This window comes from Hyperolius riggenbachi, chromosome 10 (assembly GCF_040937935.1).
Source record: "Hyperolius riggenbachi isolate aHypRig1 chromosome 10, aHypRig1.pri, whole genome shotgun sequence".
Lineage (NCBI taxonomy): Eukaryota > Metazoa > Chordata > Amphibia > Anura > Hyperoliidae > Hyperolius > Hyperolius riggenbachi.
In genome coordinates this window covers 240,175,752-240,317,689 of record NC_090655.1, presented here as the reverse complement: position 1 = coordinate 240,317,689, position 141,938 = coordinate 240,175,752, and the positions used below count along the sequence as shown (strand labels likewise).

Sequence of the window (141,938 nt, the reverse complement as noted above, 5' to 3'; positions counted from 1 at the left end):
GGCAGCAGACAGTTCCACCTTTCAAAGGTCAATGGTCACAACCATTAACTGTGGGAAATGCACCGCGCACTGAAATACAAGGCGAGTCTGAGGAGGACTCGGAAACCCAAATCCCAGAGCAAGTTGTGCAGGAGGGCTTGCAATTGCAGGAGGTCGGCCGACAAGATCTGGAAGACGACGTTGGAGTGAGCTGCGCAGAGGTTGTTCCAGTGCTGGGCCAAAATTACGCATTAGCGTAATTACGCATCGTAATTCACTACAAATGCACCGTAAGCGTTATGTGTAAGGTTACGGTATTACGCGTAATTAATTACGCGTAGACCGTAGGTTACGTTGTTACGCGTAACAAATTACGCGTAAGACAGTAAACTCACATTGAAATTACACAGTCTGCCGTAATCGCGTAATATTACGCTCCCGTATAATATAAAAAAGCCGCCGACTTTAACCTCCTTGCCGGTCTAAAAAATCCGGCAAGGAGGCAGCGCCGCACATTTTTTTTTTTTTTAAATCATGTAGCGAGCCAAGGGCTCGCTACATGATAGCCGCTAAGCGGCGGCATCCCCCCACCCACTCCGATCGCCTTCGGCGATCAGAGTATGCAGGGAATCCCGTTGAGAACGGGATTTCCTGCAGGGCTTCCCCGGTCGCCATGGCGACGGGGCGGGATGACGTCACCGACGTCATGGACGTCGGGACGTCATAGGGAATCCCGATCCGCCCCTCAACGCTGCCTGGCGCTGATTGGACAGGCAGCGCAGGGCTCTGGGGCGGGGGGGAGCGACTCGGCGCGGCGGATTGCGGGCGGATCGGCGGCGAGCGGCGGCGATCGGAAGTTACAAGCAGCTAGCAAAGTGCTAGCTGCTTGTAACAAAAAAAAATTATGCAAATCGGCCCAGCGGGGCCTGAGATATCCTCCTGCGCAGGTTACCCCGAGCTGAGCTCGGGATAACCGGCAAGGAGGTTAAGGGTTAATAGCAAAGCTCCCTTAAGTGCTAAGAGTCTCAAATTTGGAGAATATATTAAGGAGATCAGAAGGAATAAGAGGAAACAATTTTTTTTTCAAAAAGACCTTATAGTTTTTGAGAAAATCGATGTTAAAGTTTCAAAGGAAAAATATATACATTTAAAAACCCGCCGACTTTAACGGTTAATAGCAAAGCCTGCTTAAAATTTAGGAACACCAAATTCACAGGGTATATTAAGGGGATCAGTGGGAATAAGAGGAAATTTTTTTTTTTCAAAAAGACCTTATAGTTTTTGAGAAAATCGATTTTTAAGTTTCAAGGGCAAAAATGTCTTTTAAATGCGGAAAATGTCAGTTTTTTTTGCACAGGTAACAATAGTGTTTTATTTTCATAGATTCCCCAAGTGGGAAGAGTTTTACTTACTTCGTTCTGAGTGTGGGAAATATTAAAAAAAAAACGACGTGGGGTCCCCCCTCCCAGACCTCTTTAACCCCTTGTCCCCCATGCAGACTGGGATAGCCAGAATGCGGAGCACCGGCCGCGTGGGGCTCCGCACCCTGACTATACCAGCCCGCATGGTCCATGGATTGGGGGGTCTCGGAAGGGGAGGGGCAGCCAAGCTTTCCCCTCCCCCTCCGAGCCCTTGTCCAATCCAAGGACAAGGGGCTCTTCTCCACCTCCGATGGGCGGTGGAGGTGGAGGCCGCGATTTCCTGGGGGGGGGGGGGGGGGGTTCATGGTGGCATCTGGGAGTCCCCTTTAAAAAGGGGTCCCCCAGATGCCCACCCCCCCTCCCAGGAGAAATGAGTATAGAGGTACTTGTACCCCTTACCCATTTCCTTTAAGAGTTAAAAGTAAATAAACACACAAACACATAGAAAAAGTATTTTAATTGAACAAAAAACATAACCACGAAAAAAGTCCTTTAATATTCTTAATTAACCATTAATACGTACCTGTCCCTTTAAAAGCCAGTTCCCACGCAATATCCTCGGAAATATACTAATCAGTTACAATGTAACAAAGTTGTTACAATGTAACAACTTTGTTACTTTGTAACACCACCGCACCCGACGTCACTCGCCGCCGCCGCTGCATACCCGTCTGCGCTGCACGGACCGACAGAGCTCTGAAGCTCAGAGCTCTCGAAAGCATCTTTGTATTTGGGCTCCAAGGAGCCCCATTAATCCTTAGCAGACCAATGGGGTTCCTTCTGATTTGAAGGAACCCCATTAGTCTGCTAAGGACCAATGGGGCTCCTTGGAGCCCAAATACAAAGATGCTTTCGAGAGCTCTGAGCTATATAGCTCAGAGCTCTGTCGGGTGAAGGACGCTAAGTCCCCGCCGGCTCCGCTGCCCTCCCCACCTCTCCCACATGTCACCTATATACATGCTGGCACCCATGGGTGCCAGCATGTATATGGGTGACAGGTGTGGGCGGAGTGGACGGCGGGAGCCGGCGGGGACTTAGCGTGTATGCGGCGGCCGGCGAGTGAGCGGCGAGTGACGTCGGGTGCGGTGGTGTTACAAAGTAACAAAGTTGTTACATTGTAACAACTTTGTTACATTGTAACTGATTAGTATATTTCCGAGGATATTGCGTGGGAACTGGCTTTTAAAGGGACAGGTAAGTATTAATGGTTAATTAAGAATATTAAAGGACTTTTTTCGTGGTTATGTTTTTTGTTCAATTAAAATACTTTTTCTATGTGTTTGTGTGTTTATTTACTTTTAACTCTTAAAGGAAATGGGTAAGGGGTACAAGTACCTCTATACTCATTTCTCCTGGGAGGGGGGGTGGGCATCTGGGGGACCCCTTTTTAAAGGGGACTCCCAGATGCCACCATGAACCCCCCCCCCCAGGAAATCGCGGCCTCCACCTCCACCGCCCATCGGAGGTTGAGAAGAGCCCATTGTCCTTGGATTGGACAAGGGCTCGGAGGGGGAGGGGAAAGCTTGGCTGCCCCTCCCCTTCCGAGACCCCCCAATCCATGGACCATGCGGGCTGGTATAGTCAGAGTGCGGAGCCCCACGCGGCCGGTGCTCCGCATTCTGGCTATCCCAGTCTGCATGGGAGACAAGGGGTTAAAGAGGTCTGGGAGGGGGGACCCCACGTCGTTTTTTTTTAATATTTTCCACACTCAGAACGAAGTAAGTAAAACTCTTCCCACTTGGGGGAATCTATGAAAATAAAACACTATTGTTACCTGTGCAAAAAAACCTGACATTTTCCGCATTTAAAAGACATTTTTGCCATTGAAACGTAAAAATCGATTTTCTCAAAAACTATAAGGTCTTTTTGAAAAAAAATTTTTCCTCTTATTCCCATTGATCCCCTTAATATACCCTGTGAATTTGGTGTTCCTAAATTTTAAGCAGGCTTTGCTATTAACCGTTAAAGTCGGCGGGTTTTTAAATGTATATATTTTTCCTTTGAAACTTTAACATCGATTTTCTCAAAAACTATAAGGTCTTTTTGAAAAAAATTTTTTTCCTCTTATTCCTTCTGATCTCCTTAATATTTTCTCCAAATTTGAAGCTCTTAGCACTTAAGGGGGCTTTGCTATTAACCCTTAAAGTCGGCGGCTACCTAACATTGATCCATGCCTCAACTTTTCCGCTTGGCAGCATGAACTTACGCATTAATTGCTAAAAGGATTTTACGCGTAAGCCTATAACGTAACAACCTGAATTATGGTATTCTTACGCGTAATTGCGTAAGGGCTATGCGTAATTACAGACATGTACCGAAATTGAATGTCTATGCTGTAAGCGTAATTCCGTAATGCGTAATAGCGTAAAATTACGCGTAGTGATCCGTAAGCGTAGCTTTTTCCATTACGCCCAGCACTGGGTTGTTCTGGGGAGCTCTACTCCACGGCGGCGGCCCCCCACAATGACATATGACGAGTTTGAGGAGATGGAAGAGGAGGGTATGGACAATGTGGACAGAGACCTAGATTTTGTTTGTGAACAAGAACATCGCCGTCGTAGCAGCAGCACAGATGAGTCTGTTGAAGAACCCACTGCTGCACGAGTTCGCCTTGTGCCACAAGGTAGGCGGCGCGCAATTTCAAGCACCACAAGCGTGGAAGTTCAAGTGAGAGGCAAAAGAGGCGCAAACAGAAATCGCCAGCAAGGCAGGTGCTCCAAAGTCTGGGCTTTCTTTGAAGATTGCACTGAGGATGGTACTATGGCGATTTGCAAGGTGTGCAAGACCGAGCAGGGGGAAAAGTATTAACAACCTCTCCACCACCAGCATGAGCCGCCACATGCTATCCAAACATCCCACTCTGTGGGCAAACGCGGCAGGACAGGGTACCAGCAACACTGCCTCCCTTGGGTTTACCAGACTCACCACCAGACCCGCCTCAGCAGCAGCAGTAGCCCAGCCATTGCGTGGTTCACAACATTCACAAACATCAGACGACGCTGACACTGTCACTTTCCGGAGTAGTGCTCTTGAGGTCTCCCAGTGTTCATCAAACATAACAATGAACAGCCCTTCAGTGTGCAGCCCTACGATTCAGTTGTCTGTCTCGGAGATGTTTGATCGCAAGAGGAAATTGCCAGCAAATGACCCCCGGGCCGTGGCAGTAACAGCCAGCATAGCCAAGCTTCTGGCCTGCGAAATGCTGCCATATCGAGTGGTGGAGACAAACAACTTCAAGGGCATGATGTCAGTGGCCATCCCACGTTACGTGGTTCCCAGCCGCTACCACTTTGCGCGCTCTGCAGTGCCTGAGTTGCATGAGCACGTGGTCAGCAAAATAACCCGAAGCTTGAAGAATGCCGTTGCCTGCAAGGTTCACCTCACCACTGACACCTGGACGAGTGCGTTTGGCCAGGGTCGATACATCTCCCTTACCGCGCACTGGGTGAACCTTGTGGAGCCTGGCAGCGATTCCTCACCTGCTACGGCGCGGGTGTTGCCCACGCCGCAAACAGCTGCACCGCCGTCCCTCCCACTGGATAACAACAGCAGCACCTACCTCTCTGACTCCTTCTCCTCCAATGCATCTCAAAGCTGTACCTCATCCGGAAACGCTAACCCAGCAGCAGTAGGATCGTGGAAGCAGTGCAGCACAGCTGTTGGCATGCGTCAGCAAGCGTTGCTGAAGCTGATCTGCCTTGGGGATAAGCAGCACACAGGGGAGGAAATTTGGAGGGGAATAAAGGAACAGACGGATTTGTGGCTGGCACCGCTGGACCTGAAACCGGGCATGGTTGTGTGTGATAATGGGAGTAATCTCATTCGCGCTGTAAGGTTGGCTAAGCTGACACACATCCCTTGCCTGGCGCACGTGATGAACCTAGTAGTTCAGCGGTTCCTGAGGACATACCCAGGCGTGGCCGATCTTCTGTTGAAGGTGCGACGAGTGGCCAAACATTGCAGAAATTCCAGTACTGCTTCGGGGGCACTCGCCAAGATGCAGGAGCGCTTCAATCTCCCCCACCATCGCTTGCTGTGTGATGTCCCTACGCGCTGGAATTCTACGCTGCACATGCTAGCCCGCTTTTGCGAGCAGAAGAGTGCAGTGGTCCAGTACATGACGGCGCAGTACCGAGGCGCATCCGGACAGCTGCCAAGCTTCTGTGGATCCGATTGGGCCAACATGTTGGACCTCTGCCAAGTCCTCCAAAATTTTGAGCAATCCACATTGCTTGTGAGCAGTGACAACTCTTCAGTCAGCATTACCATACCACTGCTGTGTTTACTGAAGAGGTCAATGTTGAAAATCAAGTAAACAGCTGTCATGATGCAACTGGGGGAATCTGAAGGAGAAAACGATCAGCGTGATGGTACCAACATCAGGCCATCCGCATCAGGAAACGCTGGCCCCAGCAGCTATGACGAAGAAGAGGAGGAGGAACAGCTGGAGTTGGAGCAGGAATTTCCTGCCACCACTGACGAGGGCCAGAGCGGTGCACGTTGGACTTCCACAATTCAGCGCGAATGGTCAGCAGAAGCAGACCAGGAAGAAGGTGACGACTATGATGCATCACAACAACTATCACAACGCTCACAAGAGGATGATGAGGATTCTGGCAGGACTCTGGCACACATGGCTCAATTCATGCTAGACTGCATTGAACGCGACCCACGCATTGTGCGCATTCTGGACAACACCAATTACTGGGTTTATACCCTTCTGGATCCACGGTACAAACACAATGTTCCAAAACTGCTTGAAGAAAGAGTCAGACAGGTCAAAATGGAAGAATACCAGCAGGCCCTTGTGGAGACTTTAGAGAGGAGATTGACATCCTCCCCCTCCTCTAGCCAGTTGTACGCCGACAGACTGACTTCCGCAAACCCAGGACGACCAGGAGGGCAGCAAACAACACAAGCCGCAGCTAGTGCCCAAAAGGGAATGGTATCGGCAGTGTCCTTGATGTGGGAAAATTTTATGACACCCATGCAGCAGCAGCCCACAGAACAGCAAGCGTGCAGATCCACCTCCAACACCGATCGCCTGGAGAAGATGGTCAAGGACTACATGTCAGATGGCGTAGCTGTGTTGAACAATCCATCTGCACCCTTTAACTATTGGGTATCGAAGCTAGACACCTGGCACGAACTGGCAATGTACGCAATAGAGGTGCTGGCTTGCCCGGCAGCCAGCGTTATGTCGGAACGCTGTTTCAGTGCTGCCGGAGGCATCGTCACAGATCGGCGTATCCGCCTCTCCACAGAAAATGCAGACCGTCTGACTCAAATTAAAATGAATCAATCCTGGATTGGAAACGACTACGCAACACTCCTGGACCCCAACCAAGTAACATGAACAATGACCATCTGTGATGGGTTAGCGTTTCCGGTCCCTGTTTATTGAACCTCTCATCTTTATTACATTTATGACTGCATGGCGGCAAAAAGCATTGCTATATCCGCACGCTATTTGTCCTCATGCAAGGCCTGCGATGCTGTGTCTCAAAAAGCGTGGCCTTCTCCTCCTGCGCCTCCTCCTGTTCCATCACGTGTGCTGCTGCTGCTGCTGCTGGGTTAGCGTTTCCGGTCCCTGTTTATTGAACCTCTCATCTTTATTACATTTATGACTGCATGGCGGCAAAAAGCATTGCTATATCCGCACGCTATTTGTCCTCATGCAAGGCCTGGGATGCTGTGTCTCAAAAAGCGTGGCCTTCTCCTCCTGCGCCTCCTCCTGTTCCATCACGTGTGCTGCTGCTGCTGCTGCTGGGTTAGCGTTTCCGGTCCCTGTTTATTGAACCTCTCATCTTTATTACATTTATGACTGCATGGCGGCAAAAAGCATTGCTATATCCGCACGCTATTTGTCCTCATGCAAGGCCTGGGATGCTGTGTCTCAAAAAGCGTGGCCTTCTCCTCCTGCGCCTCCTCCTGTTCCATCACGTGTGCTGCTGCTGCTGCTGCTGGGTTAGCGTTTCCGGTCCCTGTTTATTGAACCTCTCATCTTTATTACATTTATGACTGCATGGCGGCAAAAAGCATTGCTATATCCGCACGCTATTTGTCCTCATGCAAGGCCTGGGATGCTGTGTCTCAAAAAGCGTGGTCTTCTCCTCCTGCGCCTCCTCCTGTTCCATCACGTGTGCTGCTGCTGCTGCTGCTGGGTTAGCGTTTCCGGTCCCTGTTTATTGAACCTCTCATCTTTATTACATTTTTGACTGCATGGCGGCAAAAAGCATTGCTATCCGCACGCTTCTTGTCCTCATGCAAGGCCTGGGTTGTGTCTCAAAGCGTGGCCTTCTCCTCCAGCGCCGCCCTCCTCCTGTTCCATCACGTGTGCTGCTGCTGGGTTAGCGTTACGGTTACCGGTCCCTTTTCCTGGAACCTCTTCTCTGTATTACATTTATGACTGCATGGCGACTAAAAGCATGTTACCTGTGCAAAGTAACATGACATTTTCCGCATTTAAAAGACAGTTTTTCCTTTGAAACTTTACAACCAATTTTCTCAAAACTATAAGCTCTTTTTCAAATATTTTTTTTCCTCTTGTACCCACTCCCAAGGTGCACATACCCTGCAAATTTGGGGTATGTAGCATGTAAGGAAGCTTTACAAAGCACGAAAGTTCGGGTCCCCATTGACTTCCATTATGTTCGGAGTTCAGCGCGAACACCCGAACATCGCGGCGATGTTCGGCGAACGTTCGCGAACCCGAACATCTAGGTGTTCGCCCAACACTAATATGTAGCCAGGGGTATAGGTGTCCCCATTATATGTAGCCAGGTGTATAGGTGTCCCCCCAGCTGGAGGGGAGTAGCACAGTGGAGAGGAGCATTGGGCAGAGCAGCAGGGTAGGGCGGATGTTCCCCCTCCCTTCCCTCACCTTGGGGCTCCTCTCCCTGGCTCTCCACTCCATAACGATTGCGGCGGTGGCTGGCGCCGATGGCTGGCAGCGGCATCAGTGGGTGGGACTTACCTCCTCCAGTGTTCCGGCGAGTTGACGCTGTGTGTGCCGCTGCTCTGGTCTTCCCTAGATCAGACTAGCTGCACGAACAGCGTCAACTCGTCGGACTAAGTCCCGCCCACTGATGCCGCTGCCAGCCATCGCCGCCAGCCACCGCCGCAATCGTTATGGAGGGGAGAGCCAGGAAGAGGAGCCCCAAGGTGAGGGAAGGGGGGGGGGAAACGTCCGCCCTTCCCCGCTGCTATGCCCAATGCTCCTCTCCACTGCGCTGCTCCCCTCCAGGGTGCTAGGGGGGGACGGCGTCCACTCTCCAAAAAAAGTGAGCACAATGGTACATGCTAGGCTGGCTTCAGCATGTAGTGTTGGTGGTGGTATAGTGGTGAGGAGAGCTGCCTTCCAAGCACTAGATCTGGGTTCGATTCCTGGCCAGTGTATGTGAGCTGGCTTTTGACATCCTACAATTTCCTGAAAAGAGAGAAGGAGGAGGGGAGATTTTGGTGGAAGTTGTAAGATTGGCAAGCAGAAATTCTTTTTAGGCAGAAATGCATTTGGTGGGGAAAAAAATTTGCATTCCGCGGAATTCCACAGTTTTCAGCGGAAATTCTGCCATAGTGCTACAGCAATTTCGTTCCGCCGCAACGGAACCGGAATCCCCACGTATGTAAACTAAACAGAGGTGGAGGACAGAATATGTGCTCTGACTACACCGGGGCAAGTAAACCTGCATGCAAGCGGTTATTAATTTAGCATATAAATTATCAGCAACCATCTCTATAGTACATCGGAATTGACCATGGCTAAAAAAATGACATTCAGGAATACAGAAGAGAACCCTTTTCTCTGTATGAGTCGCTTAATGTAATATTGATGGAAATAGACAGCTGATGTGTGAGAGGCTCATCCTAATGGCAGGCAGCAGAGGAGAGCTCAGCCTGTGCTAGCATCCGGGACATTCCTCGGCATAATATTCCCCTCCATTCAGACATGTTACCCCCTGATAATGATGGAGACAGAGGAGATCGGGGGAGCAGGAAGCGGAGCTGGTCACATTACAGCGGGATTTCCCGGCCACTGTCGCCGCTCAGAAGCCCCCCGTGACTGTAATGGAGGAGGAGAGACCCCTGCCAGCCGGGCGGCCGCACACAGGGGGCACACCGCTACTTTCCGGGGGAATTAAACCCACTTTTCTCCCGGCGAGGAAACACAAGCAGAGAGCCGAAGAGTAACAGCTGTGTGGAGGGGAGGGGTGGCTGAGAGTCCGGATCCCACCAATAGGAAGACGGGCCGCGCTACTGTCAGCAGCCAATGGCAGCGCAGCCGGAGAGAGTATATAAGCGCTCACTGGCGATCACTTGCAATGTTACACTTTGTTGCAAAATAACTAGGAAGATGGCAGAGATCGCCCCAGCAGCCGCCCCTCCCGCAGCGGAGCCCGCCGCCAAAAAGAAGCAGACTAAGAAGGCGGCAGCCGGAGGAGCCAAGAAAGCCAGCAAGAAGCCTTCCGGCCCCGCCGTGTCCGAGCTCATCCTCAAGGCCGTGTCCGCCTCCAAAGAGCGCAGCGGGGTCTCCCTGGCCGCCCTGAAGAAGGCTCTGGCTGCCGGAGGCTACGATGTGGAGAAGAATAACAGCCGCCTCAAGCTGGCCATCAAGGGCTTGCTGACAAAGGGCAGCCTCGTCCATGTCAAAGGCACCGGCGCCTCCGGATCCTTCAAGGTCAGCAAGAAGGAGGCAGCCGGCAAAGAGCACAAGAAGCCGGCACAGGCCAAGAAGAAGCCAGCGGCTGCCGCCAAGCCTAAGAAGCCGGCTACTGCCAGGAAGCCCAAAGCCGCCAAGTCCCCGAAGAAGCCTAAGAAAGCCCCCAGCGCCGCCAAGAAGAGCCCCGCTAAGAAGGCAGCCAAGAAACCGGCGGCAGCTGCTGCCAAGAAGCCCAAAGCTGCCGCTACAGCCAAGAAAGCCGCCAAGAGCCCCGCTAAGAAGGCAGCCAAGCCTAAGGCCGCCAAAAGCCCGGCAAAGAAGGCAGCAAAGCCCAAGAAGGCCGCTCCTAAGAAGAAATAAGCCGCAGCTCGTCTCTCCAGAAACACAAAGGCTCTTTTCAGAGCCACCCACACTTTCTTTAAAGGGCTGTGATATTTCTTATTGTCAGTATGCATGTTGATAGTGACAGACCTATTATAGGCAGGTGATACCGTCCCCCTCTGTGCAGTGACTCCCTAGTAGTGTGCTGCTGGAGGATGGCCGTACACGCTGAGAGGTCACAAAGAATCGGGTGAGGTGGGGGTGGCTTCATTATATATTGACTCACATTATGCGTTTAATCTAACGTGAAACTTCAATTTATGGTGTACCCAATCATGTTTTTCCATAATGCTACAGTTACGTGTATCGGAATTTATAATGTGAAAAATGTCTGCTTTCAAATCGCCTCTGATAAAAGGGTTTAGTTATTCTGTTACGTTTCTGGCCAGCGAGTAGCTGCCCCTGCAGTGTGTGTAGCCGCCCGGTGTGACAGCGGCACTATATGGAGGCGGCTCTGATCCTAGTTATATAATTGCCGGGTGCCCACAACGTCTCTGTATGTGGAGGGATTGCTTATTCACAGCCAACGCTATGAAGAGAGGACTATCTGGAGCTCAGGGGCGTAGCAATAGGGGGTGCAGAGGTAGCCACCGCATCGGGGCCCTTGGGCCAGAGGGCCCCTGAAGGGCCCTCCCTCAACTACAGTATAAGCTCTCTATTGGTCCTGTGCTGGTAATCAGTGGTGCTCAGCAGAGCTCGAATATTCGAGTAGCTCGAATATTCGAGCTCTTTTCCAGCTATTCGAGCTCGGTATTCGAGCTCCGAATAGCTGTAGCTATTCGAATGGGCTATTCGCGTACACTCGAATAGCCCATTCACTATTCGAGCTATTCGAACAAACGGCGCTATTCGAGCTCGGTACCGAGCTCGAATAGCGTCATAGCCCAGATTGATGTCCTTAGAGCCAATCAGAGGGCTCCCAGGCCCTCTGACGGCAGCCAATCACAGAGGGGGACCCTTGCCAGCCCCTACCCTATAAATAGCGGCCGCCATGTTACGTTTCTCCGTCCTTGCCTGAGACTTGCATAGAGAGAGAGTTGCTCCTTTGTGCTTTGGCTTAGCAAGAGCTTTATTGTGGTCATTTACCTAGCGTTTTTGCTCACATACACCTCCTATACACACCTATATTGTTGTTAGTTAGTTAGACATTGTATTTTAGTTAGTAGCTTTTGTGTTACATAGAGACAGGCCAGCTGCTGCAAGCTTACAGCTTTAGGCCTCAGGGCCTTGCCTGTGTGGGCAGCTGTCCTCCTGTCCTCTGTTTATTTCTCTCTATTCTATACCAGTATTTCTGATGTCCTTTACTACTGATTGTATTAGTATTGTAGTTATATACTGTAACTGTACTAGGACACTCACTGTCACTGTTCATAGGCTACTAGCTGCTCCTGCGTGTGTGCACTCACTGTCTGTGTACACACTACACACACTCTATTTCCTTCTGATAACTGATTGATTATTGTAATTAAATATTGTAATTAGTTAGTTGTACTCACTGTTACTACTTACTGTACTAGGAGTCTAGGACACTCAGTCACTGTTCATAGGCTACTAGCTCCTGCGTGTGTGCACTCACTGTCTGTGTACACACTACACACACTCTATTTCCTTCTGATAACTGATTGATTATTGTAATTAGTTAGTTGTACTTACTGTTACCACTTACTGTATTAGGAGTCTAGGACACTCAGTCACTGTTCATAGGCTACTAGCTCCTGCGTGTGTGCACTCACTGTCTGTGTACACACACTACACACACTCTATTTCCTTCTGATAACTGATTGCTTATTGTAATTAGTTAGTTGTACTTACTGTTACTACTTACTCTTACTGTACTAGGAGTCTAGGACACTCAGTCACTGTTCATAGGCTACTAGCTCCTGCGTGTGTGCACTCACTGTCTGTGTACACACACTACACACACTCTATTTCCTTCTGATAACTGATTGCTTATTGTAATTAGTTAGTTGTACTTACTGTTACTACTTACTCTTACTGTACTAGGAGTCTAGGACACTCAGTCACTGTTCATAGGCTACTAGCTCCTGCGTGTGTGCACTCACTGTCTGTGTACACACACTACACACACTCTATTTCCTTCTGATAACTGATTGCTTATTGTAATTAGTTAGTTGTACCTACTGTTACTACTTACTCTTACTGTACTAGGAGTCTAGGACACTCAGTCACTGTTCATAGGCTACTAGCTCCTGCGTGTGTGCACTCACTGTCTGTGTACACACACTACATACACTCTATTTCCTTCTGATAACTGATTGCTTATTGTAATTAGTTAGTTGTACTTACTGACTGTTACTACTTACTTACTTACTGTACTAGGGACACTCACTCAGTCACTGTTCATAGGCTAGCTCCTGCGCGTGTTTGCGCATGCGTGCACTCACTGTCTGTAGTGTACACACACTAAATTTACTTGTGATTACTACTGATTATTGTAACTGCTAGTTGTACTTCCTGACTGTTACTACTTACTTACTGTACTAGGGACACTCACTCAGTCACCTCACCCACCAACCCACTCCATTAAAGTACCCCACTTTTCACCCGCCCTTTTAAAAAACTTTTGTCTATACGCCCAAAACATCGAAGATGTCTGGAAGTGGCAGCCAGCGCGGTTTGGGCAAGGGGAAGGGCAGCAAGGGAATCAGGAGGAGAGGGAGCAGCATTGTGGCAAGCCGCGGGCGCGGGCGCGCCACCATGCACAGTTCCGCAGCAGCAGCAGCAGCGTCAGTGGCTAACATTCCTCCCATAGCCACTGGCCGTGGACGCCTTGGGCGCCGCCCAGCAGGAGCATCTGCAACTCACGCTGCAGAGACACAGCAGCAGCAGCGTGTAGCACCTGCTCCGATTTTCCTCCAGCCGGGTCGGAAACGTCCCATTGAGGAAAAGCATGCAGACACTGTGGTGCAACTGATGACGGAGGATGAGCAGCCCGCCATCAGCTCTGCATCCGAGGCCTCCACCCTCACCACCACCCCTGTTCGCAGCAGCCGCCCAGCAGGGCCTGGGGAGGAGGCCAGTTCACCGTCAGTTGGCGACCTGTCATTCAGCAGTCTTTTGACCCCAGGCATCATGAGTCAATTGTCTGCTGTTGTTGGCGATTTTGAGGAGGAGATGCTGATGGGCACTTTGGGGGATGAGGGATTGGACAGCAAGACTGTGGCGACAGTCGAGCAGCCCATCCATGCATCAGGAGAGGAGTTTGGGGGGTCCTCATCCCAGCAGGACATGTTTCAGGAGGGGGAGGATGATGATGACCCGGTGACAGACAGAGACTGGGTGCCACCACCTCCAGGGGATGTCGTCCTCAGCAGCTCTGAGGAGGAGGAGGAGGATGCTCTTGTGGGCCTTGCAAGGAGGCGCATCATTGCAAGCATTGGCAGCAGCAGTAGGCAGGTCCCACAGCCTGCTGGTGTCTCAGGCTCAGCAGCAGCAGCAGCAGCATCTGCCAGTACCACCACCAGCCGCACCCAAGCCCCCCAAGCCCCCCCCCCCAACCACCACAGGGAGACAGGCAGCAGCGCTTCCATGCCGTAGGGGGATGTTTCTGTCACCAATCTGGCGCTTTTTCACCATGCCCACAGTGTACAGCAAGTACGCCACTTGCAACCACTGTCAGCGGAAGTTGAGCAGAGGTGCAGACCCCTTAAAGTTCTGCACCAGCTCGCTCATCAACCACCTTGCTGCGAAACATTTCCACCAGCATCAGGAGTTCCAGAGGCTGAAGGCATCTGGTGCTGGCAGTGGCACCACACCCATCACTGCACAGCCTTCAGCAGCAGCAGCAACAGCAGCCACCCGCCCTCCTGCTCCTCCAGCAGCACCAGCAGGAGTGCGGAAACGCACTGCTCCTCCCCCCTCTGCAACTCCTGCCGCCGACACTGAGGCCTGTTCTGGCAGCCAGTCCTCAGTGGCCTCCTCCGCTGTGTCTGCTGATTCCCGTGCCAGCAAAAGGCCACGCCAGAGCCTTTTGAGCGAGTCCTTCCAGGGGGTGGTTAGGGCTCTGCCTCCCAGCAGCCGTCGCGTGCGGCAGCTGAACGGCTTGCTGGCACGGGCCATGTGCTCCCAACTCCTGCCGTACACGCTCGTGCAGGAGGGGAGCGACATTCGTGCGCTGCTTGCTTGCGCAGCCCCAGACTGGCAGCTCCCCAGCAGACACTTTTTCTCCCGCAAGGCCATTCCTGCACTGCACCGCTTTGTGATGGCCAATGTGGAGCGAGGGCTGGAGCACGCGGTTGGTGAAAGGGTCCACGTCACCATGGACTCCTGGAGCAGCCGCTTCGGGACAGGCCGCTACCTGTCCTTCACTGTCCACTGGGTCAGCTTGGTGGAAGGGGCTGAGGATGGGAGAGCAGCAGCGGGCACAGCAGCAGCAGCAACACAGTGGGTGGTGCCACCCCGCAGGGTCAGGGGAACTGCAGCAGGTTCCTCCGATCCTCTGCCATCCTCCGGCACACCTGGCCAAACCCCCCGCCTCAGCAGCAGCGTGAAGGCCCGCCACTGCCAAGCGCTGCTGCACTTGGTCAGCCTTGGGAAGACCAAGCTGACGGCAACCCATGTGTTGGCCAAACTCCAGGAGCAGGAGAGGATTTGGCTGACCCCCAGAGGCCTCAGAGTCGGAGAGGTGGTGGCCGACAATGGGGCCAATCTGGTTGCCGCAATACACAGGGGAAACCTGACCCACATCCCCTGTCTTGCCCACGTGCTGAACCTGGTGGTGCAGAAGTTCTTGCGCACCTACCAGGGGATGGGCGAACTGCTGGAAACGGCAAGGAACGTTGTGCATCACTTCCGGCGCTCGGCTGCAGCCTGTGCGAGCCTGGAAGACGTGCAAAAGGAGCTGGATCTGCCACGCCATCGGCTGATCCTTGACGTTCCGACTCGCTGGAACTCCACCCTGGCGATGTTGGAGCGTCTGGTTGAACAGAAGCGCGCTGTCAAACAGTACCTTGCCCTGGCCACTGTTTCCGCCGCTCAGAGAAGGGACAAGACCAGCAACATCCCGTCCATCGTCCCCGATGATGACTGGAGGCACATGCAGCAGGTGTGCTTAGTGCTGGCTCCCTTTCTGCAGGCCACTAACATGGTGAGCAGGGACCATGCTATGGTCTGCGAGTGGGTGCCCCTGGTTTGTCTGCTGAACAGGGCCCTCGATGCTTTGCTGGAACAGGGAGCGGCAGCCTTGGACCAGCAGGAGCAGCAAGCAGCTGCACAGTCCACCTCTGAGGGGGAGGAGGAGGAGGACTTGGTGGAGGTCCCTGACCTTGCTGCTGATGAGGGGGATCAGCACAGTGCAGCTGAGTTGGTGCGGGGGTGGAGAGAGGATGAGGCTGACGAGGCAGAGGAGGAGGATGAGGACAGCAGCACTGCCGTCGATGTGCCAGCAGACGTGGCCCGCCTCTTCCCAATGGCAGCGCACATGCTGACGTGCCTGCGCAGAGACCCCAGGGTGATCCAGATGAAGCAGAGGGAGGACATCTGGATCAGCATGATGTTGGACCCACGCCTCAAGGGGAAGTTGAGCCAGTTCCTGCCGCCTGCAGGAGGAGACCCAGCGCAACAAATAAGGAGCTTGCAGCAGGCCCTTGTTGAGCGCTTGGAGGAAGCCTTCCCCCAGCCTTCCACCCCCACTGTCCAGCAGCCAGCACAGAGGCAGCAGCAGGTGCCTGCATCCAGCAGCAAGCGCCCCACAGACCTGCTGTCTCTCAGCCACGAGCTCTACAGGACTGTAGAGGCTCCGGCAGCAGTGACTAGAGAGGAGGTGCATGCAGCAGCATCCTCCACCGGTCACAGCCAGCGCCTGACCCGCATGGTGGCTGACTACATGGGGTCCTACAGCGGGCTTGACAGCGATGCCCCTGTTGATCCCATGGAGTATTGGGTCAAGCGCCTGGAGATCTGGAGCGAGCTGGCGCAGTACGCCCTGGAAGTGCTGTCCTGCCCCCCTTCCAGCGTGCTGTCCGAGCGCTGCTTCAGTGCAGCTGGTGGTGTGGTCACCGAGAAACGCTCACGTCTGTCTCACAAGTCTGTGGACAGACTGACGTTTCTCAAGATGAACCAGGCGTGGGTGGAAGGCGAGTTCCTGGCCCCTGTTGTCGGCGAGAGGGGGACATGAACTGGCTAAGAACCATCGTTAATGTGCCTTACCACCCTTTACCACCTCCTGGCTCCTGCTCACTAAGCCAGCCTGGTTCACTTTGACTATTACGTCGCCTGCAGCCACACATTTTACACCTACAGTGGGCTGCTGTGTACTGCCCTTCTGCTGTCTGTCTGTGTTTCCCACTGCCAGGGTACACAGATTTACCTTCTGCTGCCACTCTGCCACCAGCTATTACGTCAAACAATAGCTATATATCTGTGTAATTTGTTTTACAAACAAAACCAAAAAACCATTAAAAAAAAAAAAAAAAGTTTAATTTTTCTGAGGTGCCCGGGTTGAAAACTGTGTTGTCCCAGTTGTGTATTGGACACGATGTGGGCTGCACGACCGCTGTCTGGGACCTCCTGTTGTGTTCATTTACGGCCTGGTATCACCGCTAGGTACCAGGGCTATTATGTCACGCTGCCTGCCTGCTGCCACACTCACACTACTCCTCCATTCCTCCTGATTTTGCTGTCTGTCTGTGTTTCCCAACGCCAGGGTACACAGATTTACCTTCTGCTGCCACTCTGCCACCAGCTATTACGTCAAAAAATAGCTATATCTGTGTAATTGGTTGTAAAACCAAAACTACAAAACCATAAAAAAAAAAAAGGTTTAATTTTTCTGAGGTGCCCGGGTTGAAAACTGTGTTGTCCCAGTTGTGTATTGGACACGATGTGGGCTGCACGACCGCTGTCTGGGACCTCCTGTTGTGTTCATTTACGGCCTGGTATCACCGCTAGGTACCAGGGCTATTATGTCACGCTGCCTGCCTGCTGCCACACTCACACTACTCCTCCATTCCTCCTGCTGATGCTGCTGTCTGTCTGTGTTTCCCAACGCCAGGGTACACAGATTTACCTTCTGCTGCCACTCTGCCACCAGCTATTACGTCAAACAATAGCTGCTCACATTACTCCTCCATTCCTCCTGCTGCTGCTGCTGCTGTCTGTCTGTCTGTGTTTCCCAACGCCAGGGTACACAGATTTACCTTCTGCTGCCACTCTGCCACCAGCTATTACGTCAAAAAATAGCTATATCTGTCTGTGTAATTTGTTGTAAAAACAAAACTACAAAACCATAAAAAAAAAAAAAAGGTTTAATTTTTCTGAGGTGCCCGGGTTGAAAACTGTGTTGTCCCAGTTGTGTATTGGACACAATGTGGGCTGCACGACCGCTGTCTGGGACCTCCTGCCTGCTGTGTTTATTTACAGCCCTGGTATCACCGCTAGGTACCAGGGCTATTATGTCACGCTGCCTGCCTCATTGACTGCCTGCTGCCACACACTCATCCTCCTCCTCCTGCTGCTGAATTTACCTCCTGCTGTCTGTGTGTTTCCACTGCCAGGGAGCACATACAATGGCGCTTCCAACATGCGTGCGCCACCAGCTATTTGTTACGCTCAAAAATAGCTGCATTTCTTTAAAAAAAAAAAATTTGAAAAGAGAAATAAGTGAAGAAGAAGACGATATAGAAGAAGATGAAGAAGATGAAGAAGAAGAAGATGAAGAAGAAGAAGAAGAAGAAGATGAAGAAGAAGAAGAAGAAGAAGAAGGAGAAGAAGATGAAGATGAAGAAGAAGAAGATGAAGAAGAAGAAGATGAAGAAGATGAAGAAGATGAAGAAGATGAAGATGAAGAAGATGAAGAAGAAGAAGATGAAGAAGAAGAAGATGAAGAAGAAGAAGATGAAGATGATGAAGAAGAAGATGATGAAGAAGATGAAGATGAAGAAGATGAAGAAGATGAAGAAGATGAAGAAGAAGAAGAAGATGAAGAAGATGAAGATGAAGAAGATGAAGAAGATGAAGAAGAAGAAGATGAAGATGATGAAGAAGAAGAAGATGAAGATGATGAAGAAGAAGAAGATGAAGATGATGAAGAAGAAGAAGATGAAGAAGATGAAGAAGATGAAGATGAAGAAGATGAAGAAGATGAAGAAGAAGAAGATGATGAAGAAGAAGAAGAAGATGAAGAAGAAGATGAAGAAGATGAAGAAGATGAAGAAGAAGAAGAAGATGAAGAAGATGAAGACGAAGAAGATGAAGAAGAAGAAGAAGATGAAGAAGATGAAGAAGATGAAGAAGAAGATGAAGAAGAAGATGAAGAAGAAGATGAAGAAGAAGATGAAGAAGATGAAGAAAAAGAAGATGAAGAAGAAGAAGATGATGATGAAGAAGATGAAGAAGAAGAAGATGAAGAAGATGAAGAAGATGAAGAAGATGAAGATGAAGAAGATGAAGAAGAAGAAGATGAAGAAGAAGAAGATGAAGAAGAAGAAGATGATGAAGAAGAAGATGATGAAGAAGATGAAGATGAAGAAGATGAAGAAGATGAAGAAGATGAAGAAGAAGAAGAAGAAGATGAAGAAGATGAAGATGAAGAAGATGAAGAAGATGAAGAAGAAGAAGATGAAGATGATGAAGAAGAAGAAGATGAAGATGATGAAGAAGAAGAAGATGAAGATGATGAAGAAGAAGAAGATGAAGAAGATGAAGAAGATGAAGATGAAGAAGATGAAGAAGATGAAGAAGAAGAAGATGATGAAGATGAAGAAGAAGATGAAGAAGAAGATGAAGAAGAAGATGAAGAAGAAGATGAAGAAGATGAAGAAAAAGAAGATGAAGAAGAAGAAGATGATGATGAAGAAGATGAAGAAGAAGAAGATGAAGAAGATGAAGAAGATGAAGAAGATGAAGATGAAGAAGATGAAGAAGAAGAAGATGAAGAAGAAGAAGATGATGAAGAAGAAGATGATGAAGAAGATGAAGATGAAGAAGATGAAGAAGATGAAGAAGATGAAGAAGAAGAAGAAGAAGAAGATGAAGAAGATGAAGATGAAGAAGATGAAGAAGATGAAGAAGAAGAAGATGAAGATGATAAAGAAGAAGAAGATGAAGATGATGAAGAAGAAGAAGATGAAGATGATGAAGAAGAAGAAGATGAAGAAGATGAAGAAGATGAAGATGAAGAAGATGAAGAAGATGAAGAAGAAGAAGATGATGAAGAAGAAGAAGAAGATGAAGAAGAAGATGAAGAAGATGAAGAAGATGAAGAAGAAGAAGAAGATGAAGAAGATGAAGACGAAGAAGATGAAGAAGAAGAAGAAGATGAAGAAGATGAAGAAGATGAAGAAGAAGATGAAGAAGAAGATGAAGAAGAAGATGAAGAAGAAGATGAAGAAGATGAAGAAAAAGAAGATGAAGAAGAAGAAGATGATGATGAAGAAGATGAAGAAGAAGAAGAAGAAGACAATATAAAAGAAGAAGAAGATATAGAAGAAGATATAGAAGAAGATATAGAAGAAGAAGATATAGAAGAAGAAGAAGAATAAGAAGAAGATATAGAAGATAAAGAAGAAGAAGAAGAAGTATATACAGTACTGAACAAATTTCTGGACACAACTTCTCTTTTCAACTTTTTTTTTTTAAAGGAACATCCCCACATAATCACTTGCTGTTGTTACTTGGAAAAAAAGAGGTTTCTTGCATCATTCACCCTCAAAACAAGTGTTGGAAGCTATTTAAGGCCATTTCGAATAGTCAGCTCGAATAATGAGCTCGAATACCGACTCGAATAGTGAGCTCGAATTCCGAGGTCGAATCGAATAGTAAAAATTATTCGACTCGAATATTCGACTGATCTCGAATAATTTACTATTCGAATTCGACCTAACTCGAATTTTGAAAAGGGGTATTTGAGCACCACTACTGGTAATAATCACTTCTATAGATACTTTAAATAGTAGTGATCACTAACAAACTGTTCCCCATCCCCTTCTAGCTCCTCTGACACTGTGGTTGTCCTTGGCAGGATTTGGTGCGCCGTATAAATTGGTATGTATAGAGTGCTTGGGGGGCCCTATTGTAAAACTTGCATCGGGGCCCACAGCTCCTTAGCTACGCCACTGCTGGAGCTCAAACAAGCTCTGTCTGTAATTCGTCCATTAATGTTCTCACAAAATGTTACTGCACATGCAGGTTGCAAACTACACTTCCCTATGCCCAGGCAGAAGGGGACCTTTCAGCCTACATGGGTTGTATATAGAAATAGTGGAGCTAGGTAAAGGGGGCAATACAAAAACATGTTTTCCTGAGCCTCACAGGAGACTTTTAGTGCTCACAGTTGCCAATACACTCGCCCTGAGCGATATCTGGAGAAGTTGCCGTGTGCGTAGTTACTCTGCGTGAAAGGGTATGAATTGCTGCTCTGGGTCACATGATCTGAATAAGGCTCAACACACACCATACAATCTAGGTTGTTCAATCTTACCACTTTCATGTAGTATAAGAGCTTATCCAATGAATCTTTCAAGGTATTTTCAATCTGTTGGCCCTTATACTACGTAGATTTGGTAAATCTGTACAACCAAGATTGTATGGTGTGTGTTGAGCTTAACATGATCTCTTTCTACCATCCGGTGATCCGTGCGGCTGGTATTCTCTATCATTTAGCTCTCAGCATTAAAGTTTTACGCAGCAAATTCAGCAATTCCTGTGAGAAGTTGTCAGGGAATCCTCATTACAATCTGAAATGAGCCATTATAATAGTCAGGCGCGTTTATTATAGACGAAAGGAGAACTGAAATCTAATTAGTCGATATTTCCAAATATTCCGCGCATGATAACGGTCCTTCCCGCCACTTTATAGATCTCCACCAACTATTAGAGTTGGGCCGAACCTCCGATTTTAGGTTCGCGAACCTGGTTCGTGAACTTCCGCGGAAGGTTCGGTTCGCGTTAAAGTTCGCGAACCGCAATAGACTTCAATGGGGATGCGAACTTTGAAAAAAAAAAAAATTATGCTGGCCACAAAAGTGATGGAAAAGATGTTTCAAGGGGTCTAACACCTGGAGGGGGGCATGGCGGAGTGGGATACATGCCAAAAGTCCCCGGGAAAAATCTGGATTTGACGCAAAGCAGCGTTTTAAGGGCAGAAATCACATTGAATGCTAAATGACAGGCCTAAAGTGCTTTAAAACATCTTGCATGTGTATACATCAATCAGGTAGTGTAATTAAGGTACTGCTTCACACTGACACACCAAACTCACCGTGTAACGCACCGCAAACAGCTGTTTGTGTAGTGACGGCCGTGCTGGACTGGTGCGCACCATGGCGAGAGTGCAGAACAGGTATGCAGTGGCGGGTTCACTGAACACAACAGGTATGCAGTGGCGGGTTCACAGCACAGGTATGCAGTGGTGGGTTCACTGAACAGGTATGCAGTGGTGGGTTCACAGCACAGGTATGCAGTGGTGGGTTCACAGAACAGGTATGCAGTGGTGGGTTCACAGCACAGGTATGCAGTGGTGGGTTCACAGCACAGGTATGCAGTGGTGGGTTCACTGAACAGGTATGCAGTGGTGGGTTCACAGAACAGGTATGCAGTGGCAGGTTCACTGAACAGGTATGCAGTGGTGGGTTCACTGAACAGGTATGCAGTGGTGGGTTCACTGAACAGGTATGCAGTGGTGGGTTCACAGAACAGGTATGCAGTGGCAGGTTCACTGAACAGGTATGCAGTGGTGGGTTCACAGCACAGGTATGCAGTGGTGGGTTCACTGAACAGGTATGCAGTGGTGGGTTCACAGCACAGGTATGCAGTGGTGGGTTCACAGAACAGGTATGCAGTGGTGGGTTCACAGCACAGGTATGCAGTGGTGGGTTCACAGCACAGGTATGCAGTGGTGGGTTCACAGTACAGGTATGCAGCCAGACAGGAACAAGTTAAGCCTAACTAATCTTTCCCTGAGAGACAGTCTGCAGCAGCTCGCCCTACTCTCACTAACGCAGGCAGCACACGAGTGACCGTAATGGCCGCTGCTGCCTGCCTTATATAAGGGGGGGTGGGGCTCCAGGGGCTAGTGTAGCCTAATTGGCTACACTGGGCCTGCTGACTGTGATGTAGAGGGTCAAAGTTGACCCTCCATGTGCATTATGGGGCGAACCGAACTTCCGCAAAGGTTCGCCTGCGGGACGCGAACGTGAACCACTGAAGTTCACATGGAACCGTTCGCAGGCGAACCGTTCGGCCCAACTCTACCAACTATACACTCCTAGATTCGATCGGTCATCCTCCTCCTACAATAAACATTACTGCCGCATGTGGTCTCTTCTGCTAGCATCTCCCTCATTCCCAACCTTACGGTTATTCCAGCATCTGCTTGGAAATACAACACACTCTCAGCAGGTATCCTCCACTGCAATTATCCTGTGTCGTCACCACTTACCGCTACAATGGTAACATGGAAGCAGCTGGTGATCGGGAAGATGAGCGGGGATGATGGAATAAGCAAGCTACCGGATTACTTAGTATAATAATTTCCCAGCACTTTCATGGATAAGGTGGGTGGCCCTGAAAAGGGCCTTTTGTACAGCATGGCTGGTAAGGGGACAGACTCGCTTAGCCTCCGAAGCCGTAGAGGGTGCGCCCCTGGCGCTTGAGGGCGTACACCACATCCATGGCGGTGACCGTCTTCCTCTTGGCGTGCTCGGTGTAGGTGACGGCGTCCCGGATGACGTTCTCCAGGAAAACCTTCAGCACTCCGCGGGTCTCCTCATAGATGAGGCCGGAGATGCGCTTGACACCCCCTCTGCGGGCCAGTAGTGTTGTCCGGATCATGAACGATTCTGATCTTTGATCCGAATCTATTTTGTGAGTCGAATCATCCGAATCATCAAAATGAGTGATTCGGATCAAAAAGGGGGCGGGGCACGGAGCAACACGCCCCCTCTCAGCGGGCTCCTGGAAGCAGAGCAGGGATGGATCGCTGAGTTGGAGGGGAGGCAGCCTTGCAGGGACAGGTAGATGAGAGAGAGGGGACATGGGTGCCACTGCCAGATATGTGTAGAGCACACATACTGGCTGCAATGTGCTGCTCATTATAGGCTGGCTGTTCCGTAGTGCTGCACAGTGATCGCATTGGAAACTTTTGGCTCAGCTCAGTAACTTTGCAAGCACTGTGATTGAAAGGCAGTATGATCCTCCTGCACTCGGCACTAAACAGCTGCACTTCACTACTGGGAATGCTTCTGGGAATGCTTTCTTTCACTGTGCAACGTTTCCATTCAAAGTACACAGATGAGCATATAGGTGAAATACATGTAAAGCTATGATTGCAGCATGTGGGTATTGTGTGCAAGCAAACATTTCTGCTCTCTGCTTGTCCCTCCTCCCTTCTCTGTCCACTCCCTGCCCTCTGTCCATCTTCTCCCCTTCTCTGTCTGTCCACCCCCCTCCCCTTCTCCTGTCCACAGCAGGGAAAGACCTGTCCTGCTATTCATTTCACTCTCCCCCCCACCCCCAATGCTTCAGTAGTAAAATGATCCGAAATTCGGATCAAAGATCCGGATCTCTTCAATGATCCGATTCAAATCATCCGGATCATTGAAAAGATCCGAACTTCCCATCTCTACGCCAGGCGGCGGATGGCGGGCTTAGTGATGCCCTGGATGTTATCCCGAGTCCCTTCCCGCCCTTTCCTCGGCCAGACATGATACAGATGCTGTTCCTTCTTTGCTCAAAAAACGAACTGATCTTTGCCGTAGCCTCTTCTCTTCTTACACAACCTTGGCGGACCTAATGGGAGACTGCAGTGAAAGGGGCGGGCATATTTTCCAGTTTGGGGGGCGGGCTGGAATTCTCTCCCCTGTTTATCTATACTGCAGACATTCAAATAAATCCCAGTAAACGATTGTCTGTTTATTTTCTCCTAGAGATGGGAAGTTCGGATCTTTTCAATGATCCGGATGATTCGAATCGGATCATTGAAGAGATCCGGATCTTTGATCCGAATATCGGATCATTTTACTACCGGAAGCATTCGGGGGTGAAATGAACAGCAGGACAGGTCTGTGGACAGGAGAAGGAGAGGGGGGTGGACACACAGAGAAGGGGAGAAGATGGACAGAGGGCAGTGAGTGGACAGAGAAGGGAGGAGCAGAGAGCAGAAATGTTTGCACGTAATACCCACATGCTGAAGTCATATGCTTTACATATATTTCACCTATATGTTCATCTGTACACTTTGAAAGAAAAGGTCGCACAGTGAAAGAAACCATTCCCAGAAGATAAGTGCAGCTGTGCTGAGTGCAGGAGGATTATATTGCCTTTCAATCACAGTGTCTGCAAAGTTACTGAGCTGTGCTGAGCCAAAAGCTTCCAATGTGTTCACTGTGCAGCACAACTACGGAAGAGACAGCCTATAATGAGCAGCACATTGCAGCCAGTATGTGTGCTCTACTACACATATCTGGCAGTGGCACCCATGTCCCCTCTCTCTCATCTACCTGTCCCTGCAAGGCTGCCTCCCATCCAACAGAGCGATCCCTGCTTCCAGGACCCCGCTGCCCGCTGAGAGGGGGCGTGTCGCTCCTGGCCCCGCCCCTTTTGCGATCCGAATCGTTCATTTTGATGATTCGGATGATCGACTCATAAAATAGATTCGGATCAAAGATCCGAATCGTTCATGATCCGGACAACACTAATGATTACGTGTCTCATACACCGTGTTCTGGAATTCACTTTTTCAAATAAGCCTGGAACTCCCCGATAGCTCACAAAACGCAGCTAGCTCTTTTGTACTAGATAGGTCACTGACTTGTTAAAAACTAGCGGGATGGGGATGAGACGTTTCAGTGCACAGAATATCGGCGGGAAATTTGAAGTACCATCTGCTCAGCGCTCAACCAATCACAGCGCCAGACGCTTCTCTATTAAGCCAATAAAAATACAAAGAAAGTATTAATTCAGCTTTTTGCTACTAACTCAAGATGTTTCTACTGTTAGTATAAGAGGAGTTTGATTAGTAAAACAAGCATCAGTAAGTCAGATCATAATTGCACCCCACATTTCCCAGGTCATCATAAAAAATGCGCCATGGAAGTAATATAGATGTGATGAGAACATTTAACTGTCTGGTCCCCTCTTCTGCCAGTGTGCATCACTTTACAATTAGCTGATCTGTGTGGGAAAACACAAACAAACAAAAAACGCTACTGGGACAAATCAGAAGACAAGTAAAATATGGCGCTCGAACGTTTTTCGAAGGCTTAAATCCTAGCCAACCGTCATGCTAATGCGGGTATTGTATATTACTTTAGAACAATGAGAATGTTATAAACATGCTATCCAACTGCTGCAATACAGCTCTGTATGGAGAATGTGTGGTGGCTCTGAAAAGAGCCTTTGTGGTGTGATGTTAGTAATGAGGCGCTTATGCCCTCTCGCCGCGGATCCTGCGGGCCAGCTGGATGTCTTTGGGCATGATGGTGACCCTCTTGGCGTGGATGGCGCACAGGTTGGTGTCCTCGAAGAGCCCCACCAGATAAGCCTCGCTGTCCTCCTGCAGAGCCATGACGGCCGAGCTCTGGAAGCGCAGGTCGGTCTTGAAGTCCTGGGCGATCTCCCGCACCAGGCGCTGGAAGGGCAACTTGCGGATCAGCAGTAGTGTTGTCCGGATCATGAACGATTCGGATCTTTGATCCGAATCTATTTTATGAGTCGATCATCCGAATCATCAAAATGAACGATTCGGATCGCAAAAGGGGCGGGGCCAGGAGCGACACGCCCCCTCTCAGCGGGCAGCGGGGTCCTGGAAGCAGGGATCGCTCTGTTGGAAGGGAGGCAGCCTTGCAGGGACAGGTAGATGAGAGAGGGGACATGGGTGCCACTGCCAGATATGTGTAGAGCACACATACTGGCTGCAATGTGCTGCTCATTACAGGCTGTCTGTTCCGTAGTGCTGCACAGTGACCACATGGGAAGCTTTTGGCTCAGCTCAGTAACTTTGCAGGCACTGTGATTGCAGGGCAATTATATGATCCTCCTGCACTCCGCACTAAACAGCTGCACTTATCTTCTGGGAATGCTTTCTTTCACTGTGCGACCTTTTCTTTCAAAGTACACAGATGAACATATAGGTGAAATATATGTAAAGCATATGACTTCAGCATGTGGGTATTACGTGCAAACATTTCTGCTCTCTGCTCGTCCCTCCTCCCTTCTCTGTCCACTCAATCCGGATGATTCGAATCGGATCATTGAAGAGATCCGGATCTTTGATCCGAATCTCGGATCATTTTACTACCGGAAGCATTCGGGGGTGAAATGAACAGCAGGACAGGTCTGTGGACAGGAGAAGGAGAGGGGGGTGGACACAGAGAAGGGGAGAAGATGGACAGAGGGCAGGGAGTGGACAGAGAAGGGAGGAGGGACGAGCAGAGAGCAGAAATGTCTGCACGTAATACCCACATGCTGAAGTCCTATGCTTTACATATATTTCACCTATATGTTCATCTGTACACTTTGAAAGAAAAGGTTGCACAGTGAAAGAAAGCATTCCCAGAAGATAAGTGCAGCTGCCGAGTGCAGGAGGATCATATAATTGCCTTTCAATCACACTGTCTGCAAAGTTACTGAGCTGTGCTGAGCCAAAAGATTCCCATGTGATCACTGTGCAGCACTACGGAACAGCCAGCCTATAATGGGCAGCACATTGCAGCCAGTATGTGTGCTTTACACATATCTGGCTGTGGCACCCATGTCCCCTCTCTCATCTACCTGTCTCCCTGCAAGGCTGCCTCCCATCCAACAGAGCGATCCCTGCTTCCAGGACCCCGCTGCCCGCTGAGAGGGGGCGTGTCGCTCCTGGCCCCGCCCCTTTTGCGATCCGAATCGTTCATTTTGATGATTCGGATGATCGACTCATAAAATAGATTCGGATCAAAGATCCGAATCGTTCATGATCCGGACAACACTACGGAGGAGCCAAGAAAGGCAGCAAGAAGCCTTCCGGCCCCGCCGTGTCCGAGCTCATCCTCAAGGCCGTGTCCGCCTCCAAAGAGCGCAGCGGGGTCTCCCTGGCCGCCCTGAAGAAGGCTCTGGCTGCCGGAGGCTACGATGTGGAGAAGAATAACAGCCGCCTCAAGCTGGCCATCAAGGGCTTGCTGACAAAGGGCAGCCTCGTCCATGTCAAAGGCACCGGCGCCTCCGGATCCTTCAAGGTCAGCAAGAAGGAGGCAGCCGGCAAAGAGCACAAGAAGCCGGCGGCGGCCAAGAAGAAACCAGCGGCTGCCGCCAAGCCTAAGAAGCCGGCTACTGCCAGGAAGCCCAAAGCCGCCAAGTCCCCGAAGAAGCCTAAGAAAGCCCCCAGCGCCGCCAAGAAGAGCCCCGCTAAGAAGGCGGCCAAGAAACCGGCGGCAGCTGCTGCCAAGAAGCCCAAAGCTGCCCCTAAACCCAAGAAAGCTGCCAAGAGCCCCGCTAAGAAGGCAGCCAAGCCTAAGGCCGCCAAAAGCCCGGCAAAGAAGGCAGCAAAGCCCAAGAAGGCCGCTCCTAAGAAGAAATAAGCCGCAGCTCGTCTCTCCAGAAACACAAAGGCTCTTTTCAGAGCCACCCACACTTTCTTTAAAGGGCTGTGATATTTCTTATTGTCAGTATGCATGTTGATAGTGACAGACCTATTATAGGCAGGTGATACCGTCCCCCTCTGTGCAGTGACTCCCTAGTAGTGTGCTGCTGGAGGATGGCCGTACACGCTGTGAGGTCACAAAGAATCGGGTGAGGTGGGGGTGGCTTCATTATATAATTTCTGGTGTACCCAATCATGCTTTTCCATAATGCTACAGTTACGTGTATCGGAATTTTTAATGTGAAAAATGTCTGCTTTCAAATCGCCTCTGATAAAAGGGTTTAGCCTGCCTGGCGTTCTATTAAGATCGCCAGGCAGGCTGCGGGAGGGTTTTTTTTTAATAAAAAAAAAACTATTTCATGCAGCCAACTGAAAGTTGGCTGCATGAAAGCCCACTAGAGGGCGCTCCGGAGGCGATCTTCCGATCGCCTCCGGCGCCCAGAATAAACAAGGAAGGCCGCAATGAGCGGCCTTCCTTGTTTTGCTTATATCGTCGCCATAGCGACGAGCGGAGTGACGTCATCGACGTCAGCCGACGTCGTGACGTCAGCCGCCTCCGATCCAGCCCTTAGCGCTGGCCGGAACTTTTTGTTCCGGCTGCGCAGGGCTCAGGCGGCTAGGGGGGCCCTCTTTCGCCGCTGCTCGCGGCGAATCGCCGCAGAGCGGCGGCGATCAGGCAGCACACGCGGCTGGCAAAGTGCCGGCTGCGTGTGCTGCTTTTTATTTCAGCCAAATCGGCCCAGCAGGGCCTGAGCGGCAGCCTCCGGCGGTACTGGACGAGCTGTGCTCGTCCAGACCGCCCAGCAGGTTAGTTATTCTGATACATTTCTGGCCGGCGAGTAGCTGCCCCTGCAGTGTGTGTAGCCGCCCGGTGTGACAGCGGCACTATATGGAGGCGGCTCTGATCCCTGTTATAGAATTGCCGGGTGCCCACAACGTCTCTGTATGTGCAGGGATCGCTTATTCACAGCCAACGCTATGAAGAGAGGACTATCTGGAGCTCAAACAAGCTGTCTGTAATTCGTCCATTAATGTTCTCACAAAATGTTACTGCACATGCAGGTTGCAAACTACACTTCCCTATGCCCAGGCAGAAGGGGGCCTTTCAGCCTACATGGGTTGTATATAGAAATAGTGGCGCTAGGTAAAGGGGGCAATACAAAAACATGTTTTCCTGAGCCTCACAGGAGACTTTTAGTGCTCACAGTTGCCAATACACTCGCCCTGAGCGATATCTGGAGAAGTTGCCGTGTGCGTAGTTACTCTGCGTGAAAGGGAATGAATTGCTGCTCTGGGTCACATGATCTGAATAAAATGATCTCTTTCTACCATCCGGTGATCCTTGCGGCTGGTATTCTCTATCGTTTAGCTCTCAGCATTAAAGTTTTACGCAGCAAATTCAGCAATTCCTGTGAAGTTGTCAGGGAATCCTCATTACAATCTGAAATGAGCCGTTATAATAGTCAGGCGCGTTTATTATAGACGAAAGGAGAACTAAAATCTAATTAGTCGATATTTTCAAATATTCCGCGCATAACGGTCCTTCCCGCCACTTTATAGATCACCAACTATACACTCCTAGATTCGATCGGTCATCCTCCTCCTACAATAAAGATTACCGCCGCATGTGGTCTCTTCTGCTAGCATCTCCCTCATTCTCAACCTTACGGTTATTCCAGCATCTGCTTGCAAATACAACACACTCTCAGCCGGTATCCTCCACTGCAATGATCCTGTGTCGTCACCACTTACCGCTACAATGGTAACATGGAAGCAGCTGGTGATCGGGAAGATGAGCGGGGATGATGGAATAAGCAAGTTACCGGACTACTTATGTATCTGCCCGTCTCCTCTCACCACAATCTATCAGCGGAATCCCGACAGAAGCAACAATTTCCGCTGCTGTAACGCGCTGCTTATACCACAGATTACACACCGCGATTTATATGACAGCACTTTCATGGATAAGGTGGGTGGCCCTGAAAAGGGCCTTTTGTACAGTATGGCTGGTCAGGGGACAGACTCGCTTAGCCCCCGAAGCCATAGAGGGTGCGCCCCTGGCGCTTGAGGGCGTACACCACATCCATGGCGGTGACCGTCTTCCTCTTGGCGTGCTCGGTGTAGGTGACGGCGTCCCGGATGACGTTCTCCAGGAAAACCTTCAGCACTCCGCGGGTCTCCTCATAGATGAGGCCGGAGATGCGCTTGACACCCCCTCTGCGGGCCAGGCGGCGGATGGCGGGCTTAGTGATGCCCTGGATGTTATCCCGGAGCACCTTCCTGTGCCGCTTGGCGCCTCCTTTCCCGAGTCCCTTCCCGCCCTTTCCTCGGCCAGACATTAGTGTTGTCCGGATCATGAACGATTCGGATCTTTGATCCGAATCTATTTTATGAGTCGATCATCCGAATCATCAAAATGAACGATTCGGATCGCAAAAGGGGCGGGGCCAGGAGCGACACGCCCCCTCTCAGCGGGCAGCGGGGTCTTGGAAGCAGAGCTGAGATGGATCGCTCTGTTGTATGGGAGGCAGCCTTGCAGGGAGACAGGTAGATGAGAGAGAGGGGACATCGGTGCCACTGCCAGATATGTGTAGAGCACACATACTGGCTGCAATGTGCTGCCCATTACAGGCTGTCTGTTCCGTAGTTGTGCTGCACAGTGATCACATTGGAAGCTTTTGGCTCAGCACAGCTCAGTAACTTTGCAGACACTGTGATTGAAATATGATCCTCCTGCACTCGGCACTAAACAGCTGCACTTATCTTCTGGGAATGCTTTCTTTCACTGTGCGACCTTTTCTTTCAAAGTGTACAGATGAACATATAGGTGAAATATATGTAAAGCATATGACTTCAGCATGTGGGTATTACGTGCAAATATTTCTGCTCTCTGCTCGTCCCTCCTCCCTTCTCTGTCCACTCCCTGCCCTCTGTCCATCTTCTCCCCTTCTCTGTGTGTCCACTCCCTCCCCTTCTCCTGTCCACAGACCTGTCCTGCTGTTCATTTCACCCCCGAATGCTTCCGGTAGTAAAATGATCCTGAGATTCGGATCAAAGATCCGGATCTCTTCAATGATCCGATTCGAATCATCCGGATCATTGAAAAGATCCGAACTTCCCATCTCTACCAGACATGATACAGATGCTGTTCCTTCTTTGCTCAAAAAACGAACTGATCTTTGCAGTAGCCTCCTCTCTTCTTATACAACCTGAGCGGACCTGATGGGAGACTGCAGTGGAAGGGGCGGGCAGATTTTCCAGTTTGGGGGGCGGGACTGGAATTCTCTCCCCTGTTTATCTATACTGCAGACATTCAAATAAATCCCAGTAAACGATTATCTGTTTATTTTCTCATGATTACGTGTCTCATACACCGTGTTCTGGAATTCACTTTTTCAAATACGCCTGGGACTCCCCGATAGCTCACAAAACGCAGCTAGCTCTTTTGTACTAAATAGGTCACTGACTGTTAAACTGGCAGGATGGGGACGAGACGTTTCAGTGCACAGAATATCGGCGGGAAATTTGAAATACCATCTGCTCAGCGCTCAACCAATCACAGCGCCAGACGCTTCTCTATTAAGCCAATAAGAATGCAAAGAAAGTATTAATTCAGCTTTTTGCTACTAACTCAAGATGTTTCTACTGTTAGTATAAGAGGAGTTTGATTCGTAAAATAAGCATCGGTAAGTCATATAATTGCACCCCACATTTCCCAGGTCATCATAAAAATTGCGTCATGGAAGTAATATAGATGTGATGAGAACATTTAACTGTCTGGACCCCTCTTCTGCCAGTGTGCATCACTTTACAATTAGCTGATCTGTGTGGGAAAACACAAACAAAAAACGCTACTGGGACAAATCAGAAGACAAGTAAAATATGGCGCTCGAACGTTTTTCGAAGGCTTAAAAATCCTAGCCAATTGTTATGCTAATGCGGGTATTGTATATTACTTTAGAACGATGAGAATGTTATAAACATGCTATCCAACTGCTGCAATACAGCTCTGTATGGAGAATGTGGGGTGGCTCTGAAAAGAACCTTTGTGGTGTGGGTGACAATGTATGACGCGCTTATGCCCTCTCGCCGCGGATCCTGCGGGCCAGCTGGATGTCTTTGGGCATGATGGTGACCCTCTTGGCGTGGATGGCGCACAGGTTGGTGTCCTCGAAGAGCCCCACCAGATAAGCCTCGCTGGCCTCCTGCAGAGCCATGACGGCCGAGCTCTGGAAGCGCAGGTCGGTCTTGAAGTCCTGGGCGATCTCCCGCACCAGGCGCTGGAAGGGCAGCTTGCGGATCAGCAGCTCGGTGGATTTCTGGTAGCGGCGGATCTCTCGGAGAGCCACTGTACCGGGCCGGTAGCGGTGAGGCTTCTTCACTCCTCCGGTGGCCGGGGCGCTCTTCCGGGCAGCTTTGGTAGCCAGCTGCTTGCGGGGAGCTTTCCCTCCGGTGGACTTGCGGGCGGTCTGCTTGGTTCTGGCCATCGCTCAATTGGCTAATTCTTCTCACAGGCGAGAATAGACTGAGGAGAGCGGCCGGGAAGAGCCTTTTATACACCCTGCGCCTCTCTGACATTGGCTGCCTCACACCACGCCCCCTATATGGTGACAGGGGACAGCGCGGAGAGCCAATTGTCATCCACATGCTATCTCCATATCAGCCTGCGCCGTGTCTGCCTCGCGCTGGCGGGACATCCAATCACCGGGCGGCTCCTCCTAATCTTCCCGCCCAGTGCAGTCAATGATTTACCGTAAAACTCCCCCTACTATCCCCATTCCCCGACTCACAGCACGCTATCTGCCATGTTAAGCCCTATTTATAAGCGCCGTGGCTTCAGATTGGCCGGGGTGATCGGGAGCTTTTAATGGATTGGCTACTGCAGAACATTTGTTAATTTTCAATTATCCCGCCACAAAATTGCTTTATTACATGAGACTGAAATTATACGATGTTGACTGATTTTGTTCCTACGTATTGAACTGTCTATCATCTTAAAAAGATACTATTTAATTTATATATCTACTAAGTGAAAAAGGAAATAGGGGCAGATGAGCCACGTGTCTCTGCAGAAGATGTGTATTTTACATGTATGTGCATCACTCTGTATCGTAATGCAAGACACAGGCTAGGCTGGTGATTACTTCTTGTCAGGGAGACAGTTTAGGGGACCTGCAACCTCCCTCCTCCTGCCCTGTGCGGGGCATCAGTCGGGGCAGTAATGAGTCTCCTCGCTCCACACACTGTCTGAGCGTTCTAGAACTCTGGGAATCTGTTGAAAGCGGTCATTTCTAAATGTGGCGGCTGCGCTTTAGTGATACATTCACAACTTTCCAACCACCACCGTCCGTCCATGCACCCCATAATATAGCTTTATTTCATAGTATTATGCAACACGTACTATTTAGAGACGTCACCCTATCTGTCCGGATGGGCCATTTGTACAACCCCACCAGCTGCACAGACCCGTCAGGATGGATTCTACTTCTATAGAGAAATGCACGAGAAGTCCTGTCGCTGGCCATTCCCGCTATCTGCTTCTCTGAATAAAGTGCGGCTGAAATATCACAGCGATCGGGATCTATGGCTGGAGACAGGAGAAAACTAGTGTATTCTCAGGAAGACTGCGGTAGCTCTAAGATTCTAACGTGTACTGGAATGGTTACTAAATACTGCAGGGGGAACTAATACATCACTAAAGATCCCCTGATCCGATTCAGAAATAGTAAAGTCAAATCCACGCGGCTAGAGGAGTTCGGTAACCTCGGTGTGAGAATCCACCTCCCTGCTCACTAACCCTATACAGCACGTACGTGAATGTACAGAAAAGCCGTATAGTGAGTGAGTGGCTCTTAGAACGAAACACTAATAAACAGCGCATTTAACATATCAATACATAGCCCTGCAGTGAATGAGTGGGTGGCTCTGAAAAGAGCCTTTGGGTTTCCTGTGTAGTCGGGTGAGAGGCGATTACTTGGCACTGGTGTACTTGGTGACGGCCTTGGTGCCCTCGGACACGGCGTGCTTGGCCAGCTCTCCCGGCAGCAGCAGGCGGACGGCGGTCTGGATCTCCCGGGAGGTGATGGTGGAGCGCTTGTTGTAATGAGCCAGGCGGGAAGCTTCCCCGGCGATGCGCTCGAAGATGTCATTGACGAAGGAGTTCATGATGCTCATGGCCTTGGAGGAGATGCCGGTGTCGGGGTGCACCTGCTTCAGTACCTTGTACACGTAGATGGCGTAGCTCTCCTTCCTGGTCTTCCTGCGCTTCTTGCCATCCTTCTTCTGAGTCTTGCTCACCGCTTTCTTAGAGCCCTTCTTGGGCGCTGGGGCGGACTTGGCTGGTTCAGGAGCCATGCTGCTTCTCAGTAACTCTGCAGAGTGCGGAGACACAATGAGGAGCAGCGCCGCCTCCCCTCCTTATATAGGCGGCCTATGCTAATCAGGCTGCAGGAGAGCCGGCTCACACTATTGGAGAGCGTCACTAGCGCCGCCGACTTACCGCCCCTTATACCTGATTGGCTGCATGAGAGAGACTTGCATAGTTGAAACGCGCAACAAAGATATGCAAACGCAATTGGCTGCTAAAGTAAAGAGCCCCGCCCTTGCATGTGCTGATTAGTGGATTGTAAGACTCTCTTGCTATTGGCTGAGTTGAACTGCAGCCAATAAGGTGGCAGCGCGGGGCGGGCAGCAGTGTATATAGGACAGGAGGAGGGGCGGGTTTGGCTATTCTCGTGTTTGAGAGTTATTTGTATCTTTGAAGTTGTCATGTCCGGAAGAGGCAAACAAGGCGGCAAGGCTCGTGCCAAGGCCAAGACTCGCTCCTCCCGGGCCGGGCTGCAGTTCCCAGTCGGCCGTGTTCACCGTCTGCTGCGGAAGGGCAACTATGCGCAGCGGGTGGGAGCCGGAGCTCCGGTCTATCTGGCCGCAGTGCTGGAGTATCTGACCGCTGAGATCCTGGAGCTGGCTGGCAACGCCGCCCGGGATAACAAGAAGACCCGCATCATCCCCCGCCACCTGCAGCTGGCCGTGCGCAACGACGAGGAGCTCAACAAGCTGCTGGGTGGGGTGACCATCGCCCAGGGGGGCGTCCTGCCCAACATCCAGGCCGTGCTGCTGCCCAAGAAGACTGAAAGCCACAAGGCCGCCAAGAGCAAGTAATTCCCTGCAGCAGCAGCCGGACACAGTACAGAACCACAAAGGCTCTTTTCAGAGCCACCCACACTGTCTAGAGAGCCTGATGCGCTTTGTGTTTCCTCTGTATGTGGAGATGTGTCGCTTGTTTCTAATAACAAGCAACTCCCATATTCACGGAGTCTTAATTTATTTTTTAAAAAAATTACTTTCTATTGACTGAAGTCACGCCATATCCATACCGGGGGGATCCTTCCTGAGTGACAGTTACACGTGTTCTGTTTACAGATCCAAATAAGACGACTACAGCAATTCGCTCCCCCCCATAGTTCATAGTTTTGGTGGGTAATCCGGCCATTTCCCTAATCCCGGTTTGAACAAAAGGTCCCTCTCGGGCGCAGGCCACCCGCCGTTTCCATGTAGACAAATGTGTGTACAGGGAATATCGGTACATTGTAAATCTACTACAGATGTATCGCATAATAATTTCACATATAACCGCATTGTATAAAACTGTATAATCTTTCCTTGCCCTGCAGTTTGCACTCATGTATAATATATCAAAGTGCTGCCATCCTGTGGTAAACTGAAGAACCTGCCGTATTTACTGTCTTAGTCCCCAGAAGTGCAGCGCCGTATATGGAGCCGATGTTATCTATTGCCCGTTGACAGCGCTTAGGATTTGTGCACGCTTTTTCTGCAGGCGTGTGGATTGGGGGGGGGGGGGAGCGAATTCGTCTTGAATGGATCTGTAAACAGAACACGTGTAACTGCCATTCAGGAAGGATCCCTCCGATCAAGTCTGATATGGAGCGGGACTTCAGTAAATAAAGTATTTTTTTATATATAAATGAAGACTCCGTGAATATGGGGATTGCTTGGTATTAGAAACAAGCGACACAATCTCCACATACAGAGGAAACACAAAGCGTATCAGGCTCTCTATAGACAGTGTGGGTGGCTCTGAAAAGAGCCTTTGTGGTTCTGTACGATGTGTGTCCGGCTGCTGCTGCAGGGAGTTACTTGCTCTTGGCGGCCTTGTGGCTCTCGGTCTTCTTGGGCAGCAGCACGGCCTGGATGTTGGGCAGGACGCCCCCCTGGGCGATGGTCACTCCACCCAGCAGCTTGTTGAGCTCCTCGTCGTTGCGCACGGCCAGCTGCAGATGGCGGGGGATGATGCGGGTCTTCTTGTTGTCCCGGGCGGCGTTGCCAGCCAGCTCCAGGATCTCAGCGGTCAGATACTCCAGCACTGCGGCCAGATAGACCGGAGCTCCGGCCCCCACCCGCTCCGCATAGTTGCCCTTCCTCAGCAGACGGTGAACACGGCCGACTGGGAACTGCAGCCCGGCCCGGGAGGAGCGAGTCTTGGCCTTGGCACGAGCCTTGCCGCCTTGTTTGCCTCTTCCGGACATGACAACTTCAAAGATACAAATAACTCTCAAACACGAGAATAGCCAAACCCGCCCCTCCTCCTGTCCTATATACACTGCTGCCCGACCCGCGCTGCCACCTTATTGGCTGCAGTTCAACTCAGCCAATAGCAAGAGAGTCTTACAATCCACTAATCAGCACATGCAGGGGCGGGGCTCTTTACTTTAGCAGCCAATCGCATTTGCATATCTTTGTTGCGCGTTTCAACTATGCAAGTCTCTCTCATGCAGCCAATCAGGTATAAGGGGCGGTAAGTCGGCGGCGCTAGTGACGCTCTCCAATAGTGTGAGCCGGCTCTCCTGCAGCCTGATTAGCATAGGCCGCCTATATAAGGAGAGGAGGCGCGCGACTCCTCATTGTGTCTCCGCATTCTGCAGAGTTACTGAGAATCAGCATGGCTCCTGAACCAACCAAGTCCGCCCCGGCGCCCAAGAAGGGCTCTAAGAAAGTGGTGAGCAAGACTCAGAAGAAGGATGGCAAGAAGCGCAGGAAGACCAGGAAGGAGAGCTACGCCATCTACGTGTACAAGGTGCTGAAGCAGGTGCACCCCGACACCGGCATCTCCTCCAAGGCCATGAGCATCATGAACTCCTTCGTCAATGACATCTTCGAGCGCATCGCCGGGGAAGCTTCCCGCCTGGCTCATTACAACAAGCGCCACACTATCACCTCCCGGGAGATCCAGACCGCCGTCCGCCTGCTGCTGCCGGGAGAGCTGGCCAAGCACGCCGTGTCCGAGGGCACCAAGGCCGTCACCAAGTACACCAGTGCCAAGTAATCGCCTCTCACCCGACTACACAGGAAACCCAAAGGCTCTTTTCAGAGCCACCCACTCATTCACTGCAGGGCTATGTATTGATATGTTAAATGCGCTGTTAGTGTTTCGTTCTAAGAGCCACTCACTCACTATACGGCTTTTCTGTACATTCACGTACGTGCTGTATAGGGAGGGGTGCAGTACAGGGTTAGTGAGCAGGGAGGTGGATTCTCACACCGAGGTTACCGAACTCCTCTAGCCGCGTGGATTTGACTTTACTATTTCTGAATCGGATCAGGGGATCTTTAGTGATGTATTAGTTCCCCCTGCAGTATTTAGTAACCATTCCAGTACACGTTAGAATCTTAGAGCTACCGCAGTCTTCCTGAGAATACACTAGTTTTCTCCTGTCTCCAGCCATAGATCCCGATCGCTGTGATATTTCAGCCGCAATTTATTCAGAGAAGCAGATAGCGGGAATGGCCAGCGACAGGACTTCTCGTGCATTTCTCTATAGAAGTAGAATCCATCCTGACGGGTCTGTGCAGCTGGTGGGGTTGTTGTAGAAATGGCCCATCCGGACAGATAGGGTGACGTCTCTAAATAATACGTGTTGCATAATACTATGAAATAAAGCTATATAATGGGGTGCATGGACGGTGGTGGTTGAAAAGCTGTAAATGTATCACTAAAGCGCAGCCGCCACATTTAGAAATGACCGCTCTCAGCAGATTCCCAGAGTTCTAGAACGCTCAGACCGTGTGTGGAGCGAGGAGACTCATTACTGCCCCGACTGATGCCCCGCACAGGGCAGGAGGAGGGAGATTGCAGGTCCCCTAAACTGTCTTCTAGTGATGGGTCGTTCGCGAACGACAAGAGCCGGCTCTCAGTTTTGAAAGAGCCGATGCCTCAGCCGCCCCACACAGCTCTGGTTTGCTGTGTAATAAAGGGCGCTGAGGCATGCTGGGAGATGTAGTCCTCCTCGTGCAGCTTGTAGGAGTGTATGGGGCAGAGCAGTAGCAGGAGGGATTGCCTGAGCGAGAGAAGCAGTCTGGAGTTGTCATGGAGATGGGGGCGGGGCTTTTACTCCGATTCTGAGTGGCGTCTAGTGATATTTAATGAAGAGCCGATTGAGAGCCGTAAGAGCCGGCTCTTTAATGGGAGCCGATTCTCCAAGAAGAGCCGGAATTCCCATCACTACTGTCTTCCTGACAAGAAGTAATCACCAGCTTAGCCTGTGTCTTGCATTACGCGATACAGAGTGATGCACATGCATGTAAAATACAGATCTTCTGCAGAGACACGTGGCTCATCTGCCTCTATTTCCTTTTCACTTTGACGCTTATAGTAGATATATAAATTAAATAGTATCTTTTTAAGATGATAGACAGTTCAATACGTAGGAACAAAATCAGTCAACATCGTATAATTTCAGTCTCATGTAATAAAGCAATTTTGTGGCGGGATAATTGAAAATTAACAAATGTTCTGCAGTAGCCAATCCATTAAAAGCTCCCGATCACCCCGGCCAATCTGAAGCCACGGCGCTTATAAATAGGGCTTAACATGGCAGATAGCGTGCTGTGAGTCGGGGAATGGGGATAGTAGGGGGAGTTTTACGGTAAATCATTGACTGCACTGGGCGGGAAGATTAGGAGGAGCCGCCCGGTGATTGGATGTCCCGCCAGCGCGAGGCAGACACGGCGCAGGCTGATATGGAGATAGCATGTGGATGACAATTGGCTCTCCGCGCTGTCCCCTGTCACCATATAGGGGGCGTGGTGTGAGGCAGCCAATGTCAGAGAGGCGCAGGGTGTATAAAAGGCTCTTCCCGGCCGCTCTCCTCAGTCTATTCTCGCCTGTGAGAAGTAGAGATGGGAAGTTCGGATCTTTTCAATGATCCGGATGATTCGAATCGGATCATTGAAGAGATCCGGATCTTTGATCCGAATCTCGGATCATTTTACTACCGGAAGCATTCGGGGGTGAAATGAACAGCAGGACAGGTCTGTGGACAGGAGAAGGGGAGGGAGTGGACACACAGAGAAGGGGAGAAGATGGACAGAGGGCAGGGAGTGGACAGGGAAGGGACGAGCAGAGAGCAGAAATGTTTGCACGTAATACCCACATGCTGAAGTCATATGCTTTACATATATTTCACCTATATGTTCATCTGTACACTTTGAAAGAAAAGGTCGCACAGTGAAAGAAAGCATTCCCAGAAGATAAGTGCAGCTGTTTAGTGCCGAGTGCAGGAGGATTATATTGCCTTTCAATCACACTGTCTGCAAAGTTACTGAGCTGTGCTGAGCCAAAAGCTTCCAATGTGTTCACTGTGCAGCACTACGGAACAGACAGCCTGTAATGGGCAGCACGTTATAGCCAGTATGTGTGCTCTACACATATCTGGCAGTGGCACCCATGTCCCCTCTCTCATCTACCTGTCTCCCTGCAAGGGTGGCTCCCATCCAACAGAGCGATCCCTGCTTCCAGGACCCCGCTGCCCGCTGAGAGGGGGCGTGTCGCTCCTGGCCCCGCCCCTTTTGCGATCCGAATCGTTCATTTTGATGATTCGGATGATCGACTCATAAAATAGATTCGGATCAAAGATCCGAATCGTTCATGATCCGGACAACACTAGTGAGAAGAATTAGCCAATTGAGCGATGGCCAGAACCAAGCAGACCGCCCGCAAGTCCACCGGAGGGAAAGCTCCCCGCAAGCAGCTGGCTACCAAAGCTGCCCGGAAGAGCGCCCCGGCCACCGGAGGAGTGAAGAAGCCTCACCGCTACCGGCCCGGTACAGTGGCTCTCCGAGAGATCCGCCGCTACCAGAAATCCACCGAGCTGCTGATCCGCAAGCTGCCCTTCCAGCGCCTGGTGCGGGAGATCGCCCAGGACTTCAAGACCGACCTGCGCTTCCAGAGCTCGGCCGTCATGGCTCTGCAGGAGGCCAGCGAGGCTTATCTGGTGGGGCTCTTCGAGGACACCAACCTGTGCGCCATCCACGCCAAGAGGGTCACCATCATGCCCAAAGACATCCAGCTGGCCCGCAGGATCCGCGGCGAGAGGGCATAAGCACGTCATACATTATCACCCACACCACAAAGGCTCTTTTCAGAGCCACCCCACATTCTCCATACAGAGCTGTATTGCAGCAGTTGGATAGCATGTTTATAACATTCTCATCGTTCTAAAGTAATATACAATACCCGCATTAGCATAACAATTGGCTAGGATTTAAGCCTTCGAAAAACGTTCGAGCGCCATATTTTACTTGTCTTCTGATTTGTCCCAGTAGCGTTTTTTGTTTGTGTTTTCCCACACAGATCAGCTAATTGTAAAGTGATGCACACTGGCAGAAGAGGGGTCCAGACAGTTAAATGTTCTCATCACATCTATATTACTTCCATGACGCAATTTTTATGATGACCTGGGAAATGTGGGGTGCAATTATATGACTTACCGATGCTTATTTTACGAATCAAACTCCTCTTATACTAACAGTAGAAACATCTTGAGTTAGTAGCAAAAAGCTGAATTAATACTTTCTTTGCATTCTTATTGGCTTAATAGAGAAGCGTCTGGCGCTGTGATTGGTTGAGCGCTGAGCAGATGGTATTTCAAATTTCCCGCCGATATTCTGTGCACTGAAACGTCTCGTCCCCATCCTGCCAGTTTAACAGTCAGTGACCTATTTAGTACAAAAGAGCTAGCTGCGTTTTGTGAGCTATCGGGGAGTCCCAGGCGTATTTGAAAAAGTGAATTCCAGAACACGGTGTATGAGACACGTAATCATGAGAAAATAAACAGATAATCGTTTACTGGGATTTATTTGAATGTCTGCAGTATAGATAAACAGGGGAGAGAATTCCAGTCCCGCCCCCCAAACTGGAAAATCTGCCCGCCCCTTCCACTGCAGTCTCCCATCAGGGATAATTGAAAAATAACAAATGTTCTGCAGTAGCCAATCCATTAAAAGCTCCCGATCACCCCGGCGCTTATAAATAGGGCTTATCATGGCAGAGTCGGGGAATGGGGATAGTAGCAGGAGTTTTACGGTAAATCATTGACTGCACTGGGCGGGAAGATTAGGAGGAGTCACCCAGTGATTGGATGTCCCGCCAGCGCGAGGCAGACACAGCGCAGGCTAATATGGAGATAGCATGTGGATGACAATTGGCTCTCCGCGCTGTCTCCTGTCACAATATAGGGGGCGTGGTGTGAGGCAGCCAATGACAGAGAGGCGCAGGGTGTATAAAGAGGCTCTTCCCGGCCGCTCTCCTTAGAGATGGGAAGTTCGGATCTTTTCAATGATCCGGATGATTCGAATCGGTTCATTGAAAAGCTCCGGATCTTTGTAGAGATGGGAAGTTCGGATCTTTTCAATGAACCGGATGATTCGAATCGGATCATTGAAGAGATCCGGATCTTTGATCCGAATCTCGGATCATTTTACTACCGAAGCATTGGGGGGGGGGGGGGGGGGGGTGAAATGAATAGCAGGACAGGAGAAGGGGGGGTGGACACGCAGAGAAGGGGAGAAGATGGACAGAGGGCAGGGAGTGGACAGAGAAGGGAGGAAGGACGAGCAGAGAGCAGAAATGTTAGCACACAATAGTGATGCTCAAATACCCCTTTTTAAAATTCGAGTTTGGTCGAATTCGAATAGTAAATTATTCGAGGTCAGTCGAATATTCGAGTCGAATAATTTTTACTATTCGATTCGACCTCGGACTTCGAGCTCACTATTCGAGTCGGTATTCGAGCTCACTATTCGAGCTGACTATTCGAATTGGCCTTAAATAGCTTCCAACACTTGTTTTGAGGGTGAATGATGCAAGAAACATCTTTTTTTCCAAGTAACAACAGCAAGTGATTATGTGGGGATGTTCCTTTAAAAAAAAATGTGGAAAGAGAAGTTGTGTCCTTAATTTTGTTCAGTAGTGTTACTGTATATACTTGTTCTTCTTCTTCTTTATCTTTCTTCTTCTTCTTCTCGATCTTCTTCTTCTATATCTTCTTCTTCTTCTTCTATATTGTCTTCTTCATCATCATCATCTTCTTCTTCTTCATCTTCTTCTTCTTCTTCTTCTTCATCTTCTTCTTCTTCATCTTCATCTTCATCTTCTTCTTCTTCTTCATCTTCATCTTCTTCTTCTTCATCTTCATCTTCTTCTTCTTCTTCTTCTTCTTCTTCTTCTTCTTCTTCTTCTTCTTCTTCTTCTTCTTCTTCTTCTTCTTCTTCTTCTTCTTCTTCTTCTTCTTCTTCTTCTTCTTCTTCTTCTTCTTCTTCTTCTTCTTCTTCTTCTTCTTCTTCTTCTTCATCATCTTCTTCTTCTTCTTCTTCTTCTTCTTCTTCTTCTTCTTCATCTTCTTCATCTTCTTCATCATCTTCTTCATCTTCTTCTTCTTCTTCATCTTCTTCTTCTTCTTCATCTTCTTCTTCTTCATCTTCTTCATCTTCTTCATCTTCTTCTTCTTTTTCATCTTCTTCTTCATCATCTTCTTCATCTTCTTCTTCATCTTCTTCTTCATCTTCATCTTCTCCTTCTCCTTCTTTTTCAATATCGACTTCTTCTTCTTCACGTATTTCTCTTTTCAATTTTTTTTTTAAAGAAATGCAGCTATTTTTGAGCGTAACAAATAGCTGGTGGGCGCACGCATGTTGGAAGCGCCATTGTATGTGCTCCCTGGCAGTGGAAACACAAAGACAGCAGGAGGTAAATTCAGCAGCAGGAGGAGGAGGATGAGTGTGTGGCAGCAGGCAGTCAATGAGGCAGGCAGCTCGCCGTGACATAATAGCCCTGGTACCTAGCGGTGATACCAGGGCTGTAAATAAACACAACAGGAGGTCCCAGACAGCGGTCGTGCAGCCCACATTGTGTCCAATACACAACTGGGACAACACAGTTTTAAACCCGGGCACCTCAGAAAAATTAAACCTTTTTTTTTTTTTTTAATGGTTTGTTTGGTTTTGGTTTTGCAACCAATATAGCTATTGTTTGACGTAATAGCTGGTGGCAGAGTGGCAGCAGAAGGTAATTCTGTGTACCCTGGCAGTGGGAAACACAGACAGACAGCAGCAGCAGGAGGAGGAATGGAGGAGTAGGCGAGCAGCTATTGTTTGACGTAATAGCTGGTGGCAGAGTGGCAGCAGAAGGTAAATCATCTGTGTACCCTGGCAGTGGGAAACACAGACAGACAGCAGCAGCAGCAGCAGGAGGAGGTATGGAGGAGCAGTGTGAGTGTGGCAGCAGGTAGGCAGCGTGACATAATAGCCCTGGTACCTAGCGGTGATACCAGGGCTGTAAATAAACACAACAGGAGGTCCCAGACAGCGGTCGTGCAGCCCACATTGTGTCCAATACACAACTGGGACAACACAGTTTTCAACCCGGGCACCTCAGAAAAATTAAACCTTTTTTTTTTTTTTTAATGGTTTGTTTGGTTTTGGTTTTGCAACCAATATAGCTATTGTTTGACGTAATAGCTGGTGGCAGAGTGGCAGCAGAAGGTAATTCTGTGTACCCTGGCAGTGGGAAACACAGACAGACAGCAGCAGCAGGAGGAGGAATGGAGGAGTAGGCGAGCAGCTATTGTTTGACGTAATAGCTGGTGGCAGAGTGGCAGCAGAAGGTAAATCATCTGTGTACCCTGGCAGTGGGAAACACAGACAGACAGCAGCAGCAGCAGCAGGAGGAGGTATGGAGGAGCAGTGTGAGTGTGGCAGCAGGTAGGCAGCGTGACATAATAGCCCTGGTACCTAGCGGTGATACCAGGGCTGTAAATAAACACAACAGGAGGTCCCAGACAGCGGTCGTGCAGCCCACATTGTGTCCAATACACAACTGGGACAACACAGTTTTCAACCCGGGCACCTCAGAAAAATTAAACCTTTTTTTTTTTTTTAATGGTTTGTTTGGTTTTGGTTTTGCAACCAATATAGCTATTGTTTGACGTAATAGCTGGTGGCAGAGTGGCAGCAGAAGGTAATTCTGTGTACCCTGGCAGTGGGAAACACAGACAGACAGCAGCAGCAGGAGGAGGAATGGAGGAGTAGGCGAGCAGCTATTGTTTGACGTAATAGCTGGTGGCAGAGTGGCAGCAGAAGGTAAATCATCTGTGTACCCTGGCAGTGGGAAACACAGACAGACAGCAGCAGCAGCAGCAGGAGGAGGTATGGAGGAGCAGTGTGAGTGTGGCAGCAGGTAGGCAGCGTGACATAATAGCCCTGGTACCTAGCGGTGATACCAGGGCTGTAAATAAACACAACAGGAGGTCCCAGACAGCGGTCGTGCAGCCCACATTGTGTCCAATACACAACTGGGACAACACAGTTTTCAACCCGGGCACCTCAGAAAAATTAAACCTTTTTTTTTTTTTTAATGGTTTGTTTGGTTTTGGTTTTGCAACCAATATAGCTATTGTTTGACGTAATAGCTGGTGGCAGAGTGGCAGCAGAAGAAGGTAATTCTGTGTACCCTGGCAGTGGGAAACACAGACAGACAGCAGCAGCAGGAGGAGGAATGGAGGAGTAGGCGAGCAGCTATTGTTTGACGTAATAGCTGGTGGCAGAGTGGCAGCAGAAGGTAAATCATCTGTGTACCCTGGCAGTGGGAAACACAGACAGACAGCAGCAGCAGCAGCAGGAGGAGGTATGGAGGAGTAGTGTGAGTGTGGCAGCAGGTAGGCAGCGTGACATAATAGCCCTGGTACCTAGCGGTGATACCAGGGCTGTAAATAAACACAACAGGAGGTCCCAGACAGCGGTCGTGCAGCCCACATTGTGTCCAATACACAACTGGGACAACACAGTTTTCAACCCGGGCACCTCAGAAAAATTAAACTTTTTTTTTTTTTTTATGGTTTTTTGGTTTTGCAACCAATATAGCTATTGTTTGACGTAATAGCTGGTGGCAGAGTGGCAGCAGAAGAAGGTAATTCTGTGTACCCTGGCAGTGGGAAACACAGACAGACAGCAACAGCAGCAGGAGGAATGGAGGAGTAATGTGAGCAGCTATTGTTTGACGTAATAGCTGGTGGCAGAGTGGCAGCAGAAGGTAAATCATCTGTGTAGTGTACCCTGGCAGTGGGAAACACAGACAGACAGACAGCAGCAGCAGCAGCAGGAGGAGGTATGGAGGAGTAGTGTGAGTGTGGCAGCAGGTAGGCAGCGTGACATAATAGCCCTGGTACCTAGCGGTGATACCAGGGCTGTAAATAAACACAACAGGAGGTCCCAGACAGCGGTCGTGCAGCCCACATTGTGTCCAATACACAACTGGGACAACACAGTTTTCAACCCGGGCACCTCAGAAAAATTAAACCTTTTTTTTTTTTTTTATGTTTTTTTGGTTTTTGGTTTTGCAACCAATATAGCTATTGTTTGACGTAATAGCTGGTGGCAGAGTGGCAGCAGAAGAAGGTAATTCTGTGTACCCTGGCAGTGGGAAACACAGACAGACAGCAGAAGGGCAGTACACAGCAGCCCACTGTAGGTGTAAAATGTGTGGCTGCAGGCGACGTAATAGTCAAAGTGAACCAGGCTGGCTTAGTGAGCAGGAGCCAGGAGGTGGTAAAGGGTGGTAAGGCACATTAACGATGGTTCCGGCAGCCAGTTCATGTCCCCCTCTCGCCGACAACAGGGGCCAGGAACTCGCCTTCCACCCACGCCTGGTTCATCTTGAGAAACGTCAGTCTGTCCACAGACTTGTGAGACAGACGTGAGCGTTTCTCGGTGACCACGCCACCAGCTGCACTGAAGCAGCGCTCGGACAGCACGCTGGAAGGGGGGCAGGACAGCACTTCCAGGGCGTACTGCGCCAGCTCGCTCCAGATCTCCATGCGCTTGACCCAATACTCCATGGGATCAACAGGGGCATCGCTGTCAAGCCCGCTGTACGACCCCATGTAGTCAGCCACCATGCGGGTCAGGCGCTGGCTGTGACCGGAGGAGGATGCTGCTGCATGCATCTCCTCTCTAGTCACTGCTGCCGGAGCCTCTACAGTCCTGTAGAGCTCGTGGCTGAGAGACAGCAGGTCTGTGGGGCGCTTGCTGCTGCTGGATGCAGGCACCTGCTGCTGCCTCTGTGCTCGCTGCTGGACAGTGGGGGTGGAAGGCTGGGGGAAGGCTTCCTCCAAGCGCTCAACAAGGGCCTGCTGCAAGCTCCTTATTTGTTGCGCTGGGTCTCCTCCTGCAGGCGGCAGGAACTGGCTCAACTTCCCCTTGAGGCGTGGGTCCAACATCATGCTGATCCAGATGTCCTCCCTCTGCTTCATCTGGATCACCCTGGGGTCCCTGCGCAGGCACGTCAGCATGTGCGCTGCCATTGGGAAGAGGCGGGCCACGTCTGCTGGCACATCGACGTCAGTGCTGTCCTCATCCTCCTCCTCTTCCGCCTCATCCTCTCTCCACCCCCGCACCAACTCAGCTGCGCTGTGCTGATCCCCCTCATCAGCAGCCAGGTCAGGGACCTCCACCAAGTCCTCCTCCTCCTCCCCCTCAGAGGTGGACTGCGCAGCTGGTTGCCGCTCCTGCTGGTCCAAGGCTGCCGCTCCCTGTTCCAGCAAAGCATCGAGGGCCCTGTTCAGCAGAGAAACCAGGGGCACCCACTCGCAGACCATAGCATGGTCCCTGCTCACCATGTTTGTGGCCTGCAGGAAGGGAGCCAGCACAAAGCACACCTGCTGCATGTGCCTCCAGTCATCATCGGGGACGATGGACGGGATGTTGCTGGTCTTGTCCCTTCTCTGAGCTGCGGAAACAGTGGCCAGGGCAAGGTACTGTTTGACAGCGTGCCTCTGTTCAACCAGACGCTCCAACATCGCCAGGGTGGAGTTCCAGCGAGTCGGAACGTCAAGGATCAGCCGATGGCGTGGCAGATCCAGCTCCTTTTGCACGTCTTCCAGGCTCGCACAGGCTGCAGCCGAGCGCCGGAAGTGACGCACAACATTCCTTGCCGTTTCCAGCAGTTCGCCCATCCCCTGGTAGGTGCGCAGGAACTTCTGCACCACCAGGTTCAGCACGTGGGCAAGACAGGGGATGTGGGTCAGGTTTCCCCTGTCTATTGCGGCAACCAGATTGGCCCCATTGTCGGCCACCACCTCTCCGACTCTGAGGCCTCTGGGGGTCAGCCAAATCCTCTCCTGCTCCTGGAGTTTGGCCAACACATGGGTTGCCGTCAGCTTGGTCTTCCCAAGGCTGACCAAGTGCAGCAGCGCTTGGCAGTGGCGGGCCTTCACGCTGCTGCTGAGGCGGGGGGTTTGGCCAGGTGTGCCGGAGGATGGCAGAGGATCGGAGGAACCTGCTGCAGTTCCCCTGACCCTGCGGGGTGGCACCACCCACTGTGTTGCTGCTGCTGCTGTGCCCGCTGCTGCTCTCCCATCCTCACCCCCTTCCACCAAGCTGACCCAGTGGACAGTGAAGGACAGGTAGCGGCCTGTCCCGAAGCGGCTGCTCCAGGAGTCCATGGTGACGTGGACCCTTTCACCAACCGCGTGCTCCAGCCCTCGCTCCACATTGGCCATCACAAAGCGGTGCAGTGCAGGAATGGCCTTGCGGGCAAAGAAGTGTCTGCTGGGGAGCTGCCAGTCTGGGGCTGCGCAAGCAAGCAGCGCACGAATGTCGCTCCCCTCCTGCACGAGCGTGTACGGCAGGAGTTGGGAGCACATGGCCCGTGCCAGCAAGCCGTTCAGCTGCCGCACGCGACGGCTGCTGGGAGGCAGAGCCCTAACCACCCCCTGGAAGGACTCGCTCAAAAGGCTCTGGCGTGGCCTTTTGCTGACACGGGAATCAGCAGACACAGCAGAGGAGGCCACTGAGGACTGGCTGCCAGAACAGGCCTCAGTGTCGGCGGCAGGAGTTGCAGAGGGGGGAGGAGCAGTGCGTTTCCGCACTCCTGCTGGTGCTGCTGGAGGAGCAGGAGGGCGGGTGGCTGCTGTTGCTGCTGCTGCTGCTGAAGGCTGTGCAGTGATGGGTGTGGTGCCACTGCCAGCACCAGATGCCTTCAGCCTCTGGAACTCCTCATGCTGGTGGAAATGTTTAGCCGCAAGGTGGTTGATGAGCGAGCTGGTGCAGAACTTTAAGGGGTCTGCACCTCTGCTCAACTTCCGCTGACAGTGGTTGCAAGTGACGTACTTGCTGTACACAGTGGGCATGGTGAAATATCGCCAGATTGGTGACTTAAACATCCCCCTACGGCATGGAAGCGCTGCTGCCTGTCTCCCTGTGGTGGTTAGGGGGGGGGGCTTGGGGGGCTTGGGTGCGGCTGGTGGTGGTACTGGCAGATGCTGCTGCTGCTGCTGCTGAGCCTGAGACACCAGCAGGCTGTGGGACCTGCCTACTGCTGCTGCCAATGCTTGCAATGATGCGCCTCCTTGCAAGGCCCACAAGAGCATCCTCCTCCTCCTCCTCAGAGCTGCTGAGGACGACATCCCCTGGAGGTGGTGGCACCCAGTCTCTGTCTGTCACCGGGTCATCATCATCCTCCCCCTCCTGAAACATGTCCTGCTGGGATGAGGACCCCCCAAACTCCTCTCCTGATGCATGGATGGGCTGCTTGACTGTCGCCACAGTCTTGCTGTCCAATCCCTCATCCCCCAAAGTGCCCATCAGCATCTCCTCCTCCAAATCGCCAACAACAGCAGACAATTGACTCATGATGCCTGGGGTCAAAAGACTGCTGAATGACAGGTCGCCAACTGACGGTGAACTGGCCTCCTCCCCAGGCCCTGCTGGGCGGCTGCTGCGAACAGGGGTGGTGGTGGTGGTGGTGGTGGTGAGGGTGGAGGCCTCGGATGCAGAGCTGATGGCGGGCTGCTCATCCTCCGTCATGAGTTGCACCACAGTGTCTGCATCCTTTTCCTCAATGGGACGTTTCCGACCCGGCTGGAGGAAAATGGGAGCAGGTGCTACACGCTGCTGCTGCTGTGTCTCTGCAGCGTGAGTTGCAGATGCTCCTGCTGGGCGGCGCCCAAGGCGTCCACGGCCAGTGGCTATGGGAGGAATGTTAGCCACTGACGCTGCTGCTGCGGAACTGTGCATGGTGGCGCGCCCGCGGTCGCGGCTTGCCACAATGCTGCTCCCTCTCCTCCTGATTCCCTTGCTGCCCTTCCCCTTGCCCAAACCGCGCTGGCTGCCACTTCCAGACATCTTAAATGTTTTGGGCGTATAGACAAAAGTTTTGTAAAAGGGCGGGTGAAAAGTGGGGTACTTTAATGGAGTGGGTTGGTTGGTGAGGTGACTGAGTGAGTGTCCCCTAGTACAGTAAGTAAGTAGTAACAGTCAGGAAGTACAACTAGCAGTTACAATAATCAGTAGTAATCACAAGTAAATTTAGTGTGTGTACACTCAGACAGTGAGTGCACGCACGCAGGAGCTAGTAGCCTATGGACAGTGACTGAGTGTCCTAGACTCCTAGTACAGTAAGAGTAAGTAGTAACAGTAAGTAGAACTAACTAATTACGATAATCAATCAGCGATCAGAAGGAAATAGAGTGTGTGTTGTGTGTGTACACTCAGACAGTGAGTGCACGCACGCAGGAGCTAGTAGCCTATGAACACAGTGACTGAGTGTCCTAGACTCCTAGTACAGTAAGAGTAAGTAGTAACAGTAAGTAGAACTAACTAATTACAATAATCAATCAGCGATCAGAAGGAAATGGAGTGTGGGTGTGTGTACACTCAGACAGTGAGTGCACGCACGCAGGAGCTAGTAGCCTATGAACACAGTGACTGAGTGTCCTAGACTCCTAGTACAGTAAGAGTAAGTAGTAACAGTAAGTAGAACTAACTAATTACAATAATCAATCAGCGATCAGAAGGAAATGGAGTGTGGGTGTGTGTACACTCAGACAGTGAGTGCACGCACGCAGGAGCTAGTAGCCTATGAACACAGTGACTGAGTGTCCTAGACTCCTAGTACAGTAAGAGTAAGTAGTAACAGTAAGTAGAACTAACTAATTACAATAATCAATCAGCGATCAGAAGGAAATAGAGTGTGGGTGGTGTGTGTACACTCAGACAGTGAGTGACCGCACGCAGGAGCTAGTAGCCTATGGACAGTGACTGAGTGTCCTAGACTCCTAGTACAGTAAGAGTAAGTAGTAACAGTAAGTACAACTAACTAATTACGATAATCAATCAGCGATCAGAAGGAAATGGAGTGTGGGTGTGTGTACACTCAGACAGTGAGTGCACGCACGCAGGAGCTAGTAGCCTATGGACAGTGACTGAGTGTCCTAGACTCCTAGTACAGTAAGAGTAAGTAGTAACAGTAAGTAGAACTAACTAATTACGATAATCAATCAGCGATCAGAAGGAAATAGAGTGTGTGTTGTGTGTGTACACTCAGACAGTGAGTGCACGCACGCAGGAGCTAGTAGCCTATGAACACAGTGACTGAGTGTCCTAGACTCCTAGTACAGTAAGAGTAAGTAGTAACAGTAAGTAGAACTAACTAATTACAATAATCAATCAGCGATCAGAAGGAAATGGAGTGTGGGTGTGTGTACACTCAGACAGTGAGTGGACGCACGCAGGAGCTAGTAGCCTATGAACACAGTGACTGAGTGTCCTAGACTCCTAGTACAGTAAGAGTAAGTAGTAACAGTAAGTAGAACTAACTAATTACAATAATCAATCAGCGATCAGAAGGAAATAGAGTGTGGGTGGTGTGTGTACACTCAGACAGTGAGTGCACGCACGCAGGAGCTAGTAGCCTATGAACACAGTGACTGAGTGTCCTAGACTCCTAGTACAGTAAGAGTAAGTAGTAACAGTAAGTAGAACTAACTAATTACAATAATCAATCAGCGATCAGAAGGAAATAGAGTGTGGGTGGTGTGTGTACACTCAGACAGTGAGTGACCGCACGCAGGAGCTAGTAGCCTATGGACAGTGACTGAGTGTCCTAGACTCCTAGTACAGTAAGAGTAAGTAGTAACAGTAAGTACAACTAACTAATTACGATAATCAATCAGCGATCAGAAGGAAATGGAGTGTGGGTGTGTGTACACTCAGACAGTGAGTGCACGCACGCAGGAGCTAGTAGCCTATGGACAGTGACTGAGTGTCCTAGACTCCTAGTACAGTAAGAGTAAGTAGTAACAGTAAGTAAAACTAACTAATTACGATAATCAATCAGCGATCAGAAGGAAATAGAGTGTGTGTTGTGTGTGTACACTCAGACAGTGAGTGCAGTGCGCACACGCAGGAGCTAGTAGCCTATATGAACAGTGACAGTGAGTGTCCCTACGGGTACAGTAAGAGTAAGTAGTAAGTAAGTACAACTAACTAACAATAATCTATCAGTAATCAGAAGGAAATAGAGTGTGTGTACACACAGACAGTGAGTGAGTGCACACACGCAGGAGCTAGCTAGTAGCCTATAAACAGTGACAGTCAGTGAGTGTCCTACTCCTAGTACAGTATAACTACAATACTATTCGTAAAGGACAGCAGAAATACTGGTATAGATGAGAGAAATAAACAGAGGACAGCTGCCCACAGAGGCAAGGCCCCCCTGAGGCCTAAACCTGTAAGCTTGCAGCAGCTGCCTGTCTCTAATGTAACACACAAGCTACTAACTAAAATACAATGTCTATCTAACTAACAACAATATAGGTGTATATGGCAGGTGTAGGTGAGCAAAAACGCTAGGTAAATGATCACAATAGAGCACTTGCTAAGCCAAAGCACAAAGGAGCAACTCTCTCTCTGTACAAGTCTCAGGCAAGCATGGAGAAACGGAACATGGCGGCCGCTATTTATAGGGTAGGGGCTGGCCAGGGTCCCCCTCTGTGATTGGCTGCCGTCAGAGGGCCTGGGAGCCCTCTGATTGGCTCTAAGGACATCAATCTGGGCTATGACGCTATTCGAGCTCGGTACCGAGCTCGAATAGCGCCGGGTTGCTCGAATAGCTCGAATAGTGAATGGGCTATTCGAGTGTACTCGGATAGCCCATTCGAATAGCTCCAGCTATTCGGAGCTCGAATACCGAGCTCGAATAGCTGAAAAAGAGCTCGAATATTCGAGCTACTCGAATATTCGAGCTCTGCTGAGCACCACTAGCACACAATACCCACATGCTGCAATCATATGCTTTACATATATTTCACCTACATGTTCATCTGTATACCTTGAATGGAAACGTCGCACAGTGAAGGAAAGCATTCCCCAAAGATAAGTGCAGCTGTTTAGTGCCGAGTGCAGGAGGATCAATATTGCGCTGCAATCACAGTGCCTGCAAAGTTACTGAGCTGTGCTGAGCTGAGCCAAAAGTTTCCAATGTGATCACTGTGCAGCACTACGGAACAGACAGCCTATAATGAGCAGCACATTTCAGCCAGTATGTGTGCTCTACACACATCTGGCAGTGGCACCCATGTCCTCTCTACCTGTCCCTGCAAGGCTGGCTCCCCTGAGTCCCCTCCAACAGAACGATCCATCTCTGCTCTGCTTCCAGGACCCCGCTGCCCGCTGAGAGGGGGTGTGTCGCTCCTGGCCCCGCCCCTTTTTCGATCCGAATCACTCATTTTGATGATTCGGATGATTCGACTCACAAAATAGATTCGGATCAAAGATCCGAATCGTTCATGATCCGGACAACACTAGTGGACAGAGAAGGGAGGAGGGAGGAGCAGAGAGCAGAAATGTTTGCTTGCACACAATACCCACATGCTGCAATCATATGCTTTACATGTATGTCACCTATATGTTCATCTGTATACCTGAATGGAAACGTCGCACAGTGATAATAAATAAATAAATAAATCCATTTCATTTCATTCATTTCAGCACAAAGTAATTTATTCACTATATCACCTCCACGTATGTTTGATTGAATATGTTGTAGTCCTGAGAAAAGCCAACCCCTTAAAGATCCTCCATGGTTATTGAGTGCATGTGTTGCTAACGTGGTCAAGGATTTTCCAAGTAATTTGTCGCGCCCAGCTAATTTGGCTACCGATACATGCTTCTGTAGCCTCAATTTAAGTGCATTTTCTAGTCTGGCCGACATATTGCCAACCACAGGGGCATTGCAGTAAATGCCCCAAAAGGAGTAAAAAGAGTCAGAGTGGGAAAGTTAGGATTACTACCCCTTTTAACCATCAGTGGAATGACCTGTATGGGGTCATATCCAAACATTGGGGTATTTTACTTAATGACAAAGAATTGAAACCCTTTCTGACCGATCACCCTAGCATTACAGCCAAAAGAGCACCCACACTTAAAAATATATTATGTAGTAGCCATTTCCAGAGGCCGTGTAGAAAGAGTAAAATTAAAGGGAGCTACTCATGTGGGAATTGCTCCATTTGTCCGAACATGAAACCCACAAAGTATGTAATCAGTAGGAGCAATGGGAAGAAATTTGTTATCAATGATTACATTAACTGCAAGACTATTGCGGTAATTTATTTACTGCAATGCCCCTGTGGTTGGCAATATGTCGGCCAGACAAAAAATGCACTTAAATTGAGGCTACAGAAGCATGTATCGGTAGCCAAATTAGCTGGGCGCGACAAATTACTTGGAAAATCCTTGACCACGTTAGCAACACATGCACTCAATAACCATGGAGGATCTTTAAGGGGTTGGCTTTTCTCAGGACTACAACATATTCAATCAAACATACGTGGAGGTGATATAGTGAATAAATTACTTCGTGCTGAAATGAAATGGATTTACAGACTCCAAACGCGTAGCCCTTTGGGACTGAACGATGAGTTCAGTTTCTCTTGTTATTTGCCCCAGTAGGCGTTTGATAATGGCTGACTTCCACCACGTCTTGATGTTTGAGAGATTGCATTTTAAATTATTTGTTGTATAACATATTTCTATATATATAATTTTTTAGAAATATACGCTGCTTTGCACGATTGGACTTGCATTTGACTACATATGTAAGTATGCTGCTCAAATCAACATCACGGTTTTGGTTGATGTATTCACTGTGGTATGCACAATCAATTTTTTGCACGTAGCACTTTATTCTCTTATTTCATTATTTTATTCTCTTATTACTTTTCACCTTTGGTATAAGCACGTGGCACTTTGATCATGATAGATTGTGTTTTCTCATATATGCTGTTGAGTGAGTAGCAGCATCACATCCCACATTTAGAATCCCCCTTTTTTTGGATATTATGGGAACAGTCTATCAGCCTTGTAGTTGCACATGTCGTTTAGTGAGTAGCGACATGATGCATAAACAGTTTATGATGTCGTGACTATCATTAACTAATTATATGATTTTTATAATTCTTAGGTAGCACTTTATATGAATTGAGGATCCGATTTATTGCCATTGTGTGGACAACTATTACAGCACCATGAGAGAACTTCTTCTATGCACATTGTCACTTTAAATATTTGTATAGTATGCACTAGTACTTTATTCCTTTTTACTCAATTTGTGTATTTTGATATTTTTGCACACTATGTTTGACCAACTGTGGTGTGATGTTGACTAGCTTGGTTGTAACACTTTATTTATTTAATTATTTATGTATATATTTAGTCATTCATTTGTTATTGTATGTACCTTTAAATAATAATGTAGTTGAATGTAGGGGGCGCCAATGAATTTGGCAGGTACAATGTGTTTATATTTAATATGTGGCGCTTTTGTCTTCATTTCCTTTCTACTCTATTCCTCCTTTTCTTCCCTTTTAAGATAGTTCGTCTTCTTTTCTTATTTCTTCTTAATCCGCGTTAGATACGTTTTATATATTATCTTTATGTGAGTCCGTAGTTTGGGCAAACGGAATTCCGCCCACCTGAATGACAATCACATAGTATGTCACCGCGCGAGTGCGTCATGTGGAACGCACAGCGCGATGACATCATGGGGCGTGGCCACGCCTATCAGGAAGTGAGTGCGGCGGTTTACAGCGTTATTACACGCTGTGCTAGGATTATAAAAGGGGCTTCCTACATCCATACTTTTTATCTCCGAGGAAGCAGAGGGGGTCTGCGATACATGTGAGATGGTCTGAGGGGTGCTGGCTAGAAATATCCATGGTGGTGCCTTCAGGGCCGGCCCGCTCATGAGGCGGGGTGAAACATTTGCCTCAGGCGGCAAATCTGGGGGGGCGGCACCCGCCTCTGCATGGACTCTGGGGCCGCCCGCCGAGCTGGAGGGGTAGCGGGCAGAAAGGGGGTATTGGGCCTAGCGGCGGGGAGGGGGGTCGGACCCCCCCTCCCTCGCCTGGGTCCCCCGATCTGCGCTCCTCCTCCAGCGTAAAGTACCAGGCAGCCAGCGTGCATATGACGAAGAGGCAACGGGCGGGGGAATCACTCACCTCTTCCGCGTTCCATCGCGTGCTCCACTGACGTCACTTCCGGCAACGCCGCCCACTGTATTGTAAGTGGACGGCCTTGCAGGAAGTGACGTCAGTGGAGCGCACGATGGAACGCGGAAGAGGTGAGTGATTCCCCCGCCCGCTGCCTCTTAATGATATGCACGCTGGCTGCCTGGTACTTTACTCTGGAGGAGGAGCGCAGATCGGGGGACTAGGCGAGGGAGGGGGGAGTCCGACCCCCCTCCCCGCCGCTAGGCCCAATACCCCCTTTCTGCCAGCTACCCCTCCAGCTCGGCACTCCCCACCCCACGGCTGGGGGGGGGGGATTTTTTCGAATCTTGCCTCAGGCGGCAAAAAGTCTAGGGCCGGCCCTGCGTGCCTTGGTGGTAAGCATTGCTCTATCTTCCCTTATCTAGCCTTTCATTTTTGGGTGTTGTTTCTTAGCTTCATTACAAGGCCATGTACTAGCAGGCTTGCTAGGTTAGTGGATCTAAATCAGCGCATTGGCTGTTTATTAGCATTATTATATATACCTCCAGTCTACCTATCATGTAATTATTTGCACTATTTTGTACATGATTGTTATGACTATTATTGCATATGTCATTTTACCATCTAGCCACACCTCTTATTATGTTTTAAATTGTTTTTAAAGGGATATGTCTCTAATAAATTGTCTATATTTCATGGACTTCATTTTGTCATGAGTATTAATCTATAGCTATATGGATGCCTTTCTCTTTGTATACAATTTATCTAAATCATCCATGGCGTTTTTTGGCATTTTTGTCTGGCTCAGTTTTGTTTTTTGGTTGCTAGTCAGACTAGCGGCACACAGATCAGCGCTCCCTCCGGCGGCTGTAACAGCGGCAAGTCCCCGCCCGCTGTCAGCCGCTGCTCTCTCCTCTACTCCCGGGCCTCTTGGTTCACCACGCAGCTTGTCTCCTCTGGCTCTGCTACACTTTGAGCCCCCGAAGGCACAGATCGATAAGCCGCGGATGGATATTGAGTAATTTGGTCAGAGTTGTTTTGCGCATGTGCAAAAAGGCTGTGCGCGTGCGCAGTTATGATGGTAGAACAACTTGATGGGAATTGTAAATCGACAGGACACCGCCTCCATATAGTGCCGCTCTCACACCGGGCGGCTACACACACTGCAGGGCAGCTACTCGCCGGCCAGAAATGTATCAGAATGTACAGGGCCGTATTAATAAAGCAGGCCCTTCATGGGATTGTGGCAACCATAGGAATTAGAGGCAAGTTTTGAGGTAATAAATGACATGTTACACTGCTATGAGGATTTTGCTATAGCTTCTATGGCTGAGGTGTCTAACCCCCTGATTGGCTGTCTATTTTCTCCTAGGTAGTAAGGAAGAGATTCGTAGGCAGAGTTCTGATTGGTCGCAGGAGGTCTAAGGTAGAACCTGCCAGGTGTTGCTAGGCCTAAACTTTGTTGCGACAGCCAATCAGGGTGGTCTTAAGGGTATATAAGTAGGTGCTGTGCAGCTAATCTTTGCCTTAGGTTCCAGCGTGGATGGGACAAGCTCAAGAGCTGTGATACAGAGCTTGTACTGAGCTGTAATACGGAGCTGTCCCCCACAATGGATATCACAAGGTTGTTGGCCTGAGCTGAAGAACCAGGAGGATTGGAGCTACTATCCCGGTGCCTACAGCTGGCTGAAGCGGAGAGAGAGGATGGAAGAAGAGGCACAGTACCTGCGGTGTTGCCGGCGAAGAGATTGAAGAAGGCCAGGCGCACCTACTCTCCGGAATCCGGCGCGTCAAGTAGGCGGAAGGAGAAGTACCCGACAGCTGCAAGCAAGTCCGGGAAGCAGAAGGGGAGTGGATCGGCGCATGTCCGACCTGGGAGGTCGGCCGGGAGTTCAGCGGCAGCGGCGGCGAAGAATCCTGTGCTGGAAGCCCGCCCTGCATGGAGCTCGTGTGCGGCCAGCCCGGCAGCTCTGCACCCCTGCCAGTCTGAGTTTCTGTGCGGTCCCGGAGGTCTGGAGGCGTTGCCTAGTCTGGCGCCGGAGAATTCCCCCCTGATCGAGGCCCGCCCGGCTGGTGATTCAATTGCGGCCAATCAGCGGGGCTTGGAGGCGGGGGCCATCCGGCTTGCTGGCAGCGCCGACCAACCGCGCTGTGGAGGAGGCGGGGCCTTCGGTGGTCACTGGCGCGACCTATAGGGAATGCCCAGAGGCGTATCCTGTCGCTGGAGCGACCAATGAGAGCAATCCTATGCTCTCTCAGTGGAGCGGAGGAGTAGCGGTGTCGGTCCCAGCCGGGGGCGTGGCCATCGGCGATGACGGAAGACTACCTTTCCCGCCGACCAATGAGAGCCTTCCTGGGCTCTCTCTGCGGAGTGGAGGAGCGGCGCTTTCGGCCCCAGTCAGGGGCGTGGCCAGCGGCAGTGATGCGGGTCGGCTCCTTTCGCCGACCAATGAGAGCCACCAAGGGCTCTCTCAATGGAGCAGAGGAGCGGCGATGTCAGCCCCAGCCGGGGGCGGGACCAGCAGCCATTACGTTGGCTGGCTCTGGCCGCCGACCAATGAGAATGCACGGGGTGCCCCCAGCCGTCTGACCCAGCCTGCCGGAACTGTCCGCCCGGAGCCTGCAACACCTTCAGGCGGTCTCTCTGGTGGAGAGAGTGTGCGTGCACAGCTTAGTGGAGCGGGTATAGGGTTGCCCGGGCAACAGGCAACGCCGGTTCCTGCTTCTGCTGGCTGTGCTGCGCAGCTCCATGCCGGAGGGCCCCACATCAGCACACCTGCTTCCAGCATCCCGACGATTGGACACCAGCCTGCGCACGCAAATCCCAGGGATGGTATGTATGCCCCTTCAGTTAATGCTCTATTGTCTGCATTGTTGTCTGCTCTTCAGCCTGTGTCTAATGATGTTAACTTGTCTGCAGGCAGGGTGTGGGAAGGTAGGGAGGTAGCACAAACACCCCCTCCGCCTTCCCCCTCTTCTCCCTCTGTCATATTAACATCTCCTATGGTCACTGCAGCTACTCAGGCACCAACAGCTCTGCCAATTGGTAGACCAGGGGTGCCTGAGGCTGCCTATAAAGAATCTTTGCCGGTCAAGCTCTCTCCATTAGGTTTTCACCTATCTATGACAGTGAAAGAAAAGATATGGAAAGGTGATTACATAGACATTCTTTCATTGCTACCTCATTTAAAACACAAGAAAAAGTATGAGAAATCGGAGGAAGATCGGCGTCGACCCGTCACTAGATCGTTCAACAATTGGTTGCAGGCTTTCTGCATCTATGCCAGTGTTATTGGTGAACGATCTCCTGATAAGTGTCAGCAGATGTTTTTGTACTTCAATTCTATTTTGGGAGCTTACAAATCATTTGGCGGTTTCGCGTGGTTTGAGTACGACGAAGCTTTCAGGCAGAAACTGTCAGTTTACCCAGAGGCAGGATGGGGTACTAAGGATGCTGAACTCTGGCTGAACCTGATGATGCCACAGAAAGTTTCGTCGTTTAGACAACCATCTGCTTCGGGTACTACTGGTCTAAAATGTGGTGTTTGCTTTGCCTTTAATGAGGCTCAATGCAAATGGCCTGGCACGTGCAAGTACAGGCACGAATGTGGCTTTTGCGGCGGGTCTCATCCAGTTTCTAAGTGTTTTAAAAAAGCTAACACATCGACATCTACTGGCAAGGAGCTTTTTCTTAAAAATAGTTACGCCAGTGAGCCTAACAAACATGCTCCCGTGGCTGCACATGTATCCAGACAGGGCGAAAGCGCAAACACTAATTGAAGGTTTTAGGTATGGTTTTAAACTGCCAGTATTTTCAGGTCCAGGATGTGTCATAGTAAAGAATTTAAAATCAATTTGTCTACATACAGATATAGTAAGGGAAAAAATTGCTAAAGAAATAGCAGCTGGAAGAGTAGTTGGCCCATTCTTGTCACCTCCTTTTGTTCATTTTCGTCTGTCGCCACTGGGTATTGTACCTAAAAAAGAACCAGGTGAATATAGGATGATTCATCATTTATCGTTTCCTACTGGACGCTCATTAAATGATGAAATCAGCAGGGAGTTGACCTCAGTTTCTTACACCTCATTTGACGATGCTTTAAAAGTGCTCCGCCCATTGGGTCGGCACACTTTACTAGCAAAAGCGGACATTAAATCCGCTTTCAGATTATTGCCAATTCCCCCAGAATCATTCAACTCACTAGGCTTTCATTTTGAAGACAAATTCTACTTTGATAAATGCTTACCCATGGGATGCTCTCTATCTTGCAGCTATTTTGAGAGCTTCTCGACATTTCTAGAGTGGGTAGTGCAAGTAATTTCAGGTCAAGCCACTCTGATTCATTATTTAGATGATTTCTTATTTATGGGTCCTAGGGAATCACACGTTTGTCACAATTTATTAATAACCTTTTCAGTAATCTGTAAACATTTTCAGATCCCGCTGGCTGATGAGAAAACAGTTCACCCATGTACCACTCTTGAATTCTTGGGTATAACAATCGATACCACCCTTATGGAGTTCCGTTTACCTGATGAGAAAATTCATAAATTAAAGACACTAATCTTTACTTTCCTGAGGAGAAAGAAGGTCTTGCTCCAAGAAATGCAGTCTCTATTAGGCTGCTTAGCTTTCACGACCAGAATTATGCCCATGGGCAGGGTTTTCTCTAAAAGATTATCAAGGGCATCCAGAGGTTTAAAGTCACCCCGATCGCATATTAGAATGTCTGCTGAGTTAAAGAAGGATTTATTAGTTTGGGCAGAGTTTTTGAACAGCTATAATGGCCGTTCCATCTGGCAGGACGAATTTGTTACTAATATTGATATAGAATTTTTCACAGATGCTTCTGGCAGCATTGGCTGCGGGGCTTTTCTTCAAGGGAAATGGTTCAATGCCCGGTGGCGGTTGTCCTGGTGTCAAAAGGAGGAACTTTTTCCTGTTTTAGCAGCTTTATTTATCTGGGGAGTCCATTTTGAAGGGAAGAGAATTGTAGTACAAACCGACAACAAAGGGGTGGTATTTGCTGTGAACTGCATGTCCTCAAAATCTCCATTAGTAGTAAAACTTTTGCGGCTGCTACTTCTCTATGCTTTAAAATGTAATGTCTGGATAAAAGCCAGTTATGTGCCAGGTTTACAAAACTATATCGCTGACTCTTTGTCACGATTCCAGATGACAAGATTCCGATCCTTGGCACCATCGGCAGAACTGGTGGGAGAGTTAGTTCCGCCTTTCCTGTGGGATCTGCTTTGGAGTTAGTCTGCGCCAGGATCCAGCAATCTGTCTCCAAGACAACATGGCAGGCATATTCAATTGCTTGGCGAGATTGGGTTGATTTTACGAATGGTTTGGGCTGCTCTGAGTGGTTATGCTCTGAGGAAATGATTATTCAGTTCGCAGCAAGTGCCATTAAGAAGGGTATGTCATATTCACACATCACGAAATCTCTGGCAGGAATCTCCTTCTTTTTGAAATTACGTGGGCTCCCGGCCTGCAACTCCTTCTTTTCAGTTAGACAAATATTGAAAGGACATAGACGGGTTACCCACACACCTGACAATAGACAACCTATAACCATTAATGTATTAACAGCATTATGGGAAGCTACCGCTTCCATTTGCTCTTCGAATTTCGAAACCAGTTTATTTAAATGTGCCTTTTGCCTTATGTTATTTGCTGCTTTGCGGGTATCCGAACTCATTGCAAAGAGCAGGGCAGATGTAGGTGGCTTACAATACAAACATGTGGTCTTAGAGCAATCTAGAGTAGGTATTTTCATTCAAAAATCTAAAATGGACCAACTAGGTCGAGGGGAGTGGTTGGAGCTAAATGCATGGCCTGACAATCAGCTTTGTCCGGTGCGTAATTTATATGTGTTCTTGCAGGAGAGAGGTTCTACAGAGGGCACTTTGCTGTGTCATTCAGATGGCTTAGCTTTGACTAACTTCCAATTTACCTCCGTTTTACGGAAGTGCGTGCTGCACGCGGGCTTTGGGAATGCTAAATTCACCTCACACTCCTTTAGAATTGGGGCAGCAACTGAAGCTGCGAGATTAGGCTTGAACGAGTCTGTGATCAAAAGACTGGGGAGATGGAAATCGAACACTTTCAAATTATACATTCGTCCTTAATTTTGCTTTCTTTTTCAGGTCCAAAGACTGAGATTTGGATTATAGGACATTCATATATATTCTGGGCACAAAAAAGGGCCTTCAGGCGGTGCTATACAGAAAATCTGAATCTGGATCCTAATGTTTATACTGTGCATTGGAAGGGAATTAGGGGAATGCTTTGGCATCAAGTAAATGGTGTTTTAGTTGAAATGTTGGAAAAATTCCAAACCCCTGATGTCCTTGTGGTTCATTTGGGGGGAAATGATTTAGGAAAACTGAAATCTTTGGATCTTTATTTTCAAATGAGAGATGACCTCAAGGCTTTTCACCTTCTAGCTCCCAACACAGTCATAGTGTTCTCGGAAATGGTTACTCGTTTAGCTTGGTCGTTGTCTCCTAGCCTTCTTCCTTTTGACAAGGTTAGGAGGCGACTGAACCACAAGCTTGAAAAATTCCTGCCTTCCAATGGCGGTTTTTCCTTCCGTCACCTGGATTTGGAAGGTAATGCTCAAGGTATTTACAGGCAAGATTTAGTGCATTTAAGTGATGTGGGCAATGATATTTTTAATTTCGGCCTGCAGTGGTGCATAGAAAGGGCTGTGGGTGGTGGGACAGGCTGTTAGCCTGTCGGGTGGGGTCCTTGCGGTTTTAATAACATATGCTAATGGTCTGAACTGTAATGGTGGACCTATCCTGGAGTGTTTGGTTATTTATTCATTATTTATTGTTTATTCAAGTTAATAAAGTTATCTGGACCTCTTTTCTTTTAAGCTTTAGTTGAACCAATAAAGAATGGCCACGGCCTTTTATGCACCATAAGTCAATGCTTCTTTATTTGTGTTTAATATTGGTTAAGTATTTGTGTTGTCTACATTCCCATGTACAGGGCCGTATTAATAAAGCAGGCCCTTCATGGGATTGTGGCAACCATAGGAATTAGAGGCAAGTTTTGAGGTAATAAATGACATGTAACACTGCTATGAGGATTTTGCTATAGCTTCTATGGCTGAGGTGTCTAACCCCCTGATTGGCTGTCTATTTTCTCCTAGGTAGTAAGGAAGAGATTCGTAGGCAGAGTTCTGATTGGTCGCAGGAGGTGTAAGGTAGAACCTGCCAGGTGTTGCTAGGCCTAAACTTTGTTGCGACAGCCAATCAGGGTGGTCTTAACCACCCTGGCGTTCTGATTAAATCGCCAGGGTGGCTGCGGGAGGGTTTTTTTTAAATAAAAAAAAAACTATTTCATGCAGCCAACTGAAAGTTGGCTGCATGAAAGCCCACTAGAGGGCGCTCCGGAGGCGATCTTCCGATCGCCTCCGGCGCCCAGAATAAACAAGGAAGGCCGCAATGAGCGGCCTTCCTTGTTTTGCTTATATCGTCGCCATAGCGACGAGCGGAGTGACGTCATCGACGTCAGCCGACGTCCTGACGTCAGCCGCCTCCGATCCAGCCCTTAGCGCTGGCCGGAACTTTTTGTTCCGGCTACGCTGGGCTCAGGCGGCTGGGGGGACCCTCTTTCGCCGCTGCTCGCGGCGGATCGCCGCAGAGCGGCGGCGATCAGGCAGCACACGCGGCTGGCAAAGTGCCGGCTGCGTGTGCTGCTTTTTATTTGATGTAAATCGGCCCAGCAGGGCCTGAGCGGCAGCCTCCGGCGGTGTTGGACGAGCTGAGCTCGTCCAGACCGCTCAGGTGGTTAAGGGTATATAAGTAGGTGCTGTGCAGCTAATCTTTGCCTTAGGTTCCAGCGTGGATGGGACAAGCTCCCCGCCCACCCTTCCCATCAAGAAGAGATTTGTCGTGGTCAAACTTTATTGGTCTACGTGAAGGGGTCCTTACGGTTTTAATAACATATGCTAATGGTCTGAACTGTAATGGTGGACCTATCCTGGAGTGTTTGGTTATTTATTAATTATTTATTGTTTATTCAAGTTAATAAAGTTATCTGGACCTCTTTTCTTTTAAGCTTTAGTTGAACCAATAAAGAATGGCCACGGCCTTTTATGCACCATAAGTCAATGCTTCTTTATTTGTGTTTAATATTGGTTAAGTATTTGTGTTGTCTACATTCCCATAACTAAACCCTTTCATCAGAGGAGATTTGAAAGCAGAAATTACTTCGTTTTCACACTATGCATTCCTATACACGCGACTGTAGCATTATGTAAAAGCATGATTGGGTTCACCAGAAATTGAAGTTACAAGTTAAGGTAGCCATGATTGGGTTCCCCAGTTAGATTAACCTGCCTGGCGTTCTATTAAGATCGCCAGGCAGGCTGCGGGAGGGTTTTTTTTTAATAAAAAAAAAAACTATTTCATGCAGCCAACTGAAAGTTGGCTGCATGAAAGCCCACTAGAGGGCGCTCCGGAGGCGATCTTCCGATCGCCTCCGGCGCCCAGAATAAACAAGGAAGGCCGCAATGAGCGGCCTTCCTTGTTTTGCTTATATCGTCGCCATAGCGACGAGCGGAGTGACGTCATCGACGTCAGCCGACGTCGTGACGTCAGCCGCCTCCGATCCAGCCCTTAGCGCTGGCCGGAACTTTTTGTTCCGGCTGCGCAGGGCTCAGGCGGCTAGGGGGGCCCTCTTTCGCCGCTGCTCGCGGCGAATCGCCGCAGAGCGGCGGCGATCAGGCAGCACACGCGGCTGGCAAAGTGCCGGCTGCGTGTGCTGCTTTTTATTTCAGCCAAATCGGCCCAGCAGGGCCTGAGCGGCAGCCTCCGGCGGTACTGGACGAGCTGTGCTCGTCCAGACCGCCCAGCAGGTTAAACGCCTGTGAGTCAATATACAATGGAGCCATCCCCACCTCATCCGAATCTTTGACCCCTCAGCGTGTATGGCCATCTTCCACAGTACACTACTATGGCCATCTTCCACGGCACACTACACTACTAGGAAGTCACTGCACAGAGAGGGAAGACTGTATCACCTGCCTATAATAGGTTTGTCACTAACAAGATGTACTCTGACATTAAAGGGATACTGTAGGGGGGTTGGGGGAAAATGAGTTGAACTTACCCGGGGCTTGTAATGGTCCCCCGTAGACATCCTGTGCCCGCGCAGCCACTCACTGATGCTCTGGCCCCGCCTCCGGTTCACTTCTGGAATTTTAGACTTTAAAGTCTGAAAACCACTACGTCTGCATTGCCATGTCCTCGCTTTCCCTGATGTCACCAGGAGCGTACTGCGCAGGCCCAGTATGGTCTGTGTCTGCGCAGTACGCTCCGGGTGACATCAGCGGGATCGAGGACATGGCAACGCAGGCGCAGTGGTTTTCAGACTTTAAATTCTGAAATTCTAGAAGTGAACTGGAGGCGGGGCCAGAGCATCAGTGAGTGGCTGCGCAGGCACAGGATGTCTGCGGGGGACCATTAGAAGCCCTGGGTAAGTTCAACTCATTTTCCCCCGACCCCCCTACAGTATCCCTTTAATGAGAAATATCGCATCCCTTCAGGGGAAATGTGGGTGGCTCTGAAAAGAGCCTTTGTGTTTCTGGAGAGACGCGCTGCGGCTTATTTCTTCTTAGGAGCGGCCTTCTTGGGCTTTGCTGCCTTCTTTGCCGGGCTTTTGGCGGCCTTAGGCTTGGCTGGCTTCTTAGCGGGGCTCTTGGCGGCTTTCTTGGCTTTAGCGGCAGCTTTGGGTTTCTTGGCAGCATCTGCCGCCGGTTTCTTGGCCGCCTTCTTAGCGGCGCTGGGGGCTTTCTTAGGCTTCTTCGGGGACTTGGCGGCGGGCTTCCTGGCAGTAGCCGGCTTCTTAGGCTTGGCGGCAGCCGCTGGCTTCTTCTTGCTGACCTTGAAGGATCCGGAGGCGCCGGTGCCTTTGACATGGACGAGGCTGCCCTTTGTCAGCAAGCCCTTGATGGCCAGCTTGAAGCGGCTGTTATTCTTCTCCACATCGTAGCCTCCGCCAGCCAGAGTCTTCTTCAGGGCAGCCAGGGAGACCCCGCTGCGCTCTTTGGAGGCGGACACGGCCTTGAGGATGAGCTCGGACACGGCGGGGCCGGAAGGCTTCTTGCTGGCTTTCTTGGCTCCTCCTCCGGCTGCCGCCTTCTTAGCCTGCTTCTTCTTGGCGGCGGGCTCCGCTGCAGGAGGGGCGGCTGCTGGGGCGGTCTCTGCCATCTTCCTAGTTATATTACAAAGTGTAACACTGCAAGTGACTGCCAGTGAGCACTTATATACTCTCTCCGGCTGCGCTGCCATTGGCTGCTGACAGTAGCGCGTCCCGTCTTCCTATTGGTGGGATCCGGGCTCTCAGCCGCCCCGCCCTTCCACACAGCTGTCACTCCTTGGCTCTCTGCTTGTGTTTCCTCGCCGGGAGAAAAGTGGGTTTATTCCCCCCGGAAAGTAGCGGTGCGCCCCCTGTGTGCGGCCGCCCGGCTGGGAGGGGTCTCCCCTACTCCATTACAGTCACGGGGGGCTTCTGAGCGGCGACAGTGGCCGGGAAATCCCGCTGTAATGTGACCAGCTCCGCTTCCTGCTCCCCCGATCTCCTCTGTCTCCATCATTATCAGGGGGTAACATGTCTAATATACGGGGTCTCCTGTCACTGCCCCCGCAATATGAAGGAGGGGATCCCCGCCACACATTATACGGGGCTGGGGGGCTACTGACCCCTTGAGGGGCTTATTATGCAGAGAAATGTCCCGGATGCTAGCACATGCTGACCTCTCCTCTGCTGCCTGCCATTGGGATGAGCCTCTCACACAGCTGTCTTTCTATTTCCATCAATATCACATTAAGCGACTCATACAGAGAAAAGGGTTCTCTTCTGTATTCCTGAATGTCATTTTTTTAGCTATGGTCATTTCCGATGTACTATAGAGATGGTCGTTGATAATTTATATGCTAAATTAATAACCGCTTGCATGCAGGTTTACTTGCCCCGGTGTAGTCAGAGCACATATTCTGTCCTCCACCTCTGGTTAGTTTACATACGTGATCATATGTAGGGATGGTCACTGGATTCCGCGAAATTATAAATTCCGCGATTCCGGCCGGAATTTTGTGATTCCGGTTCCGTTGCGACAGAATGGAATTGCTATAGCACTATGGCAGCATTTCCGTGGAAAAATGTGGAATGTCCGCGGAATGTACATTTTTTTTCCCCCACCAAATGCATTTCTGCCTAAAACTAAGAATTTCTGCTCACCAGTCTTACAACTTCCACCCAAATCTTCCCTCCTCTTTCTCTCTTTTCAGGAAATTGTAGGATGTCAAAAGCCAGCTCACATACATTGGCCAGGAATTGAACCCAGGTCTAGTGCTTTGAAGGCAGCTCTCCTCACCACTATACCACCACCCACACTACATGCTGAAGTCAACCTAGCATATAGCATTGTGATATATCCAAGAGAAAAATGAGCATGCTTAGGGATTTGTAGGATGTCAAAAGCCAACACACATACATTGGCCAGGAATCGAACCAGGAATCAAACCCAGGCCTACCGCTTGGAAGTCAGCTATCCTAACCATTATACCACCAACACAACACACTACAATGCTACATGCTGAAGCCAGCCTAGCATGTACCATTGTGATATACCCAAGAGAAAAATTCTCTCTCTCTCTCTCTCTCTAGGACTTGATGCAATTGAACTGAATTTTCAGCTTACAACCTTCAACGGATACCGGCAGAATTTAACAGGCAATTTCGGAATTCCTGCGGATTGAAAAAGCAATTCCGTTTTGACCAAACAGAACGGAATAGCCAATTTGTGAAAAATACAATTCCGCGGAAAGCGGTGACCATCCCTACTAGAGAGAGAGAGATTAATCTACATGGCTATCTGGGGTTCTCTTCGGATAACTGTTGAACACAAAAGGCAAGGCCATGCCTGGGTGGGCTTGAACCACCAACCTTGCAGTTAACAGCCAAATGCGCTAACCAAGTGTGCCACAGAGACTGTGTACCACAATGACTGTGCACGCAGTTGCTGCTGAATGATTTTATGGGGATGTATGTGTGTCTTTTGGAGGAAGGAAGTAAGTCTGCTCCAAGAAGTTTTAGCATGTAGTGTTGGTGGTATAATGGTGAGGATAGCTGCCTTCCAAGCAGTAGACCTGGGTTTGATTCCTGGCCAATGTATGTGAGTTGGCTTTTGACATCTTACAAATCCCTATGCAAGCTAATTTTTCTCTTGGATATGTCACAATGGTACATGCTAGGGTGGCTTCAGCATGTAGCATTGTAGTGTGTTGTGTTGGTGGTATGATGGTTAGGATAGCTGCCTTCCAAGCGGTAGGCCTGGGTTCGATTCTTGGCCAATGTATGTGAGTTGACTTTTGACATCCTACAAATCCCTAAGCAAGCTCATTTTTCTCTTGGATATATCATAATTGTACATGCTAGGCTGGCTTCAGCATGTAGTGTTGGTGGTGGTATAGTGGTGAGGAGAGCTGCCTTCCAAGCACTAGACCTGGGTTCGATTCCTGGCCAATGTATGTAAGCTGGCTTTTGACATCCTAGTACCACCAGGTACTATGCGCTACCATTTAGCATAAATAAGGTTTTATTTGCAATTTCTTTAATTTTTCTTCCGGAATGCGGAATTCCGCGAAATTTCATAAAATTCTGGCGGAAATGTCATAGCGACGGAATTTAGCACTGGCAGAATCCGTGAATTCCGGTGGAACGGAATTTGCTCTTTCCGATCATCCCTAATCATATGTAATCCCGTTTATGGTTGCTGCATAATGAATGGAAATATGTATGGATTATGTTAAAGTGGCTCCGAAAACTTTGTTCTGTGGTAGTTCCACGCTGTTAGAGAGCGATTGCACTGATGATGCTGGTGCGGTGCCGATTTCTTCTGCTACAACAAGCAGTGATGCTCGGGGTATCACGGATTCGACTATTTGGCCATGGTTAAAAAACAATCTGGAAATTAATTCAGTGATTAATTTCTGGATTGGAAATGGACTCACCAATTCTACCCGGATAATTCTCGTGAAATCACGGCCGTGATCACGGAAAATCATTTTAACTAATAGCAAGGCCCCCATACATGCTACAATCCCCCAAATTGCATGGATTATAAAGGTGATAAGGGACTACAACGTAAACAAAAAAAATACATCCAGAAATAACTTTTAGTTTTTGAGAAAATGGATTTTAAAGTTAAATCACCACTTTAAATGCAGTTATTAATTGGTAATTAGTGGTTTTAAACAGGGAAATACACTTTAAGCAATCGCAGAGGTAATGGTGAGTCCCAATGGCACCTGGCGGTGGTGGTACCACTGAAGGAGGATGAGTGGCCGACGCCACAAAAACACCCAGAGGTTTTTGTAAATGTTTTTTTTTTTCTCCTTGCAGCGATATCAATGACATGGCAGCAGAGTTGCCCGTGGCCGCTGACAGTGGGAACGCAGACTTAAGTAGTGAAATGGAACATCAGCGGCAGCAGGAGGAGGACTAAGCGGTCAATGCGGTAGCACTGAACGACCACGGCACCTCACTGGTGGTACCACCACAGCATGATGTTGCCCAAAAAATTACATGCATCCGTGGCCCCTGGCGGTAAAAATTTGCAGCAACAGGTTGAGGACTAAAGCGGTCAGTGCAGCAGCACAGAAAGACCATGGCACCACAGTAGGTGGAGACGTGTGCTGCTGCCACTGCTGCTGGGAGTGCTACTTACAGCGGAGGTCTGGGATAAAGTCAAGATGGGCTGCACCTCCGTCATCATTTCCATCAATGCCTGTGAGTGACTCTCCTGAATGACCACACGGTGACCCAAGGTGCTGAAAATGGGTGCCACCGGCATCGGCTGACTCGGCCCAGGCTGTGTTGCTTATAGACGCGTCTCTGCTGCACTCTCTACAGCTGAATGCCCTCTCTCTGGCCGTGGATCAGTCCCAGAAGTGGCAGAGGCAATGGCGCTCCTACGACCCCTGCCAGACATGTTGTATACTATGCACAAGATTTCAAGGTGGAGAAAGTGTGCTGATTTTTACAGTCAATACGTGTGTGTACAGATGTACATAATGTAACAGGGGGCTTTTATTGATTTTTCAGAAAAAAACTGTAATGAATAGCGGAAACACCGCCGCGCGGGCAAGCGGCAGGGCGGCTATATCCGCGTGCAAGCCGGCGGCGTTTTCCGCGCAGCAACATGTCACTGGTTCGCCTGGTCCTTCTAGTGCACACAGATGGAGATCTGCGCGTGCGCGCGCCAGGCGACAGGACCTTTATGCCAGCAGAAGGGGAATCAGCTGATCAGGCCGATCAGCTGATCTCAGCTGGACTCCGGATTGGCCGATCAGCTGATCTCAGCTGGACTCCGGATTGGCTGAGTGGCTGGGGCGGCGCTGCGGAGCGCTGCAAGTATATATAGGACTTGCTTCTCAGTTGCAGATTGTCTGTCGTTACGAATACTTACGTATGAGCACTCAGACCTCAGTCAGATCTTACAGTGTGTTAGAACCAGCCGGAGCTGGGAATTCACACTTAGCCAGATTCCGCTTTACCTCTATTGTATTATTGTATTGTTACTATCTAAACTAGTTCCCGGGTGTTGAGACCAAGGACCTCACCCCTAAGATTAGGAACTGTGTTATTTCTGTTATTATCTAGACTAGTTCCAGGGTGTTGAGACCAAGGACCTCACACCTAAGACTAGGACCTGTGTTGCTACTGTTATTATCTAGACTAGTTCCCGGGTGTTGAGACCAAGGACCTCACACCTAAGTTTAGGAGCTGTGTTATTACTGGTATTATCTAGACTAGTTCCAGGGTGTTGAGACCAAGGACCTCACACCTAAGATTAGGAACTGTGTTACTACTGTTATTATCTAGACTAGTTCCCGGGTGTTGAGACCAAGGACCTCACACCTCATACTAGGATTGTGCTATACGGTTACCTGTTATGATCCCTGACTTGGCTGACCCCTCTCCTGCCTACTGATTCGGTACCTTGCCTATCTGTCTACCCGTTACCAATCTTGCCTGAACCCGGATACCGTATCAGTCTTCTGTTTGTGTACTTTATCTGCTCTTGTGTTGCCGACTCGGCCTGTATGACCCTTCTGGCTGTCACTCGTCCCTTGGGTGAGCAGCCTCACTGTACGCCCTACCCTCTAGGTGTCCATTTACTGTAAAGGCTACCTGCTCCACAGGAAGACCTACTGCAGTCCAGTCAGAGGGCTCTAACTCATAGGAGTCCACTGGCTGCAGTACGGTCTGATTCCCAAATCCATCAGGGAATCCCTGGCTGCAGTACAGTCGCCATCTCTTCCTCTTAAAGAGGTTAGTTTCGACATAGTCAGAGGCCACCTGCTCCTCAGGTGTCCACTGGCTGCAGTGCAGTCCAATTCCCTGCTCTTCAGGGAATACTCGGCTGCAGTGGTGTCTGTATCTCTTCGGGAGATCACTTATCTTACTGTTAAACCAAACACTTACACTACATTAGGTGTCCTGTGTCAAGCTATACATGTATTATTGGTGATTCTGCAGATCACCATATGGTCGGGTATGGCATCTGTATTGTTGGTGATACTGCAGATCACCAATAATCAGATATTCTCTTTGTGCTGACACCAATCGTTACAAAAACTAAACTGTGATGATTTGCTCAGCTGCCTGTGCAGGCAGACAGCTTTTTGACCATTGTGTAGGTTTGCATGCTGCAGGACTCTGGAAAGAAGAGCTTCTGTCAGTTTTGCAGCTTGTGCTTGCTGAGGAATTTGCATACGTTGTCATGCAAATTGCCTGGCCACATTCATTGGAGGCGTGTACTATAAGTACTATGTGCTTCCCACAATGCTTGGCTGTTCATAAGAAGTCTTCCTGTGAAACACTCTGGAGAGTGTCAGCCATGCTCTTTGTTTGAAGATCAGCTTAGAGTAATTCCTGGAAACTGCGCTAGGCAGGTTTTCCCTAGTGCAGTTAGGATTGTTTATCTGTTTGTTTGGTCTGTTGCCATTGTCCTGTCCCAACGGTTGTCGACAGGAAATGGTTCTGATCTCTGTTCTTGGAGTATAGCTGGTGCAGCGGTTGCTACCAGCTATCTCTTCTGATCTGTCTCTTTGGATTGCGCTAGCCACTTTTCGCTAGCGCTGTGGATCCTTCTGTTCTGTCTCCTGGGATCGCGCTAGCCACTTTTCGCTAGCGCTGTGGATCCTTCTGTTCTGTCTCCTTGGATCGCCCTAGCCACCTTTCGCTAGTGCTGTGGATCCTTCTGTTCTGTCTCCTGGGATCGCGCTAGCTACTTTCCGCTAGTGCTGTGGATCCTTCTGTTCTGCTACTCTGTACCTGGATCGCGCTAGCCACTTTCGCTAGTGCTGTGGATCCTATCTCTCGCTTGTCCCTGTTTTCGTGTGTCTGTCTTGTCTGCTACGCTTGCTGGAGGCTCGGTGAGGTAACCGTTAAGCAAGCGCTCGCGTCCTCTGTTTCATGTTTGTCTGTTAATGGTTAGTTAGGCGTGCTTGTCTCTATTGTGCTTATCACGTGGAGACCGCGCATAACCGCGTGCACTGTTGCGAATGAGTGCGGTGTTTGCGGTTAGATAGCGTTTGTTATTTTCCGTATCTCCTCATTGTATTATTTGCTGTGCCTTTGCTAACCCCGTATTCTGTCCTGATCTGCCTTGTGTCACGTCTAGCGATCGCACCTCTCGCGATTGCGTTCCTGTTTCATATCTGCTGTTGTGTGTGCACTGTCGCGGGGTGGCGACTAGGTTGGCGCACACACATACAACCTGTCCCTTTGCTCGTCTCATTCGCAATCGCCTCTCTTGCGATTACGTTCTGCGCTTCGTACAATTCCTGTCTGGCATTTGTGGAGGTACAGAGGATTGATTCCTCTGCACTCCCCAGCGCCATCTGCCGACAGGAATTTGCCCTCTACGGGTGCGTAGCACCTTTTGCTGGGTGCCTGCAAATATACGCTTGTGGAGGATTTCCGCCGTGTCAGCGCACGCGTTGTGCGCTGATCACGGAGAAAGTTCCGCAATCGTTACAGTATGAACAGCCCAACCCAAAACCCCAGTGTAGACGGAAATTCCGATTTGTACGATTTTGTCGAGTTTGGGTCCTGTGTCTTTAAGAGCTTTAAAAGGCTTAATTCAGAGACCAAGGTGGAATTTCTTTCTGAATGTGTGAGGTTTTGTCTGAATCCCACCTTTCAGATTTCTGATCCGTCCACGTCGGCTCTTCTGTTTGCCTATGTGCTCTTAAAAAACGATTTGTTCACCTGGGCATATGATGTGCTAAAAACCAATTCTTGGAATGATAATCTGTATCAGTTTCTTGCAGTGATATTCTCTCACTGGTTTAAACTGCCTGGCTTACCACCTGCTCTGATTGATTGTGTAGCTGCTGATAAGTCAGCTGATCTTTCCCTTCCATGCAAAACCTTTCAGTATGACAATCAGTACAATGTGTCAGTTGCCACTTCAGGTTTTAAAAAGCAGCCATCCAAAGCCTCTAAGTCTAAACGTAAAAGATCTAGGAAGGCTTCCCAGCGGAAAGATCCGTTGCCCATAGCAACCACAAATAAAGAGGTTATTTCTGTCAAGTCTGAAATGTGCAAAACCATTCAGTATAACAATGATGTTGATCTGTCTCCTGGTTTTTTGTCTCAATCCAGAGCTTATGTGGATCCTGCTATAGGTTGGATTGCACACTATATTAAAGCAGTTAAAAAATCTGTTCTTGTTCCTGAACTCCACCCATATGGAGATTATCTAGATACTGGCTTGTTTGAACCTCCATTTGCCTCATGGGATGTTGGGGACTTATTGGAGGAATTCGATTTTGATTGGAAAGCCTTTTGCGATTTTTACATCGCAAAAAGCGAAGATGTTTTGAATGCTTGTCTCGATTCTATGTACCTTCTGATTGATTCCGATGAATGTGACAAGGATGATGTGGATCTGGTGATCTATGTATGGCAAAAGATTTTGGATGAGTTGCACACACACCAACCAATTGATTCCAATAAAGAGACATCGTTGTCGGATGATTGTTCCTGCCTTTCTGGGGTAAAGCATGAGAGTCTTGACTTTGTGCAATCTGAAATGAATGAGTGTGCCGCTGTGGTTGATTCCTGTGCGAATCCTGAAGGATTCTCTCCTGACAGTGTGCAGTTTGAATCTGTGCGATCTGATGCCTGTTTCTCGGATGTTCCTGCAGATTGTGATCGGCATGAGTCTGCCGGTTTCCTCAAGGATGTGTGGGATCCTTTGTCATTTAGAAACAGATCTTTGAGATCTTCCATCTGTGACCCTGCTATTGGGAAAGTTTCTCGACTGTGCAGCGTCAAAAGTAAAATTAATATGCCTAATAAAGTTTATCCTGTTGATGTCGCTATTTCTTCTGCAAATGAGTCTCTGTCTCACCCTGTTCACACCTGTAAGGGCCCGTTGCCTGGTGACAGTTGCTCCAGTGTTTCTGTCCTGAACACCTTACAGTCTGCTCCGCAGATCGCGGAGGTTTGCGCTATGGAAGCGTCAGTTTCACAACCTAAAGTGATTTTTGATTCGCAGGTTTTGCGTTCTGACTCCTCGGATTCGACACTGTTAGCCGAATCTAAGAGTAAAACAGCGCTTAGGTTTTGCGAATCTGATGCTGAACCTTCTTTGCCTTATTCAGAGACGCTTTCTCTGAACCTGCCCTGTACCATGAATGAAAACATGTTTTCCTTTCACACTGACGTTTGTGAGCCCCTTTCTTGCTCTGAGGGAAGTGCTGATTCTGCACCCTGTACTCTGGATGAGTCAATGTGGCCTTGCTTAGAATCCCATGCAGTGTCCCTAGAGGCTCGTCTGGGTATTGCCACTATACTCACCTGTTTTTCTGCAGTTTTGGAGTTGCAAGCTAGTTTGACTGCTACGCAGAATTCTGGGTGCAGCGAGATTAAAGTTAGGGAGTCAGTGTGTGGTCCAGTGAATATTTCTATACGATGATGAAATTCAGTCTCAGTTTATGGTGGAACCTTCCCTGGGACATCTGCCCTGTTCACAAAATAAAGTTCCAGTTTTGCCCTGTAACATGGATAGTACAGAATCCTTCTTAGAAAACTTGAAAAATGATGTTCCTGAGGTCTTGTTTGATGTTCTGGAGGTCTCCGAGTTCCTCCCAAAGGGTGCAGAACTTGTAGGAGATGTCTCCTGCCCCCCAAGTCCTTCTGAGGTGTTGCCCTCTTCCGTAGGCATTGCTGCCTTGCTGGCTACCTTTTCAGCTCTGGTGGAGCTTCAGTCATGTGTAGTCAATGATGATATTGCAGTCACAGAAATTTCCGAATTTGAATCCGAGTCTTCTTTTGAAAGTCCAGTGCTTGAGACCATTGCTCGTGATGATTCTCTGCCCGGTCCTGGTTTTGGTTTCCTCGTGTCGGACTCTGAGGTTGGCAGTTCCCCAACATGTCCTGAGGTTTCTCCTGTGCTGGTGTACCCCAAAGTGCTCTGTGACCCAGAAAGCCCAAGTGTGCCTCGGTTACCAGCATACTCAGATGCTTCCTCGGTGGTGACATGTTCTGATTTAGCCTGCCTGCTTGCATGCCCAGAAGTGGTCCCTGAAAGTCTTGATCTTGATGGGTGTCCTCGTAATTCTGAGTCTGGAATTGTCATTGGTTCCATAGGGGTTCTTGATAGTTCTCCATGTGAGCCTGGTGATTGTTCTGCCCTCTTGGGATCTCTGTGGAGCTTCAAAAGGTTCTTGGAGATTCCGGGAGAAATTTTGCTTGGTACCCTGGATAAGATCAACGGTGGCTTTTGTGTTGTAAGGGACACTTCAAACAGGTTTTGTGGCAGATTTGGTATTTTCGGACGCTCCTTGGAAGGTGGTGGGTATTGTCTGGAGGGTTTCGGTGGCTTCTTCTCTGGTATCCACAGTCCTGATGGGTGTTACGCTGAGACTTGTAGTGCTGATGGGCATGTTTCGGTGGCTTCTGTTTCCGATGAGGTCGGTTTCGGGTGGACTGACTCTGGAATTGGACTTTGTCGGGCTGTCCCGACCTTCATGAGTCTTCAGTTTGAGTCTGTTGCTAATAGCACTTTTGAGGGTCGTCTGGAATTCGACCCTGGAGGGGGGGGGGGGGGGGGGTACTGTGATGATTTGCTCAGCTGCCTGTGCAGGCAGGCAGCTTTTTGACCATTGTGTAGGTTTGCATGCTGCAGGACTCTGGAAAGAAGAGCTTCTGTCAGTTTTGCAGCTTGTGCTTGCTGAGGAATTTGCATACGTTGTCATGCAAATTGCCTGGCCACATTCATTGGAGGCGTGTACTATAAGTACTATGTGTTTCCCACAATGCTTGGCTGTTCATAAGGAGTCTTCCTGTGAAACACTCTGGAGAGTGTCAGCCATGCTCTTTGTTTGAAGATCAGCTTAGAGTAATTCCTGGAAACTGCGCTAGGCAGGTTTTCCCTAGTGCAGTTAGGATTGTTTATCTGTTTGTTTGGTCTGTTGCCATTGTCCTGTCCCAACGGTTATCGACAGGAAATGGTACTGATCTCTGTTCTTGGAGTATAGCTGGTGCAGCGGTTGCTACCAGCTATCTCTTCTGATCTGTCTCTTTGGATCGCGCTAGCCACTTTTCGCTAGCGCTGTGGATCCTTCTGTTCTGTCTCCTGGGATCACGCTAGCCACTCTTCGCTAGCGCTGTGGATCCTTCTGTTCTGTCTCCTTGGATCGCGCTAGCCACCTTTTGCTAGTGCTGTGGATCCTTCTGTTCTGTCTCCTGGGATCGCGCTAGCCACTTTCGCTAGTGCTGTGGATCCTATCTCTCGCTTGTCCCTGTTTTTGTGTGTCTGTCTTGTCTGCTACGCTTGCTGGAGGCTCGGTGAGGTAACCGTTAAGCAAGCGCTCGCGTCCTCTGTTTCATGTTTGTCTGTTAATGGTTAGTTAGGCGTGCTTGTCTCTATTGTGCTTATCACGTGGAGACCGCGCATAACCGCGTGCACTGTTGCGAATGAGTGCGGTGTTCGCGGTTAGCTAGCGTTTGTTATTTTCTGTATCTCCTCATTGTATTATTTGCTGTGCCTTTGCTAACCCCGTATTCTGTCCTGATCTGCCTTGTGTCACGTCTAGCGATCGCACCTCTCGCGATCACGTTCCTGTTTCATATCTGCTGTTGTGTGTGCACTGTCGCGGGGTGGCGACTAGGTTGGCGCACACACATACAACCTGTCCCTTTGCTCGTCTCATTCGCAATCGCCTCTCTTGCGATTACGTTCTGCGCTTCGTACAATTCCTGTCTGGCATTTGTGGAGGTACAGAGGATTGGTTCCTCTGCACTCCCCAGCGCCATCTGCCGACAGGAATTTGCCCTCTACGGGTGCGTAGCACCTTTTGCTGGGTGCCTGCAAATATACGCTTGTGGAGGATTTCCGCCGTGTCAGCGCACGCGTTGTGCGCTGATCGCGGAGAAAGTTCCACAATCGTTACATAAACTAAACAAAAAAACACTTCAATACAGCTGGTTAGATTGCTGTGTGCATAGTGCAGGCAGACCACGGCGCCGTCCACTGATTTTCGTGTTCTATTTTACTGTATTCAGTATTTTTGTTTTGCTTTTCTGAAAAATCAATAAAAGCCCCGTTATATTCCGTCTTTCCCCCGGCCCAAACACACGTATTGGCTGTAAAAAGCAGCACACTTTCTCCACCTCGAAGTTTTGTGCATAGTATACATGTTGTCTGGCAGGGGTCGTGGGTGTGGCAGGAGAGGGAGTGCCATTGCCTCCACCACTTCTGGGACTGGTCCACGGCCAGGGAGAGGGTGCTCGGCTGTAGGGGGTGCAGCAGAGAGGCGTCCATCAGCAGCACAGCCTGTGCCGAGTCAGCCGACACCAGTGCCGCCCATTTTCAGCACCTTGGGTCGCCGTGTGGTCATTCAGGAGATAGACTCACAGGCATTAATGAACATGATGACGGAGGAGCAGCCCATCATTGCTTTATCCCAGACCTCCGCTGTGAGCAGCACTCCCAGCAGCAGCAGCCCCACGCTTGCTGTGATATCCACCCACGGATGGGAGCCACGGATGCATGTAATTTTTGGGCAGCATTATCATGCTGTGGTACCACCAGTGAGGTGCCATGGTCGTTATGTGCTGCCGCACTGACTGCTTTAGTCTTTATCGTGCTGCCGCTTATGTTCTATTTCACAGTCTGCGTTCCGACCACCAGAGGCCACGGACAACTCTGCTGCCATGTCATTGCTATCGCTGCAAGGAAAAAAAAACATTTACAAAAACCTCTCTGGGTGTTTTTGTGGCGTCAGCCACTCATCCTCCTCCAGTGCCTCCATCACTGCCAAGTGCTATTGGGACTCACCGTCACCTCTGTGATTGCTTAACGTGTATTTCCCTGTTTAAAACCACATATTACCAATTAATAGCTGCATTTAAAGTGTTGATTTAACTTTAAAATCCATTTTCTCAAAAACTAAAAGTTATTTTTGGAATATTTTTTGTTTACGTTGTAGCCCCTTCTCACCTTTATAATCCATGCAATATGGGGGATTGTAGCATGTGTGGGGGCCTTGCTATTAGCTAAAACACTTTTCCGTGATCATTTCCGTGATCACGGCCATGAATTACCATGATTGCCTCATTCATGGAAAAATTTCGAGTCAAATTTCTGAGTCTGTTTCAAATCCGGAAATTAATCACGGAATTTCAGGATTTTTGTTCAATCACGGGTGAATAGTCGAATCCGCGATTGGGGGTATACGAGCATCACTGTTGTTCAGAGCCCACGTCATCAAATACAACCATTGATATCAGATCACCATGCTGCGTAGACACAGCCCACATTGTGGGAGACAGAGTATAACACCCATAAATATGAGAAACAGATCAAACACCAGTCCAAGAGAGGAGAGAGTGACACTTAAGATATCAGAGCCCACAACCAATATCATTTATGGAGAGGAATCTATCAAATACTGGATGGATAATGAACCAGTGCTGGGCCGAAATTACGCATTAGCGTAATTACGCATCGTAATTCACTACAAATGCACCGTAAGCGTTACGTCTAAGGTTACGGTATTACGCGTAATTAATTACGCGTAGACCGTAGGTTACGTTATTACGCGTAACAAATTACACGTAAAACAGTAAACTCCCATTGAAATTACACAGTCTGCCGTAATCGCGTAATATTACGCTCCCGTATAATATAAAAAAGCCGCCGACTTTAAGGGTTAATAGCAAAGCCCCCTTAAGTGCTAAGAGCCTCAAATTTGGACAATATATTAAGGAGATCAGAAGGAATAAGAGGGAAAAAATTTTTTTTAAAAAGACCTTATAGTTTTTGAGAAAATCGATGTTAAAGTTTCAAAGGAAAAATATATACATTTAAAAACCCGCCGACTTTAACGGTTAATAGCAAAGCCTGCTTAAAATTTAGGAACACCAAATTCACAGGGTATATTAAAGGGAACCTAAACTGAGAAGGATATGGATTTTTCCTTTTAAAATAATACCAGTTGCCTGACTCTCCAGCTGATCCTGTGTCTCTAATACTTTTTGCCATAGCCCCTCAACAAGCATGCAGATCAGGTGCTCTGACTGAAGTCAGACTGGATTAGCTGCATGCTTGTTTCAGGTGTGTGATTCAGCCACTGCTGCAGCCATAGGTAGCAAGGCTGCCAGGAAACCGGTATTGTTTAAAAGGAAAAATTCATATCCCTCTCGGTTAAGGTTCCCTTTAAGGGGATCAGTGGGAATAAGAGGAAAACATTTTTTTTCAAAAAGACCTTATAGTTTTTGAGAAAATCGATTTTTAAGTTTCAAGGGCAAAAATGTCTTTTAAATGCGGAAAATGTCAGGTTTTTTTGCACAGGTAACAATAGTGTTTTATTTTCATAGATTTCCCCAAGTGGGAAGAGTTTTACTTACTTCGTTCTGAGTTTGGGAAATATAAAAAAAAAACGACATGGGGTCCCCCCTCCCAGACCTCTTTAACCCCTTGTCCCCCATGCAGACTGGGATAGCCAGAATGCGGAGCACCGGCCGCGTGGGGCTCCGCACCCTGACTATACCAGCCCGCATGGTCCATGGATTGGGGGGTCTCGGAAGGGGAGGGGCAGCCAAGCTTTCCCCTCCCCCTCCGAGCCCTTGTCCAATCCAAGGACAAGGGGCTCTTCTCCACCTCCGATGGGCGGTGGAGGTGAAGGCCGCGATTTCCTAGGGGGGGGGGTTCATGGTGGCATCTGGGAGTCCCCTTTAAAAAGGGGTCCCCCAAATGCCCACCCCCCCTCCCAGGAGAAATGAGTATAGAGGTACTTGTACCCCTTACCCATTTCCTTTAAGAGTTAAAAGTAAATAAACACACAAACACATAGAAAAAGTATTTTAATTGAACAAAAAACATAACCACGAAAAAAGTCCTTTAATATTCTTAATTAACCATTAATACTTACCTGTCCCTTTAAAAGCCAGTTCCCACGCAATATCCTCGGAAATATACTAATCAGTTACAATGTGACAAAGTTGTTACAATGTAACAACTTTGTTACTTTGTAACACCACCGCACCCGACGTCACTCGCCGCTCACCCGCCGGCCGCCGCATACACTCTAAGTCCCCGCCGGCTCCCGCCGTCCACTCCGCCCACACCTGTCACCCATATACATGCTGGCACCCATGGGTGCCAGCATGTATATAGGTGACATGTGGGAGAGGCGGGGAGGGCAGCAGAGCCGGCGAGGACTTAGCGTCCTAAACCCGACAGAGCTCTGAGCTATATAGCTCAGAGCTCTCGAAAGCATCTTTGTATTTGGGCTCCAAGGAGCCCCATTGGTCCTTAGCAGACCAATGGGGTTCCTTCAAATCAGAAGGAACCCCATTGGTCTGCTAAGGACCAATGGGGCTCCTTGGAGCCCAAATACAAAGATGCTTAGAGAGCTCTGAGCTATATAGCTCAGAGCTCTGTCGGGTCTGTGCAGCGCAGACGCGTATGCGGCGGCTGAGCGGCGAGTGGGTGCGGCATAGTTACAATGTAACAAAGTTGTTACATTGTAATAACTTTGTTACATTGTAACTGATAGAACATTTCCGAGGCTATTTCGAGGGATCATTTATTTAAAGGGACAGGTAAGTATTAATGGTTAATTAAGAATATTAAAGGACTTTTTTCGTGGTTATGTTTTTTGTTCAATTAAAATATTTTTTCTATGTGTTTGTGTGTTTATTTACTTTTAACTCTTAAAGGAAATGGGTAAGGGGTACAAGTACCTCTATACTCATTTCTCCTGGGAGGGGGGGGGTGGGCATCTGGGGGACCCCTTTTTAAAGTGGACTCCCAGATGCCACCATGAACCCCCCCCCCAGGAAATCGCGGCCTTCACCTCCACCGCCCATCGGAGGTGGAGAAGAGCCCCTTGTCCTTGGATTGGACAAGGGCTCGGAGGGGGAGGGGAAAGCTTGGCTGCCCCTCCCCTTCCGAGACCCCCCAATCCATGGACCATGCGGGCTGGTATAGTCAGGGTGCGGAGCCCCACGCGGCCGGTGCTCCGCATTCTGGCTATCCCAGTCTGCATGGGGGACAAGGGGTTAAAGAGGTCTGGGAGGGGGGACCCCATGTCGTTTTTTTTTATATTTCCCACACTCAGAACGAAGTAAGTAAAACTCTTCCCACTTGGGGGAATCTATGAAAATAAAACACTATTGTTACCTGTGCAAAAAAACCTGACATTTTCCGCATTTAAAAGACATTTTTGCCCTTGAAACTTAAAAATCGATTTTCTCAAAAACTATAAGGTCTTTTTGAAAAAAAATGTTTTCCTCTTATTCCCACTGATCCCCTTAATATACCCTGTGAATTTGGTGTTCCTAAATTTTAAGCAGGCTTTGCTATTAACCGTTAAAGTCGGCGGGTTTTTAAATGTATATATTTTTCCTTTGAAACTTTAACATCGATTTTCTCAAAAACTATAAGGTCTTTTTGAAAAAAAAAAAAATTTCTTATTCCCTCTGATCTCCTTAATATATTCTCCAAATTTGAGTCTCTTAGCACTTAAGGGGGCTTTGCTATTAACCCTTAAAGAGACTCTGTAACAAATTTTTCAGCCTTATAGTTCTTCTATCCTATAAGTTCCTATGCCTGTTCTAATCTGCTCTGGCTTACTGCAGTCTTTCCTAACTGCACTGTCTCTGTAATAAATCAATGTATCTTTCCTCTGTCCTGTTTGTCGGGCTAAAGCTTGATTGTGTGGAATGTGCAGGGCTGCTTGTGATTGGTAGAAGCGATACACACCCTCTGCAGGCCCCCTGCATACTCTGAATGACTCATACACTATGCTTAGCTGAGCCTATTAGAAGCTGCTTCGTTTGTTTGTAAACACTGCCTAAAACTGTTAATTACAAGCCAGGATTGCAGCAGAGAGTGGCAGAAACAGCACAGAGGGGCACAGGAGAAAATAATGAATAGAATGGTATGCTTTTTATTGTAAGAATAATAGAGTACAGATTCTCTTTAAAGTCGGCGGCTTTTTTATATTATACGGGAGCGTAATATTGCGCGATTACGGCAGACTGTGTAATTTCAATGGGAGTTTACTGTTTTACGCGTAATTTGTTACGCGTAATAACGTAACCTACGGTCTACGCGTAATTAATTACGCGTAATACCGTAACCTTACACGTAACGCTTACGGTGCATTTGTAGTGAATTACGATGCGTAATTAAGCTAATGCGTAATTTCGGCCCAGCACTGAACTACAAGACCACTAGTCAAAATAATTTACAAACATCTTTATGAAACCAGTCTAAATGATGACAACAGGAAAATAAAATCAGCTATAGAACATTATATTCAAGCTAAATGTATAAAATAAAAACACAAAAGTTATGAAATTTACAGTGCTTGATAGAATGCTTGATAGAATACATCCTAAAGGAAGAGGAAGGGATCTTGTGATCCCATACTTCTCCAAAGAGAAACATATTGGATACACAAGCTACAAGCATGTGCACCTCCTGGTCTGAATGAGTATTAGTTATTTGTCTCTTTTACAGACTCTGAAGAAGCGACCATCTTAGAGGCTGTGAAACGCATCAGTCATAATCTTGATATCCAATATGCTGACATATGGACTCTTTATGAAATTTGTTATATACATTGGCCTATTTTAAGCTTATGATTAAAAGCTATGTTCTATAAATCCTGTTTTGGATTTGCCACAGACCTGTTAGACCCTCACTCTATGTATCAATTTCTTGTTATGTGCTCTGTTCTATAGAGGGGTGGTCTGTATATTACTTATTCTCATCATACACCTTAAATGAGAAAGGATATGAAGTATATCATTATTTATATCCTTTTAAACAATGTACATTGGCTGGCTGTCCTGCTGATTCTAGCCTCTAATACTTTCAGCCATAGACTGAACAAGCATGCAGATCAGATCTTTGACAAAATACTTGCTCCCTGCTTGTTTCAGGTGTGTGATTCAGACACTAATGACCAGCAGGACAGCCAGGCAACTGGTATTGTTTAAAAGAAATAAACATGACAGCCTCCATATCCTTCTAACTTCAGGAGTCCTTTAGATCTCTTCAGACGTCTATGAAACCATTGTTCACTAGGAGGTCCCGGACCCTGTCCTCTTGCACAACCGTGGTTTGCGATGGGTTCTGGCCTCTCTGCCTAACTAATCTGGGATCAAGAGTAACAGGAGTCTCTTTCCAGGATCAAACAACCCACACTATGGTGAGCAAATACCTGGAGCAGGTGGGAGAAGAATCCTGACTGAGGTGCATTTGGAGCATAGTATGGAATAAATATGAGTCATGACCTCCTTATCATATACAGTCCCTGTTAGGAGGTGGTACATGCCGGTTGGGGGTGCACTTTGCTTGGTGCAGCTGGAAGGGAGGATCTTACTGAAAGTGATAATCACTCCACAGATCTTAGCTTGTGCCCATGCCGCGTAGGCTAGAGGGAAGTGGCTAGTAATATACTATATCAGCGCAACCATAGTAGGAAGTATTTACCTCTGCGCCGGCATCTGAGTGAGGAACGCCTTTCTGCTGACTTTTGAGGTATAAAAAAAAACGTTACCAGTCATTTATCTTTTAGCCCCTGATGAAACTACGTTAGTGAAACTGGTCAGGTGTGGCTGACATTTGGCTGGACAGCGTCCTGGTTTATTGATTACGCTTGTCACTGTTCTGTGTCCCTGTCACAAGGGCCCATGTGAGTGTTTTTTACTTACTGTTTTTAAAAAGCATAATTGCTATTAAAATTTTAAAAGTTGATACGCTTAGATGAGCTTTTATTATGTATTGCGAGTGTTGGTGGATACAACTATTATAGCACCGGTGGACACCTGTACCTAAAACGGAGGCCGGCAGGGAAGACACCAGCCGCTGGTCTTATGATGCTTCATGTTAGACCCTGTAATGGAGGTCTAAACATAATCTGGTAAGCGCATCTCGTTTTTTGGTGTTACTGGTGATGGAGTTCTGAGAATAGCGCTGAAGTTATTTGTATTGATAGAGGGAAAAGGCAGCTAAGATATTTAGGACAGCTAGTATACAGATACTTTTTATTACTTTTTCCACAGCAAAAGTAAAAGCTTACAGCATACATCACCTGTGTACCCATAATCATCCAAATAACATTTCATGTACAAATAGATTAGGGATTCCTCACCAAAACAACTTCTACTGTTATTCTATATATTCACACTATTTATTTCTGGGATTTAGCAGTAAAAAGAAAAATAAACATTAATCAGGAAAAGTATTACAAATAAATGTTTGATGTAACGGAGCGCCTCCTGCTGGTGTGACTGGTGAGCTGTGTAAGTATAAGCCTTCTCACTTTACTTCTGTAACATACAGGCCTCTAACACTACAAGAGTCAAGTCTCCTGACTCTGTGTATGATTGGCTAGTCACTGTGGGGAAATAGCAAACTGAGAAGAGACAGCCAAGGGCAGTCACATGACATAGTGGGCGGGGACACCAGAGAGTTTTCAGCAACTTCTAAACCTCTGCAGTAGCAGAGCAAGAGATAAAAGCCAGCAAATCCTCCCACCAGACTCCGCCTATAGCTTCTGGGTGGAGCAATCTCTTAGAGGCTCCTCCCCATTATCCAGCTTTCTAGTGACAGAGGGATCAGCCTGTGAAATATCACTCCAGAAATAAAGATATAAATTCTGCGCTCACAGACCTCACTTCCTGTGCAGGAAAGGCGCTCAGATTAAACAGTAAATTCATCTTTCTTTCTGTAAAGTCCCCAGAGTCAAAATCATAACAGACCCAGACATGTCGCCATCCCAAATCATTGTCCCCCTTCCCCCATCAGCAGCTGACAACATCAGCTGTTTCTAACTTCACTGTAGATGAGTTTTTGTCTGTGTGAGTTTTCATGTGCCGCTGAAGGTTTCTTCTCTGCAAGAAGCTTTTGCCACATTCTGAACATGAAAAAGGATGTTTGCCGGTATGTTGTCTCATGTGCTTACTAAGATTTCCACTTTCAGTAAAACATTTCCCACACTCTGAACATGAATAAGGCCTTTCACCTGTGTGAGTTCTCCAATGTCTCTGAAGAATTTCATTCTCAAAGAAGCTTTTCCCACATTCCGAACATGCAAAAGGACGCTTGCCAGTGTGTCTTCTCATGTGCTTATGAAGGTTTCCATTCTCAAGGAAACATTTCCCACACTCTGAACATGCATAAGGCTTCTCACCTGTGTGAGTTTTCTGGTGTCTCTGAAGGCAAATTGTATCAAAGAAACCTTTCCCACATTCTGTACATGAAAAAGGTTGTACCCCTTTGTGAGATGCCTGATGCCTAATAAGGTGACATTTGTGAATGAAGCCTTTCCCACACTCTGAACATGAAAAAGGTCTCTCACCTGTGTGACCTCTGATGTGTCTAACAAGGTCACTATTTGTTGAAAATTGCTTCCCACACTCTGAACATGAAAAGAGTCGCTCACTTTCGTGAATTTTCTGGTGTTTAACAAGGTTTCCTTTAGTAACAAAATGTTTGTCACAGTGAACGCATGAAAAAGGACGCTCACCTGTGTGAGTTTTCTGGTGCTGAAGAAGGTCTTTATTCTCAGTGAAACCTTTCCCACACTCTGAACATGAATAAGGATGCCATTCTATGTGTGTTTTAAGATGTAGGGTGAGAGTGGATTTCCTACTAAAGCGTTCACCGCATTCAGAACATGATAATCGTTTACGAGCTCCACATCTATCAGCACTTGTGTTACTGGCAGAGACCTCAGCATTAGGTGGAGCTTTTATAGAATGTGATTGGTCAGAAGATTCCTCAGGATCAGAGGGCGACCCATCTGCACTGTGATCTCTATGATGTGTATTTCCAGTGATTGGAGAACATTGCGTGATGCCATCATTTTCTGTAGCACCATCTGGAAGTGGAATAGGATGGACCTCATTTCTGTCTGTTGGGGGGAACAAATATAAAACAATGTTTATAGTTCATGTTTTGTAGTTGGGAATCCTGTATGCTGCTCTAGTAGGCAGAAGTGTCACAGAGCTCCAGCATAGATTTGGCTGCAGAAGAAAATGTATACATGAAATTAAAACATATGAATTATTATAGTATCATACTTGGTTGAAAAAGGACATCTGTCCATCAAGTTGAACAAGAAGAACAAATAAACAAAATCACTGTCCTGAAGCCACATATATCCCAGCTGATCCAGAGGAAGGCGAAGAACCATTACAAGATAGCAGTCAGATCCCCCTAGAGATAAATACACACCTTGTATTCAAAGAAACTATGCACTAGATCCCTACACTGCCATTTCTCCTCTGTTGTCTAAAAAATGTGTAATCCATTTTATGGCCATCTGCTCCCAGGTTCACACTATATTTGTTTGGTAATTAGTTAGAGGTTAGGGTCCCTTCCATGAAAGATGACCTCATCGTGGTGGAAGGGTCCAGTACGGAAGACTCTGCATGCAAACTGTTTTTGGATGCTAACATCCTCCATTAATGTTAATTTGGTGCATCTGTTTTCAATCCAAGATGTGGTATCTGGCCTATAATTAGGCTCTGCCCACCTATGCAGTTAGTCATGCAGATACAACCTGTCTTGGGAAGCGCTGCCATCTATACCCGCTGTCTAAATCCCAGTTTCAACTCAGCTAGGGATCACCTGGTAGTTAATAGTGGGCATCCTTCATCAAAGAAACCGACCTCAATTCCCCTGTATGTATATAGAAATGCATGGTGGAGCACAGCTTCTTCTGCTTGATCTCGGTGATGTCCCTCAGTCTGTCGGTCAGCACTCCAGACAATCATCAAATGTAGAGGAAGAGACCAGCACCATCTGTAATTATATGCTCTTTATTCTCAGATAGTCATGTACAGCCAATGATGCAGCATTTCAGAGCGTCCAGCTCCTTTTTCAAGCTAGGCAAAGTACAGAATAACCACCTATATCACAACACACTCATTTATGTAGTCTCATGGTAGGCAATGGACCAATCCTGGCCAAGACTTCATCTAACCAATGATGTAGGTCCTTGGATAACCGGACCTGACCTGATGGGGAACTGCAAGGCCTATTGCCTATTGGTCGCCACACAAGAGAGGCCCTCCATCCCTTACACACATCATGTATGCGGAAGAAGCAGCTCCGGCTGCCCAGCGCGTGCGCACAGAAACCATCTCCTGTGCTGCCCACCACCATCTATGATGGACCTGAGGGGAAGGAGAGGAGGAGATGTTCATCTACACCAATCAACTGTTGAAACAATACGCTCTACAATGGTTTAGATTTACAGAATACATTTTTTGTGCATGAGTGGGGCCACATTCAACCCTTGAGACCTTTGTCACTGAGATCATGTCTTGCTGTGCTGATATTAAATGAACTATATACAGTTCTAGTGATAGGCTAACATTTTTGGATGCTATAGTAATTAGGAGTGGTGACATGCTCATGGCTGACCTCTATGCTAAGCCCACGGATGTTACCACCCTTCTACATTATGGGAGTTTCCACCCACGGGCTAGCAAGAGGTCGATCCCAATAAGTCACTTTAAAAGAGTGCAGATGATTGCGTCGGATCAGACACAGAAAGATGTTAGGCTAGATGATATGAAAAATACATTTTTGCAGAGGGGTTATCCTAGTAAGATTGTAAATTATGCTTTGGAGAAGGTGGGAGATGGCTTGACAAGAAGACACTGTAGAAATATTTCAGGACAAATTTCTTTTGTATCTAGATTCAATACTGAAAACGATAATATTGCTAAAATTATAAAATTACATTGGTATCTGCTTACAGATAGTTTTCCCGAGATAGAAGAATTCAGAAATGCACCCATTTTTCCTACAAGAAAGCCGCAACGTTGAGGGATAAATTGGTTCATGCTGATATGAGTGGTGTTAGGTCTGACCAACGTCGATTGACCCGCAAGGGTATATATCCATATCTACATTGTGCACATTGCAGTTCAGTGGTTAAAGAGTACGTGAGCTGAAGCTCAGGTACAAAAGTAGATACTTACCTAAAGAGAGGGAAACTTCATGATCCTGTTGAGTCTTCCCTCTCTGCTCTGCTCTCCCTGTCACTGAACGCGGCCCCCTGGAGATTGGCGACATTGCTGGCTACGTAGCAATATTGCCAATTGCTATCGACCTGAGCAGCGCCTCATCCGCATTCCTGGCAGCGCTGTAGATGCTCGAGCCCGCCCGCACATGCACAGTAGCACAGAGCCATGGGCACTGAGCATGCGCAGCTGTGCACGTCTGTCTCTTGCACGGCCATGACTGCAAGGAGAAGAGCTGTGCGGACCTGATGTGAAGAGGGGCGGCGCTCAGCAAAGGGGGGCAGCACTCAGCACTGGGGGGCTGCTGCCGACCGGGGAAGACTCAATAGGATCCTGAGGCTTCCTTCTTTTAAAAGTAATTTATTTCATAGCAAACCCGATCTTGCTTTAAAGAAGAATAAATTAGACATCCCTACAGAGGTACTAAATTTAAGATCAAAGGATGTCACACATGTGACTCCACATTTGTATTCTGTGCCCTTAAGTGCCCATGTGGGTTGATCTATGTCCGCCAGACCACACAGAAAATGAATATAAGTCTCTTTGCACATAAACATGCTATTAGGGAGCAGCTGACTGATTGGTCAGTCCCATATCATTCAAACCACATATGCACCAAGACTATACCATTCAATCTCTCAGGATTGGTCCGTTGCCTACCATGGGACTATATAAACGAGTATGTTGTGATATAGGTGTTGAGTCTGTACTTTGCCTAGCTTGAAAAAGGAGCTGGACACTCTGAAGCGTTGCATCATTGGCTGTACATAACTATCTGAGAATAAAGAGCACATAATTACAGATGGTGCCGGTCTCTTCCTCTACACCTATATGTATATAGGAAATACTGTGTCTCAAGTAGGGATATACAAAGGTTGCTTTATTAGAAAACAAATCCATAACAATTAAAAACAATGGTTGGAGGGAGGCTGGTGACCCTGAGAGGGAGGACTTGTAGCTGGGACAATAGGTCCTGATGCTCCAGGGGTTTGATTCTGTTTCCTGGGTTTAGGTCTGTTAGGCCTGTTAGGTTTAACAAGTAGATTCCTACTTGACAAAGGAGGCTCACCCATGTGTCTTCTCATGTGTATGACAAGATTCCCACTATGAGTAAAACAGCTGCTCAATCCACAGCGTGCACCGGCCGGCTGCCACGCATGTTGAGAGTCTTAGCTGCTAAGGATGATCAATGACATGCAAACATTTCCAAGTTCATGCAGGATTATGTACAAGTGTACGCAAATGTATGCACCTTGAAAATGGACCAATCAAGTCCCACCAAGGTTTAAAGAAAACCTGAAAGGAGGGTACTTACCTCAGGAGGGGAAGCCTCTGGATCCATTTGAGGCTTCCCCCATCCTCCTTCATCCCTCCCGTTCCAGCACTGGGATCCCCAGCTATTTCCACCGGAACCCAAGGGGTAGCTGGTACTGTGCCTGGGAAGGATCGCAGTGCATGCTGCAGCCACTACTGCACCTGCGCGCACTTTCTAGGAGTGCCAGCGCTGGAATGGAGGAACAGAGGAGGACAGGGGATGCCTCTCCAGGATCCAAAAGCTTTCCCCTCCTGAGATAAGTACCCTCAGGTCAATTTTTTTCATTACAGGTTTATTGATTGGTCCATTTTCAAGCTGCATAAATTTGCATACAAATTTACATAATCCTGCATAAATCACTCATTTGCTATTTTTGCAAAACGTTTGAGTTATTTTCATAATTACTATTGAATGTACTAATTTACCAATTTTATTGGTCTAATGGTCTTATGTTATATGTTTTACACTATTCATCATTTCTATCTTGTTTATTACTCATGTACTATTATGTCTATTAATTCTTTTTATCACCACATTGATCTTTATTGTTATATCTACTTTTATGTTGATTTTTCCTTTATAACCTTTATATTTTTTTATATTCAAAATGAGGTATCTCCCAAAATAGGCCTAAAACAGCCATGATTAATCTCCCTCTCAATATGCTGCCTGTCCTAACCAACATACTGGCAGGTTATATACATTTTGTTGGGGAGATTTTGCCCAGTGTCTCCTACTGAATAGGGGCTGGCTTGCTGAGCAGGCAGAGCCGGGATTCGAACCCAGGTCTCCTGTGTCGGAGACGGAGCCCTTGACCAGTGCACTATCCAGCCAACCCGGCATCAAACACGCAAATCCTGCCCTCACCAGCTCTTACTGTGAGGACTACATTAGACATGTGGGTGATGTCATACACAGAGCGACGGCCCACGCTGATGATGCACAACCACACTCTCCCTCCCATTGGTTAATTGCCCCCTAATAGGGGATTAACACAGTATAAGAGGCCTCATTCCAACATTGCCCGGTACAGAGGAGCCAGGCTACGTACCGAACCGCATTGGGTGAGTCTATTGATTACTTTATTTAACCCCTTTTTAAAGAGAGTCTGAAGCGAGAATAAATCTCGCTTCAGACCTCATAGATAGCAGGGGCACGTGTGCCCCTGCTAAACCGCCGCTATCCCGCAGCTTAACAGGGGTCCCTTCACCCCCAAATCCCCCTCGATACAGCCGGGGAGCGCTTCCTGGTTGGGGCAGGGCTAACCGCCGCAGCTCTGCCCCACGCGCGTCTGTCAGCGCGTATCTCCGCCTCTCCCCCGCCCCTCTCAGTCTTCCTTCACTGAGAGGGGCGGGGGAGAGGCGGCGATGCGCCGCTGATAGACGCGACTGGAGGCTGGGCTGCAGCCGTTAGCCCTGCCTCCAGGAGCGACCAAGTCTGCGACCAATTGTCGCAGTGGGGGGTTTGGGGGTGAGGGGACCCCCGTTTAGCGGCGCTATAGCGGCGGTTTAGCAGGGGCACACGTGCCCCTGCTAACTATGAGCTCTGAAGCGAGATTTATACTCGCTTCAGAGTCTCTTTAAGCAATTGTTCAATTACTTAATTTTTTTGTATGTAGGAATACTCTTTATCCACACACCCAGCCCCCCACCCCCCCAAATATTTTTCTTTGTAGTCTCTTTCCCCACAACCTATTTTACCTAGAATGCACTTTGTATATACCCCTGGGGTAACATAATATATATATTTATATATATTTATATATATATATATATATATATATATATATATATATATATATATATATATATATATATATATATATATATATATATATATATATATATATACACACACACACACACACTATATATATATATATATATATATATATATATATATATATATATATATATATATATATATACATATATATATACACACACACACACACACAGTATATATATATATATATATATATATATATATATATATATATATATATATATATATATATATATATATATATATATATATATATATATATATATATATATATATATATATATATATATACATATACACACACACACAGTATATATATATATATATATATATATATATATATATATATATATATATATATATATATATATATATATATATATATATATATATATATATATATATATATATACACACAGTGTGTATATATATACATATGTATATACACAGTGCTTGCAAAAGTATTTGGCTCCCTTGAAGTTTTCCACATTTTGTCATATTACTGCCACAAACATGAATCAATTTTATTGGAATTCCATGTGAAAGACCAATACAAAGTGGTATACACGTGAGTGGAACGAAAGTCATACATGATTTCAAACATTTTTTTACAAATAAATAACTGCAAAGTGGGGTGTGCATAATTAATTAGCCCCCTTTGGTCTAAGTGCAGCCAGTTGCCCATAGACATTGCCTGATGAGTGCTAATGACTAAATGGAGTGCACCTGTGTGTAATCTAATGTCAGTACAAATACAGCTGCTCTGTGATGGCCTCAGAGGTTGTCTAAGAGAATCTTGGGAGCAACAACACCATGAAGTCCAAAGAACACACCAGACAGGTCAGGGATAAAGTTATTGAGAAATTTAAAGCAGGCTTAGGCTACAAAAAGATTTCCAAAGCCTTGAACATCCCACGGAGCACTGTTCAAGCGATCATTCAGAAATGGAAGGAGTATGGCACAACTGTAAACCTACCAAGACAAGGCTGTCCACCTAAACTCACAGGCCGAACAAGGAGAGTGCTGATCAGAAATACAGTCAAGAGGCCCATGGTGACTCTGGACGAGCTGTAGAGATCTACAGCTCAGGTGGGGGAATCTGTCCATAGGACAACTATTAGTCGTGCACTGCACAAAGTTGGCCTTTATGGAAAAGTGGCAAGAAGAAAGCCACTGTTAACAGAAAAGTATAAGAAGTCCAGTTTGCAGTTTGCTACAAGCCATGTGGGGGACACAGCAACCATGTGGAAGAAGGTGCTCTGGTCAGATGAGACCAAAATGGAACTTTTTGGCCAAAATGCAAAACGCTATGTGTGGCAGAAAACTAACACTGCACATCACTTTGAACACACCATCCCCATTGTCAAATATGGTGGTGGCAGCATCATGCTCCGGGGGTGCATCTCTTCAGCAGGGACAGGGAAGCTGGTCAGAGTTGATGGGAAGATGGATGGAGCCAAATACAGGGCAAACTTGGAAGAAAACCTCTTGGAGACTGCAAAAGACTTGACTGGGGTGGAGGTTCACCTTCCAGCAGGACAATGACCCTAAACATAAAGCCAGGGCAACAATGGAACGGTTTAAAACAAAACATATCCATGTGTTAGAAATGGCCCAGTCAAAGTCCAGATCTAAATCCAATCGAGAATCTGTGGCAAGATCTGAAAACTGCTGTTCACAAACGCTGTCCATCTAATCTGACTGAGCTGGAGCTGTTTTGCAAAGAAGAATGGGCAAGGATTTCAGTCTCTAGATGTGCAAAGCTGGTAGAGACATGCCCTAAAAGACTGGCAGCTGTAATTGCAGCAAAAGGTGGTTCTACAAAGTATTGACTCAGGGGGCTGAATAATTACGCACACCCCACTTTGCAGTTATTTATTTGTAAAAAATGTTTGGAATCATGTATGATTTTCGTTCCACTTTTCATGTGTACACCACTTTGTATTGGTCCTTCACCTGGAATTCCAATAAAATTGATGCATGTTTGTGGCAGTGATGTGACAAAATGTGCAAAACTATAAGGGGGCCGAATACTTTTGCAAGCTATATATATATATATATATATATATATATATATATATATATATATATACATACACAGATATATGAGCACGCATATACACAAATATATGTTTAATTCAAAGCCTGTTTTATGAAAATATTCTTGTATAATTTTTATATCTCAGCTGTCTGTAGGAGTACTTAACATACTGTCTTCTGTCAACCGTGATATGCTCCTATTTATTGCCTGAGGAAGTGGGATATACCCATGAGATGTGTTGCACCTTGTTCGGAGTATGTAAATAAACTGATTTTTGCTTAAAACGGCAATTTTTTTGTGTCTGTTTTGGAGGGGTAAGTCCACCGCTACCTACTTCATTTTATCCATTTTAAAGAAATATTGTTTTTACCCTGTTGGCGCCTCTATTGTTGACAAGGACCCCAAAGCTAACAAACGTGGTTATTGAATGACTGTTTGTCAAGGTTAGAAGACGTGTCCAGGCCTAGCAACAACCAAATACCACATACCCTAGCAATGCCGGGTCTTCAGTTAGTCTACTAAAAAAAAAAAGACAAAAGCATAATTCATACTAATGGGGAGCAGCTTATAACTAATGAGGGGATGGAGAGGATCTCAGTGTCAGCATAGAATAGGTCAGGTAAGGTTATTTCCTCACCTGAAACTGGCATTCCCAATTCACTGGTCACCATCATGTCCCCCTCCTCCATACACTGCCGGCCACCCGTCACTTCTGTCTCCTCTTCTTCTTCTTTAACCTCATGTTTCATATCAGTCGGTTCTTCAGTCTAAGCCCACCAAATCATAGAAGAAAGAATATTTCACACATTAGAATGAATGAACTCAGACTCTGTAGAAGAATATAACTATGATTTCAGAGATTAATAAGGATGCAGGACAGCTTTCCTACTGGCTTCCACACTGTTTTGGCAGTTGAACTGAACAACTACCATCCAGTGTTTTTGAAAATAAAGAAAATCATGAGATTTCCCCATGAGGAGATGAACTAGTCAAAAAAACAGCAAGATCTGTTCGAGTCATACTATTTAGTGTAAGGGCCCGTTTTCGAATCCGCAGACTTTCCCCGAAGGCAAATCAAGCAGAAAACTCTACCATAGCGGATAATGCTGCCAGCATCCAAATCGCTTGCCATAGCAATTTGACCGACATTGCAGCAAGTTTTCGCATGAGTGGCAACAAATCCCATAGCTGTGCATGGCATGGCTTCCGGGATTCGGCTGCATACTCGCAGAATAGGAAGTGCCACCGAGCGTCCTACGAGACGCGTGGCAGCACTTCCTGTGTAAGTGTAAATGAAGCCTAAGTGACAGCAACACAGGAAAAAGTAATTCATAGTGCATTTTACTCTGGGACAAATGTACATCTTATATGTATGCGTATACATGTATTACTATTGTACAATTGTTCACGGTATGGTTCCTTTAAATTGTAAACCCTCAGTTCCACCTACCTGATATTGCAGCATATAGCTGTGATCTTCCTGTGGACAATCCTGGGGATAAAAAGGACCTGTGCTTCCCTCTGGTGGGTTTGTGTGGATGGATGATTCAACAAAGTCACAACACAGATCTGTGTGTCTCCCTGAGAGCTCCGCCTCCTCCATCACACTGTCTGCTCCCTCCTCCTCTTTCACCTCTTCCTTACCAGCAATGCTTACATTGTTCTGCTTTCCATTCTGAATATATAATAAAGATAACATTAATATTAACAAAGCAAAAATCTGATTTCATTGTTTGTGGTTTTTAGTTATTTTTTTACCTGATAATTGTGAGGAATGGTGTGATCTTCCTGCGAAAAATCCCAGGAATAAAGCGGACCTGTACATCCTTCCGGCAGGTTTCTCTTACTGGATGCATCTAAAGGAAACACACACTGACTGAATACAATAAGCCTAATTTACAAACATATCTATGCATCTGCAGTAAGGATAGCAGAAGGGAATCAGCAAACCTGGGCTTATCTCCTCCTCATTTGTTGGGACTATGATGTTATACTGAGGAATGGAGATGGGCCTTTCATATGGTGTACAGTATCTCCTCCTCATTTGTTGGCACTATGATGCTATACTGAGGAACGGAGATGGGCCTCTCATATGGTGTACAGTATCTCCTCCTCATTTGTTGGTGCTATGATGTTATACTGGGGAATGGAGATGGGCCTTTCATATGGTGTACGGTATCTCTTCCTCATTTGTTGGTGCTATGATGCTATACTGAGGAATGGAGATGGACCTTTCATATGGTGTACAGTATCTCCTCCTCATTTGTTGGTACTATGATGTTATACTGAGGAATGGAGATGGGCCTCTCATATGGTGTACAGTATCTCCTCCTCATTTGTTGGTGCTATGATGTTATACTGAGGAATGGAGATGGGCCTTTCATATGGTGTACAGTATCTCCTCCTCAGTTGTTGGTGCTATGATGTTATACTGAGGAATGGAGATGGGCCTTTCATATAGTGTACAGTATCTCCTCCTCAGTTGTTGGTGCTATGATGTTATACTGAGGAATGGAGATGGGCCTTTCATATGGTGTACAGTATCCCCTCCTCATTTGTTGGTGCTATGATGTTATACTGAGGAATGGAGATGGGCCTTTCATAAGGTGTACAGTATCTCCTCCTCAGTTGTTGGTGCTATGATGTTATACTGAGGAATGGAGATGGGCCTTTCATATGGTGTACAGTATCTCTTCCTCAGTTGTTGGTGCTATGATGTTATACTGAGGAATGGAGATGGGCCTTTCATATGGTGTACAGTATCCCCTCCTCATTTGTTGGTGCTATGATGTTATACTGAGGAATGGAGATGGGCCTTTCATATTGTGTACAGTATCTCCTCCTCAGTTGTTGGTGCTATGATGTTATACTGAGGAATGGAGATGGGCCTTTCATATGGTGTACAGTATCTCTTCCTCAGTTGTTGGTACTATGATGTTATACTGAGGAATGGAGATGGGCTTTTCATATGGTGTACAGTATCTCCTCCTCATTTGTTGGTGCTATGATGTTATACTGAGGAATGGAGATAAGCCTTTCATATGGTGCACAGTATCTCCTCCTCATTTGTTGGTGCTATGATGTTATACTGAGGAATGGAGATGGGCCTTTCATATAGTGCACAGTATCTCTTCCTCATTTGTTGGCACTATGATGTTATACTGAGGAATGGAGATGGGCCTTTCATATGGTGTACAGTATCTCCTCCTCATTTGTTGGGACTATGATGTTATACTGAGAAATGGAGACGTGTCTTTCATATAGTACACAGTATCCCCTCATATCTTTGTACTATGGACATTCGTGGGCCTAAATTGCACATACTCAGTCCAGAATCACTCATTCATGGCATTGCCAGAAGATGAAGAAGGAACATATGCAGTAACGGTGGAATCTATGAGGATCCAGGATAAATCTGGACTATCCACAGGATTTCAACTACTGAGGAAAATGTCTGACTTTTAACAATTTTTTACTGACTTCTGATTATAAAAATAATTATTTATACCGGATGTTCCTGTTTTACAGTTTGGTACTAATGCAGCTAATGTAATGAAGGAAATGATTCTTGAAAGCTAATCCTATAACAGCTTTTGTTGGAGCAAATAAACTGATCATCACAGATAACACTCAACATATTTTGATGCTGTCAGTGCACCTATAGTCATCTTACTCTTGAAAACCCTCATAAAACTAAGAGGTAAAGTAAGACTACTTCAGTATCGGTTTATTTCCTAACCTGAAACTGGCATTCCAAATTCACTGGTCACCATCATGTCCCCCTCCTCCATACACTGCCGGCCACCCATCACTTCTGCCTCCTCTTCTATGGCTTCTTCCTTTTCTTCTTTAACTTCTATTTTTATATCAATCAATTTTTCAGCCTGAAACTAAAAAGTTATGTAAGAAAGCATGTTTAATACATTAAAATTCATGAATAGAGAGTTTGGAGTCACTGTTGAGTATAGTAGATTGACTATTCTACCTACCTTATTATGTTGGGGGATGGTGTGATCTTCCTGTAGACAATCTCTGGAATAAAGAGGACCTGTACATCGTTGTGGTGGGTTTATGTTACTGGATCCATCTGTAGGAAACACACTGACTGAATACATTGCTTCTATGTATTTATCAGATGATGGGGGGAACTAGGTGGTCCCTTTATTCTGCTCTCTACTTTACAAGAAATTAAAGTCTCTTACCAGGTGCTGTTAGTGGCAATTGAATCTCTATCATGGTGTCCTTAAAGAACTCCTTGTGTCCTTCTAAGTATTGCCACTCCTGCATGGAGAAATAGACAGACACACCCTGACATTGTATAGGAAGCAAACACACACAGTGATACAGTTACCATAGAAGTGCATGCCTTGCTGTTACTGGATAATGTCCCATAATTCCCAGCACTGCTCACCTCTCCTGTCAGCAGCTCCATCATCTTGTTGACGACTTCTACGATCTTCCTCACGTTGTTCCTCTCAGATATCAGGAAGTGAGGTGGCTGCTCGGCGATGGGAGATAGTCCATGGCAATGGCTGCTGGGAGTCAGTAGCTCACCAGATGTCTCCTTCACTATTTTATAATTCTGTAGAAACACATACAATAACAGTCACCTTGTACAGTCCCAGAATCCTCCTCACCTCTCCAGTGAGTTGTGTCTTATTAATAGAGATAAGAGTGATGTCATAAAACCTTTCCAGAATCCTCCTCACCTCTCCGGTCACCAGTTGGATGATCTCCAGGGTGAGGTCTAATATCATCTCAGTCATATGACTCCAGTCCTCCATCCTCAGTGATGTGGTCATGTGATTTATTGGAAGGGCCTTTCCCTGTAGAGCAATCATAAATATTAGTTGGACAAATCATAGATCTGGAAGCCACAAACTTTTCTGCCCTGACTTGGAGATACAGAGGAGAAGTCCCAGGTCACTATTCTGGTGACACCTATGTAGGCACCACTTATGAAATTGTTATCTACCAAGTTTTATACCTATTTTCTGTGCTTCAGTGACTTTATCACAGCCAATGTGCAGCACAGCTGAAGTTATTACTTCCCTCTGAAGAAGCGGATGCCGTTCCATAAAACACCCATCAGGATTTGTAATTTGACTATGAAACAATTGTTAGTTTTGTATGGAGAATTATACCATGGAAATTGATATTTATTGACACTATCTTATGTTTACTTAGTAAGAAGATAGCTATTGGTGTTTTACTGTTCCTTACATATTGCTAGTTATGTTTATTAGAAGGTGATGATGTTCCAAGTGCCATGGGGGAACAGGAGGTGACATAATGGTCCCAGAGCCAGGGACTAACTAATTGGTAATAAGGCATTATCTCGGTGCCTGGTCACTGCAGAGACATGGCTCTCACTACCTATCACCCTGTACTGGCCGCACATAGCAGAAGCAGTCTATCACCAGTCACACGGACTAGAGGCATCCCAACAAGTCTTCTGTCCAGTATCATGTGACCTGCCAGCTCATGCATCTACAATGGAAACTGGAGGAAGGACTCCTTTCCCCTAGACTGCTGGATGCCACCCTGTGCTGATATCTGACAACAGGACTGAGAAGAAAAGTGCACTAGCTAAAAGGGCCACTGACTGCAGGGGAGAGAAAAGCAGTGTATACTATTATCTGTGTGTGACTGTGGTAAGGACATTAGAGTGTAAGCTCCTGTGGTGCAGAGATGATGGGAAGGGATTAGTGATCTCTGTACAGCGCTGTGGAATATGTCAGAGCTATATATATAAATGTATAATAATAATAATAGTGTGTGACTGTGCTGAGGACATGAGAGTGTAAGCTCCTCTGGTACAGAGACTGATGGGAATGGATCAGCATTGTTTGTACAGTGCTGTGGAATATGTCAATGTCATAGCTATATAAATATATATTAATAATAGTGTGCGACTGTGGCAAGGACATTAGATTATAAACTCCTGTGCTGCAGAGACTGATAGGAGGGGGTCAGTGATCTCTGCACAGTGTCATGGAATATGTCAAAGCTATAGAAACATATACAAATACTAGTCTGTGACTGTGGTGAGGACATTATAGTGTAAGCTGCTCTGGTGCAGAGATTGATATGAAGGGATGGGTGATCTCTGTACAGTGCTATGGAATATGTCAGAGCTATAGAAATTGTATAATAATAATAGCATAATTGTGATAAAGACATTAAAATGTAAACTCCTGTGGAGCAGAGACTGATGGGAATGTATCAATGATCTCTGTACAGCACTCTGGAATATATCAGAGGTATATAAATATATAATAATATTAGTGTGAGTGTAGTGAGGGCATTAGAGTGTAAGCTCCTCTGGTGCAGATTGATGGAAATGGATGCGATATCTGTACGCTGTGGAATATGTCAAAGCTATATAAATGTATAATAATAATAATGTGTGGCTGTGGTGGAGACATTAGAGTGTAAGCTCCAATGGTGCAGAGATGATAGGAAGGGATCAGTGATCTCTGTACAGTGTTTATGTAGCAGCAGCTTGTGATGGAAGGAGACACAAGGGGGTTATGTGTTACAGGATATATAAATCCTTCCTGCACTATGATAGTCATTAGCTACATAAAAAATAAAGTTCTGTGTCATTACCTCCTCTGCTGCCAGTACCAGCAATGTCTCCTCTCTACTTCCTCCAGCCTCTTCTAAAACTTCCTGTCTGTGGCTCCTCCCCTTCCTGACCCTGCATTGCAATGCACGGTGTATGTGACTGTGTGTGGGATGAGGCTGCAGATATCACAGCTCTCCTCACACCCCACTAATAAACTGAAAACCTCACGCTAAATTGCAGTCAGTGGGATGTGCAGCACAAAATATTAGCTCAGAAAAATCACTTTAGCCATAGAAACAAACAACCTCGGGAGGAAACTGAATCAGGGTAAATGACAGCAGGATGTTACTGTGGCAGCCCCCTTTATTTTTCAGTCAGGCTGGATAGGACCCCTTACTGAGCTGCTGTGGCTCCCTTGCCTTCTTCCCATCTCTCCAGCTACTTCTCCTGTACTGTAGCATGATATAACCCCCCACCACCTGGAAGCAGGAATAAGGTAACTGTGTGTCCCTCCCAGATAGCAGTATTGGGTAGCTCTGCCTGACCCCCATATAGCAGTATTAGGTAGCGGTGTGTGCCCCCCAGATAACAGTATTGGGTAGCTCTGCCTGACCCCCATATAGCAGTATTAGGTAGCCTGTGTGTGCCCCCAGATAGCAGTATTAGATAGCTATGTGTGCCCCCCTGATAGCAGTATTAGGTGACTGTGTGTGTCCCCAGATAGCAGTATTATAGGTAGCTGTGTGTGCCCTCCAGATAGCATTTTCCATGGCAGCATAATATAGGTTCTGTCCCCGCCCCCTAACCCAATTGGACACCATAACTATAAGTTTTTGGAACGTACTGTGTCCCACTTTCTTTTTCCTATTTCTTTCTTTACTTCTATCCCTGTTTTTTTTTCCCCCAGGGATTATCCCTTTTTGGGGGGGAAGTCTCCAATAGGTGCTAAATGTTACTAGTGAGATCCCAGGTTGTTGGTCCATTATACATTCGTTAAATACAAATATTTTGTCATGTGGCTGCTTTTTAAAAAACTTTTTGAAATTGAAACCTTCTAAGAAGAATGTGTATCCGAAGTGGGACTTGCTAACTGTGCTAGAATATTTAAGTTCCTCTACTTTGAATCCGGTTGAGAGCTGTTCATTAACTAATCTTACATATAAATTAGCCTTTCTTAGCCTATAACATCAGCAAGAAGGATTTCGGAACTACATGCCTTAGGTTGTAAAGATCCTTTCATAGTATTTTAGCATGGTCGTGTAACTCTTAGACCAATGGTGAATTTCCTTCGTAAGGTAGTGACAGTCTATCTGGTTAATTAGTGGATGTGTCCTGCCTTTATAAGTGAAGATGATCCTTCAAAAGAACACCCTCTGGATTTGGTAACTTTGCTTAGAAGATACTTGTCCTTGACTGAAACTTTTAGACAGTCTGAATACCTTCTGGTGGTACGTACGGGATATAGGAAGGGAGAAGAAGCCTCAACAAGAACTATTGCATCCTGGATTTTTAGGGTCATCTGAAAAGCCTACAGGTCTAAAGGGCCTCTTCCACCTGGACAACCTTTGGCTCACTCAACAAGAGGTATGGCGTCCTCGTGGACATCCTTAGCTGGAGTCTGCTTGTCAGCCATCTGTAAAGCTGCAGGATGGTCCTCATCCAATACCTGATCATTATAGAATTGATGTTTTACTTTACCTCTACAGTTGTTGGCCATTCAATTATTTAAGGACTTACGAGCCCAAATCACTAAAAAAAGGTCTGTACCTGGATGAAGTTTGAAGGCACGGAGGACGCCATCCGTGCCCTCCGTGCAGCTCCACCGGGTCCCCACTGCTTATCCTCCCCCCGGCCGGACCCCGACCCCACAGCCCGGGTCGTGCTCTTCTGCCTCCTCAAATATGGCTGCCGGAGGAGGCCGCGGCTGCGCAGTTCGCACCGACGCGAGTGCGGCTGCGCAGCTCTAGGGCCTCCCTCCCCGATCCACGCTACGTCCTCCGTGCCTTCAAACTTCATCCAGGTACAGACCTTTTTTAGTGATTTGGGCTCGTAAGTCCTTTAATCCTGCATTTACTGTTTAAATAAATAGTGTTATGCATTCCCTCCCTTTTCTATTTTTTGTCTAGTTAAATCCCATAGTATGCTGCCATGGAAGCACCAGGGAAACAGAAAAATTAGATACTTAGCTACAGGAATTTTTTATTTCCTGGTGCAATTCCATGGCAGCATACGGTCCCACCCAGTTTCGGGGAGGACAATAGTTAATAGAATGGTGGGGCATGGTATATTCAAAAAACGTATAGTTATGGTGCCCAATGGGGTTAGGAGGCGGGACCAGAACCCATAGTATGCTGCCATGGAATTGCACCAGGAAAGGAAAATTTCCTGTAGCTAAGTAACTAATTTTCAAGTATTATGTAGCTGTTACGCTCGGTGGTATATTCTCCACAGTCAGCACGACATGCATAACCTGAGGTGCAGGAGACACACACGCAAGCACAAGGAACCAGGATATCCTCAGTTGTAGTGGAGGAGAGGACTGACTCCCGTAGGAGATGTGGCGCACAGAGCAGGCGTGGATCCGAGCAACCACAAACAGTACTTAATATACAATGGATATTCCTATTCCTATTCCTAGCGTATTATAATTACAGCTATCAATGAAACTACAAACGACTGACTAACATATGTATATATCGGCGATGAACCGATATATAACATAAGCAAGGAACACTAGCTAGGAACTGGAGCAATACAAGGAACAGGACTAGAAAGGATTCGCTACTTCTACGCAGAAGTGAGCGCAATCCATGCAAGGTAACAGGACTAGGAAGGATTCGCTTCTTCTACGCAGAAGTGAGCGCAATCCACGCAAGGTAACAGGAACAGGACTGAATTAACTAAGCACGGGTGATCCCGATAAGCGCAACCTACCGAAACGTGCTGGAAACTGACTGAACACAGGATATAAACAGTTTGAGTATGTATATATCAGCGACACTGATGTATTAACGTAACACGAATACAAGGAAAATAACAAACACGCTAGTATGCGTATATATCGGCGATGAACCAATATATGATGCAAGACCAGCAAAGTAACAAATACTGATAAACAGGAGCAGGACTAGAAGGACTCACTGACTCCTACGCAGGAGATCAGTGCAGTCCACATGCATTAACATTAGAACTATGAACACAGTCTGGGGCCAGAGTAGCAGCAAGACAGGCTTATGCTGGAACTATGATAGCCCATGGAGCACTGCAGGAAGCAGTCCTTTATACTGAGGTCATCCAATGGAAGCAGACATGCAGATTCCCACACAGGTGAATGATAATCAATCACAGACTGACAGCAGGAAAGGGCAGACAATGACATGCAGCCTGCCAGAAAGGGATTGCAGCTCCATTGCAACAGACAATGTTTGCTTTCACAAAAGCATCTTAAACAGTCATTAACTTCAGAGCGACTGCAGATGGAATCAACGCTCAGTGTGAGCGTTGGCAAAACTATGCGAGCAAATGCACGCAAATAAATCAAAAACTGCTTGTCTACAGTAAAACTGCAGCCAGCAGTACATGCTGCAGAAGTGATCATAACAGTAGCTGTGTGTACTCCCAGATAGCAGTACTAGGTAGCTGTGTATACCTTCAGAAAGCAGTATTAGGTAGCTGTGTGTGCCTCCAGATAGCAGTATAAGCTAGCTGTGTGTGCACCCAGATAGCATATTAGATAGCTCTGTGTGCCTCCAGATAGCATCATTAGGTAGCTGTGTGTGTCCTCCAGATAGCAGTATTAGGTAGCTGTGTGTGTCCTCCAGATAGCATATTAGGTAGCAGTGTGTGCCCCCAGATAGCAGTATTAGGTAGCTGTGTGTGTCATCCAGATAGCATATTAGGTAGCTGTGTGTGCCCCCAGATAGCAGTATTAGGTAGCTGTGTGTGTCCCCAGATAGCAGTATTAGGTAGCTGTGTGTGCCTCCAGATAGCAGTACTAGGTCAGACCAGGTCATTTGAGCACCTGTATCTACAGGTGTCAAATAGATGGCAATGGTAAATATTGGTATTGGAGCACCTATGCTGTGAGTTCTGCACCTGGTACGATACTATTAGCTGATCGGCTACTATGAAGGGAACAATTAGAGGATCCAATTATCTATTTTGTAGACTATCGGCTACAAATTGTGGTCATTTGGGCTCCAGGGGTTAGTGTTAGGAATTGGGTGGGCAGGTTAGTGCTAGGCACTATGAGGTGGGTTAGTGTGAGAATGGGTGCAGGGTAAGTCCATAGTAAAATATTGATAATGTAAGTTACTGATATTTTTTACTTTCGGTACCACTCGGTGCCAAACTCACATGGTGGCACCTTAATATATACTTGTATTAAGTAGCTGTGTGTTCCCCCACATAGCAATATTAGCTGTGTGTGCCCCCAGATAGCAGTATTAGGTAGCTGTGTGTGCCTCCAGATAGCAGTATTAGGTAGCTGTGTGTGCCCCCAGATAGCAGTATTAGGTAGCTCTGTGTTTCCAGATAGCAGTATTAGGTAGCTGTGTGTGCCCCCAGATAGCAGTATTAGGTAGCTCTGTGTCTCCAGATAGCAGAAACCACTGGTGGAGGCGCCCGGGGAATGATATTGCTAATGACAACCATAACTGTAGAGGAAGTGTGCCTTACCTCTCTTGAGGAACAAACAAATATAAATGGAAAATCATGAATTCATTCCAGATAGCAGTGCTAGGCAGGGCCAGGCTCTAGACTTTTTGCTGTCTAAGACAAACCTAACCACCCAACCCCCCTCCCCCGGAATGATCGCTTGCATAGCCGAAGAAAGGGGGTGGGCAGCTGTTCACCGGAGGGGGGCCCGATTTTCTCTCCTTCCTCCCCTAGAGTCCCCCACTGGTGCTCTCCTCCCCCTCCATGCAGAATAGCAGCAGCAAGGCATTTATGTCCAGCCACTGGCAGGTCTGCTCTTTGATGTGCCTGCAGCTGTCTGGTCTCCCAGTGATCTGCCTCTATAGCCGCTGCTCATCTACTTCTTGCAGCAGAAACAGGAAGTAGATGAGCAGTGGCTACGGAGGGCAGATCACAGCTCCTGGCTGCTGCAAGCACATCAGGCAGATGCCGCCCTGACACTGATGCCGCCTGAGGAAGTCGCGTCAGCTGGTGTCATGGGTGGCCTGAGGCTGGTGTTACGTAACTGTGTGTGCCCCCCAGTTAGCAGTATTAATTAGTTTTGTGTGCCTCCCAGCTGTATTAGCTGTGTGTGCTCCTGATACCATGAGTTAGATGTGTGTGCTCCCGAAAGCATGAGGTAGTTGTGTGTGCCCCCAGACAGCAATTTTATGTACCCGTTTGTGGCCCCAGATAACAGTATTAGGTAGCTGTGCGTCCCCCAAATAGCAGTATTAGGTAGCTATGTGCCCCCAGATAGCAATATTAGGTAGCTGTGTGTGTCCCAAATTGCTGTTTGTGGCCCCAGATAACAGTATTAGATAGCTGTGTGTCCCTCAAATAGCAGTATTAGGTAGCTGTGTGTGCCTCCAGATAGCAGTATTAGGTAGCTGTGTGTGCCTCCAGATAGCAGTATTAGGTAGCTCTGTGTCCCCAGATAGCAGAAAACACTGGTGGGGGTGCCCTGGGAATGATATTGCTAACGACAACTATAATTATATATGACAATACTATCAAAAATGTGCTGCCTAACAGTCCACTATACAAAATTTTACTTTCAGGTCAATACGACTAATAACCGTTAACAGTTCTCCAACTGCTTCAGATGCTTCAATCAAGTCTTCAAATGTATGGAACCTCAGAGGAAACCAAAGCAACAATTCATTGCATAAACCATATAAACAGTTCCAGGAAACACCACACCAGTAAGTAGGAGTCCCCTCGTGGTCTGTTTTTTACAAGGACCACTACTCTGGAAGTGTTGCCTCCACCTATAGGACACACGCTCACCTTGGGGTTCATTCACACACGCTGCTGAAGCAGCGCTCATTAAAAAACAATTAGCGGCCGTTATGCATGCTACGTTCGCTCCTTGCAGCGTAGCGTGCCTTACTTAGTTACGCACATTTCTTCCATAGCAATGTGCGCTCCTTTGAATACCGGCCGCTGCTGTGAAGTATCGCGACCGTGATACCAGTAACTATTAACTATATTAATTAACATAGTAGCGGCTGCGCTAGTGAAGTATCAAGCTGCCGGGAAATGTGGGCGCAGGGTAAAGCTGAAAAACTGCTCACCCTGCTCCTACACAAGCCCTGGTGGCATTAATTACTACTCCCCCTTCAGGCCGCCATGGACTCAGAAGTAGAAGTAAAAACGCTGTTTTTAAAGTAATTTGTGTGCAACCTTTTGATGGCTCCAAAATTACTGTCTGAGTGCTGCTTTAGCTGTAGTTCCTATTATGGCCTATGGCGGTGCTAAAATCTCCTGCGCTGTTTTTCTTTGCGGACACTGTCCCCTTGCACATCTGTGGTTTGCGATGGGTTCTGGTCTCTCTAACTAATATGGAATGAAGAGTAACATTGGAGTCTCTTGTCAGGATCACACAACCCACACTATGGTGAGAAATTACCTGGAGCAGGTGGGAGAGGAATCCTGACTGAGGTGCATTTGGAGCATAGTATGGAATAAATGTGACCTCCTCATCATATATAGTCTCCATTAGGAGGTGGTACCTGTTGGGGGGGCAATTTGCTTGATACAGCTGGAAGGGAGGTTCTTTCTGAACGCTATAATCACTCCACGGATCTTAGTGTGTGCCCATGCCGTGTAGGCTAGAGGGGAGTCGCGGATAACATATTTAGGACAGCTGGTATACAGATACTTTTTATTACTTTTCCACAGCAAAAGTAAAATCTTACAACAAACATCACATGTGCACCTATAATCATCCAAATAATATTTCATGTATAAAGAGATTTGGGATTCCTCAGAAAAGCAACATCTACTGTTATTCTATATATTCATACTATTTATGTAAGGTATTTAGCAGTATAAAGAAAAAGAAACATTAATCAGGAACATTTCAAATATTACAAATAAAATGTTTGATTTCATAGAGTTGAGTTGTGTAAGCAGAAATCTTCTCACTTTACTGCTGTAGCATAGAGGCCTCTAACATTACAAGAGCCAAGTCTCCTAACTCTGTGTCTGATTGGCTGGTCAGTGTAAAGGGTGGGAACACCAGAAACTGAGAACAGCAAACCAAGAGTAGTCACATGACAAGGTGGGCGGGGACACTAAATAGTTTTCAGCAACACCTAAAAGTCAGCAGGAGCAGAGCCAGGAATGCTGGCATAGAGATGCCACCACTGGGGTCCCCAAGAGATAAAAGCCAGCATATCCCTCCTCCCACCAGACTCTGCCTATAGCTTCTGGGTGGAGCAATCTCTTAGAGGCTCCTCCCCATCATGCACCTTTCTAGTGACAGAATGGATCAGCCTGCAAAATATTACTCCAGAAAAACAGACATAATTTCTGCGCTCAAAGACCTCACTTCCTGGGCAGGAAAGGCAGCTCGGATTACACAATAAATTCATCTTTCTTTTTAGAAAGTCCACAGAGCCCAAAATCACAATAGAGCCAGTCGTGTCACCATCCTTAATTCCTTAAACATTGTTCCCCTTCTTTCATCAGCTGCTGGAAAGATCAGCTGTTTCTAATTTAAATGTAGAATTCTTGTCTGTGTGGTTTTTCGTGTGTCCCTGAAAGATTCTACTCTCAAAGGAGCTCTTGTCATTATGTCTTCTCATGTGATTATGAAGGTTCCTATTCTCAAGGAAACATTTCCCACACTCTGAACATGCATATGGCTTCTCACCTGTGTGAGTTCTTTGGTGTCTCTGAAGGTTTTCTCTATCAAAGAAACCTTTCCCGCATTCTAAACATAAAAAAGGACGCTCCCCTCTGTGTCTTCTCATGTGCTTACTAAGATTTCCACTGTCAATAAAACGTTTCCCACACTCAGAACATGAATAAGGCCTCTCACCTGTGTGAGTTTTTAGATGTCTCAGAAGAATTTCATTCTCAAAGAAGCTTTTCCCACATTCTGAACATGAAAAAGGCCGGTTGCCAGTGTGTCTTCTCATGTGCCTATGAAGGTTTCCATTCTCTAGGAAACATTTCCCACACTCTGAACATGCATAAGGCTTCTCACCTGAGTGAGTTTTCTGGTGTCTTTGAAGGCTATTTCTCTCAAAGAAATTTTTCCCGCATTCTAAACACGACAAAGGAGGCTCACCCATGTGTCTTCTCATGTGTATAACAAGAGTCCTACTCTGAGAAAAACTTTTCCCGCACTCTGAACATGAATAAGGCTTTTCACCTGTGTGACTTCTCAAGTGTCTAACAAGGTCAACGTTAGTTAAAAATTTCTTCCCACACTCTGAACATGAAAAAGGTTGAATGCCTGTGTGACATGCCTGATGCTTAAGAAGGTGACTCTTCTGAGTGAAAGTTTTCCCACACTCTGAGCATGGAAAAGACTGCATGTCTCGGTGTCTTCTCCTGTGCTTAATTAGAGTTCCACTTGCAGTAAAACATTTCCCACACTCTGAACATGAATAAGGCTTTTCACCTGTGTGACTTCTGAAGTGTCTAACAAGGTCACCCTTATATGAAAAACGTTTCCCACATTCTGAACATGTAAAAGGTTGTACCCCTGTGTGAGACGTCTGATGCCTAATAAGGTGACTTTTCTGAACGTAGTCTTTCCCACACTCTGAACATGAATAAGGCCTCTCACCTGTGTGACACCTGAAGTGTCTAACAAGTTCACCCTTTTCTGAAAACCGCTTCCCACATTCTGAACATGAAAAACGATGCACCCCTGTGTGAGATGCCTGATGCTTAATAAGGTGACATTTATGAATGAAGCCTTTCCCACACTCTGAACATGAAAAAGGCCTCTCACCTGTGTGACTTCTTAAGTGTCTAACAAGGTCACTATTTGTTGAAAATTGCTTCCCACACTCTGAACATGAAAAAGGTCGCTCACTTTCGTGAATTTTTTGGTGTTTAACAAGGTGTCTTTTAGTAACAAAATGTTTGTCACAGTGTAAGCATGGAAAAGGACGCATATCTCTGTGGGTTTTCTGGTGCTGAAGAAGGTCTTTACTCTCAGTGAAATGTTTCCCACATTCTGAACATGAATAAAGATGTCCCACTGTGTGTGTTTTAAGATGTAGGGTGAGAGTGGATTTCCTACTAAAATGTTTACCGCATTCAGAACATGATAATCGTTTACCAGCTCCAAATTTATCAGCACTTGTGTTAATGGGAGAGTCCTCAGCATTAGATGGCATTTTTATAGAATGTGATTGGTCAGAAGATTCCTCAGGATCAGAGGGTGACCCATCTGCACTGTGATCTCTATGATGTGTATTTCCAGTGATTGGAGAACATTGTGTGACGCCATCATCTTCTGTAGCACCATCTGGAGGTGGAATAGGATGGACCTCCGAGGGGATCCTCACATCATTTCTGTCTGTTGGGGGAACTAATATAAAACAATGTTATAGTTCCTGTTTTGTAGTTAGGAATTTTGTATGCTAGTAGGCGGAAGTGTCACAGAGCTCCAGCATAGATTTGGCAGTAGAACAAAATGAAGACATGAAATTAAAACATGTGAAGTAACATAATATCATAGTTGGTTGAAAAAAGAAATCTGGAAATTAAGTTCAACCAGAAGAACAAATAAACATAGTCACTGTCCTGAAACCACATATATCCCAGCTAATGCGAAGGAAGGAAAAGATTTACAAGGCCTGGACCAATTATCTCTAGATGGCAGTCAGATAAGTCTGTAGATCAACTCCACTGGGAATTACCTAATATTTATAGGCATGGAGGATCTTCAATGCAAGGAAAGCATCCAAGCTCTTTTTAAACATTTAAAACATATGAAGTAACAGTATTAGGCCTGAAAGATAAATCGAATTTAAACCGAAATTGCGATCACCAAGATCACAATTTCGGAATCGTCAAAGCAACAATTTCTGTGGTGTAATAATTTCCACATTGGGTAAGTTTGAAGAAGCGGCTTCAAACTTACCCCAGTTCCTGGCATGTGCGGCCCGTGGCATCGGCAGTGTTGGACATACCTTCCGACACGAGTCCAACACTGTCCGTCCTCTCTTGCCATCTGCGGGCTGTTGTGCATGGCATACTTCCTGGTTCCTGTATGTCACATGAGATACAGGAAGTATGCTGTGTGTTAGAGCCTGCAGGAGGCGAAGTGGATAGATGGGCATCGCTGGACTCTTACTGGAAGGTATGTCCAGCACTGCCGCAGCTTGGGGGACATAGGGGGCACACAGACACAGAGGAAGCACAAAGAGAGACAGTGACATAGGCGCACAGAGGAGGGGAGCAATGCTTGATTTGAAGGAAATCGTGATTCGAATCGAAATCATGATTTCAGACAGAAATCGCTCAATTCAATTTTTTCCTAAAATCCTTCAGGCCTAAACAGTATCATAGTTGGTTGAAAAAGGACATCTGTCCATCAAATTCAAGCAGAAGAACAAAGAAACAAAATCACTGTCCTGAAGCCGCACATATCCCAGCTGATCCAGAGTAAGGCAAAGAACCCTTAAAAGATAGAAGTCAGATGACTCCCTGGATCAACTCAGCCAGGAATCACCTGGTAGTTAGTAGTGGGTGTCCTTCATCGCAAAAACCAACCCCAATTCCCCTATATGTATATAGAAAGTAGGGAGATACAAAGGTTAGTTAAAAACAATGGTGGGAGGGAGGCTGGTGACCCTGAGAGGGAGGACTTGTAGCTGGGACAATAGATCCAGATGCTCCAGGGGTTGGATTCTGTTTCCTGGGTTTAGGGCTATTAGGCTTGTTAGGTTTAACAGGTAAATTCCTCCCTCTGTCATTGTTTTTGTGTTTCCAAGAATAGCCCCATAATTATGCCAATGTTCTTATTTTCAATGACTTCTGATTCACTGAATGCAATATCCCCTTACGTAACTGATCTAATAAAGGAGAATAGATGTATCCAAGTGTCACCAAGCAGGTAGAATGCAGCTGCTGGGGGAGTATGCAAATAAGCCCCAATTTGATAAAACTAAAAAAGTGCTTAGATTCCTCAGCACTTAGAAGCAATAATCAATCACTTAAATAAGTATAAAAACAATGATCAATAAAACACTATTCATTACAACAGTCTTTACATCTGCGCTCCTGCACAGGCGCAGTACCAGCTTCCCCTGGAGCTCTAGAGGAAATAGCAGGGGCGAGTCATCTTTGCAGTAGAGCGGACTGGGCTCTGCTATATCCGCCAAGGCCCTAGGGGAAGCAGGTACTGCGCATGTGCAGGAGCGCAAATGTAAATAGTGGAACGTGCTGCAGCCGCTACTATGCTGGTGCGCACTACCAACATGCTTGCCGGTGGATTTTCTATGGATGCCAGTGCTAGAACGGAGGGACAGAGCAGGACAGGGGAAACCTCTTCAGAGTTTCCCCCTGCCACGGTAAGTATCCCCCTGGGCAATAGTTTTTGTTACAGGTTCCCTTTAAATTGATTGGTCCATTTACATGCTGCTAAATTTACAAAATACTGCATTAACTCATTGTAGCTCCTGAGAGATGTGATGATCCCGGTCCCTTCCTGTGATGGTAATATACAGTTCTGTTTAATGCAGGCCCAGCAATGTCAGGAAATCACAGGAGGCCAAGCTGAAAGTGACATCACTGTCACAAAAGCCAATGGGAGCCGACTAGTTTTTAGAGGAACACTTCTTTTCTTCTGAGCTGGCCACAGTGGGCACTCTGATCCTTTTTAAAGTGTACCCGAGGCTAAACATACTAATGACCAGGCTGCCTAAAAGAGTTCATTTTCAGGCATGCAAGTGACAGCTTCTGTCTTCCTTGTTGGAAAGAGAGTAAACCTCACTGATAACCAAATTAGACCCTTAAACGTTTTCCTGGCAGAATACAGCTTCTGAGGGCAGGGGAAAGATAGAAAAAGGGCAATAGTTCATGTATTTAACTCTGGGACACTTAACAGTCTCTCAATCATCAGAGACAATAAAACATTCAAACAACTTTGTCCATCCGCCAGGAAATATCCAATCTCCAATCTTCACCTCCCACCCCCTCCCAACCAGCTCCTCCTCCACCCTATCCTCCCCTCACATCCTTCACTCCTACTACCACCGAGGAAGTCAACCACCTACTGCAGTCTTCCCATACCACTACTTCCCCCCTTGACCCCATCCCTTCTGATTTACTCCAGCCTCACTTCACGGAATTGGTCCCAGTCCTCACTACCCTGTTCAACCTCTCCCTATCCACAGGCACCTTCCCCTCAGACTGTAAGCAGGCCACTGTACTACCCCTGCTCAAGAAACCCTCACTCGACCCCTCGATACCCTCCAACTACCGTCCTATCTCCCTCCTCCCCTTTGCCTCAAAACTCCTTGAGCGTCTGGTTCACAAACGCCTGACCCAGTACCTCAATGCCAACTCACTGCTAGACCCACTCCAATCTGGATTTCGGCCTGCCCACTCAACCGAAACTGCTCTCATCAAAGTGGTCAACGACCTTGCCTTAGCTAAAGCTGAAGGTAAATACTCCATTCTCCTCCTCCTTGACCTGTCAGCAGCTTTTGACACAGTAGATCATCCCCTACTCCTCCAGTCCTTGGGCATTCACAATCTCGCCCTGTCCTGGCTTTCATCCTACCTCTCCAACTGCTCCTTCACGACCGCCTTCAATGAGTCCTCGTCCACCCCCAACCACCTCTCGGTGGGAGTCCCCCAAGGTTCGGTCCTTGGCCCCCTACTGTTCACCCTATACACATCCTCCATTGGCAAGGTTATCTCCTCCATGGGTTTTAACTATCATCATATCCACCACTACCATGGACAAGGTCTCCTCCTGCCTATCAGCCATCTCCTCCTGGATGTCCGCTAGGTTCCTGAAACTAAATCTAGACAAAACGGAATTTATGATCTTCCCACCCCGGTCATCCACGAACCTCCCAGATGTGCATGTCACTGTTAACCACACTACCATTCGCCCTACCTCTCAAGCCCGCTGTCTGGGTGTCACCCTGGACTTCGCACTCTCCTTCACTTCCCACATCCAAAATCTCACAAAGTCCTGCAACTTCCACCTTCGTAACATCTGTAAGATTCGCCCTTTCCTGACCTCTGCCACCACCAAACTCCTCATCCATGCCCTCATAATTTCCCGCCTTGACTACTGCAATGCCCTGCTGTCTGGTCTCCATATGACCCGAACAGCCCCACTGCAGTCCATCATGAATGCGGCAGCCAGAATTATCCACTGCTCCCATCGCTCCACCACGGCAGATCCCCTCCTAGAATCCCTCCACTGGCTTCCTATCCAGTCCAGAATCAGATTTAAGATACTGTGTCTGACCTACAAATCTGTCCACAAAACCTGTCCAACCTACATTTCCGATCTTACTCAGAGGTACACACCTAGCCGCTCACTCCGCTCATCCAATGAACTTCGCCTGACCACCTCCCGCATCACCCTCCATGACTTCTCAAGAGCTGCTCCAACACTATGGAACTCCCTACCTCCACCCATTAGGGCAGCCCCCTCCTTCAACATATTCAAGAAAGCCCTCAAAGCTCACCTTTTCACTCTGGCCTACCACCCCTCACAAGTGCTCTAAACCTACAGCTGAACTCTGGTCCCCTACCATTCGTGTCCTTACCTCTCCCTCTAGATTGTAAGCCTTTGGGCAGGGTCCTCCTCCTTTTGTGTCCTACCTGATCTTGCACCTCCATTACTGTGAACCCATGCTATGCATCTGAGTGAACCTAACTTGCCTAATCTCCATGCTCCATCCAGTGACTGACTAAGCATTACCTTGTACTCATACTGTGCTGCATGATCTGGTCTTTCTTGCATTCCCATATTGCTGTATGTCACCCCTAAATATTGTTTGTAACCTAAACTAATGTCCAGCGCTGCGTAATATGTTGGTGCTTTATAAATACAATAAATACAAATTTATAGTCTCACCCTCTCCGCTTTTTGCACTCCTAATAACCTGGAAATACGTACTGAATAATTGTTGAACTTTTTGCTGTGGGCAGATAAAGAGGATCTCAGTGTCAGCATAGAATAGGTCAGGTAAGGTTATTTCCTCACCTGGAACTGGCATTCCTAATTCACTGGTCACCATCATGTCCCCCTCCTCCATACACTGCCAGCCACCCGTCACTTCTGTCTCCTCTTCTTCTTCTTTAATTACAACTTTCATATCAGTCAGTTCTTCGGCCTAAACCCACAAAACCATAGAAGAAAGAATATTACACACATTAGAATAAATAAATAAGACTGCAGAAGAATATGACTATGATTTCAGAGATTGATACGGATGCAGGACAGCCTTCCTACTGGTTACCACACTGTTTTGGCAGTTGGACTGAACAACTACCATCCAGTGCTTTTAAAAATAATGGAAATCCTGAGATTGCCCCATGAGGAGATGAACTAGTCACAAAACTGTGCGATGTGTTTGAGTCCCTCTACTGTCATTGTAAGTGAAAGAAACACTGGAAAAAGTAATTCTTGGTGCATTTTATTCTGGGACAAATGTACATCTTATATGTATTCGTATACATGTATTATTGTTCACGGTACGGTTTCTTTAACTTGTAAGCCCTCAGTTACACCTACCTGATATTGCAGCATATAGCTGTGATCTTCCTGTGCACAATCCTGGGGATAAAGAGGACCTGTGCTTCTCTCTGGTGGGATTGTGCTGATGGATGATTCGGTCTTAAAGTCACTACAGAGATCTTTGTGTCTCCCTGAGAGCTCCGCCTCCTCCATCACACTGTCTGCTCCCTCCTCCACTTTCACCTCTTCTTCACCAGTAATGCTTACATTGTTCTGCTTTCCATTCTCAATATATAATAAAATATAACATTAATATTAACAAAGTAAACATCAGATTTCATTGTTTGTAGTTTTTAATCACTTTTTTACCTGATAATTGTGGGGGATGGTGGGATCTTCCTGCGAAAAATCCCAGGAATAAAGAGGACCTGTACATCCTTCTGGTTGGTTTCTGCTACTGGATCCATCTGAAGAAAACACACACAGTGATTGACTTACATTAAGCCTAATTTACAAACATTTCCATGCATCTGTGGTGGGGATAGCAGAAGGGAATCAGCAAACCTGGACTTATCTCTTTAACATTTGTTGGTGCTATGATGTTATACTGAGAAATGGAGATGGGCCTTGCATATGGTGTACAGTATCTCCTCCTCATTTGTTGGTGCTATGATGCTATACTGAGGAGTGGAGATGGGCCTTGCATATGGTGTACAGTATCTCCTCCTCATTTGTTGGTGCTATGATGTAATACTGAGGAATGGAGATGGGCCTTTCATATGGTGTACAGTATCTCCCCCTCATTTGTTGGTATTATGATGTTATGCTGAGGAATGGAGATGGGCCTTGCATATGGTGTACAGTATCTCTTCCTCATTTGTTGGTACTATGATGTTATACTGAGGAATGGAGATGGGCCTTTCATATGGTGTACAGTACCTCCTCCTCATTTGTTGGTACTATGATGTTATACTGAGGAATGGAGATTGGCCTTTCATATGGTGTACAGTATCTCCTCCTCATTTGTTGGTATTATGATGTTATACTGAGGAATGGAGATGGGCCTTTCATATGGTGTATAGTATTTCCTCCTCATTTGTTTATACTATGAATATTCATGGGACTAACTTACACATATCGAATGCACTCATCATGGCCAGGAGCTCAGCCAGAAGATAAAGAAAGAACCTATGCTGTAACAGTGGAATCTGTGAGGATCCAGGACACATCTAGGCTATCCACAGGCTTTAAAATACTGAGGAGAGTGTCTAACTTTTGTTTTGTTTTTTTTTATGACCTCTAATTATAAAAATAATTGTTTATACCCGATGTTCCTGTGTTACAGTTTGGTACTAATACAGCTAATGTGATGAAGGAAATGACTCTTAAAAAGCTAATCCTATAACAGCTTTTGTTGGAGCAAATAAACTGATTATCACAAACAACCCTCACTTAGGTTACTTCTTCACCTGAAACTGGCATTCCTAATTCACTGGTCACCATCATGTCCCCCTCCTCCATACACTGCCGGCCACCCGTCACTTCTGTCTCCTCTTCTTCTTCTTTAACTACAGGTTTAATATAAATCAGATTTTCCACCTAAAACCAAGTCACACAAGAAATTTAATACATTAAAATTCGTGAAAAGAGAGTTTGGAGTCACTGTTGAGTGACTCAAAACTCCACCTACCTTATTATGTTGGTGGATGGTGTGATCATGCTGTGAACAATCTCGGGAATAAAGAGGACCTGTACATCCTTCTGGTGGGTTTCTCTTACTGGATCCATCTGTAGGAAACACATACTGACTGAATACATTGCTTCTATGTGAGGCTTGGTGTACAGAGGCGCCAGAGTAGAATAAAAACGTTTAAAAACCGTCTAAAAGAGGGGGATGTTCAGGTGGACTTACCTCCCTCAAAAATATAAAACTCAATTGAGTCACAATATATCAATACAAAAATATTTTATTGAACTCCACTTAGTGCAACGCGTTTCGCAGGTGTGGTCCTGCTTCATCAGGCAAACAGGAGTATAACTCAATGGGTCTAGATGCAGAAGTGAGCGCCTCTGTATCTAGACCCATTGAGTTAAAATATTTTTGTATTGATATATTGTGACTCAATTGAGTTTTATATTTTTGAGGGAGGTAAGTCCACCTGAACATCCCCCTCTTTTAGACGGTTTTTAAACGTTTTTATTCTACTCTGGCGCCTCTGTACACCAAGCCTTGCTGAAATCTTGAGTCCACCCTCGGTGGAGGGGTGCTACCCCGTTTCCTATCTACAGAGAGCGACATCTTAAAAACCTGAGTGGGGTCAGGTTCTAATACTCCCCACCTGCACTTGAAGTGGTTGCCTATGGGTAACCCATGTTTGTGAGTATATCTAAATATTTTGCTTTTAACCACAACTAACTTAACAATACTACACCATATCGGGCTCTCGATTTCTCTTTGTTCTTCCAAGCATGCTTCTATGTGAGTAACAGATGAGGGAAGATCTAAGTGGGCTCCATACTGCTTTCTCCTTTATAAGAAATAAAGGTCTACTCTTACCTTTTGAAGTGAGGGGTGGCTTAATCTCTGTCATGGTGTCCTTGTAGAACTCCTTGCATCCTAAGTATTGCAACGCCTGCATGGAGAAATGGACAGAGACACCCTGACATTTTATAGAAAGCTGACACACACAGTGATACAGTTACCTTACAAACACACCTTGCTGTCACTGGATAATGTCTCATAATTCCCAGCACTGCTCACTTCTCCCGTCAGCAGCTCCATCATCTTGTTAATGACTTCTACAATCTTCTTCACACTGTTTCTCTCAGATATCAGGGAGTGAGGTGGACGCTCCGTGATGGGGGATGGTCCATGGCCATGGCTGCTGGGTGTCAGTAGCTCACCAGATGTCTCCTTCACTATTTTATAATTCTGAACAAACATATACAATAACAGTCACCTTGTGCATTCCCAGAATCCTCCTCACCTCTCCAGTGAGCCTTATTTATAGAGATAAGGGTGATGTCATAAAACCTTTCCAGAATCCTCCTCACCTCTCCGGTCACCAGTTGGATGATCTCCAGGGTAAGGTCTAATATTCTCTCAGTCATATGACTCCAGTCCTCCATCCTCAGTGATGTGGTCATGTGATTTATTGGAAAGGCCTTTCCCTGTAGAGCGATCATAAGGAATAGGTGGACAAATCATAGATCAGGAAGCCACACACTTTTCTGCCCTGACTTGGAGATACAGAGGAGGAGTACCAGGTCACTATTCTGGTGACACCTATGTAGGAACCACTGATGAAATTGTTATCTACCAAGTTTTATACCTATTTTCTGTACTTCAGTGACTTTGTCTCAGCCAATGTGCAGCACAGCTGAAGTTATTACTTACCACTGAAGAAGCGGATGCCGTTCCATAAAACACCCGTTAGGATTTGTGATTCAGCTCTGAAACAATTTACTGTTTTGTATGGAGAATTATACCATGGAAATAAATTTTTAGTCCTCTATGAGGCTATTTTATGTTTAATTAATAAGAAGATAGATATTGGTGTTTTACTATTCCTTGTATATTGCTAGTTATGTTTATTAGGATGGGGATGATGTTCCAAGTGACATGGGGGAACAGGAGGTGACATAATGGTGCCAGAGCCATGGACTCACTAATTGGTAACAAGGCATTATCTCTGTGCCCGGTCACTGCAGAGACATGGCTCTCACCACCCATCCCCCTGTACTGGCAGCACATAGCAGAAGCAGTCTATCACCAGTCACACAGAATAGAACAATCCCAGCAATCTTCTGTCCAGTATCATGTGACCTGCCAGCTCATACATCTACAATGGAAACTGGAGGAAGGACACCTTCCCCCTAGACTGCTGGATGCCACCCTGTGCTGATATCTGAGAGCAGGACTGAAAGGAAAAGTGCAATGGCTAAAAGGGGCACCGACTACAGGGGAGAGAATAGCAGTGTAGAGTATTATCAGTGTGTGACTGTGGTGAGGACATTCGAGTGTAAGCTCTTGTTGTGCAGAAATGATGGGAAGGGATCATTGATCTTTGTACAGTGCTGTGGAATACATCAGATGTATATAAATGTATAATAATAAGAGTGTTTGACTGTGGTGAGGACATTAGAGTGTAAGCCCCTGTGGTGCAGAGATAATGGAAAGGGATCAGCGATCTCTGTACAACTCTGCGGAATACTTCAGAGGTATATAAATGTGTAATGATAATAGTGTGTGAGTGTGATAAGGACATTAGAGTGTAACCTCCTGTAAAGCAGAGACTGATAGGAATGGATCATTATTTTCTGTACAACACTATGGATAATGTCAGAGCTATATAAATATATAATAATAATGTGTGACTGTGATGATGGGAAGGGATCAGTGATCTCTGTACAGTGTATATGTCGCAGCAGCTGGTGATGGGAGGAGACACAGGGGTGTTATGTGCTACATGGTATACAAATCCCTGTATTATGATATCTACATATAAAACATATAAAATAACGTTCTCTGGCATTACCTCCTCTGCTGCCAGCACCAGCGATGTCTCCTCTCTACTTCCTGCAGCCTCCTCTTTGACTTCCTGTCTGTGGCTCCTCCCCTACCTGCCCCAGCATGCACATTTGGGACTGTGTGTGTGTGAGTGTGTGTGTGGGATGAGGCTGCAGAGAAGTTCATAGCTCTACCTCGATGAGACACTACACCGGTGTAATAGACACAACACCGGCGGTAGAGAGGGGAGAGAGCATGCTAAACTGTGCTTGGAGATGTCACCCTGCGGCCTCCGTCCAGCCGCTGCAGGCTCCCATCAGCTCAGCAAACTCTCCTGTGCTCCTGTCTCTGCTTAGCCGCCCGCTGCACACTCAGGATGGGCTGCAGTGTGGACGGACCGTGGCTGCCATGTGTCTGAGGCCATGGGCTCTATTCACAAAACCATGTGCGGTAACTTTTTTTTGGGTGAAAAATTACCTCCAGTGATAATTCACTAAAAATAGTGAAACTAGTGAGTATTCACTAAAAATGTATCAAATGTGATAAATGTTTGATAAAAGTGCGGTAAAACAGGTGATTAACAGGTGAAAAAACTGTCAGTAATATGTACGGAAATAAATCTTTTTTGACCACTGTAGGGCAGCCCATATACTTGCCACCCATTACACAAAGACGACCCAGGAAAGCCTGACACATTAAAAGTGGGACCTCAACTCTTGCACAGGACAGAAGGAAAGCATATAGAAATGTATACCCTGTATGTATATAATTTAGCCTGTCTAATTCCCCCTCATCTGTGAATAATCACAACTGTAATTTTAGCTCTCAGCTGTGCCAGATGGCTGCCTCAGCAGAGCAGCTAATGTGTAAACACAGGATGTTAACCCTATGTCTGCTTCCATGAAAGCAGGAAGTACATACATTGGAGATTTTTTGTTAGATTTGTATCAGCTGTAACAAAAAAATGTTTTTCTTTAACCACCCTGGCGTTCTGATTAAATCGCCAGGGTGGCTGCAGGAGGGTTTTTTTAAAATAAAAAAAAAACTATTTCATGCAGCCAACTGAAAGTTGGCTGCATGAAAGCCCACTAGAGGGCGCTCCGGAGGCGTTCTTCCGATCGCCTCCGGCGCCCAGAATAAACAAGGAAGGCCGCAATGAGCGGCCTTCCTTGTTTTGCTTACATCGTCGCCATAGCGACGAGCGGAGTGACGTCATCGACGTCAGCCGACGTCCTGACGTCAGCCGCCTCCGATCCAGCCCTTAGCGCTGGCCGGAACTTTTTGTTCCGGCTACGCTGGGCTCAGGCGGCTGGGGGGACCCTCTTTCGCCGCTGCTCGCGGCAAATCGCCGCAGAGCGGCGGCGATCAGGCAGCACACGTGGCTGGCAAAGTGCCGGCTGCGTGTGCTGCTTTTTATTTCACGAAAATCGGCCCAGCAGGGCCTGAGCGGCAGCCTCTGGCGGTGTTGGACGAGCTGAGCTCGTCCAGACCGCTCAGCAGGTTAAAGGTTATTATGCTGTTGCTTATTTTTAGAGCAGAGATGATTTTCCTCCTCGGCATCTATAAAATCATCTAAAAGACTATACGAGGTCTGAAAGTGCGCCTTGAGATTAGACACACTAGTCTTTTCTGCCTTCTATGTAAAATTGACAAACTCGAGCAAAGAAAGCTCACAAGGCTCCATCCTGAAGGCCAAAAGCAGAGAAGTGATAATTATCACCTACCATTTGTAGGTGATAAAAAAAATCCTTAACACCAACTTTTCAATTGAGAATCTCAAATTGGAGATACATTTTGAGGTAATTACCTCACTTTTACTGCATGAGGTAATTTAGGGAGAAAAAAATGTGTGAATTTCAAAATGGAGATATTTTGGTCGGTGTTTATCACCACCTAATTTAACTCATGCGGTAACTCATTGGCTATCATTCATAAAGCATTTCCGCATGCGGAAATGCTTAATACCGGTGACTTTACCGAACACTCAGCAAAATCCCAATTCATAAAGGCTCTTTCCACATGAAAAGCTTACATTCCCGTGCAGAGCGAAACATTTCCGCCTTGTGCGGAGTTTTTCTAGATTAATCTAGAAAAAGTAACAAACACGTCCATTCATAAAGATTAGAGCAAGCGGTATGCAGAAGGAAAATACCGCTTGCTCGACAGTAGCGATAGGTGGGCGGATTACTTGTAAATGAATGGGACGGACCTCCCAAGCAGCATCAGACAGAGGAGCGCACGGAGGGAATCGGGCAGCTTTTATTTTTCCGCATGTCTTCCGCCACGCTACCGCCAGCTTCCTCCAGAAAACTTTCGCACTTGTATCGCAACAGGCAACTTCTTTATGAATGACCACCCAGAAGTCTTAAGTACCGCTTGCGGAGAAGAACGGTGTTTTCCCGCACTACCGAGTGGTCCTTTATGAATGATACCCTTTGAGAATAGAGCCCAATGTGTGCAGCTCCCCATCCACCCTTAGCAATTTTCCACCCCAGGCACCGTCCTATGTTGGCTTCCCAGAAATCCAGCCCTGCGCATGCCAGTCACTCACATCACATCCTCATATTTCACACACTCGTCCTTCCCTTCTCTCTGGCTGCTTGCAGGAGATTGTCACATGTGGGGGCGGGGCCAAAACGGAGGGAAAAAGGAACTGGCGACATCATTGGCCAAGGGGAGGGACAAAGGCTGAGGCTGAGCTGCGGTGATTGGTTTAGCAGTGCTGAGGGGCGGGACTCTTGTCTGCAGGCTCAGCAGGAAACACATATTTATGAACATTGCAGCAATTAATACAGAAATCCCAGACACAAAAAAAGTAACACAATTTATAGAAAGTTTGTTAATTAACAGATGGTTGGCAATGTGTTGTGGGCGGGGTTTGGCGCTTACATCATCATTATCTAGCTCAGCCTGCAGCTATCCTTATGGGCTGAGGCTGAGTCTGTCACACGAAACCCCCTCGCCCTCTGACCAATCACTGGCAGGGGGTGTGGATTTGATGTGAAAAGGTGGGTGGTTTGAGTAGTACTTCCGTATTGTGCATGGGAATCAGCTGATATAATCTGGCGTGCCTTGTAGTGCTCACAGCTAGTGTTGGGCAAACAGTGTTCGCCACTGTTCGGGTTCTGCAGAACATCACCCTATTCGGGTGATGTTCGAGTTCGGCCGAACACCTGATGGTGTTCGGCCAAACTGTTCGGCCATATGGCCGAACTAAGAGCGCATGGCCGAACGTTACCCGAACGTTCGGCTAGCGCTGTGATTGGCCGAACGGGTCACGTGTAGTGTTGGGCGAACATCTAGATGTTCGGGTTCGGGCCGAACATGGCCGCGATGTTCGGGTGTTCGAGCTGAACTCCGAACATAATGGAAGTCAATGGGGACCCGAACTTTCGTGCTTTGTAAAGCCTCCTTACATGCTACATACCCCAAATTTACAGGGTATGTGCACCTTGGGAGTGGGTACAAGAGGGAAAAAAATTAGCAAAAAGAGCTTATAGTTTTTGAGAAAATCGATTTTAAAGTTTCAAAGGGAAAACTGTCTTTTAAATGCGGGAAATGTCTGTTTTCTTTGCACAGGTAACATGCTTTTTGTCGGCATGCAGTCATAAATGTAATACATATAAGAGGTTCCAGGAAAAGGGCCTGGTAACGCTAACCCAGCAGCAGCACACGTGATGGAACAGGAGGAGGGTGGCGCAGGAAGAGAAGGCCACGCTTTGAGACACAACAACCCAGGCCTTGCATGAGGACAAGAAGCGTGCGGATAGCAATTTGCATTTTGTCGCCATGCAGTCATAAATGTAATACAGATGAGAGGTTCCAGGAAAAGGGACCGGTAACGCTAACCCAGCAGCAGCACACATGATGGAACAGGAGGAGGGCAGCGCAGGAGGAGAAGGCCACGCTTTGAGACACAACAACCCAGGCCTTGCATGAGGACAAGAAGCGTGCGGATAGCAATTTGCATTTTGTCGCCATGCAGTCATAAATGTAATACAGATGAGAGGTTCAATAAACAGGGACCAGAAACGCTAACCCATCACAGATGTTCATTGTTCATGTTACTTGGTTGGGGTCCGGGAGTGTTGCGTAGTCGTTTCCAATCCAGGATTGATTCATTTTAATTTGAGTCAGACGGTCTGCATTTTCTGTGGAGAGGCGGATACGCCGATCTGTGACGATGCCTCCGGCAGCACTGAAACAGCGTTCCGACATAACGCTGGCTGCCGGGCAAGCCAGCACCTCTATTGCGTACATTGCCAGTTTGTGCCAGGTGTCTAGCTTCGAAAACCCAATAGTTGAAGGGTGCAGATGGATTGTTCAACACAGCTATGCCATCTGACATGTAGTCCTTGACCATCTTCTCCAGGCGATCAGTGTTGGAGGTGGATCTGCACGCTTGCTGTTCTGCACTGCTTGAAGAAAGAGTCAGACAGGTCAAAATGGAAGAATACCAGCAGGCCCTTGTGGAGACTTTAGAGAGGAGATTGACATCCTCCCCCTCCTCTAGCCAGTTGTACGCCGACAGACTGACTTCCGCAAACCCAGGACGACCAGGAGGGCAGCAAACAACACAAGCCGCAGCTAGTGCCCAAAAGGGAATGGTATCGGCAGTGTCCTTGGAGTGGGAACATTTTCTGACACCTATGCAGCAGCACACAGAACAGCAAGCGTGCAGATCCACCTCCAACACCGATCGCCTGGAGAAGATGGTCAAGGACTACATGTCAGATGGCATAGCTGTGTTGAACAATCCATCTGCACCCTTCAACTATTGGGTATCGAAGCTAGACACCTGGCACAAACTGGCAATGTATGCAATAGAGGTGCTGGCTTGCCCGGCAGCCAGCGTTATGTCGGAACGCTGTTTCAGTGCTGCCGGAGGCATCGTCACAGATCGGCGTATCCGCCTCTCCACAGAAAATGCAGACCGTCTGACTCAAATTAAAATGAATCAATCCTGGATTGGAAACGACTACGCAACACTCCCGGACCCCAACCAAGTAACATGAACAATGAACATCTGTGATGGGTTAGCGTTTCCGGTCCCTGTTTATTGAACCTCTCATCTGTATTACATTTATGACTGCATGGCGACAAAATGCAAATTGCTATCCGCACGCTTCTTGTCCTCATGCAAGGCCTGGGTTGTTGTGTCTCAAAGCGTGGCCTTCTCTTCCTGCGCCACCCTCCTCCTGTTCCATCACGTGTGCTGCTGCTGGGTTAGCGTTACCAGGCCCTTTTCCTGGAACCTCTTATATGTATTACATTTATGACTGCATGCCGACAAAAAGCATGTTACCTGTGCAAAGAAAACAGACATTTCCCGCATTTAAAAGACAGTTTTCCCTTTGAAACTTTAAAATCGATTTTCTCAAAAACTATAAGCTCTTTTTGCTAATTTTTTTTCCTCTTGTACCCACTCCCAATGTGCACATACCCTGTAAATTTGGGGTATGTAGCATGTAAGGAAGCTTTACAAAGCACGAAAGTTCGGGTCCCCATTGACTTCCATTATGTTCGGAGTTCGGCGCAAACACCCGAACATCGCGGCGATGTTCGGCGAACGTTCGCGAACCCGAACATCTAGGTGTTCGCCCAACACTACTCACAGCCTGCCTGTCTCTGCCTGCCATCCTATGCGTCCTCCTCCACCAGGGCCAGCAGCAGAAGCCAGCCTCATGCCTCCTCCTCCACCAGGTCCAGCTGCAGAAGCCAGCCTCATGCCTCCTCCAGCAGCAGAAGCCAGCCTCATGCCTCCTCCTCCACCAAGGCCAGCAGCTAAAGCCAGCCTCATGCCTCCTCCTCCACCAGGGCCAGCAGCTGTAGCCAGACTCATGCCTCCTCCTCCACCAGGGCCAGCAGCTGAAGCCAAACTCATGCCTCCTCCTCCACCAGGGCCAGCAGCTGAAGCCAGCCTCATGCCGCCTTCTCCACCAGGGCCAGCAGCTGAAGCCAGACTCATGCCTCCTCCTCCACCAAGGCCAGCAGCTAAAGCCAGCCTCATGCCTCCTCCTCCACCAGGGCCAGCAGCTGAAGCCAGCCTCATGCCTCCTCCTTCACCAGGGCCAGCAGCGGAAGCCAGACTCATGCCGCCTCCTCCACCAAGGCCAGCAGCTGAAGCCAGCCTCATGCCTCCTCCTCCACCAGGGCCAGCAGCTGAAGCCAGCCTCATGCCTCCTCCTCCACCAGGGCCAGCAGCTGAAGCCAGACTCATGCCTCCTCCTCCTCCACCAGGGCCAGCAGCTGAAGCCAGCCTCATGTCTCCTCCTTCACCAGGGCCAGCAGCTGAAGCCAGACTCATGCCTCCTCCTCCACCAGGGCCAGCAGCTGAAGCCAGCCTCATGCCTCCTCCTCCACCAGGGCCAGCAGCTGAAGCCAGCCTCATGCCTCCTCCTTCACCAGGGCCAGCAGCTGAAGCCAGCCTCATGCCTCCTCCTTCACCAGGGCCAGCAGCTGAAGCCAGCCTCATGCCTCCTCCTTCACCAGGGCCAGCAGCTGAAGCCAGCCTCATGCCTCCTCCTCCACCAGGGCCAGCAGCTGAAGCCAGCCTCATGCCTCCTCCTCCACCAGGGCCAGCAGCTGAAGCCAGCCTCATGCCTCCTCCTCCACCAGGGCCAGCAGCTGAAGCCAGCCTCATGCCTCCTCCTCCACCAGGGCCAGCAGCTGAAGCCAGACTCATGCCTCCTCCTCCACCAGGGCCTGCAACTGAAGCCAGACTCATGCCTCCTCCTCCACCAGGGCCAGCAGCGGAAGCCAGCCTTGTGCCCCAGCTGTCCTCACAGTAAGTAGCTGAGCTCACTTACTTGCTTTTAAAGGGAAACTTAACTAAGAGGGATATGAATGTTTTATTTTAAACAATACCAGTTGCCTGGCAGTCCTACTGATCTCTTTGACTGCAGTAGTGGCTTAATCACACCAGAAACAAGCATGCAGCTAATCCAGTCTGACTTCAGTCAGAGCACCTGATCCGCATGCTTGTTGAGGGGCTGTGGCTAACAGTATTAGATACACAGGATCATCAGGAGAGTTAGGCAACTGGTATTATTTTAAAAGAAAAAAAATCCATATCCTTCTCAGTTTAGGTTCACTTTAAACAATGCTACGTTCTTGGCTATCCTGCTTATCCTCTGCCTGTAATCTTTTTAGCTATTGACCCTGAACAAGCATGCAGCATATCAGGTGCTTCTGACATTGTCACTTCTGACTTATCTGATCCTTGTTTCTGTTGGGATTCAGTCACTACTGCAACCAAATAGATCAGCTGTATAGCAAAACAAATGGTATTGTTTAAAAGGAAAATACATTTTGCAGCCTCCATATCTCTTTTTGCAGTTGTCCTTTTATATGATATATGAGGCAAAGCCAAGGTGAGCGGGATATAGAGGCTGATTATTTCCTTTTAAATAATGCACATTGCCTGGCTGTCCTGCTGTCTGTATGACTGATATTGTGGTTTCACTCCTCCCAGAGTGTGATGCCATCCTGAAATGGTCCTGACAGTTTGCTGTCTGTGATCCTGATTGCATTGAGGGAAATAATGGCTTCCTACTGCCAAGCAAGCAATATCTCCCTCTGTGCATAGAACTCTGTAACATTCCATACAGATCACCTGGCAGAACTAAAGCCTCCAGTGATACATTTCAGAATGAAAATCAGAGAGAGGAAAGATTTTTTTTTTTTTTTTTATCATGGGCAGACGCTGACTAAATATTCTATGAATGAACGTTGTAAACAATAAGCAATTTTATTCATTGTGATTTACAGTTCATTTAAATCAGTTTAGCTTTACTTACCTGGAGCCTCCTTCAGTGCTGAAATTCTGTGTAGTCCTCCCTGCAGTTCTGCTGTCACCTATTCTTCTGTTACCCATTCTTCTGTTGTCCCCTCCGTAGCGGTGGCTTTTGTGCAAGCACTGGTGCATGCAATGCTTGTGCTGCCTTGCCTGGGAGCATTCTATGCAGTACTATTGTGCAGAACACTTCTGGCCAGACGCATGACCATGAGCGGTGCATGCACCCATGCATGCGCAGAAGCCGCTGACCCATACGGAGTGGATGAATGGGTGACAGCAGAACTGCGGCGAGGGACACAGACTTCTCGGGGCTGCAGGAAGTCCCAGGTAAATAAAGCTACACTGATTTCATTTGCCTCATATTTCCTTCATGTGCACCTGTAGAATTTTTTTTTTTTTTTATTCTTTGCCAAATTAACTCAGTATGCTGATGGGGGTTGGGGAGCACAATTTCTTACCTGTAGGACTGTTCATGAAGCCCTTTGTCCCTGTGATGGTTGCCAGCCTTACCTGGCCGCACCTAAAAGAATTCTGCTGTAGAGTGTGCTCCTGGCCGCAATGCATACTACAGCTCCCAGTATATATTGCCGCTTGCATCTCCTGGCATGCATTGTGGCCGGGACTGTGCTTTACAGTGGGATTCTGGTTGGTTGGGATAGTGAACATCACATGGAATGGGAGCTTTACGAGTAGCCCCCAGTAGGTAAGCAATGGTGTAACCCCTGGCCTCCCAACAGCATACTGAGTTGCAAACCTTACTTATGGCGGGGTTCATTTAAAAAACATTTTTTCCCTTCTGTACTGGTGTTCAGTGTACTTTAAAGTGTACAAGCAGTTATACTTGGGGCTTCCTCTAGCCCCTTGAAGCTTGTGGGCTCCCTCGCTGACCTCCGCTGGCTGGAATGGTTAAAGCCGAGGGAACCAGAGACGAGGACTGCCTAAAAAATGAGAAAACGATGTTCTACATACCTGGGGCTTCCTCCAGCCCCATAAGCCTGGATTGCTCCCACGCCGCCGTCCTCCGCTGCCTCTATCGCCGGTACCGGGTCCCGTCACTTCCGGCGGATGCGGCCAGTCTTCCTCATGCACAGGGGCTCCCTCCGGCTCTGTGCGCCTGCGCAGTACGGAGGGAGCACACTGCGCTTGCGTCGACTGGCCGAAATGACGGGACCCGGTACTGGCGGACAGAGGCAGCGGAGAAAGGCGGCGTGGGATCGATCCAGGCTAATGGGGCTGAAGGAAGCCCCAGGTATGTATAAATCTCTTATGTTCTTGTCTCTGGTTCTCTTTAAAGCCATGACTGGACTAAATCATGTTCCAATGGTGCCCCCCCCCCCCCCCCCCCCCCCAATGGTGCTTCTGTGGCAAGTAGCACACTGGACCTGCGCAGAATACTCCTAGCCACAGGAGTATGATCAAGAATGTGCATGACTGCAGATTTCCAGCACTCCCAGACTACCGAGCTAGACAGTGGAAAAATGGGTGGGACTGGGAGGATGATGAGGAAGCCCACAGCCTACAGGGGGCGCTGGAGGAAGTACTCTGTAGTTATTTGGTTTCCTTTAGGCCTCTTTCAGACAGCAGAGTACCGTGACATGTCCAGTCTGAGCATGGCATGCTTAGATCTGACTCCACTGCTGATACCCAGGGCCGGATTTGTACTTACCAGTGCCCTAGGCCTGCTGTCACCAAGCGCCCCCAAACCCCCCCCCCCCCCCGCCACCACTAAAAAACATTCTGTCCAACTATCTGACTAGCGATCACTGGTTTAAATGGGCTTATTTCAGTTGTGCTGCTGTGCCCCTCATTGAACAAAGAATCGGTGGATGCTCTGTCCTCTCATGATTCCTGGAATTTGCGCTCCTGCTCGAATGTGCACAGCAGCCGATAGTGTTCTGGGAATGCATACTTGAGAAATTACGGTGATGTATGATCGGTACTCGTCAAGAATGCATAACACTATACTGGCCTCGGTTGCTGTGCACATCTGGGCAAGAGCCAGAAATTACAGGGAGCGCGAGTGGCCAGAGCATGCGCTGCTTCTTTGTCCTCTGTGCGACTGGCTGCAGTCGGAGCCACAAACAGGTGACAAGGCAGTGCAATGGAGAGAAGCCCATCCAAAACAGAGAACAGGTAAGTAGCAAACATCCTGTCAAGACCCACTTTGGATGTTTGGTTGTAATTAGAGCGGACCTGAACTCAGAACTTCCTCTCTGCTCTAAAAGATACTCAACAACATAATAACCTTTAAAGAAAAAACATTTCTTTGTTACAGCTGATACAAATCCTGCAATAAATAGACAGTGTGTCTAATTCCTACTTTCATGGAAGCAAATAGATTAACATCTTGTGCTTTAATTTATATGTTGCAGCAGTCAGGTGACACAGGGAAGATATAAAATTACAACTTGAGATTAGACACAGATGTGGAAAAATTTGAAAGGCTCTCTAAATACATACATGGTGCATGTCTCTGCAGGTTTTCCTTCTGTCCTGTGCAAGAGTTCAGCTCCACTTTAAAGCATCTGAATGACATTTATATTTGCTGAAAAATCTATATATCTCTTTTGAATGCTGAATGTACATATGGTGGTGTGCTCTAACATATTGGCAGTATACAGGAACAAAGTCTGAAGAAGCTTTATTAGCAGAACGATTACTCTGGCTGGATTACGATGGCTAAGATGGTACAATGTTCTACTGCTACAGGAAAGCAGAAGGATGCCAAACCATAAACACCAGCATAGAGGTAGTAACAGCTCAGGTGACAGTGACAGTTTAGCAATGAAAGGGAAGCATACAGCATTTTTTTTCCAGGTTGCAGCAGTTCTCATATATGGTCGGAGCTGAAGGACAGAAAATGAGTCAGGAAAGAGTTAACTAAAGCAGAGACGAGATCACTGGCTAGGAAGAAAAAAAAGCAATAAATTAGGCCTAGATAAGAAAGTGTAATTTACAACTGCTGGGGTCAGTGTCACAGCTGTAAAAAAGAAGGCAAAGAAACTAGCAGAAATGTTTGTGAATGCCTGCATTTGAACTCAGCGGAACTTAGTTTTATCTGCTTTGTAATGTAAATCCCTGGTATTTCTCACATCCACTTGTACTGTATGTCGATCATATAGATAATTGGATCATCAGGTGACAGTTATGATTGATCCTGATTGTTATAACACATCAGGAAGTGAGAGGTGCAGGGATTGGGTAACTCTGGAATTCAACTATTAGTGCAGAGCAGGGCGCTGGCTGGTTGCGCTGCGGGAAGAGAGGAGATGATTTACTTTGACATATGACCTCTTCTCTCTCCAAGTCCTGCCACCCTTCTGATCTTATCTGCATCCCCACCAGCCAACCCAGGTCACATGACTGCCAGGCCAGCCCAGCACCCAGGCCAACACAGAAACTCTGCCTATTATTGTAAAATTCTGGCCGTTTATGGTATTTCTGTGTGGGAACACAACTGCTGCTATTTTGTGGTAATGTGCTGCAGAGGCGCTCCTGATCTCCCAGGACCCTAACAACTCCCCTGGTCAATGAAATGGTAACCATTCCCTGATGTCAATTTTATGCTAATTGTATGCAATGGTTGCTGCTTAGAGTTGAAACAATAAAATATAGCCAGTTTATGTTGTAGAGCCCCTGACTAGGGATCATCAATAATAAGCAAATCATCCCAAGCTGGTGCAGGATTATGCAAGTTTTTACGTACAAATGTGTGAAACTTAAAAATGGACCATCAGCTTGGCAGAATGAATTTGTCCCATTTCCAAGCTGCATATATTTGCATATAAAATTGCATGATTCTGCATCAACTTGGTAGTATTTGCATCGCATTGCCCATCCCTACTACTGCATTGTGGGAGTTCCTGCCCCCTGCACACTGGTGGGTGGGCTCCTTAGCTCAGCCTGTAAGCTGTTTTCTGACCACAGACCGTCAGTCTGGTGTAAAGTGCATTCCTGAAGGTAAGGCTTGGGTGTAAGTTCTTGGGAGTTTTTTTGGAGGGGGTAGGTTATCAAGAAGAATACATAGTGGATAACCACAGGTCAGTATTAACCTGCTGGGCATTTCAATTCCCCCCACCCCTATCATGTAGCTAGCCTAGCGCTAGCTACATGATTCTCCCCTTCCTCCTCTCTCCCTCCCACCCTTCTAATCGCTGCCGGGGATCACGCCCATAAGGAAATCCCATTCTGAACGGGATTTCCTTTAGGGCTTCCCCCGTTGCCATGGCGACGAACGGAGTGCCGTCATCGACGTCACTGGGACTCCCGATCCACCCCAAAGCGCAGCCTGGCGGCGATTGGCCAGGCTGTGCACGGGGTCTGCGGGGGGGGGGGGGGGGGCTCTTTCGCGTCGGGGATCGGCGCCGATCAGGGCAAACACGCAGCTAGCAAAGTGCTAGCTGCGTGTTTGAAAAAAAAATTATCAAAATCGGCCCAGCGGGGCCTGAGCGGTGCCCTCTAGCGCTAGAGAGGTTAAGTGTGTGTGTATGTATATAGATATGTAATCCACTTTCTATTGGTTGTAGATGTTCCAGGCTTGCATATTTGTATGTAGAGATGAGCAGGCAAAATTTCTAACTTGATTTTGTAAGGTGTTTTTTTTTGTTGTGAGTGATTACGATACATACATTCATTCATTCATTCGACCCCAAATTTGGTCTGTACATCAAGGGTATCCCAGGCAGCATGTTGAAACTTTTATTTTTCGTTTTTGTAATGGCCACTCTGTAATGCACCTATGTGACATTTGCAGTGTGTTGTGGTATAATAATGTGTGGCAGCGTAACCCATGGTGCAAAATGCCTGGAGATGACTGTTTGGGACCACTAATGGACAAAAATCTCCTAACCAATCAGGTTAATTAAATCTCTATCTAATTTTTGGATCCCTTCAATCAAGCTGATTGAATTGGTTAGGAGATTTTTGTCTTAGTGGTCCCAAACCAGAATTCCTGAATGCTTATGTAAAGAATTGTTTGTAAACAATCATCTGGCAAATTGTACCATTATTGGTCACCTTTTAACCACTTGAGGACTCAGCCTTTACCCCCCCCTTAAAGAGACTCTGTAACAAATTTTTCAGCCTTAGTTCTTCTATCCTATAAGTTCCTATGCCTGTTCTAATGTGCTCTGGCTTACTGCAGCCTTTCCTAATTGCACTGTCTCTGTAATAAATCTTATCTCCTGTCCTCTGTCAGGCTAAGGCTTGAATGTGTGGAATGTGCAGGGCTGCTTGTGATTTGATAGAAGCGATACACACCCTCTGCAGGCCCCCTGCACACTCTGTATGACTCACACACTCTGTTTATGTGAGCCTATCACAAGCTGGTTAGTTTGTTTGTAAACACTGCCTAAAACTGTTAATTACAAGCCAGGATTGCCGCAGAGAGTGGCAGAAACAGAACAGAGGGGCACAGAAGAAAATAAGGAATAGAATGGTATGCTTTTTAGTGTAAGAATATTAGAGTACAGATTATCTTTAAGGACCAGCGTGGTTTTTTTTATGATCCGTGCTGGGTGGGCTCTGCAGCCCCCAGCACAGATCCGGTTGCAGGCAGAGCGATCAGATCACCCCCCTTTTTCCCCCCTATGGGGATGATGTGCAGGGGGGGGTCTGATCGCTCCTGCCTGCCTGGGTGTTGCGGGGGGGGGCACCTCAAAGCCCCCCTTCGCGGCGAAATTCCCCCTCTCACCCCTGGTGATCGGGGCTGCACAGGACGCTATCCGTCCTGTGCAGCCTGTGACAGGCTGTCCTCTGTCACATGGTGGCGATCCCCGGCCGCTGATTGGCGGGCTCTGGGGGGGGGCCTTATATAAAACAGCGGCGATTGGGGGATCAGAGAGGGCTGGCGGCGATCGGAGGGGTGATGTAGCTAGCCAAGTGTTAGCTACACCCCCTCCGAAAATTTAATTAAAAAAAAAAGACCCTCCAGGGCCTGAGAAATCCACCACGGCGGTAATGGGCGAGCTGAGCTCGTCATTACCGCCAAGGTGGTTAAATATCCGTATTCTATACACAACAGGGTCTTCCACTAGGCAACCTAGGCAGGTGCCTGGGGCCTAGTGGGTGTTAAAGGAAACATTAACTGAGAAGGGATATTGATGTTTCCTTTCAAATAATACCGGTTGCTTGTCAGTCATGCTGATCTATTTGGCTGCAGTAGTGACTGAATCACGCACCTGAAACAAGCATGCAACTAATCCAGTCTGACTTCAGTCAGAGCACCTGGTCTGCATGCTTGTTGAGGGGCTGTGGCTAAAAGTATTCGAAACACAGGATCAGCTTGAGTGAGAAAACTGGTATTTTAAAAGGAAAAATGCATATCCTTCTCCGTTTAGATTCCCTTTTAAAGGACATCCAAGGTGAAAATAAACTGATGCGAAAAACAATTGTATCTATCCTCCTTCTCCTAAAAATGATTTTTTTTTTAAAGTTTTCTCACAGTTTTATTTTATATTTAAAGCTAGTTTTTAAGTTTTTACTGTTTCATTGTCTCTGCTCAATTGCTCCTTCATTGAAGTATGCTAGAGCACAAATCTATGAATTATTGATCCTTTTTATCTCTTTCCTGCTCTGGGAAGCCATTTACTGACAGGAAAGTGTTTTATGGCTGTAATTTCTTATCACCGTGGGTTATGCTATAGTCTGACCCGGACAAAAAGTGTCAATTGCATACCTGATGTTTAACTCTCTCAGGCAGAGAAGGGGGAAAAAAAGGAACACAGCCTAGTTATTTGTGTACTTGGCACTGTACATACACATGCCTATCTCATCATTTGACATGTCACCTCGTTTGTCCTTTAAGGGGTGAAGCAAGTACAAATGGCGCCTGATGTTTTGGCGTTGCCATAGGCCGTAACAGGAATTACAGCTAAAGCGGCACTCAGACAGTAATTTGGGTGCCATCAAGACGCAGGCCAATTTAGTTTGATAACTGTGTAATTTGGCTGTCAGCAGTAGCTTGCAGCCGGGTTGCGTATTTCCCCACTGTCCACGGCGACCTGGAGGGGGAATGATAATTAATGCCGCCAGAACGTTTGCAGTAGGCGGGTGAGCAGTTTCTTTACCCTGCGCCCAAATTACCTGCTGCCTTAATTTATATGTGTGTTAAGGGGTCCACCTCACACCACCTCACCCCCCCCCCCCTCTCTCCACTACAGCTTATCATCAAGGCCACAAAAGGGTGCTAAATGTAATGGGGCCCTAGGCAAGGTAGTATACAGTGGCTTGCAAAAGTATTCGGCACCCTTGAAGTTTTCCACATTTTGTCACATTACTGCCACAACCATGAATCAATTTTATTGGAATTCCACGTGAAAGACCAATACAAAGTGGTGTACATGTGAGAAGTGGAACGAAAATCATACATTATTCCAAACATTGTTTACAAATAAATAACTGCAAAGTGGGGTGTGTGTAATTATTCAGCCCCCTGAGTCAATACTTTGTAGAACCACCTTTTGCTGCAATTACAGCTGCCAGTCTTTTAGGGTATGTCTCTACCAGCTTTGCACACCTAGAGACTGAAATCCTTGCCCATTCTTCTTTACAAAACAGCACCAGCTCAGTCAGATTAGATGGACAGCATTTGTGAACAGCATTTTTCAGATCTTGTCACAGATTCTCGATTGGATTTAGATCTGGACTTTGACTGGGCCATTCTAACATATGGATATGTTTTGTTTTAAACCATTCCATTGTTGCCCTGGCTTTATGTTTAGGGTCATTGTCCTGCTGGAAGGTGAACCTCCGCCCCAGTCTCAAGTCTTTTGCAGACTCCAAGAGGTTTTCTTCCAAGATTGCCCTGTATTTGGCTCCATCCATCTTCCCATCAACTCTGACCAGCTTCCCTGTCCCTGCTGAAGAGATGCACCCCCAGAGCATGATGCTGCCACCACCATATTTGACAGTGGGGATGGTGTGTTCAGAGTGATGTGCAGTGCTAGTTTTCTGCCACACATAGCGTTTTACATTTCGGCCAAAAAGTTCCATTTTGGTCTCATCCGACCAGAGCACCTACTTCCACATGGTTTCTGTGTCTCCCACATGGCTTGTGGCAAACTGCAAACGGGACTTCTTATGCTTTTCTGTTAACAATGGCTTTCTTCTTGTCACTCTTCCATAAAGGCCAACATTGTGCCGTGCATGACTAATAGTTGTCCTATGGACAGATTCCCCCACCTGAGCTGTAGATCTCTGCAGCTCGTCCAGAGTCACCATGGGCCTCTTGACTGCATTTCTGATCAGCGCTCTCCTTGTTCAGCCTGTGACTTTAGGTGGACGGCCTTGTCTTGGTAGGTTTACAGTTGTGCCATACTCCTTCCATTTCTTAATGATCGCTTGAACAGTGCTCCGTGGGATGTTCAAGGCTTTGGAAATCTTTTTGTAGCCTAAGCCTGCTTTAAATTTCTCAATAACTTTATCCCTGACCTGTCTGGTGTGTTCTTTGGACTTCATGGTGTTGTTGCTCCCGAGATTCTCTTAGACAACCTCTGAGTCCATCACAGAACAGCTGTATTCGTACCGACATTAGATTACACACAGGTGCACTCTATTTAGTCATTAGCACTCATCAGGCAATGTCTATGGGCAACTGACTGCACTCAGACCAAAGGGGGCTGAATAATTATGCAAACCCCACTTTGCAGTTATTAATTTGTAAAAAATGTTTGGAATCGTGTATGATTTTCGTTCCACTTCTCACGTGTACACCGCTTTGTATTGGTCTTTCACGTGGAATTCCAATAAAATTGATTCATGTTTGTGGCAGTAATGTGACAAAATGTGGAAAACATCAAAGGGGGCCGAATACTTTTGCAAGCCACTGTATGTTAATCTAATTCTAAGTAGTAGTGAATGTGTAGATTCAATGTAACTTTAAAGGCCCAGTGTCACAAACCATACTGTGTCAAGCAGTGAAGTGTACAAGAGTGCAATTCACCAGGATTTTTTCATTTGTGGACAGAAAATGTATAAACTTCCTGAAATCAATCCTGTGCCTGTACTGGTGTTGGGATGCTCTACTGCTGTGTAGGGGGAGCATAATCACCCAGCTGATTCATGTATGCTCCCCCAGCCTTCATAGACCATTCTTAACCAGCACTGCACTTGGAGACTCCTAAGTGACTCAGCTGGGTGAGAGGCTAGTTATACTCCCCCCTACACAGCTGGTGTGTGTCTCAATGCCAGAACAGGCACAGGATTGGTTTCATGAAGGTTATTTTCCGCACCACAAGTAAAAAAGAAGAAAAAAAAATCCTGGTGACTTGCACTGAACATTCATCAGCAGTAAACATCACTGCTTGGCACACATTTGTTATTGACATTGGTCCTTAAAGTAAACCAAAGACTAACAAATAGAGGGAATTGATACTTGCCCGGGACTTCCTCCAGCCCCATAAGCACATGTGAGTCCCTCGCCATCCTCCCCACAGTCTGCTGTTCAGCCGCAATCAGCCCCGGTAAGAGGCTCAATTGTGTCAGTCCGGATCTATTGCACATGCGTGGAAGACCCATACTGGACCTGACTGAGCCAGTTACTGGGGCTGAATGGCAGACTGCGTGAGGACGGCGAGAGACTCAGATGTGTTTATGGGGCTGGGGGAAGCCCAGGGTAAGTATAGATTTGTTCTATTTGTTAGTCTCTGGTACAATTTAAGGAAAGGGACACACTTGTCTTTCAGTTTTCTGTGTGTGGTTTTTCTGCATGCCATGTGTGTTTTGTATGCAGGAAAAAAATAAGTTGTTCCTTCTCACAGCCACTAATGTAATTGTTAAAAAAAAAAAAAAAAAGTGCAGAATCATCCTGTAGGTTTTTTTTTTTTTTTCTCTGCGTGCGAAAAACACATTGGCTATCATTCATAAAGCATTCCCGCATGCGGAAATGCTGAAAACGGCTCACTTTACTGACCACTTTGCAAAATGTGTATTCATAAAGCCTGTTTCCGCATGAAAAGCTGACATTACTGAGCAGAGCGATAAATCACCGCCTTGTGCGGTGATTATTGTAACAAAATGTTAATTCATAAAGATTTACGCAAGCGGTATGAGGATGGGAAATACTGCTCCCTTGGATGTGGCGATAACAATGTTAAGTGAATGGAGACACAGACCTCCCAGGCAGTTGCAGTAGAGCGGAACACGGAGAAATGTATCAAATCGGCTGCTTCCTGTGTTTCCGCCTGCCTACCGACAGCCTAGTTCGGGAAATCTCCGCACTGCTATCGCAACTGGCAATATTTTTATGAATGAGCAGCCAGAAGTCTAAAATACCGACAGCGGTGTTTTCCCGCATGGATTTATTTTACCGACCACACTTTTATGATTGATAGCCTTTGTGTACTAGCCATTGATTAACAAGTTCCTCAGAAGTCTTTCAGAAAACACGCATGAGAACAGTTGTGTGTCCCCTGCCTCAAGGCTACTCACACTAAGGCATTGTGACAGATACATTTACAGTTACACTGAAGCATACTTTTAACTGCATCAAATGTCACACCGCATGCAATGTGCAATGGAGCTTCCCCTCCATTGGTATTATGTTTTAACAGGATACACAATGCGAGTCTTAAAGGGCAGCTGAAGTAAGGATATTGAGGCCAATACCAGTTGCTTGGTAGCCCTGCTGATCTATATGGCTGCAGTGGTGTCTGAATAACACCAGGAACAAGTATGCAGTTAATCTTGTCAGATCTGACAATGTCAAACATCTAATCTGCTGCATGCTTGTTGAGTCTATGGCTAAAAGTATTAGGGCTGGTGCACACCAGAGCGGTTCTGAAGCGTTTTTTAAAACGCTTGCAGGGGGGCGGGGGCTTGCAGCATTTTGTAGATTTCTGCCTCAATGTTAAAGTATAGGAAAGTGGAAAACTGCTCTGAAAAATGCTAGATCAGAGAGGTTTTCCAGGCGTTTTTGTTACAGAAGCTGTTCAGTAACAGCTTTACTGTAACAATATCTGATATCTGCTACACAAAAAGGCTCCAAAAACCGCTAGGCGTGTTTAGAAAACGTCTCTAAACATGCCTAGAATCGCTCTGAAATCTGCTTCAAAAACCTCTAGCGTTTTGCAGATCTGCTAGAGGTTTTTGGTTTGCACTGGGCCTTAGAGGCAGAGGATCAGCAGGACAGCCAGGCAACTGGTATTGTATAAAAGGTAATACATATGGCAGCCCCCAAATCCTTCACACTTCAGTTGGCCTTTAACCACTTGAGGACCACAGTCTTTTTCTCCATTCACACCACTGCAGCTTTCACGGTTTTATTGCTCGGTCATACAACCTACTATCTAAATTAATTTTACCTCCTTTTCTTCTCACTAATACAGCTTTCTTTTGGTGCTATTTGATTGCTGCTGCGAGTTTTACTTTTTATTATATTCATCAAAGACATGAATGTTGTAAAAAAAAATGATTTTTTTTTAAGTTTCTGTGCTGACATTTTTCAAATAAAGTAAAATTTCTGTATACATTTTTGTCCAAATTTATTGTGCTACATGTCTTTGATTAAAAAAAAAAAAAAAACATTCAGTGTATATTTATTGGTTTGGGTAAAAGTTATAGCGTTTACAAACTATGGTGCAAAAAGTGAATTTTCCCATTTTGAAGCATCTCTGACTTTTCTTGAGCACCTGTCATGTTTCATGAGGTGCTAAAATTCCAGGATAGTATAAATACCCCCCAAATGACCCCATTTTGGAAAGAAGACATCCCAAAGTATTCACTGAGAGGCATGGTGAGTTCATAGAAGTTAGCGTAAAATGACACTTTGTGACAAAAAAAAAGTTTCGATTTCTGCTAACTTGCGACAAAAAAAAAATGAAATCTGCCACGGACTCACTATGCTCCTCTCTGAATACCTTGAAGTGTCTACTTTCCAAAATGGGGTCATTTCTGGGGTGTGTTTACTGTCCTGGCATTTTGGGGGGTACCTAATTGTAAGAACCCCTGTAAAGCCTAAAGGTGCTCATTGGACTTTGGTCCCCTTAGCGCAGTTAGGCTGCAAAAAAGTGCCACACATGTGGTATTGCCGTACTCAGGAGAAGTAGTATAATGTGTTTTGGGGTGTATTTTTACGCATACCCATGCTGGGTGGGAGAAATATCTCTGTAAATGACAATATTTTGATTTTACACACAATTGTCCATTTACAGAGATATTTATCCCACTCAGCATGGGTATGTGTAAAAATACACCCCAAAACACATTATACTACTTCTCCTGAGTACGGCGGTACCACATGTGTGGCACTTTTTTGCACCCTAACTACGCTAAGGGGCCCAAAGTCCAATGAGTACCTTTAGGATTTCACAGGTCATTTTGCGACATTTGGTTTCAAGACTACTCCTCACGGTTTAGGGCCCCTAAAATGCCAGGGCAGTATAGGAACCCCACAAGTGACCCCCATTTTAGAAAGAAGACACCCCAAGGTATTCTGTTAGGTGTATGGTGAGTTCATAGAAGATTTTATTTTGTCACAAGTTAATGAAAATTGACACTTTGTGAAAAAAACAATAAAAATAAATTTCCACTAACTTTTGACAAAAAATAAAATCTTCTATGAACTAGTCATACACCTAACAGAATACCTTGGGGTGTCTTTTTTCTAAAATGGGGTCACTTGTGGGGTTCCTAAACTGCCCTGGCATTTTAGGGGCCCAAAACCGTGCGGAGTCTGGAAACCAAATCTCTCAAAATGACTGTTCAGGGGTATAAGCATCTGCAAATTTTGATGACAGGTGGTCTATAAGGCGGTGAATTTTCTGGAATCGGTCATAAGCACGGTGGACTCTTAGATGACAGGTTGTATTGGGCCTGATCTGATGGATAGGAGTGCTAGGGGGGTGACAGGAGGTGATTGATGGGTGTCTCAGGCGGTGGTTAGAGGGGAAAATAGATGCAATCAATGCACTGGGGAGATGATCGGAAGGGGGTCTGAGGGGGATCTGAGGGTTTGGCCGAGTGATCAGGAGCACACACGGGGCAAATTAGGGCCTGATCTGATGGGTAGGTGTGCTAGGGGGTGACGGGAGGTGATTGATGGGTGTCTCAAGGTGTGATTAGAGGGGGGGAATAGATGCAGCAATGCACTGGCGAGGTGACCAGGGCTGGGGTCTGAGGGTGTGGGCGGGTGATTGGGTGCCCTAGGGGCAGATAGGGGTCTAATCTGATGGGTAGCAGTGACAGGGGGTGATTGATGGGTGATAAGTGGGTGATTAGATGGCAGAACAAATGTAAACAATGCACTTTAGAGGTGATCTGAGGGTAGGTCTGCGGGCAATCTGATGGTGTGGAAGCGTGATCAGATGCCCGTAAGAGGCAGGTTAGGGTCTGATCTGATAAGTGGCAATGACAGGTGGTGAATGATGGGTAATTTTAGGAGGGAGGATAGATGTATACAGTACACGGGGGGGCTGGGGAGGATCTGAGAGTGTGGGGAGGGGGGTGATCAGGAGCCCACAGGGGGAAGTTTAGGGACCAATCTAAAAAATAGTGTTGACAGGTGGTTACAAGGACTGGGAGTGATTGATGGGTGATTAGGGGGGTGATTGGGTGCAAACAGGGGTCTGAGGGGTGGGCAGAGGGGGGTCTGAGGGGCGCTGTGGGTGATCAGGGAGGGGGGGAGATCAGTGTGCTTGGGTGCTTACCTGGGTGGCTGCAGCCTGCCCTGGTGGTCCCTCGATCACTGGGACCACCAGGGCAGGAGGCAGCCCGTATAAATACGCTTTGTATACATTACAAAGCGTACTATACACTTTGTTTGTGGCGATCTGGATGCTAGTAACATGCCGGCGCTTCATAACGGCCGGTGGGTTACTGCGCAAGGGGGGCGGAGCCTGTCGCCGGCGCCTGATCACGTGACGCGATCGGCACATAACCACGCCCACCATTGACGATGGGCGTATTGTGGTCGTTTGGACCCAGCCCTTGCCGCCGCCCATCGGCTGTTGGCGGTCAGCAAGTGGTTAAGCTTGTCCTGGCATGGAGAGGAAGGAGTTAATGTTTGGGGAAGGGTGGAGTTAACTAGGGATGATCAATGAGATGCAAATTTCTCTTAACAGTCAAATGTCCTGTACATTTTATATGCAGCTTGAATTTGCACCAAAAAGAATAACTGTCAGGTTTTGTGGTACAGGTTCAAGCTGTATAATTTTTATGAAATTTGAATGTTAGAAGAAATGATTTGCATCACATTACAGTAATCATACCCAGAGTTCACACACATAGATTAAATCACCGCGGGGCCAGAACCACACCGCTGGTGCGTCTCGGGAGGTCGGGATTGGCAAGTGAGATTGACACATTAGATCTCATGAAACACAGATCTGTGGTGAGAACACTGTAGCCAGACATTTAGTGATGGGCTGATTCCACCAAGAGACAAATGTCTCGGATTGAAACTTATGGTGCCCATACACGATACAATAAAAATGTTCGTTTTTGGGTTTTTTTCCGTTTTATTCGATCTAAATGATCGTATCGAATGAAAGTTGCAAAAAATATTTTGATCAAGAAATTTGAACGATTATCCTGGCTTTTCGAGAAAAATCCGATTGTACATGCTGAAAAAAATCTTTATATTCAAACTAAATTATCTAATCGAAAAAAAAAAATGAAAAATTGTACCATATATGAGCACCTTTAGAGAGAGATCTGTTGGCTGCCCATACACCGCAGGCTGATTCCCAATCCATTTCAGCATGAAATCTCTCAGACATTGTCCTAGTCTGCTGCTGTTCCCCAGTGTATAAATGTAGGCCTGTGTGTGCATTTATACATGTTCTGTCACCCACCATGCAGTGCCCTTCCCTCTTCGGGATGTGCTACTTTTCCATAGACGCCACTGGCACATAGCACACGGTGTGTGATGGCATTAATGGAAAAGCCGTGTATTTTGATGACTGGCACTATGTGGTGGGTGACACAGCACAGGTCATGTATAAATGTACATTTGGGGGACAGCGTCGTTGGTTTTGTTGTGCTTGTTGCTTGTCCCGATACCACTCTCTGTTACACAGTGCATCCGATTGACCCTTTCTGCCTGACATCGTACAGC

At 47.2% G+C, this 141,938-nt stretch overlaps 13 protein-coding genes across 13 annotated transcripts; 6 read left to right on the top strand and 7 right to left on the bottom strand.

Moving 5' to 3' along the window:
* The first annotated feature begins 9,753 nt into the window (after positions 1-9,753).
* LOC137535024 (histone H1C-like) lies at positions 9,754-10,419 on the top strand. The gene has a single exon (XM_068256788.1). The coding sequence runs from the start codon at positions 9,754-9,756 to the stop codon at positions 10,417-10,419; it is 666 nt and encodes a 221-aa protein (XP_068112889.1).
* Positions 10,420-18,245: 7,826 nt separating this feature from the next.
* LOC137535031 (uncharacterized) lies at positions 18,246-18,881 on the top strand (the record flags this gene model as incomplete). The annotated part of the gene is made up of 1 exon (XM_068256794.1): positions 18,246-18,881. A coding segment is annotated over one exon (636 nt), but the record flags the coding sequence as incomplete, so codon positions are not given.
* Positions 18,882-27,362: 8,481 nt separating this feature from the next.
* Positions 27,363-27,971, top strand: LOC137536985 (histone H1B-like; the record flags this gene model as incomplete). Its single annotated transcript, XM_068259148.1, has 1 exon — positions 27,363-27,971. A coding segment is annotated over one exon (591 nt), but the record flags the coding sequence as incomplete, so codon positions are not given.
* A 2,071-nt stretch (positions 27,972-30,042) lies between these two features.
* Positions 30,043-30,372, bottom strand: LOC137536984 (histone H4-like). The gene has a single exon (XM_068259147.1). The coding sequence runs from the start codon at positions 30,370-30,372 to the stop codon at positions 30,043-30,045; it is 330 nt and encodes a 109-aa protein (XP_068115248.1).
* A 1,705-nt stretch (positions 30,373-32,077) lies between these two features.
* On the bottom strand, positions 32,078-32,514 carry LOC137535026 (histone H3). The gene has a single exon (XM_068256790.1). The coding sequence runs from the start codon at positions 32,500-32,502 to the stop codon at positions 32,092-32,094; it is 411 nt and encodes a 136-aa protein (XP_068112891.1). The 5' UTR covers positions 32,503-32,514; the 3' UTR covers positions 32,078-32,091.
* Positions 32,515-33,985: 1,471 nt separating this feature from the next.
* LOC137535029 (histone H2B 1.1-like) lies at positions 33,986-34,374 on the bottom strand. Its single transcript, XM_068256793.1, has one exon. The coding sequence runs from the start codon at positions 34,367-34,369 to the stop codon at positions 33,986-33,988; it is 384 nt and encodes a 127-aa protein (XP_068112894.1). The 5' UTR covers positions 34,370-34,374.
* A 409-nt stretch (positions 34,375-34,783) lies between these two features.
* LOC137535028 (histone H2A type 2-B-like) lies at positions 34,784-35,176 on the top strand. Its single transcript, XM_068256792.1, has one exon. The coding sequence runs from the start codon at positions 34,784-34,786 to the stop codon at positions 35,174-35,176; it is 393 nt and encodes a 130-aa protein (XP_068112893.1).
* A 992-nt stretch (positions 35,177-36,168) lies between these two features.
* LOC137536983 (histone H2A type 2-B) lies at positions 36,169-36,561 on the bottom strand. The gene has a single exon (XM_068259146.1). The coding sequence runs from the start codon at positions 36,559-36,561 to the stop codon at positions 36,169-36,171; it is 393 nt and encodes a 130-aa protein (XP_068115247.1).
* Positions 36,562-36,974: 413 nt separating this feature from the next.
* On the top strand, positions 36,975-37,358 carry LOC137536982 (histone H2B 1.1-like). Its single transcript, XM_068259145.1, has one exon. It carries the CDS (start codon positions 36,975-36,977, stop codon positions 37,356-37,358), a length of 384 nt encoding a protein of 127 aa, XP_068115246.1.
* A 2,644-nt stretch (positions 37,359-40,002) lies between these two features.
* Positions 40,003-40,413, top strand: LOC137535027 (histone H3). Its single transcript, XM_068256791.1, has one exon. The coding sequence runs from the start codon at positions 40,003-40,005 to the stop codon at positions 40,411-40,413; it is 411 nt and encodes a 136-aa protein (XP_068112892.1).
* A 24,846-nt stretch (positions 40,414-65,259) lies between these two features.
* Positions 65,260-65,865, bottom strand: LOC137535025 (histone H1B-like). Its single transcript, XM_068256789.1, has one exon. The coding sequence runs from the start codon at positions 65,863-65,865 to the stop codon at positions 65,260-65,262; it is 606 nt and encodes a 201-aa protein (XP_068112890.1).
* An 18,372-nt stretch (positions 65,866-84,237) lies between these two features.
* On the bottom strand, positions 84,238-101,746 carry LOC137536980 (oocyte zinc finger protein XlCOF7.1-like). The gene is made up of 12 exons (XM_068259144.1): positions 101,714-101,746; positions 101,521-101,612; positions 99,988-100,078; positions 98,085-98,201; positions 97,787-97,957; positions 97,578-97,656; positions 97,365-97,462; positions 97,115-97,265; positions 95,134-95,231; positions 94,826-95,050; positions 94,013-94,142; positions 84,238-86,112 (listed from the first exon to the last, which is right to left on the bottom strand). The coding sequence occupies exons 1-12, from the start codon at positions 101,744-101,746 to the stop codon at positions 85,001-85,003; spliced, it is 2,397 nt and encodes a 798-aa protein (XP_068115245.1). The 3' UTR covers positions 84,238-85,000.
* A 5,059-nt stretch (positions 101,747-106,805) lies between these two features.
* LOC137535018 (zinc finger protein 271-like) lies at positions 106,806-119,171 on the bottom strand. Its single transcript, XM_068256779.1, has 10 exons — positions 119,117-119,171; positions 117,633-117,749; positions 117,295-117,510; positions 117,136-117,211; positions 116,269-116,366; positions 116,048-116,177; positions 114,948-115,045; positions 114,636-114,863; positions 114,105-114,234; positions 106,806-109,445 (listed from the first exon to the last, which is right to left on the bottom strand). The coding sequence occupies exons 2-10, from the start codon at positions 117,723-117,725 to the stop codon at positions 107,593-107,595; spliced, it is 2,922 nt and encodes a 973-aa protein (XP_068112880.1). The 5' UTR covers positions 117,726-117,749; positions 119,117-119,171; the 3' UTR covers positions 106,806-107,592.
* Positions 119,172-141,938: the final 22,767 nt, after the last annotated feature.

What these genes read in the sequence shown, in the direction of transcription:
- LOC137535027 (XM_068256791.1), top strand. Translation starts at nt 40,003, where the DNA reads ATGGCCAGAACCAAGCAGACCGCCCGCAAGTCCACCGGAGGGAAAGCT.
- LOC137536983 (XM_068259146.1), bottom strand. Translation starts at nt 36,561, where the DNA reads ATGTCCGGAAGAGGCAAACAAGGCGGCAAGGCTCGTGCCAAGGCCAAG.
- LOC137535018 (XM_068256779.1), bottom strand. Translation starts at nt 117,725, where the DNA reads ATGACCACATCACTGAGGATGGAGGACTGGAGTCATATGACTGAGAGA. An exon ending in GCCACCCCTCACTTCAAAAG is followed by an intron (nt 116,367 to 117,135) that starts GTAAGAGTAGAC and finishes TGTTTCCTACAG; the next exon opens with ATGGATCCAGTAAGAGAAAC. An exon ending in GCTATATGCTGCAATATCAG is followed by an intron (nt 114,235 to 114,635) that starts GTAGGTGTAACT and finishes TTGTGGGTTTAG; the next exon opens with GCCGAAGAACTGACTGATAT.
- LOC137536982 (XM_068259145.1), top strand. Translation starts at nt 36,975, where the DNA reads ATGGCTCCTGAACCAACCAAGTCCGCCCCGGCGCCCAAGAAGGGCTCT.
- LOC137535029 (XM_068256793.1), bottom strand. Translation starts at nt 34,369, where the DNA reads ATGGCTCCTGAACCAGCCAAGTCCGCCCCAGCGCCCAAGAAGGGCTCT.
- LOC137536980 (XM_068259144.1), bottom strand. Translation starts at nt 101,746, where the DNA reads ATGGCGTCCTCCGTGCCTTCAAACTTCATCCAG. An exon ending in CCATCCCCCAACATAATAAG is followed by an intron (nt 97,266 to 97,364) that starts GTAGGTAGAATA and finishes ATAACTTTTTAG; the next exon opens with TTTCAGGCTGAAAAATTGAT. An exon ending in GCTATATGCTGCAATATCAG is followed by an intron (nt 94,143 to 94,825) that starts GTAGGTGGAACT and finishes TGGTGGGCTTAG; the next exon opens with ACTGAAGAACCGACTGATAT.
- LOC137536984 (XM_068259147.1), bottom strand. Translation starts at nt 30,372, where the DNA reads ATGATCCGGACAACACTAATGTCTGGCCGAGGAAAGGGCGGGAAGGGA.
- LOC137535026 (XM_068256790.1), bottom strand. Translation starts at nt 32,502, where the DNA reads ATGGCCAGAACCAAGCAGACCGCCCGCAAGTCCACCGGAGGGAAAGCT.
- LOC137535025 (XM_068256789.1), bottom strand. Translation starts at nt 65,865, where the DNA reads ATGGCAGAGACCGCCCCAGCAGCCGCCCCTCCTGCAGCGGAGCCCGCC.
- LOC137535024 (XM_068256788.1), top strand. Translation starts at nt 9,754, where the DNA reads ATGGCAGAGATCGCCCCAGCAGCCGCCCCTCCCGCAGCGGAGCCCGCC.
- LOC137535028 (XM_068256792.1), top strand. Translation starts at nt 34,784, where the DNA reads ATGTCCGGAAGAGGCAAACAAGGCGGCAAGGCTCGTGCCAAGGCCAAG.